Here is a 138,370-nt window from a genome sequence, read left to right as displayed (position 1 = left end):
CATTCCAGGATTTGGAAATCCCCGGCCACGGAGCCGCTGACGGGTTTTGTTCCCTTGCTGCTCGGGCTCATCTTCCTTTCAAGTCGGGCTCTTTTTTTCCAAATTACAAAAGGGAAAAAGAAAAAAAAAAAGAAAAGGAAAAAAGTGGGAAGGAGCTTTTCCCTGTCATTTGTCTTGCTGAGTATAAAAGCAGGAATAAAAGAGGGAGAGGAGAGGAAAGTTTTCCTTTGTTTCAGGAATGTCTCATTTCAATTTGAAACCAAAATCAACCTGTGTGTGCTGCTTTATAAATTCCAGCTGGGAAAAGGCCTTGGAATTGTGTCAGGGCTGAGGTGTTTTTCAAGCATGGGTTGCTGTGTTTTGCCCCAGAATGGTGAAGTCCAGGGAATCCTGGAATTCTGCCGTTCCAGTAAAATTTAATGCTCAAACACCATCTCTTTGGAAAACTGGGTATTAAAAAATTCTGGAATGTTTTGGGTTGGAATTGAACTTGTGTAAGTTTCATTCCAAGGGACACCTCCCACTATCCCAGGTTGCTCCAGCCTGGATTTAAAACTTCCAGGGATGCGGCAGGCACAGCTTTTCTGGGAAAACTCAGTGCCTGCCCGGCCTGCCAGGGAAGGATCCCTCCCCACCATCCCTGTGGCAGTGGGAAGCCAGTCCCGCTTATCCCATCACTCCCTGCCCTTGTCAAAAGTCCCTCTCCAGCCTAATTGCTATCAATGGGATTCAGGATCACTGGGAGATGCCGTGTGGTCCAACAAGCCCCACAACCAAAGCCCAAATCGACTCCCAATGGAGCTCCCTCTTTTTTTTCCCATTATTATTCCCCTTCCCTTTCACCCTTCCCGCTTTCTTTCCCAAACAAAACCGCCGCCGCCGGCTCAACCGCATGCCGGACAATGCCCCCCGCACAATCCCACCCCACAACTCCAGGCCTCTCCTGGGATATTTACGACACATCCCACAGTTGTCATGTCAACCCCCCAGGCGAGGGCGGCCCTAAATCAAGCTGTCAAGGGGCCGGGAGAATCCCACTATGGAAAAGGACATCTCTGAGTGACACCCGGGGAGCATCTGGCATTTCGGGATCGCTGCCACTGCTCCCTCTTTTTGGGTTTGGAAGAGGAGCAGGGCAAGGCAGGAATATCAATGGGATGGTGGGGATGGCTCCCATTTTTCCTTTTGTTGTAGTGTCCGGTGGTGATTTTCCTTCAGGAATTCTGGGGTTGGCAGGGCTGGATCCAACTGTCTTGGAGGTTTTTTTTCCAGCTTATAAAATCCTGGGATTCCGAGTGCATCACAACCTTTTCCCTCTCTCTACATAGGAGGCAGCTCCTCTCCATCCTCATCCTGCCCTAAGGAATTTTCCTCCCTTACACCACAATTTCCAGGATCTCCAGGACTAGGGAGGGATCCTTCATCAGGAATTGGAATGATAGGATAAGGAGCAATGGTTCAAGCAGAAAAAAAAAAAAAAAAGGAAAATTAGATGGGATATTGGGAAGAAATCCTTCCTTGAGTGGGTGGCACAGTTTTCCCAGAGAAGCTGTGGCTGTCCCATCCCTGGAATTGTCCAGGATGGACAGGGCTTGGAGCAACCTGGATTTATGGAAGGTGGGGGGGGAAAGATAGTTGATCTCCCAAGTCAAACCATTCCATGATTAAGGAAGAGCATGGAATTCGATTAAACACCTCAGGCCAACCAAAACCTCCTGCATTCCTCTTGTGTGGGAAGGGCTGTGTTTTCCAAGCCTGGACATCCATTCATCCTCCCAGCAAGCCAAGCCTCAAGGTCGGAAAACCAGGCTAAAAAGATTCCCGAGAGTTTACAGCCCCAACCCTTAGGACAGACTTTAGTCCTGACCACTTTGGGCCAGGGTTTAGCTCTTACTCAGACCCAGCCTTTGCACCCCAGCTGGTGCATTAATCCCGCGTTTCGAGCCCCGCGGGATGGCTGGGAATGGCGAGTTGTTGCTCCGCCGGGGTTACAGCCCCTCGGGAGCCGCTCCCGGGCGGAGCAGCCTGGGTGGCGCTGCCGCCACCAGCGAGGTGACAGCGGCGCGGGGGGCACACACGGGGACGTGCCAGGCCATTAGCGAGCCCAGCAGCATTCCCGGGAAAGCTCCCCGGCAGGAAATCGCTCCCCGGCCCTCGGAGGCGCGGCTTGCCCGGTGGCCAGATGGCTCCCGAGGCTATTCCAGCCGGGAGTGACAATTTTCCAGGGGTGTAAATGACACCGCGGCGGTGGCAGCGCGGTTGTTCCCGGCTAATTGCCGGGCTGTCCATCATTATTATATTCCAAGCGGACGTGGATTTGCGGCATTCCAGGGATCGATGATTAGGTTTGAAATAAAAAAAAATTACGGGCGCTGCGCGGGGGTGAAAAATCCCGGGATTTTTGCATCCCAGCGCGGAGTTGGCAAACAAGCTCCAAAGGGCGGGCGGGGAGCGCTTCCCTTTGTGTCCCGGCCGAGGGCACGGCAGGATCACAGAGCCCATCCCGGCGCTGTTTGCTTTGGGAACAATCGGGAATGGCGGGACAAGAATGGCACCCCCTGACCATGACTAATTGAATCCCGGCGGGAGAGGGGCCCGGACAAAGCGCCGCTCCCGCCGCTCCAGCCGGGAGCAGCCGACAGTGATTGATGCCGCGGTGATCCCGAACAAGGCTCCTGAAAGCCCCGACCCGCTGGATTTATCCAGAGGCTGCTTTTCCCCTTGGACAAGGTGCCCTTGGCTGCAGCCTCCAGCTCTGCCTGGGATCTCTGTCGCCGCTTCTGGGATCCCAGTTTCTCTGCCAGGATCCCTTTATTCCCACTGGAACATTCCCATCCCTGCTGAGACCTCATTGTCCCTGCCAGAACCCCACCATCCCTTCCAGGACCTCACCATTCCCACCAGGACCCCTCTATCCTTTCCAGGACCCCACCATTTCCTCCAGGATCCTTCCATCCCTTCCAGAGCCCCACCATTCTCACTAGGATCACTCTATCCCTTCCAGGACTCCTCTATCCCTTCCACAACCCCACCATTCCTACCAGGATCCTTCCATAACCCCACCATTCCCACCACGATCCCTCTATCCTTTCCATATCCCCACCATTCCCATCAGGATCCCTCTATCCTTTCCAGCACCCCTCTATCCCTTCCAGAACCCCACCATTCCCACCAGGATCCCTGTATTCTTTCCAGCACCCCTCTATCCCTTCCAGGACACCACTATTACCACCAGGACCCCTCTATCCCTTCCAGGACCCCACCATTCCCTCCAGGATCCTTCCATAACCCCAGCATTCCCACCAGGATCCGTCTATCCCTTCCAGGACCCCACCATTCCCTCCAGGACCTTTCCATCCCTTCCAGGACCCCACCATTTCCACCAGGGTCCCTCTATCCTTTCCAGGACTGCCCTATTCCTGCTGGATCCCCGCCATCCCCAAAGGTGCCACCCTGATTCCCAATGCGATTCCAAATCAGTCTCCATAGCCATATGGACCAGCAGATCCTGGATTTATCCATTCATTCCCGTAAAAGTCCTTCCAGAGGTTGCTTTGCCCCTTTGGAAAGGTTGGAGCAGCCTGTGGGAGCAGCAGGATAGGGAAAGGCAGGAATTTTCCTTTAGTATCTCCTTATCTCTCTGTGTCTATCACAAAAGATTTTATGTTGGAAATCCAGAGGCAGAGCTGGATGGGAAAACCCATCCATGGCTTTTAGGATCAGTCAGGATACTAAACTTCCAGCTCAGCACCCTGGAGCAATGGTATTCCAAAAAACACACCTGGGAAAAGTGCAGGAGAGGAGCTCCACATCCCGGAGCTGGGGGTGGCATTTCCACCCTCTGCTTCAAGAAATCCTCACTTTTCCATCAGGAATTCCCACAGCAACCACAAATCCCACGTCCCGAGTTTTGGAATGGGCATCACAGCAGCGGCTCCAATCCCGAGATCCTGAAAGGCTGAAAAATGAGGATTTGAGCAGTGGGCTCCCAGCCCGGGGCTTTTTCCAGCTGCCCCCAGCACACATTCCAAGTTGGCTCCTTCTCCATGCCCTCCAGGCAAACATCCAGGCTCTGGGATACTTCCCTTGGTTAAGGGGAGGCCGGGAAGTCCATTAAATCCTTTCTTTCTGGATAAGATGGAGTGAAACGTCAGGGATTTATTTGCTCCTCCTGGAGTCAGGGTTTTGGGATCCAGGTGCCAGCAGGGCCGGCTCCAGCTCTGGAGTGGGAGTCAGCAAAAGTGGGATTGAGCAATGGAAAACCAAAGGGAATCCAGCCTTGCTCCAGCAGGACGAGTTTTGTGGCAAAACCTTTCCCCAAGCTTTGCTTCAAAGGTTTTCCTGAGTTTTTTCCTGCCATACCCTTGTCCTGGAGGTGTTCCTGGAGCAGCTCCTTGTCCGCTCCCACAGGGGCAAATCCTGGGAGAAAAGAGCTCCATTTCCCTCCTGGGAAAGGAAGTGACTCTGACTGGGATGCAGAAGGGAAGTTCAGATGGTTGCTGGAGCTGCTGCAGGAGCATCCCAGGGATTGAGCTTCCCAGTGGGAGCAGCCCAGTGCTGTGTCCCTGATCCCCTGGGAGAGCCAGGGATGCAGCAGAACATTCCCATCCCATCTGGACTTTGCCAAGACTGGAATAATTCCTCTTTCACTCCACTCCCTGGGAAAGCCTCTGCATTCCAGGCTGTGGTGAGCACTCCAGGGCTGGAGAATCCAAGTCCAGGAGCATCCCAGAGCCAAAGGATCCAAGTCCAGGAGCATCCCAGGGCTGGAACATCCCAGTCTGGGAGCATCTAAGTCCCTGATCCCTCAGTGGAATCTCAACAGCACAACATCCCTATCCCAGGCCAATCCCCGCTGTTTGCACTGGAATAACTCCATTTCCTCCGCCCTTCCTGGGAAGCCGCCACATTCCAGCCTGTGATGCGAATCCCAGGGCAGGAGATCCAAGTCCAGGAGCATTCCAGAGCTGGACCATCCGAATCCAGGAGCATCCCAGTCCCTGATGCCTCAGTGAAATCAGGGAAGCAGCAGAGCATCCTCATTCTTAGCTTTCCCCCCAGTCCCTGGGAAGCCTCTGCATTCCAGACTGGGATGGGAATGCCAGCACTGGAGCATTCAAAACAAACCAGGAGCATCCCAGGGCTGGCACATCCCGGGGCTGGAACACCCCAATCCAGGCCTATTCCAGCCCCTCAGTAAAATCCAGGATGCGGCAGAGCATCCTCATCCTCAGCTTTCCCCCCTCCCTGGGAAAGCCTTCGCATTCCAGGCCATGTCAGCCGCTCCGGAGGCTCCTGGTGCCCGGCGCAGCATTCCCGGCGCACGATCCCGCAGGATCTGTACACTTGGCCAGACTGTGTAAACTCTGACATGTGCCTGTCAATCTCTGCCATATTTGCCGACGGCTTTATCCCAGCCTGATTAGTTTCCCGAACAAATTGGAGCGAAGGAAAACATCACCTCCAGTCTGGAAAAGCCAACATTCCGGGGAGTTTTCGGATCTCTCTATTTACATGGACACGGGGTGTTTTCCTAAGGCTCTGGAAGTGATGGTAATTGAACAGTGCCAGCGTGTGAGGAGAGGCTGATGAGTGGGAAAGGTTTTCCAAACAACGCCGCTGGATTTGGCCGCGGCCTTGGCGGGAATGTTTGTGGAGCGTGCGCCCGGCGCAGTGTCAATATTCCCGAATTTCGAGGTGGCGGGAGCGGGACTTTGTTTGGAAAATGGCTCCCTGATATCATCAGCAAGTTTACAAACGGCCCGTGGCCAAATAGAGCCAGAGCTTAAGGAAGCGCCCGCCCAGGACTCAGGGAATGTTTGCTGTTTGCCCAGGGATCCCAAAGAACTTCCATAAATACTGCCCTCATCCCGAATCTTGGGAGGCAGCCCCAGCATGACGCAGCAACCCCATTGCTTCCGCTTTTCCAGGGAATCCCCAGGCGCAGCAGGCTCCCGATGAAGCTGTCTCAGATTCAGGAATCTTCCTCTGCATTCCCATTATCCAAATACTACCAGGAGGAAACGGCAGCCCAAAATTCCAGCCCAAATCCCATTAACCAAATATTGCCAGGAGGAATCTGCATCCCATAATTCCATCAAAATTCCCATTACCAAAACATTGCTGAGAGAAACCTGCGTCCCAAAATTCCAGCCCACCCAAATATTGCCAAGAAGAAACTGCATCCCAAAATTCCAGCCCAAATTCCCATTACCCAAATATTGCTGAGAGGAAACTGCATCCCAAAATTCCAGCCCAAATTCCCATTATGCAAACATTACCATGAGGAAACTGCATCCCAAAATTCCATCAAAATTCCCATTACCCAAACATTGCTGAGAGGAAACTGCATCCCAAAATTCCAGCCCAAATTCCCATTATCCAGACATTGCTGAGAGGAAACTGCATCCCAAAATTCCAGCCCAAACTCCCATTATCCAAATATTGCTGAGAGGAAATTGCATTCCAAAATTCCAGCTCAAATTCTCATTTCCCAAACATTGCTGAGAGGAAACTGCATCCCAAAATTCCAGCCCAAATTCCCATTATGCAAACATTACCATGAGAAAACTGCATCCCAAAATTCCATCTAGACATTGCCAAGAAGAAACTGCATCCCAAAATTCCATCCACACATTACCATGAGGAAACTGCATCCCAAAATTCCATCTAAACATTGCCAGGAAGAAACTGCATCCCAAAATTCCATCCCAAATTCCCATGGACCGCTAGAGGGCCCAGAAATTTTACCAGAGGGTTTTCCCTCCCGAAATGAACTCCAATTCCCCCTTTTTTTGTGTGTGTGGGAAGGAGGAGCAAGGTGGGAAGGGAACTCTGGGGGTTAATAAACAAATCCCGGCTCCGGAATTATTGATGGAAGTGGGAATGAGGCACGGTGACATTTAAAGGAGGAATTTGTGCTCCACAAATCCGAGCGTGACTGACAGAGCTGGAGGCTCTGGGATCAATACAAATAACCCCAACCTTAATTCCTTGATCCCGGGGAAAACAGCGCATTCCAAGAGCTCCCAGAAACTCGGGATCAGCCTGCTGGATGCTATCGACTGAATGGGAGCAAGGACAATTAGGATGTTCCTTAGGGATGGGGCTTTTCCTGACGTTTCCCCGGCATTTCCACAGCAGCACTGTTCTTCCGATTCCCAAAATGCCAGGCTCATGATCCAATATAAAGGGAGATTTCCCAGGATCATCTCCCTTAAGGAATGAATTCCTGGTGCCTGGGGGAGATGAGGGGAAGGAGAGGTTGGATGTCCCTCTGGATGTGGGAGAATCCAGCCCCTAAACCATGGAAAACCACATCCCAAGCTGAGGTATCGCATAAATGTTGGGAGCGGGATTATATGGAATTCTGGGATAACTCCATCGTCCCCATGGATACATGGATGAAGGTGGGAGGAGGAGAAAACATCATTCCCAACACTGGAAATGTCCACCAGTGCCATAAATCCCAGGAATCTCCATCAGTGCCACTGTGCCTTTAATGTGTATCCATTGGAATTTTGTTTGGAGTTCTCAGGAGAAGCGTGGCCAATGTTGCCTTTGGGAATCTGAGATTGTGAGAATTTTCCAACCCCTCACCCCCGATCGTTTCCCTTCCCAGCTTTGGGCACTCATTCCCTTTAGCAACATCCAAAGAGCTGGCAGGGTCTCCCTGGTATCCCTGGGATTGTGGCTTTGGAATTCCCATTCCACCTGGAATCAATGGCAAACAAACCTTAATTCCCTGCTCCCACAAAACCACAGGCACCTGACATCCCCCAAACTCCCAAATCCACGTTTTCCAAGAGCAGGAGGATCCGGAGCGCCTCGGGAGCTTATCCAGCTTTTTCCTGATGTAAGTACAGTATTTCTCCGGGAATTATGGCCACTGGAATTTGCCTGGCCTTGTCCTTGCTCCCATAAAAAACCGTGAGCCGGTGGAAATTATGGGATCAAATCAAGCCTTCCTTTGATTCTGACCCTACAGCCACGAGAGTCCCAGAGGGCCCTGCTTTTTTCCTTCCCACTTTCCCTAATTTATGGCTCATTCCCTCTTTTCCAATCAAGCTGGCCGGGGGCAGCTGCTCCCTATCCCAGGAGCTGCCATAAACCATGGACAACATTCCTGCTTCCCCGTTGCTGTGGATAGAAAGTCCTTTATGGAGAGGGATGGGGATCCAGAGGGTGTTGGGAGGAGCAGGATTGGCTCAATGGATGGAATTTCATTCCCCCTTTTTCCAAGGCCTCCCTGAAGGGCTCAGGCAGAGCGGGAATGGTGGTGGGGTGGGAATACCCAGAGGGTTTGATATCCCAAAAATACCACTCCAGGGTTAAATCCAGCTGTTTGTTCAGTGGGAAAAACACCCTTGGGAAGGTGGGAATGGTGGCAGGTGCAAGCCAGGACAGGGAAAATCCAGGAAAACAGCACCTTGTCCCAATGTTTCTTCCTATTCCAGGAAAAAAAAACCACCTTTGTCCCACTTTTCTGGGATGGGGGAGGATCAGAGAATCCCACAGAGCCGCCTCCTGAATTTTCTTCTGGAGAAACAGCCCCCTGGCAATTCTTCTTCCCAAAATCTCTCTCCAAAAATCCTTGGGAATGACCCTGAACTGCTGTTTGCTTCACAAAACCCATCCCAAAAAGCCATGGCCCTTCTTGGATATTTCCATCTGGGCCTAAATACTCTGGAACAGAGTTCCTGGGGATTGGTGGGAGGCAATTTTCAGGGATATTTCCATGCTGAGCTGGCCAGGATCCAGAGAGAATTCCCAGATCCCACAGAAACGCCAGGTGCCTTTAAAATCCTATGTCCCACTCATTTTTTAGAGTCAAATCTGGTACACGGAAGGATTTGGGAATTTTGGAATTTTTTCTGTGAAAACTTAAAAAGAGACATTTTTTGTTTAATTTGGAGTTAATTGGGGTGTAATTTTAAATTAATTTTTCTGGATTTGGGATTTAAAAAAAAAAATTTAAATAGTTCCTGGATGAAAAATTGTGGGATTCAGAAAAACTGGGATATTGTGAACGATGCTTTGAAATAAGTCTGAAAATCAGGAGCATTCCCAATATTCCAGAACAACCCCACCTTCTCCATTTTGCTTTTCCTTTACTCCCAGACCCCCAAAAAGTCCTCATTCCCAGGAATCTCCAAGCAGATTCCTTGTTCTCTTCCCATTGGGATGTGACTTGGGGCCCAGTAGCCTGGGAGGAGGAAATTTGGGATCCAGGTGTTGGAGCAGGGACACAACCCCTGCTAAAATTCCTTCCAAAATCCAAACCCAGGAGGGTCAAAAGTTCATCCAGGCCCCAGCAACTCCAGGGAGTTTTTTTCTGACTTGGAAAAGGGTAAAGGAAATGGAGAAAAAAGAAAAGAGGGAGAAATCCAATAAATGCCAGGGTGGGAAGGGAGAGGGGCCGGCGGTGGGAAAAGCAAACAAGACGGGAAAAAGGGAGCAGGCAGCATGGAAAGGCCCAGGATGGAAGGCTGGGAGCAGATGGGAGAGGGGCTGGAAGTGGGAATATGAGGGACTGGAAACGGGAGCATGAGGGGGTGGGAGAAGGAATGTGAGGGGGTGGGATGAGGTTGATATTCCACGTGCATCCCACCTCACAGGCTGGACTTCCTTATTTTTCCCACCTCCTATCTTTTTTTTTAGGAAAAGTCCTCTTGGATACATCCCAAAGCCTCTGCTTTGTCAGGAGTCATCCTGGTCCCACAGAAAAAATGGGATCAAACCCACAAAACCCCTGGAATTTCTCCCAGATATGGCTGGAGCCAGGATCCACTTCTCTTGGTATCCACCATGGGAGGATCCCGAGGAAAACCCTCTGGAGTCCCTGGGAATGCAGGAAGGGAAAGGCGGAATTAAAAACTGCATCAGGAGCTGTTTCCCAATGGAATTCCAGCCCCTCATCTCCATGCCACCCATCCCAGCATTCCAAGGACAACTGGGAAAAGCTCAGTGCTTCCTCCTGGAGCTCTTTCCATGCCTCCAACACCGGCTGCTCCCAGGTTTTCTGGGAAGCATTCCTGGGATGAGCAGAGCCCTGCCCCACTCTGGGGATTCCACAGTGTCCATGTGCAATTCCAAGGCTTTATGGCTCCCTCATGGAGCCATCCCCACGCCCTTGGAGCTCGATTATCCCGGGAAATGGAGCCTTTATGGACTACAGCTGGGAAGTGGGACATTAATGAGCCCTCCTTGGCACAGCTCCATATGTTTTCCGCCTTCTCCCAAGATCCCGGTTTTTTATGGTGACATTTATTTCATGGAAATGAGCCTGGGAATGAAGATCCATGGCCCTTCCTGGAGATTTGCAGGAATCGCTTCCCACTGCCAGGGATAAGCCTGGAAGGGAGAGGGAAAACACAGCTGAATATTCACTCTTCCCACCTTGCCAGGAATCCAATAAAATCTGGGATTTTAAAATTTTTGGGGATGTTTTTTCCAACTTTTCTCCCACTAAAACACCACAACTTTTCCAAATCCAAACTCTCGATTCCAAGAAAATTTGCTGCTCAAATGTTGGCGTCTCCAAATGCAAATTTCCTTGGAAATCACCTCCTAGCAGGAATTCCACCTCCAACAATAAATCCTGAGGTGCTAATTCCTTGTTTTTATCTGAAAGGACCTTTCCTTGGATCCCATCGGGTTTGGAATACAATGGACAATCCAGGGGCAAATCTAGGTGGACAAAGGGAATTTGGAGATAAAGGGAAAAGGGAGCCAGGGGTGGATGAACTCACAGGAGGAGAAAACCTGGAGCTGATTTGAATTCCCAGGCTTTTCAGAGCCATTCCAGAGGTGCAGCTGGTGGGATTTTGTGAGTTTCCAAGGGACAAATCCATTGGGAATGGGGAGTATTGGATCTATCCTGGTTTGGGATCCCTTTGTGGGCTCTGGGAGATATTTGGGATATTTTTGTCTCTTCTACTTGGAAAAACCTTGGAAGAAGGTAAAGGATCAACCTTGGGATGAGCCTGGCATAGCAACTCCTTCCCAAATCCTGAATTCCCTTTCCCATTTTTCTGCCAGTGACCTCAGTTAAACCAGGGCGAGTTCCTAAATTCCAAGCCTTTCCAGGCCTGTTGACTTCCCAGAAAAGCAGGAAGCTGAGAAAGGCAGGAATTGGCTGCTCCCTCTGCTGCCCAAAAGGCGGGGGGAGGGGGGGGGGGTGTGGGGCTGGAATTCCATCCAGCTCTAATTTATCCTGGATTTGAGCGTATTCCAGGTCACTGATCACATACCCAGTCAGGATCTGGGCAATAAAGGAATTCTTTCCATCCTTTCATTTGCTTTCTCCCTAATAAATCTTTATCTTGATTCCAACAGGATCACTTCCCTTTTTTATGTCTTTTTTTTTTTTAGGAAAAGTACACCTGGATACAGCCCAAACCCTCTGCTTTTCCATGCTGGGCTTGGGAATCCAGCTTTGCCAGGAGGCATCCCAATCCCACAGGAGAAATGGGATCAAACCCCCAAAAACCCTGGAATTTCCCTGTGGATGCTGGGATAAAACTCCCTTGGTGTCTTGGAGGGTCTAGAATCATTGGGAATGCAGAAAGGGAGAGGGGATATTTCCAAGCAGGAAAATCTGCATCTGCTCCATCTTTCCCAATTCCAAGGGATGTCCCTGTCCCAGAGCAGCCCAGCAGATCCCAGTTTTCCATCTTTTCCCTCCCTGGAAACCAAAAGCAGAGGATCAATGGGAAATATTCAGATAAGGAATAAATTCAGGTTGGATGGGGCTTGGGAATGGTGGAAGTTGTCCCTATCCACGGCAGGGAGTGGGAATGGGATTGTCCTTAAGGTCCCTTCTCACCCAACCTATTCTGGGAATTTATTTAGGAAAAAATTCCAAACTAGGGAAAAATAGGGCGACTAAAACCTTTTATTTGGAAAGGAGGCAAATGAAGGGTTAAATTCCACCTGCTATGGATCAGTTCAGGGATTTGGCTTTTCCAAAAACAGAAATAAGGGGATGTTCCAGGATGGTAATCCACACTGGATAATGGGAAGTGCTTGGGATTTCCCCCCTTTTGTTGTGAGACTTAGATTCATTCCCAGGAATTCTGGCCTCAATCCCAACAACTGCAATCCCTGAAACGCCGAGATCCAATAGAAACAACATTCCCAAGCTGAGCAATATTTCCCTCTTCAAGAAATCCCCTCAGAAGTTTTCCCAACCCATTTCTGTTTTCCCCAATTTTTTTTCACTGGAAAACGAAGTTCCAAACACATCCCGGCAATTTTCCCACTTTTCCCAGCCTCCATCCCATTTTCCCTCCTGTTTGATCTGCCTCATTTGGATGATTTGCATCCCAGTTTCCTGGTTTTGTCTTTCCCTTCCCGAGTGTTTGTTCCCACTGATCCAAGGGCATCGCTCGCTTCCATCTTTCCCAATTTAATGATATTTATCCATCATCGCCTGGGAGAGGAATTGGCTGGAGCTCAATTTGGCAAAATAAATCGGGATCGCTTCCAGGATAATCCCACAGAACACATGGAATTTAATGTCCCCTTTTAATGTCCCCATCTGCAGCCGTTGTCCTTGGGATAAAGTCTGGATGATGCTTCCCAGTTCTCCTTGTGGAATTCTTCTCTTTGTCCCAACTCTCCTCTTGCCCCATTCACCAGGGTAGGTTGGTTGTTTTTCCTGGATTTTCTGGATGATCCAGCAGCTGGATCAGAGTGATTTTTCCTTAAATCCACTTTCTCCTGAAGTCACCAAAGCAATTGGAGCATGGAATTCCATCATGGACTGGGATGCAAGGGAGCTTGCGGATCATTCCCCTTCAGCCATCCCAGGCTGTTCCAAGCCCCATCCAGCCTGGATTTGAACATTTCCAGGGATGGGACAGCCACAGCTTTTCTGGGAAAAACTGCGCCAGGACCTCGCAACCCTCACAGCGAGGAACTAATTCCCAATATCCCATCTATCCATGGCAGTGAGAAGCCATTCCCAGCATTCCATCCCTCCATCCCTTCTCCCAAAACCACACCCGGTTTGCACCACAGACTAGCCCCATCCCAAAAAACCTCGGATGGTGCAGACTGGAATCATCCTCCCTTTGAGGGACTTATCCTGATTTTTGAGGTGCAAATCCACATTTATTCCACAGGGATAAACCTGCGGGAGCCAAGCCCTTCCTGCAGCAAAATCCACAGAATTGTTCCAGCCTGGATCACCCGGCGCTGCAAGGCTGCAAATCCCTCCCTTGGAAAAGCGGGATGCTGCTCCCCTCCTCCTTCCAGCTGGGAGAACAGGCAGCATTCCCATTCCCCATCCCAGCGCTGCAGTTCATTCCCAAGGCTGCTCCCGGGATTTTTGCACCCTTTCTCCCATCTCAAAGTTCCTTTCTGGGACTCGATCCCAATTTTCTGCTGTTTGCTCGCTACAGTGGCTGGGAGCCGGGGTAAATCTTGGAACGGGGAATAAAACCCCGGCAATTCCTCATGGAAGCAAAGAAAGCCACTAGAGGGACCTTCGGGCTGAGCCACAGCGAGGTCACACCCGGATTCGGGGGGGAGACATCCCCAAATTCCCCTTTTCCCTCCCCTCCCGCTGCTCCAGGGTTATCCCATAACATCCCACGCGCGTTTGCTTGGGATTTCCCAATAAATTCCCCCAAAAACCAGGAGTGCATTTTATTTCCCTGTTTAATAACTTCCCTCAGCTTTTTCCATGTGAGGAGCCTTTGGGGGAGTTTTCCCTTTTTTTTTTTTTCCACTCCTTTTCTTCTCCCTCCCCAACCACTGAAAGCCTCAAATGAAAAAAAAAAAAAAAAAAAAAAAAAAAAGCAGGGAAAATCTCCCGGCAGGAAAAACGGGAGGCAAACACAGGAGTTAATTTCGGCTGGAATAGCTGCGGCTGTTTGTGGTTGTCCCTGACTCCGGAGCACCTGTGTTTGCTCACGAGCTTTTCCCAATCTGCCACAAAATGCCCGGGATTGTCACATGGGCCTGGAGCTTCCCGGCGCCTTGGGAATGAAAAAGCCGCAGCTTTTAGCGGAGTTAATCATTAATGCGCCGGCCTTTGTCCCGTTCCCCAGCCTGACAGGCCTTTGATATCCCAGATTTGCCAGCGGCGCCTGGAGCCAGGTACTGCGGAGCAGCCTGCCTGGAGCTGGCCTTTCCCTTGGGATTCGCTTCCTGGGGTGCTCCATGCACCCCTGGGCCCACCCAGGAGTTTTCCTGCAGCGCATCCAACCCTCTGCTCCAACCTCGTTCTTCTTTTGGGGTAAAAAATCCTTTGGGATATCCCCCCGAGCTTTGGGATTCCTAGGAATTGTGGGGCGCTGGGACAGGAATGCAGCTGCTCCAGCTCCTCTCCTCCTTCTTCACAGTCCCTTCCCAAATTTCCACCTCCCCACTGCTTTTCCCAGGGCCAGGTTGTTCCAAGGGCACAGGGAGGGGAAGCTCCAAAATGGCTGCACATCCTTGGAATTCTCCCTTAAAATGATTTTGGAGCAAAATCTCCCCACAGGAAGGCCCTGTCTTTCCAGGGGTTGTGGGAAAGATGGAGAAGGAAAGGGGCGAAGCTCTCCCTAGGCACCAATAATGGCTCCATTTCCTTGGAATTCTCCAATAGAATCAGTTTTCCACCAGCTTGGAGCAGAATCCTCTCTGAAGGAAGGCCCTGTTTTTCCAGAGGCTGTGAGAAGGAGGACACAGCGAGGGAAAACTCTCCCTGGGCACAGAACACAGCTCTACTTCCTTGGAATTCTCCCATAAAATCATTTTGGAGCAGAAGCCCCCCCAGAGGACAGGAGGATTCCCATAAAACTGCTGGGAATGTGATTTGTGCTCTCTGAGCTCCGAGGCACAGTCAAACTCCAAGGTTCCTGAACTTTTCCTTGACTCCATCAAATCCTGACAGCTCCTCCACAGAGCTGCCAGGACAGGGATGGAGGTGGAGCTGTGCCAGGGACTTCCCAAGGCCCTGTTCCCACATTTATGGCAACCAGGGATAGAAATCCAGCTGGATCCCCCCATTTATAGCACCCAGGGATGGAAATCCAGCTGGATTTCTCCCATATTCCCAGCTGGAGAATTTCCATCCCAACTCCCAGTGCAGGTGGAAATCCCAAGTCCCGAAATTTAAGGAGGAATTAAACAATTCCTCCACTTTTTGGCCACCCTGTTGCTGCCTCTGGAAGCTGGATAGGAAAACTCAGTGGGTCCATGGATTGACACTGCTCCCGCTGGAATGCCTGGGGGGGAACTCTTGGAAAATTATCAAGGGATTGCAGCCCCTGGGAAGAATTTTGGAGGCTCCTTTTTCCCAGGCAATTCTGCTTCTGGATCCCTCCTGATCCTGGCACACCCCAAAACCACAAAGGAATGTGGGGCTGGCTCCCAGTTTTTCAGATCCAAGAGGAAACTCCCTTCAATGTCCAGGATTTGCCCGGGTGACTCATGGAGATAAAGCTCCCAAGGTCACCGAAGGAGCCAGGAAAGCTGGAATTCTCCCCCACCGGCTCCCTGCTCAACTGGGATGTGCCTGGACAAGTTCTGGGCAATCCCTGGAGCTGCAGCATTCCCCTGGGAACCTCAGGCTGGAATATCCTGGGTCGGGTGGAATTCAAGGATCAGGCCCTGAACTGGGAGCAAATCCAAAGCAGAATTCCTAAAATCCAGGGTGACATTGGAGCTCCAAGGCCACGCAGGGCTTTGATCCATCCCCTCACCTGCCAGAACACCCAGGGAGGCTCCGCTCTTTTGCAACTCCGACCAAGAATTCCACTTAAACCACTCCAGAGCTGGAGAGCCAGGATTCCAGGCCTTGGGGAACACGGATCCACCCCCAGGCCAGACTCCCAAGAGCTCTCCAGGCCTAGGAAATGCCTCCGTGCTCACGTCACGGCTGGAACGCTCCGGGAGCTGCAGCTCCTGCACCTCCAGCTCCAATCCCTCAGGATTATCGGCTCCTTGAAACCTTGGAAAGGCAGCCAGGGAAACACTGGGGTTGGGGAGCCAGGATATGGGAAGCATAGAGCCCAGATTCCAAAGCCCTCTGCTACGCCTTCCCACCTCGGAGCAGACCCCAGCTCCCCGAGATTCCAGCTGGGAAAGGAGGCCAGATCCCTTTGGAGGGTGGGGCTCTCTGGGATTGGCCACCAGGAAGGTGGGAAGCAGGATTTCCCCTCCTTTCTGCCAAATCCCAACGCTGTGGAGGTGGGAAGAGGCCTCAGGAGGTGGGAAGGAACCTCTGGATTTATCCCCACAGTCTCCAGCAGAATGAGGTGTTGCTTCACTCAGTCCTTATGGAATTGTGGGAATATTCCAGCTGGAAAAGACCTCAGAGATATCAAATCCAATCTTTGTCCATTTCCCACTTTATCTGAGCACTGAGTGACAATTCCAGCTGTTCCTTGGACACTTCCAGGGATGGGGACTCCACCAGTGTCCCACTCCAAGCCTTTCCATAAAAAAATTCCTGATATCCAACTGAACTTCCCCTGAGGCCATTCCCTCTTATTTTATCATTTGTTTCCTGAGGAAATATCCCAATTCCTACCTGGCTGCATCCTCCTTCCAGCTCCCTGGTGCAGCTTCCTAGTTATAATTCCCAGAGGGAAGATTTTCCTTGCTTCCGGAGGCTTTAGCTGGGAGCTGGATGTGTCTCTGCACTGGGGGATATCCATGAATTTAACACACTGAACCTGAAGCCGGAGTGTGCTGGAAGCAGGAGCAGGGCTGCCCGGGATCATGGATAAATGAGCATGGGATCAGCTTCCTGGGAGGAAAACTCCAGGGTGCTAAAAGGCTCTTTGATCCAGCGGGGAGAAGATAAATGGGATAAATGGGATAAATAAACAGGACCTGCTGGAAGCACATCCACACTGGGAACACAAATGATTAATTATGGCCTTTTCCAGCCACAAAACTCCAATCCCAGTCCTTAAAAAACTCCGGAGGCTCCGAGGGAAAAGCACATTTTAACACCGGCCTCGGAAACTGCTCTCGGAGTGAGCGATCCAAGTTCATTCCCAAATCCTTGTCTAAATATTTTCCCTGCTCCTTCCCCTCCACAGCCCGTTTGCGGTGTGCATCCCACGCCGGAGCCAGGGAGGAAGCGTTCCTGGAAAAATCACAAAGCCACTTTCAGCCGCAGAAATCCCCATCCCGAATCCAAACAGGGAAGCCTCTGTCCCTTGCCAGCCTAGGCTGGGTTTCCGCCCGGAATTAGGCAGGGAAAGGGAAGGGGCCACTTTTCCAGCTGTGGGGTGGAAATCCTGCTTTTTCCAAGCGGCTTTTTCCAAGCTCTGCACACTGACGGGACAGTCAGGATTCCCTGGATGGATGACCACGGAAGGGAATGCTCCAGGGAGAGGGCTGTGGCCATGGAAAATGGGTTTCCACGGAAAAGCCTGGTCACTGCTCTAACAGCTCCATCTGGGAGGGCTGGAAAAGCTCATTCCTGGAGCTGGAATCAGACAGATATTTGCTGGAATACGGGGTTATTCCAGGCCAGGTATTCCAGGGAAGGGGGGTGAGGATCTTCAGTTTGCCCCTTGGACCACATCCAACCTGCTGGGAATGTCCTGGGAAGCCCCCTCAGGATAACCCCTCGGCAGCAGGAGATCGATCAGCCCCTTCCTGGTGACATTCCCAGTGACCCGGAGCCACTCCGAAGTTAATGGGTTAATGTGTCTTCTGTGGGGAAATAAGGAATTCCAAGGGATGCTCTGGAGGGCTGGGACAGCCAGGATGTGGCTGCACATTCCAGGCATCTCCATTCCATTAAAGTGATGGAAAAACACCCTTGTCCCATGGAGGAGAGGCTGGAAGGAGCCACCAGCAGCTCCAGGATTATTTTCCATTGTTAGTCGGGAGCTGGACATTCCCAAGCTTCTCCATACAACCAGGAGGGAGCAGAGGGTGAGTGGCACAGAACCTGATTTTCCCAAATAAAGATCCTTCCTGCTGTCCTCCTGGCAACTCCAGTGGCAGCTGTCCCTGCATCCTGCAGATCCAGAGCTCATTCCCACCCTCCTTGTGTCACCTCACCGTCATCCCACCGGATCCCACAAGGACAGGCTGGGCTCACTCCCAGGAAACCAAGGAAATCATGGATCATCCTGATGTGTAGCACCAACATATTCATGGCAGATCCCTTCCAGATGGGATATTCCAGAGGCTTGCAGGATGCGGAGCTGGTGCAACCTGGAGGTGACGCTTGGGACCAAGGTCTGGATGTGACCAAGGTACAGATGTGTCTGGATTATGGATGTGATCAAAGTATGGATGAGACCAAGGCATGGATGTGGTTGGATTATGGATGTGATTAAGGCATGGACGTGACCAAAGCATGGATGTGACCACAGCATGGATGTGACCAAAGCATGGATGTGGTTGGATTATGAATGTGACCAAGGCATGGATGTGGTTAGAGGCATGGATGTGGTTGGATTATGGATGGAACTGAGGCATGGATGTGACCCCAGTATTGATCTGGTTATCTTATGGATGTGACCAAAGCCATGGATGCGGTTGGATTATGGATGTGACCAAGGCGTGGATGTGGTTGGAGATATGGATGTGACCAAGGCATGGATGTGACTGGATTATGGATGCGACCAAGACATGGATATGGTTGGAGCCATGGAGAGCAGGTCCATCCAGGGTGTTTAAGCACCAGGAGACTCCAAGATTTTGTTCAAAAGCCAAGGGAACAGCTCAGAGCCCCTCCATGGTGGAAAGCCGGGAGCTGGGGCTGCGGCTGTGCTCCCTTCCCGCGGGATCAGCCGGCTCCCTGCTCCTGCTGGGCAAACACGGCCGGATGAGATAAGGGCTGTGTGCACAGCTCTCCACCAGCAATTCTGAGCCCGACCTCCCTTCCCGACATCCACCTGCTCCCAGCTCCCTCCCTCAGCCCCTCCACCCTTCCCATTCCCACCGGGAATATTCCATGCTGCTCCCACTCCCACATTGTGCTGGGGAGATGGTGCTGGGCATGCAGCACCCCAAAAAAACTGGTGGGATACCACCTCCAAACAAAACTTTGGGAAGATGAGTGGGAGATAGTCAGGACTTTGAGGTTGGGATGATGGGATGAGTCCCACCAACGTGTATCCAGCGGACTAGGAATGGTAAAACCAGGTTTAACATTAATACCGGGATTCCTGGGAGATTAATCCCAGAGATAAGCGGGACAACGGTGAGACTGGAGGGCCCCGTGGCTCAAACAAAGGGATCTGGGAGTGGGAGCAGGGAAAGACGGATGGGTTGTTAAACATTGCCAGCATACCTGGCTGGAGCTATTCCCAGGTCACCGGAAACAGCAGCCAGGATTTGGGGTGGTGCATCCAACCAATTCCAGCCAACTTCTAGCCTCTTCCTTATCTCTGGCTCGCACAGAGGTGATCTAGGGATTCCAAAGGCACTCCAGGACACGGGAAACTTTCCTGGCTGTCTCAAGGTGTCCAAACCCACCCTACCCAATGGGGGCTGCCATGCCAGGGGCTCCCAGTTTTCCCAGCATAAGGAATTTGGGAGAGCAGCAGTGTCTCCACCTGGGTTTCCCCTTCCAATTATTTTCCACGGGTCTGCAGAGTGCCCAATTGGGCAATTTGGAATTTGCTCCAGCCTATAAATCAGGGGATTTTTACCCTCCCCAGGTGCTGCACCTCTGACCATGGAATCCATCCAGACTGCAGGATCAATTCTCCCTAAAAACAGGGAAAACCGTGGAATTAAAATTGCCTTAGCCAACAACATCTGCAGGCAACCTCTTCCCCATTTTCCCATCAGGTGAGAGCTGTGCCTGGGGAGAAAATCAGGATAGATCTCATCAACCTCTCCACTATCAGCTTCCCTCTCTATCAGCTTCTCCACTCTCCATCAAATCCCTTCCCTGCTCCTCCATCAAATCCCTTCTCTGCCCCTCCATCAAATCCCTTCCCGGCGTCTCCCAGCGGAGACGAGCCACTAAAGAATGGGATGTCAGGGCCACTCGGCTGCTCCCCTCCATCCATTATCCCACTCCAAAGGTCTCACCTATCCAAGAGCCCCATCCATCCCCATTTCCAGGCGGCCAGGGCGGCCCCTCCCCTCCCAGCCCCTGGAGCCCTCTGCTTTCCATCAGATTTTCCAAGACAATGGGTGTCTGGAAGCTCCTTAACTCCTCGGGAAGGGGGGGTTTGTGAACACAGCCCCGGTGCTGGGGGATGGCTCCCGGGAAAATCTTGCTCCTGGGACACCCCTTCCTTCCCAGAAAAACGCGATCACATCACCCCAGGTTTTTGTCTGCACTTTTGAGGGAGTTTTCCCAGCATTTTCCCCCTGAACTGGATGCTCCTAAAATCCCTGGGATATTCAGGGGGGTAATTAATGGGATGTATGACTCTGTTTGACATCTCAAACCATAATTTGGGATTAGGAATATGAAATCCTCTGCCAGGGCAGCAGGTGAAATTCTGGGATCTTGGTATGAGGCCAGGAGTGGGAGATTCCTTGTGGGAATCATCTCTTCTGGGTGGGATCTTCCTGGGATAACACCGATCCCATCACCTCTTGTGTTTGGCAATTCCCCACAGGAATTGCCTCTGCACCCCCTCTGCCTCAGGCTGGATCCAGGGAGCCCCAATTGTCCAAGAAACTTGGGATACCAGGAATTCCATGCAAGCTGTTCAAAGATTCCAAGGAAAGTATTAATTATATTTTTAAAGATTTTTATTAATATTAGTGTTGATATTCCACTGATATTTTTGTTATTTTTTTTATTATTCCCACCATTCCCAAAATCATTTTGGGGTTGGAGCTGAACATTCTCAGCACGGACAAAACATGGATTTGGGTTGGATTTTATCCCACCTCAGGTGGGATTTGACTCCCAAAACAACCGTGGATATTGGAAGTGCAAAGAGGGGATGAGGGGCCCCGAGTCCATCCAGCTGGGCCTGGAAAACTTTGGGATGGTGCTGGAATGGTGCTGAAATGATCCCTCATTCCAGGGCCTTATCTCATGGCAGAGAACCAGTGCTGGCACCGCTGCCAGGGGCACTTTATTCCCTTGGAAGGGAAGGCAGCAGAATTCCAGTGCCAAATCCATTGTTCCTAGAACAGGAATGACTCCAGGTCCTGCCAGGTTACAGAGCTCCCATTGTTATTCCAGAGCTCAGGATCACCCGGCTTTGAAGTAGCTGAGGCAGGAATGCTCCTTCCTCTCCACGTTGCTGCTTTTATTCCCTGAATTTTTCCCCCAGTTCCATGATTTAACTTTGATGGGGATTGAAAAAAGAGGAGCTTTAGGGTCACTTCCAAATGAATCATTCCATGATTCAGGCTGGAAGCAGCGTGGTGGGAAGCTGGGAGAACCCCCCAGGACCAGGAATGTTGTCTCTGGCACTGGGGTTTGGATGTTGGGATGAGCTGGACACGGGTGGGAAGAATGAAGGGCCAATGGGTTCCTGAGGATCTGAGTGCTGTTGGATCTGGAGCAGCGGGATCAGAAGGCTGGGAATCTCCTTAGGACATGGGAATACTGGATCATCTCCAGGTGCTTCCTGGCCACATCTCCCAACATTATCCCACCCCTTGAGCCCATGCATCCTGCGGGAAGGAGCCGCTCCCTCCGGCAGCTCCTTCTCCCGGCTTTGTATCCAATTTAACCGCTGGATTTGAAATGCCAGCAGAGTTAAGAGCAGCTGATTAAAAAGCGGGAGCCTCATCCCAGTTTTTAAACACGGAGTTGCTTGGCCGTATTTACATTAGTGTCAACTTTAATTTAAATCCCGCATAACGATATTTGCTTCCCTAAATTTATTCCCCGGGAACGCCGCGCAAATTACCCGGCACCACCGGCACCTTCTCTTTGTCTCCGGCAGAGTGGCTCAGGAATGAGCTCCTGGAAGTGTCATTCCGCCTCTTTAACGTCTCATTAATTAACCCATCCTGCTTTTGGGATAAGGTTGGAGCTGGTGGAGCACGGAAAAGGAATTCCAGCTGGATCTGCCTTCAAAATGGGGATGGGGATAAGTTTGATGAGCCTCATCTCTTCCAACTTGGGATATTCCTTGGGAAATCATGGAATTAAGGAGCCCAACTATGGTAAAGACATGAAACCCCTTTCCTGAGGGATTTTGGGATGAACAATCCCAGGAATGGAAATCCAGTTGGATCCACCTTTGAAAAGGGAATTAGGATGGGACTGGTGAGCCTCATTCCTTTCAGCTTGGGATATTCCATAGGAATTCATAGACTCAATAGAGTCCAGCCCTCTTTCGGAGGGATTTTGGGATGGGCAATCCCAGGAATGCAGTATCAGAGTATCAGGGAATATCCAGGTGCTCCGGGATTTCAGAGATATGTGGGATGAGCTGTGGGCGGCCCAGGAACAACAGGAGCCTCCTGCCTTCCAGTCTGACCACCTTGCAGGAAAAAGTGGGAGAAGGGGGATAAAGCCAAAAAAAATCCAGTGATTCCATGGATTTTTGGGACAGCAACGGAGCTCTGGGATTGACAAATCCACAACCTTTTCCCTGTTCACTCCTAAAATCCTTTCAGGATTCTTTCCAACAGCCCAGGGCTATTCCCAGCTCCCAGAACCAACAGGACAAAAAGTGGGAACAGCAAAGGATGGATCATCCCTGCTGGCTTTGCTCCTGATTCGTTTAGAATTCCAGCATTTCCCTGCCCTGAGCAAGATGAGATGTGGCCTGGACTAGAAGTGGCAGAAATTTCCCTGGATTTGAAATTTCCCAGGGAATGAATGCAGTGGTACCCAGCAAGGATATCCCCAGTCTTTCACATCTGGCTCTCAGATAGATTTTCCAGGAAGGATGATGCATATTTAGGATTTTCACATTCCAGGCTCATTGTACCCTAAATAAATATGGAATTCTGCATTTGGCAGCCCTGCATCTCCAGCCCAGGCTGGAAATATCCCTTGGAATGTTGCATTCCTGCAGCTTGCTTGGAATGAGGACAGAATTCCTCGTCCAAAAGGTTTTCTTTGCCTCAAGATATTTTCCTTTATCCAAGAGGATTTTCCCTTTATCCAAGAGGTTTTCCTCACCCAAAAGTGCTTCCTTTCCCTAAAATGTTTCCTTGCCCTAAGAGGTTTCCCTTTTTCCAAGAGTGTTTTCCCCTTATCCAAGAGGTTTCTTTGCCCTTGCTCCAAGAGTTTTCCTTGCCCCCAAAGGGTTTTCCTTGCCCCTAAAACCTTTCCTTGTCCCAAAAGGGTTTCCTGGCCATTCCCAAAGATGCCAACCGAAGGGTGTGGAAATGCCAGCGGAGGTAGCTTTTGCTGGATCCATGGAATCAGGGAAGGGCTGTGTTTTTACCTGCCTGGAAGAAGGGGCTCCACAAAAAAAGGGATTCAGGATCCATGGAAAAACCATGGGCCAGAGCCCGGATCTTGGCTCGGGAATGCCAGCGGAGGCGGCTTTTCCTGGATCAGCGGGATAAGGGAATCAGGGAATCAGGGAAGGGCTGCAGCTGTGCCCTTATCTGGCCGGAGGCCGGGGCTCCACAACAAAAGGGATTGGGGAGCCGGGTGATCCATGGAAAATCCATGGGCCCGGCATTGTGGACGCCCTTCTGCTGAGCAAATAGTTCAAACTGTTCATTCCCATCTCCCATTCTCTCCCTGGAACGTTGTTTGTGTCCTTGCATTTCATTCCGCAGGAAGATTGCTCCCTGGGCCTATGAGCAAACAGTCCGGAAAAGAGCCAACTATCCTGGCTTTTCCCTGGAGAACTGGCATTTTTATTCCAGCTCCAAGCTGTCAAAGAGCTGGAGAGTTTATGTCCGGATCCTGAATTAATTGCTTTAAGCTGGAGCAGCCTCCAAATGGCCAGGAGATGTTTATTAATAACGGTTCTCCCGGTTTTTTCCGGATTTTTTTTTGTTGTTCCGAGCTGTGCTCTCCCATCCCATGCCCTCCATTAAGTGCCTGGCCCAAGGAAAAGCCACTTACAGGGAATTAGGGAATGGGTCTGAAGGTTTTGGTGGCACGGGAAGCTCCCGGTAGGACTTTGGGCGCCCCGGGAAGGAGACGGAGATGGATCAGCAGGAGAAGGAGCTGGATCGTGTTTAATCCAAATATCCTCGGTAATTAACGAGGCAATTAACGCTGGAAAAAAATTCCAGGTGGGAATTAAATGGATTTGTGTTAGACATAAAATGTTTGAATGCTTTGAAATCCCGCTTTAAGGAATGAAGGAATAAAGCAATTCCAACGCCACTGGAAAAGCAGGAGCCGGGAGCGCCTTTGTGTAAATTTTCCACTTGACTTTTCATTATCTACCTGCCCCAAATCCATCTGTATGGATGGGATCAACATGGAATAGGAGAGATAAAAGCCAGAATAAATGTGCTTTGCATATCCCACCGATAAAGCTCCCTCCCCTTTCCCCGGAGCCGCTTTTCCAGGCAGCTGCATTTTCGGGAATAAATCATTTTGCCGAGGAAAGGAGAGGGAAGCAGAGTGGGGCTGCTCAAGTGTTTGCTTGGAATATTGATCCTGTCAAAGGAACTGCAGTTAATGAGTAACCGGGAAAAATATGCCGGATCTGCCTGGGCTCCCTGCCGGAGCATGGATACGGCTCCTGGCCCCCTTTGGATCCGGGAGCAGAGCCTGGGATGGGGCCCTGCCTCCCGCCGGGAGACCCTGAATTCTGGGGTGTTTGGAGTCTCAGGACTTCCTGTATCCCAAATCCTGCCTTATCCCAAACCTCACTCTATCCCAAATCCCGCTGCTTCCCAAATCTGCTGTATCCAAACCCTACGACACCCTAAACCCTGCTACATCCTAAATCCTGCCCCATTCCAAACGTTGGTGCATCCCAAACCCTTCCCAAATACCACTGATTCCCAAACCTTTCTTTGTTCCAACCGCCTTGCTCATTCCTGTGTATGATCCCATGGGATCAGCCTCTTGCACATCCAGGTGGTTCTCCCTCTCCTCATGCCAGCAGGAGCTATTCCTGATCTCAAATATCCCAAATTTCAGCTGGATGAAAAATATTCCTGCCTTAAAACCAGCTGAAATTCCTGCCTTATCCATGGGATGATCCGGAGCTTGGAGCAGGTTCCCTATCCTGTCCTGTTCTCCCTTCTCCCACATCTCCTCCTTTTCCATGAATCCCAGCACCTTGGAGAGCTGGATAACACTCCTTTCTTTTTTGCCCCTTGCAAGGAGAGCTCCTGGTGGGATTTATTTCCCCTTTAGGAACAGGATAGGGAAAAGGTTAAGAGGCACTTCAGGAGATCCACCCCATTCCGGGGCTTTTATTCCTGCAGAAAGCCCGATCCCATTTCAGCAGCTCCCGTCATCCCAAGTGATGAATTCCTTCTCCTCCTCCTGCTCCTCCTTTTCCTTCTCCTCACATCCTTGTGCTGGGAAAAGGAGCTCTGCTCCAGCACCTGCTTCCTGCTGGATTTATTCCTTGGAGGATCTTTCCTCATGGGAATTTCTCCTGGTCAGGCACAAGATTTTTGCCTTTCCTTATGGAAAAGGCCCTTCCCGGTTTTTTTCCTTCCCCTCCTAAAAATCCACATTGGGAATTTATAGGGAAGAGGGTGTGGAAGCAGACAAAACAAAGGGAAAAGCAGGGACGAACCAGTGACTTCCCAAAGCAGAGATTTCCTCTGGATGCTCCCGAAAAAACAGCTCTGCTGTCAGCTTGACATCTGCAGGGATTTTATGGGTTTGGGAATGATGGCCCCAGTTGGACCCAAGGGGACAGAAACTCCTGGAAAAGCCCCTTTGGAAGCAATTCCCACCTTCTGTCCCCTTCTTCCACCCAGGGCTGCTGGATTTGGTCCCCCCATCCCCAGGAGTTATTCCAAAATGGATTTGTACATCCAAACTTCCATCCCTTCCCTCTTTTCCTTCCACTGTGGATCCAAGGTGGGGCATTTCAGGAAAAGCTTTGCAAGGGGTTTAATCCCCACTCACTTTTATGGGACTTTTCCTGCCGGAATTTTTCCTTAGGAAACCCCCCCCCCCTCCCCATGCATCCTTCAAATTTCTGGGAAGCTCAGCATTCCCGAGGTGCTGATGTGATTTTACAGCTGTTTGTTTCCATGAGGGCCAGCAGGATCCATATCCCAGCCAGGATCCATATCCAGGCCATGTCCCCATTCCTGTCGGGAATTACTGGAGCGTGACCCAGGTATCGCTGCCGAGGACAGACACAAAGAGGCAATCGGAGATGGGAATCTTGGCCTTTAATAAGGATGAGGACATGGATGAATCCCGATTTATCCCAACTCCCGCTGCCACCGACTCCGTGTCCATTAGCTGAATAAATAAAGGAGAGGGCAGGGAGAGTGGGAGCTGGGAGCACAGAGCAGGGAGAAGCAAAGCATTCCAAGGGCTCCCAAATCCCTCAGTATCGCTGCCTTGGGGAGCGGGGCAGGAATCAAATCCCCACCTTTCCATTCCAGCTGTTTTCCAACAGACATAAGAGCATTCCTTGTAATGCTGGTGGGAGGAAAACCCTGTGGAAAAGTGCTCCTTCCCAAGGAAGAGCTCCTTGCCCGGCCTTCCCCGGGATCCAGATGCAGGAATCAGTGGAGTGTCAGGAATTCCAGTTTAGTGGGAGGCAAAGCACAGCCTCCTGCCAGATGATCCCTGCCTTTCCCACATTTTCCTTGGAAAAGGGCTCTGTGGTCCAGGGGAAGCGGAGAGGTTGGAGAGAGAATGAGGTGGGATGTGAGGAATGGGGTGGGAAAAGGAGAGAAAGGGGGGAAAGAATGAAAGGGGGAAGGGGGGGGGGATATGGGGAAAAGGAGGGAAAAGGGAAAGGAAAAAAGAAAGGAAAAAGGGAAATGGAAAAAAGAGGGGAAAGGGAAAAGTAAGGGAAGGAAACGGGGAAAAAAGGGAAAGGGGAGATAATTGAAAGGGAAAGAAAGGGAAAGTGGGAAAGAAAAGAAGAGTAAGGAAAAAGAAATGGGAAAAATAAGGAAAGGAAAGGAAAGGAAAGGAAAGGAAAGGAAAGGAAAGGAAAGGAAAGGAAAGGAAAGGAAAGGAAAGGAAAGGAAAGGAAAGGAAAGGAAAGGAAAGGAAAGGAAAGGAAAGGAAAGGAAAGGAAAGGAAAGGAAAGGAAAGGAAAGGAAAGGAAAGGAAAGGAAAGGAAAGGGAAAATCCAGCTGGAGTAGTCTGCTCACCCTGCAGCCGCCTCCACCTCATTCCTGGGTTTTAAACACTTTTCCTTTCTTTTTTTTCCCCCTAAATTTTTCCTTTCTTTTCCCTGGAATTCCACTTCCAGCTGTCGCTGCAAACAGAGCAGCCCGGAGGGCGCTTCCATCCCTCCATCCATCCCTCCATCCCTCCCCGCATCCCTCCATCCATCTTTTCCCAAAGAAATCCAGTCCCGGGCTCGGGACAGCTTTTCCCGTTCTCTCATTCCCTCTTCCCGGTTCTGTCCCTCTGGGATCCATCCCTGCGGGGCGCAGAAAACCCCTGTCCCCGCCGTCGGGAGCAGATCCTGGGATTTTCCCAGCGTTACACAGCCTCTGGACACCCTGGGATGGCAGTGCTCCTTTCAGAATATTTTGGGGAAAAATAACCAATTGAGGGGATATTTTTTCTACTTTCCCCCCTTTTCCCCCAATTTTTTTTCTATGTATATTTTTTTATTCTTTTGATTTTTCTTCTTTTTTTTCCTTTTTGAATTTTTCTTTTCTTTTTCTCTTTTTTTTATCCTTTCCCCCCCTTATTTTCCTATTCATTTCCTCTTTCTCCTATTTTTCTTTTTCCTTTTCTTTTCCTTTTGTTTTTCTCTTTTTTTTTCTTTTCCATCTTAGGATATTTTTTGTTTTATTTTGTTCCCTTTCATTGCTTTTTGCTCCCTTAAATTTAATTAATTTATTTATTTTCTTTTATTCCAGGAAACCAAATCACTCCCAAATCCACCTCTCCCACCTTTCCTCGGCTCCAGCAGAGTCGATATGGGAACAACACCAAAAAAAAAAAAAAAAAAAGAAAGAAAAAAAAAAGAAAGAAAAAAGAAAAAAAAAAAAAAGAAATCCCTGCTCTTCCCATATCCAGCGTCTCCGCAATCCCGGGTTTAACATTCCCAGAAAAAATCCGGAGCCGGCGGATTCCCCTTCATCCTTTAATATTTCCACTCCTATTCCCGGGCACTGGGAATAAACTTCCAACCTCCTTTCCCCCCTCCTTCCCTTTTCCAGCCTCTTCCCTACCTGGGTTTTGTGTGGTTTTGGATTAACCGAAGGGGATTTTCCAAAAATAATCTAGGATTAGGGCAATTTCTGGGGGAAATAGTGGGAATTGCCTTGAGCCTGAGCAGAATTACAGCTCGGAAAAGAAGGCTCCATCAGTTTCCCGGGAGACGGGATAAGCCCTACTTGGGTGTTCCAGCTCTTTTTAGCCCCATTAATAATTAGTCCCATCCTCAGCCCCGAGTTGTCCTGGTTTTTGGGGGGTTTTTGGGTGGTTTTGGGTTGGTTTTTTTTTTCCTTGGGATCATCCAGAAATGCGCTGGATGCTGCGGGCAGGGAAGGCAGGGCCGGCTCTTCCAGCGTTATCCTGGGGGAAAGGTTTGGAGGGAGAATTTGGGATCCCGCCGGGGCTTCCCCGTCCTCTTTGTGCTTTGATGTCCTTGGAGCCATCCCTGAATGTCATTAAGGGCCGGGATAATTAAAAGACGGAAAGAAAAAAAAAAAGGGGGGGAAGTCGCTTTTCCTGGAGGGAGAAGTCATGGAAAAATAAAAGAAAACTACGGATAACGGAGGGAAGAGAAGTGGCTGGAGCGGGGCTGATTTGGGAGCTCAGGCCCTGCCCGGTCCCGCTCGGCATTCCCCATCCGCATCCCAAAAAACCAAAAAACAAAAAACCCGAACCCGCGATTAGACGGGAATTGACGGGAAAACGGAGCAGGGACACAGCGATCCCGGCGATCGCGGGGAGCTGGGAATGCTCGGGAAAAGAGGGAAAAGCAGCCGGGAGCGGCGGGGCAGGAGCGGGAACGCGGCGGGATGGGCGCTGCCCCCGCGGCGGGGACGGGCGGGCGCGGAGCGCTAATTGGAGCTGTCAGCGTTAATTAGCCAGAGCTCATTAGCCGTGTCACCTGTCGCGGTGAGGGGACACAGACAGGGACATGAGGACACGGCCACCCTCTCCGAGCTGTGACCCTTCCCCCTCGCCGTGTCCCCGAACATCGGGAAGGGCCACTGAAATTCCCGGTTTTCCCGGCAAACACACCCGCGGGAATGTTTGGATCCCGGAATTTTTTTTTGGCCCAGGCGGGTGCAGGAAAGCGGGAGCGGCGGGAATGTCACTGGGAGAAACCCCCTCCCGGAACAAAAGATTGGAAGGAAAAAATAGGGGGAAATGGAGAAAATCCGCTACAGTTAAAACAGAACTCGCAAATTTCAGGGAAGCTCGGGAATTTGGGAATTGGGGAAGAGGGAGGGAGCTGGGCCCGCAAGTCCCGTCCCTGTCCCACAGTTTGGGGCTAAATCGGAGCCTCGAGGTGTCTCCCACACCTCAAAACCCTTCCTGTGCTCCGAGACTGGGAGATGGGATCCCAAAAAACGCGGATCCCTGAATCCACCGTGAATCCATCCCCCCGCGGCCTCCGCGGCGCTTCCCGCGGCCCCGGCAGCTCCGGGGCGAGCTGAGGGGGAGAAGGCTGAGGAAGAAGGGCTGGGAATGAAGCGGGAAGGGAGAAGGGAAGGGAAGGGCAGGAAAAGCAGGAGAAGGAGCGGCGGGTGTCCCCTACCTGCGCCCCGGCCGCCGGCCCGGCTGTGCGGGAGCTTGGGAGCATCCCGGCATTTATTGGAGCTCCAACTGTGCCACTGTTGACTTTAGCACAAAGCAAAGATTTCGCCGGGCGCCCGTTTAAAAATGAATATTTTACCAAGATATCGATCAGCTTTATAAAATTCACTTCCAGCGCCGCGGCTCCGAACGGCGCGGGCGGGGGGGGGGCGCCGGGAAAGGGGCCGCAATATAAGATCTGTGTAAATTTGCTGAACTCTGACGTGGTGGGGAAAGTTTACCCTCCTGGAATTTGGAGCTCCAGCCACCCCCCCCTCGCCGCTCCTGCTCCTCGTCTTTTTTTTTTTTTTTTTTTTGTTTTGTTTACTGACTTTGTTTATTCACAGCTCACGGTTGCTTAAACAGGCAGGAGCAGAATGCGCTCCTCGCTGCGAGGTTGGGATTGTGTGGAGAGAGGGGAAAATGCCAAGGGGAGGAGGGAAAGGGAAGAAATAGCGCCCAGCCGGAGGATTTTTGGGTTATTTCCCTTTTTTTTGGGGTCGTTTCTGACTCAAATGGTGAAGCGGGGAGGAGGAAGGGGAGTGGAAAATGAGGGAAAAAAAGAGGGGAGAAAAGTGGGGAGGGAAGAGGGAGGGGAAACAGGGAGAAGAAATGAAAGTGGGGAGGAAAAAGGGAGGGGAAAGGAGTGAGAAAAAAAAAGGAGGAAAAAGAGGGAGAAGAAATTAAATTGGGGAAGAAAGAGGGAGGAAAAAAGAGTGAGAAGAAAGAAGGGAGGAAAAGAGGGAGGGACAAAAAAGGAGGGAGAAGAAATGAAAGGGGGGAGGAAAGAGGGAGGGAAAACAGGGAGAAGAAAAAAGGAAGGGAAGAAAGGAAGGAGAAGAAATGAAGGGAAGGAGAAGAAATGGAAGTGGGGAGGAAAAAGGGAGGGAAAATGAGGAAAAAAAATGAAAGTGGGGAGAAAGGAGGGAGAAAAAAGGAGAGAGAGGAAATGGAAGCGGGAGGGGAAAGGGGGGGGAGCAGAGAGAAAAAATGAAGGTGGAGAGAAAGGAGGGAGAAAAGGCGAGGGAGGAGAAAGAAAAGAAAGGGAAGAAAAGAGAAAGAAGAATAAAAGAAGAGAGAAAAGGTGAAGGGAGAATAAAAAGGGGAGAAAAATAAAAGGAGAAAAGAGGGGGGATAAAAGGTGGAGGAAAATAAAAGGAAGGAAGGAAGGTGAAAAAAAGAGAGAGGAAAGTAAAAGGAGGAGAAGAAATAAAGGAGAAAATAGACAGGGAGAGAATGAAAAGGAGGAGAGGAAAATGAAAGAACCGAGGGGGGAAAAAATGAAAGGAGAAAAAGTAAAACGGGAGAAAAAATGCAAGGGGCGAGGGAAAAAAATAGGGGAAAAGGGTAAAAAACAAAGGGGGGGAAAAAAAAACGAAAAGGGGAGAAGAAATAAAGGGAGGGAGGAAGAAAAAGGGGGGAGGAAGAAGAAAAGGGGGGGATAAGGAAGAAAAAGGGGGGGAAAGGAAGACAAGGGGGGAGAAGGAAGAAAAGGGGGAGAAGGAAGGAAATAGAAGGGGAAAAGAAGAAAAAAGAGGCGAAAGCTCCGCGGAGGGAGCGAGATGCGAGCGGACCCGAGCGGGGCCGGGCCCGAGGCCGGGAGCGGGGGCGGGGAGGGGTGGGGGGGTGTCCTTGTCCCCAAAGCGGCGACACCCCCGCGCCCGTGCCCGCTGGCCGCGGGAGCCTTTTATGTGCTAATGCCACCCATTGCACGCCCCGCTTGCCATCGTGTGTGTCCTTGCAGAGATCCCGGCACATTTCTGCCCCGTTTTGTTTTTTTGGGAAGGTTCTTTTTTTTTTTCCCCTTCTCCTCTTTCCCCCTGCTCCCCCCCTGCCCCCCTCGCTCCGCTCCTCCCCGCTCGTTCCCTTTCTCCCCTTTTCTCTCGCCGCGGACAATGCGGAATTTTAAGAAGGATTTGGATGTTTAGTTGGGAAAAAGCAACATCGCGGCGTGGCCGGCGCTGCGTGGGAAAAACAACAAGTGGTTGGGAAGAGGAGGAAAAGGGAATGGAAGGAGAGGATGCGGGAGGTGTTGAAAATAAAAAGCTCCGCGCCTTTTCCACCGCCCGCCGAAAAACCGGGATGCTGTCCCGGGAAAGGCAGGGATGCCCCTGAGAGTCCCAAATCCCTCCCGGTTAACGCAGCTGGGATGATTTTTCCAGGATCGCGGGGCTTTGGGAAAGGGGTCCCTGATTCCCACCTTGGGCAGGGGGTGCGGGTTTTCCCTGGCCGCGGTGTCGGGGTGGGATGGGTGGGAATAGCGGGATCCTGGCGGGGAGCCCTCGGGCATGGAGGTGTCGTGGGATCCTGGAAGGAATAGTGGGATCCTGCGGGGATGGAGGGGCTCCGGAAGGGATGGAAGGAGGGCGGCAGAGACATCGCAGATTCCAGCGGGGGCTGGAGAGATTCCGGCGGGGGATTGGAGCGATCCCAGCCGGGCATGGAGCGATCCCAGCCGGGTTGGGAGCGGTCGCAGCCGGGGCCGGCTCGCTCGCGGGGATCCCGGGAATGCCGGCAGGGACAGCGGCGATGCCCGCCGGGAGCGGCGGGGGTCCCGTCGGGCGGCGGCGGCGGCGGAACAGAGATGCAGGGGGAAAAGCACCGCCAATACGACTTTAATGGAGTTCTGCGGCAGCTGCGGCCGCTCGCTACCAGAATACACAGCTCGAAGCCATAAATAAAGCATACAGAAACGATAAATTAATCCGATCCAAGTAGTTTACTCTCCCGGGAACATCAAGCATTTGCTTCAATTACAACAATCTATCCTGCCTTTTGAAATTTTTTTTCGTATTTTTTTTCTTTTCATTTTTGCTTTCCCCCCGTTCCCCCCCTCCCACCCCTTTTTTTCTCTTTCTTCTATTTTTTTTTTTTACAACGTCGCAAGACTTTTGGTTCTCGGTTTCTGAACTAGGAGTATTCACAAGGAAGGAGGGGTTGGTTCTGCCTCGGTTGGGGGTTGTTTTTCGCCCCCCTCACTCGCACACAAAAAAATAGATATATTTAGACCTCGTGGCGACAACGACAACGAAAAAAAATCAAAACAAGCCCCGGAGAACCCCCCCCATGCCCACCCCGCCAAACCAAACCACCCCACATGGAGCTCCCCCCCGGGTGGATTTGGGAAGGGGCCACACGGCTGCAGATTCCCAAATGGATGCAAACATCTGGAGCCAACAGAAAAAAAATAAAAAATATATATATATATATATATATACCGGATATGTACCGTGCTCAGAGTCCACTGCGAGGGGTATGGGGGGGGAGGGAAGGGTTTCCCCCTTTCTCCAGGAGCGTTTTTCCTGCTTAGGAGGAGTTCATGATGGGCCGGGAGTACACGCCTTGGTAGTAGGAAGTCTCTCCGGCCAAAGGCGAGGCCTCCAGGGCGCTTTTGTTCGTGACGGGCGCCATGGCCAGGCCCGCGGGCACGGGCGAGGCGTAGCCCGAGTAGTGCATCACCTGCTCGTAGGCCTTCAGGTCCATTTTGTGCGGGTGGTGGTGCTGGTGGTGCGGGTGGTGGTGCTGCTGCTCCGAGGAGGACATCAGGTTGTTGATGGAGAACGGGTGGTTGAAGGCGTAGTGGTGCTCAGGCTTCAGGTGCCCCTCGTGGGCCAGCCCGGCGTGCGGCGGTGCCAGCAGGTGCTGGCCCGGCGAGGCCGAAGGCTCCCCGGGGCTCAGCCCTTTGAGGTCGGCCAGGGTGCGCTTGTGGTCCTGGCAGGGCGAGGAGCTGGCCGGGGACTCGGCGCCCGCGGAGCCATCGGAGCCGCCCGAGGAGCTGCCCTCGCCCAGGGGCTGGCTGGCCGCTTGGCCTGGGCCTTTCTTGCTGCCGCCGCCGGCGCCGGCAGAGCCGTCCTTGGCCGCCAGCTGCTTCTCGCACTTGAAGCGCTTCTGGCGGCGCAGGTAGCAGCCGTTCTCGAACATGTTCCCCGAGTCCGGGTGCAGCGTCCAGAAGGAGCCCTTGCCTGGCTTGTCCGGCGAGCGCGGCACCTTGAGGAAGCAGTCGTTGAAGGAGAGCGAGTGGCGGATGCTGTTCTGCCAGCGCTGCTGGTTCTGGCGGTAGAAGGGGAACAGGTCCATGATCCACTGGTAGATCTCGCTGAGGGTCAGCATCTTGTTGGGGGACTGCTGGATGGCCATGGTGATGAGGGAGATGTAGGAGTAGGGCGGCTTGGCGTGCGTGTAGCTGCGCCGGTAGGTCTTGGGGTCGCGCGAGCGGTTCAGGTTGGACTGGCCGTAGATGGGGCTCATGGAGTTCATGTTGGAGTAGGGCGCCAGGGCGTTCATGGAGCCCGCCTGGCCGCCCATGGGGCTCATGCTGGGGCTCAGGTGGGCGCCCATGCCCGGCACGCCGGCCGAGCCCATGGCCGGCATGGCCCCCGCTCCCGGGGACATGCCCGTCAGCGAGGGGCTCATGCCCGTGTTGGCGTAGGACATGTTCATGGAGGTGGCCGCCGCCGTCATGTTGGCCGTGCTGCTCATGGCCGACATGGTCATGTAGGTGTTCATGCTGTTCATGCCCAGCCCCGCGTTCATGTTGCTCACCGAGGAGTAGCCCTGCGGGGACAAGCGACACAGGGCACGGGGATGGCGCGGGGGGGAGCCCCAGCCCAGCCCAGCCCAGCCCGGAGCCGGAGGCGCCGCAGCCGCGGGGCTCCGCGGAGGGCACGGGAGGAAAGGGTTAAATCCCGGCGCGGGGTGGTGGCGGGGGGGTGTGTAGGGGGGTTGTTTTTCTTCTTAATGAAACCCAAATATATTTTGGTATCTATATTAAAAAAAACCGCGGTGGCAGCAGGAGCGGCGGAGCCGTCCCGGGAAGCGGAGTTGCAGAGGAAGGGAAAGGGAAAGGGACATCCCTGCCCGGAGAGAGAAAAATACCTGGAGGGGTGGGAGGGAAAACAGGGAAGAGTCGCCCGCATCCCCACCCGCACCTCGGGACCCCCGCCCGCAGCGCCGAGCCGGTGCCAAAGTTAATCCCGTGCGGGGCCCGGGACACCGCGGGGTTTTGGGGCTCCCGGCTCCGTCCATACCTCGGGCTCCCCGTAGTAGTTGCTCCAGTCCGTGTGCTCATGGCCTTCCATTTTCACCGCTCCCAGCATACTGGAAGTGGAGTGCATGGCAGTTTAAATTTTAACAGCCACAACAAACGACGGCGGAGAGCGACCCAAAAAAAAAAAAAAAAAAAAAAAAAAAAAAAAAAAAAAGTCCCCAACCCTCCCTCCCCTCCGCCGGAGCCTCTGGAGGAGGAGGAAGAGGAGGGAGGGAGGAAGGGGGGGATGGAGCGGCGCTGGGGCTGGGGTGGGTTTGTTCCGCCGCCGCTCCTTGGGTGGGTTTTCGCAGCGCTCCGCGGCGGAGAGGCGCCCGGAGGCGATGGAGGAGCCGGAGGAGGAGGAGGAGGAGGGAGGAGGGAGGAAGAAGAGGAGGAGGAGGAAGAGGAGGACAAGTGCTGCAGTGACGTGGGTGCCCCAGTGATATAGCACGGAGCGGCCGGGCGAGCCTCCAATCCCCAGGTCCTCGGCTGCCCATTTGAATAATCAGCTCACACCTAGGCGGGAGCGGCTCCTCCGCGGCCCCGCGCACCTCTGCGCGCCTCCGCCACCGCCCCGCGCCGGGGGACACCGCTGCCACCCCACCCCGCTCCCGGGGGACACCATTCCCATCCCGCTCCCGGGGCACACCATTCCCGCCCCGCTGCCCGGACAGCCCCGACGGCAGCGGCTCCCCCGCAGCATTCCCGCTGGGAATGGCCCCGCTGGAGCGGCCGAGTGTCCCCCCCGAAGTCCCCGGTGCCCTCCCCACGCACCTTTGCTCCCCGCGGCGAACGGGCCCCGGGGCTCTGCCTGGCCGGCAGGTCGGGACGCGGCTCTTCCCGGCAGGAAAACCGGGACTGAACGGAGCAGGGAGAGCAGGGAAAGGGGCGGGCAGCGCCGGCGGGGCCGCGGGGGCCGGCCCTGTGCGGGTGCCGGTGCGGGTCCCGGTGCGCTCCGTCGGGGCAGCGCCGCTGCCGGAGCGCCTGGGAGCGGGGGAAAGCAGGGAAGGAGGAAAAGAGGGAAAGAGGAAGGAAGGAAGGACAGAGGGGTGACCAAAATTACCCCCCCGCCGTGGGTCTAAATCCGCGGTCCTGATGGAGGGGGGGGGGACCAAGGGCGACAGGGAGGCACCGGGGGCTTCCCCCCATTCCCACCGCCCCTTCCCTGCGCCCGCCTGGCTCCTCCGGGAGCATCCCCGCCGCTCCCGGGGAGTGCTCCATGAATTCCCACCTCGATCTGCACACCGTCATTAAAAAAAAAAAAAAACAAAAACCCAAGCCAACCGCAAACCTGATTTATTTGGTTTTTTTGATTATTTATTTATTAATCTATTTATTTAATTACTTATTTATTTATGGAGCTTGCGCTCCCCAGGGGGCTCCCCCTGCCCCGCATCGCCGAGAGTTTTTAACCACCCCCCAAAACCCCTCCAGGATCCTTTCCCTGCGCTCCCAAATCCCTCAGGATCCACGGGCAAAGGAAAACAACCCCGATCGCCTGCTTCTATCGCGATAGCCGCGGCGATAGCCACAGCCCACCTCCCTCCCAGCCACCCGCCGCCCCTTCCAGGCGTTTTCTGCCGGGATTTGGGGGATTTTGGGGGGACGGCCCGGAGGGAGATGCCACCCCAAGAGGGGGGACACCCCAAAAAGAGGGAGGGGCGGCCCCAGCGCGGTGGCGGGGCGCCCTCTGTCGCCTGCTGTGCCTGCGGGGGGGGGACGGGAGCGACACCCCGGGGTGGGGGGGACACCCAGGGAGCCCCCGCGGGGTCACAGCCGGGGTCACCCCCGGGCACCCCCTGCCCGCAGCCCCGGACCGCCCGTCCCGGCGGGGACGAGGTGCCGGTGCCCCCCAAGTGCCGGATCCCCGCTCCCGGCATTCCGAAGGAGCTCTCTGCTCATCCAAAGGCTCGGGAAAGGGGAATTCTGGGAGGATGGGGTGAAATTTGGGATGTGGCTGCCGGGCAAGCTCAAGGATTCTGCTCTCTGCTCCTGGCTGGATTGGATGTGACCCCCCACGCTGGTTTTCCACTCCCTTTTCCCTCGGACCAGGAGGTTTGTTCCGATGGATTCCAGAGAGGCCGGGATGAGCCTTTCCCTGGGCAATTCCCACCCTCAGGCCTGGGCCGTGCAGATGTTGGGGCAGATGTTGGCGCAGATGTGAGCACGTCTGGCACCTCCTCGCGAGGGTGGCCGGAGGTGACACCATCCCGAGCTCAGCAGCCTTCCCAATTTCCTGCTTTTTCCTCTTTGCCAGGCGCCGCTTCCCTGCTTTGGCTCCACAGAACTTGGAATTTTGTCCTCACCAGATTTTCATCCAGGTGTGGACTAGGAGCTGCCCTTAATCCTTGGATTTTTGATCCTTCAGGACATTCCTACCACCCCAGACACTTAAATCCCATTTTCCCTTTGTCTGTCCCACAATTCTCCCATCCTGCTCCATCCATGGAGCATATCCTGCTGGGAATGGTGGTGCCCATCCCGCTCCATGTCCGCACAGAGACAACCACAGCCACCACATCCCACTCCTGCTCCTCAGACAAAGCCTTTGTCTCGGGAACACGAGGACACGGAGCAATTCCAACATTTGTATTCAGCAACGTGGGCCCGGAAAAGCGGCTGGATGTGGGATCGACTCCGGAGGCTCCGCTCCCACATCCAACCACCTCCCGCTGTCTTCTCACCTTCCACACCGATAAAATTCATCTCTCCTAAGGAAAAGAAACAGGAAAATTTATATTTTTCCCATAAAAAGAATGTTTTTAGGAATACCAGGACGGCTCAAAAAGAAAAATTTTCTGTGGTGTCTTATTTAAACATTCCCGGTTGGAAAGAGCGAGTTCTGGGCCATCTCCACCTGATTTCTTCTCTTTAATATTTAACTAATATTTATTTTAAATTTAATTTTGAAATGATGCTCTTATTTGCATTGGGAGCCAAGGCTTGGGAGGCAGCTCCCACTTCCCAAGGGATGGCCGGAGCCTGGATGGGCTTTTCCTGCATCCATCCCTTGCGGCAACGCCGGTGCCTTCCCTCCAAGCTGGATAATTATCCCTCTTCTCCTGATAATTATCATCATTAATCCAGGATAATGAACTCTCCTGGTCGTGCTGCTCCTCCGAAAGAAAGGCAGGATTGGGTTTTTCCCTTGAAATCAGGAAATTGGGAGACAGAGGCTCCTGAAGAGCCGCCCTTCAGGAGGATTGCTGGAGACAAAAGGCAACTTGTCGGATTTATTGAGACCTTTCCCTGATAAGAGACGGAAATTATGGATGAATCAGTGCCTGGAAGTACTTCAGGAAGAGGTGGGAGATGGGATTGAGGAGGGAAGAGGGAAGGGTGAAGGTGAAGCAGGATAGGAAAGCTCCCATTGCTCCCGTGCTGCCTCTGGCTGGGTTTATTCCCAGTTTTTCCTGTAGGATCCATGTTTGAAAGGTCAAGAGCTCTGCTGGGTTGAGAGCATTCCCAGGAGCTTCTGTTCCGACAAGCAGAACAAACCATGGGAAGATGGATGAGGATGAGGATGAGGATAAGGATGACGATGAGGATGATGATGAGGATGACGATGAGGATGAGGATGACAATGAGGATGAGGATGGTTCACATTCCTGAAGCTGGGAATTAAGCTGAGCATTCCCACCAAAGCTCTCCAGAAAGAGCCAACAGCACATCCCAAGGTCACATCCAGCACAAATTTGGGAGCACACACCAGGATCCTGCTCCTGAGTTCCCACAAATTCCATACATTGGGAAAAGTTACTTGAAGGACTCGGATGGGGACCACCGAAATTCCCTCTTTTTCCCCACCCACAGAGCCTCAGCTCTGGAACAGGTGCCGGAATTCCACTGGGAATTCCCACAATTACACCGGCCAATATTGACTCAACTATTTGAGGAACTCTTCAACCAAGTCCCTCCTAATTAGATTCCATATTAAATGGGGCTGCTTAATTCCGAGAAAGATTTTCCAAGGCCTTAGCAAGGCTAACAAAGGAAAAGCTGTCAGTGTGCAAAAATTTTGTCTCTTTAATATCCCAAGGATATCCATCCTTTTAACTCTGGAATGATATCCTTCAATCCCAGGGGCAGGCAACTTGGCTTCATCCACGAGGATTCCTGAGGATCCACATTTGGGATACATCCCTATTTCTGGCATTTTCACTCCCTGTTTTAACGTTCCTTCCTGCTCTGTAATTATCCAATGTGTCGATGAAGGGAAGGAGCTGCTGGAATAAAATAAAACCCTGGAAAGGCCCAATGGGAATAAATCCCCATTATTAGGAATGGAGCACCAGCAGTTATCCCAATGGGAACAACAACTTCCTGGGACAGCATTCCCAATGCTCCCTGGGGACAATGCCAGCATGAGGTGGGAATACTGGGATGGTGGGATGGGATCACAGCGGGAATGGGCAAAACCCCCTTGGAAGAGCCCAGCAGCCTCTGGAAAAGCTCCGGAGCAAAATCAACAGAGGGCATCTGCCGGCTGTTTGCCGTGGGCCACGTGATGCCCATTCCCGGCTTTCCAGCAGCACGTTTTGCTGGATAAACAAGATGCGCAGGCATCTGGAATGACGGCCGGAGGAGCCGGCTGGCTGCGGAAAACCGGGAGTTAACGGATTCATCCCCAGCTCCCACAGCACAGGGACGAGGATGAGCGGAGGGAGATGCCCAGATCAAGACAGAAAGGAAAGAAAGTCTTCCTCACATCCCAGGAAAATCCTGCCGTGGATATTTTCTCCCAGCGGGCAGGGGAATTTTCACCTGACTGAAATATCCGGGGTTTGGGTTCATCCCGGGAATTATTTTTTATGTTTAATGATCAGTTGCTGAAAACTGAAATGTCCTTGGGTTCCCAAGAAGAAAACAAACAGGAAGAAAATGGAATCTGGAGCCTCCTCCCAAAACCCTGGGCTTTAATAGCTCCCTGTTATTTCCTAACAAAACCCCTGCGCTGCTGGAGAGCTTCCAGCCTGGCTGAGGTGCTTCGATTCCCACTGGGAATTCGCTTCTCAGGACAGGGGGATGAATGACCCCCAAGGACAGTCCAGCACATCATCCAAGGAGCAGAATTAAGGGACCCAGCTCCCAAATTCCTTACACATCCCATAAAAGCAGAGATGTGCCCAGTCCCAGCCGTTCGGAACTGACGGGATTTGGAATGGGTGCTGGAGCAGGGAGACAGGAGCGTGTCCCAGCTTTCTCAGCGCTCCGGGAGGCTGCTTTTCCAAGGAGATCCATCGGAGACAGCCTCTCCGAGGATTCTGACGGACATTTATAGCCCTGTGAGTCATTCCCGGCCTTGTTTAAACCAGTTAGACCTGGCCAAGACCTTGAAAATAGCTCCATTTATCCCGAGCGGCTCCATTCCCGCGTTCCGGGTATAAATAGCCGGCGGAGCTGCTCCGAGCTCGGCAACGCAGGCACCGCTCATTCCATGTCACCCTCCGTGTCCCCTCCTGGCAGTCTGCTGCCAGGGCACCCCGTTTTCCTGGGAATGAGGTGTCCCTGGCAGCGCCCGCAGCAAAACAGCCGGAGTGGAGATTTCTGCTTCCAAAAAAACCACGGCAGCTTGGGATCGGGCCCTGTCTGGGAGTCTGCGGTTCCATGACCACTAATAGCAGGCCAGGATCACCCCATAAATCTGTTCGGGGTCGGCACAATCCCGGGTCTGTGCCTCGGGATGAGGCACTGGCGGCGCCGCGGTGACAGCAGGACACTCGGATCCCCCCGCCCTCCGCCTGGCCCGGCTGGATCACGGTGGGAATTTCGGAGCCACCCCATCCCAGCACCGCCCTGCAGGTCGCTGCCACCTGCAAGGATGTTCTCACGCACTTCCACTCTTCTCCAGGGGCAAAAAATATCCCATTTCAACTCGGGCTTTAAAATCCAGGGAAGCTTTGAGGGTGGGATCGACTTAATTTTGCCAGACAAATGGAAATCCTTTGTTTCCACTAAAAAAAAATTATTTTCAGTTTGAGGAGGAGCCTTTGACACCTGCTCCCAGCCCTGGTAAAGGTGGAAAACAGGGAATTTCAGGCTGCCTGTCCTGAGTGGGATGATGGCACAGTTCATCCCAGCCAGGCTGGCTCCCACAGCCAGAATCCAGAATATTTCCAAGAATTTTTCCCCCTAAAAGCTTTTTCCCCCTAGACACAGTGAATCCTCCCAGTAAAATTCAGAATTCCTGTGTCCTTGGGACCTCGTCCCCTGTGCTGCTGGCCTATGGCAGGCAGATGAATCCAGAGCCTTTGGATGCTAAATCCAGTGGGTTTGGGCTGCTAAATCCAGGGATTTTGGCCTTCAAAATCCAGTTGTTTTGGTTACTAAACCCAGTGCCTTTCGATTGGGAAACCCAGTGCCTTTGGCTACTGGATCCATTGCCTTTGGGCAACAAAACCTGGTGTTTTGGACTACAGAATCCAGTGCCTTTGGATTGGTAAATCCATTGCCTTTGGCTTGCTAAATCCAGTGATTTTGGACTGCTAAATCCAGTGCTTTTGGACTGTTAAATCCAGTGATTTTGGACTGCTAAATCTAGTGGGTTTGGCCTGTTTAATCCTGCGCCTCTGGGCTCCTAAATCAAGTTCTTTGGGCTACTAAATCCAGTGATTTTGGCCTGTTAAATCCAGTGCCTTTGGCTACTAAATCCAGCATTTCTGAGGCTACAAAACCCAATGCTTTTGGCCTGCTAAACACACTGTTTTTAGCCTGTTAAATCCAGTGTTTTTTGGCCTCTTAAATCCAATGTTTTTGGGGCTACTGAATCCAGTGGTTTGGGCCTGCTAAATCCAGTGCTTTTGGCCTCTTAAATCCAATGTTTTTGGGGCTACTGGGCTGCTGAATCCAGTGCATTTCCAGGGAAGAGCTGTTCTGCAGAGGGATGGAAAAGCTCTGTGATGGCGGCAGCTCCAGCTCTCTCCAAACATTTCTCCCCCCTCACTCTGATTTTTTTTCCCCTCAGAGGAAACAGTGCCCAAATCAACACCCGCCCCAGGAACGGTTTTCCGCGGATCGGACGGCACTTTCTGTCGGAAAAACTTCCAATCAGCTGCATTCCCGAGCTGGGCTTATTTTTCACAGTTTTCTGAGTGCGTTTTGTTTTGGTGCCAGAGTAAAGAGCTGCAGGGACAGACTCCAGCCCAACCTGCAGCAGCAGCAGCAGCAGCATCCTCGCTGGGTTTTGGGAAGGAGAGTGGGCTCTGACCTACATTCTCCACTTGGAAAAAGACAGGTTATCTCTTAACATCCCGAAATGCTTCTCCAGGGACATGAAGCTGTGATTTGGAGGCCGAAGGAAAACCGCCCTCTCCCCCAGAAGCAGCCTCCGGCTGTTTTGCAGCTCCGGCTGTTTTGCAGCTTCCCAATCCCTTTTCCAGAGGGTGGAACAACCCTTAACCAGAGCTTTTTAAAGCTCTCCCACCTTTGCCTCCTCTCTTCCTCCAGCTCGGTGTCCCGGCGGCGGCAGAACAAGACGGCTACAGAGCCTGCTGGAGCTGGTGGCGTGGAATACACTGGGAGGCCTTTTTTTTTTCCCTTGGAAAATATTTCCCTGCCGCAGGCTGCGGTGACAGCAAACATTCCTGCCGGGGCTGGCGCGGGGAGGCATCACCCTGCGGGATGGATGGCTGGGGCTCCCGGGGCGGCTCCGGCCCTTCCCTTCCCTTCCCAGGGTGCGATCCCGCTGCCGCTCCCCAGGGATCCGGGCCCGGCCGCACAAAGGCTTTTTATGCTCCGGGCACCGGGGGTTGTTTTTCCAAGGGAGAAAAGAGGAGCTGGCGTGGCCCCCCGGGAATATCCAGGGGAGCCCTGGCCGCTCCGCGTGCCCTCGGCTCACCGGGAAAAAGGGAGGATTGTTAAAAAAAAAAAACCACCTCGGATCCGGAGCAGGGAAGTCAGGGCTGTGGTTGTGAATCAACAGAGCTGCTGCTATTTCCAGCTTTTTGGGAGCAGGGATAGAGCCCCCCCCCCCCTCCCTGGCCAGGTGTGCGCCGAGGGATTTCGGGAGCCGCCGGAATGGTGGCACGTGGCACACACGTGGATTTGGTCCTTCCCTGAGCTTCCATGGGCAATTCCAGTCCCATGGAAGAAAAGTCATGGGTCTTTTCCATTATGGGTATTCCAGGGTCCAGGACGCCCTGGAATACCCATAAGATTTTAATTTTATTTTTGTCATGGATCACGGAATTCCAGAATGGTTTGGGTTGGAAAGGAGAATAAAGCTCATTCCATTCCATCCCGCCATGGGCAGGGACACCTCTCACCATCCCAGGTGCTCCAGCCTGGCCTTGGACATTTCCAGGGATAGGGCAGCCACAGCTCCTCTGGGAAAACTGTTCCAGGGCCTCGTCACCCTCCCAGGGAAGGATTTTCCCTCATATCCAACCCGAATCCACCTTCCTCCAGCTTTTCCCCTTGTTCTCTCACTCCATGCCCAAAGTCCCAAATGACCATGGAAAGGAGCTATCCCAAAATTCCAGGAGCTCTGCTGGTACCAATACAAGGGGCTCAGCGGGACCACAGCAGGAGCTCCTGGTTTTCCTTCTCTTTTACAGCAAGGAAAAGCCATTCCCTGGGGCCATGCAATGATTCCAGTCCCACCCAGCCCTCATCCCACCGGGAAGCACCCAGGGCTCAGGGCTCTGCTTATCTGCGGGAGCAGCCTCCCTGTCTCCATTCCCAACATTTCCAGCCCCATTTTTCAGCTGATTCAATCTCAGCCGAGGAGACAGAGCTCCCCGAGGTCTCCCACCACGGATGAAATCCACTCTGGAGGGGACACAGCTCATCAGTCCCGGCTCCACTTGGGAATGGCGGGGCTGCTCCTTATCTCCAGAGATAGCGGCTGGGAGTGACCTCATCCACCGGGATTCACCTGATGGAGCACCGGGATTCCGGTTTATATTTTGGGGTTTATCCCAGTTTTCACTGGGAGGGTGCAGGTAGATCCCGACTTTCAGGGTGAGGGTGCCAGAGCAATTTCCCAATTTTCACAGCCAGCATCCCAATTCCCCAATGAGCACCCGAATTCCCACAGCGAGCATCCCAAATTCCACAGCCAGCATCCCAATTTCTACAGCCAGCATCCCAATTTCCACAGTGAGTATCCCAATTTCCACAGCCAGCATCCCGATTCTCACGGCGAGCTTCCCAATTTCCACAGCGAGCATCCCAACTTTCACTGGAGCACACAACTTTCACTCCAGCCCCTTTTCCCCCTCCACTTCCATCACAAAAGATCCCCTAACAGGACAACATTCCCAATCCACAGGCACCACCCCCGGCCCCTGAGGCATCCCTGCATCCCGAACTTCCACTCCGCTCTTTGCCCTTTTAGGCTTGGGGCGGGAGGTTTCCCACTGCTTTTCCCATCTGGCTGGGAAGCCGGGATGCAGCCGTGCCCCCCGAGTGCCAATCCCAATCCCTGCTCCCATTAACACCTCATCAGCTCCCGGGGATCCCGACAAACACAGCGCCGCTATCCAAGGAAATACCGCGGGCCTTGTGATGCAGGGCCCCCGGAGCGGGAAGAGGATGAGGAGCGGGATATTTCCTGGCCCTTGGATGCGCAGCTGCTCCCAAGGCCAGCACCTCGGTGGGCAAACAGCACCTGGGAGCGCAGGGAAGCCAGGATGTGGATTCAGGAAGCATCCCTGCATCCCGCTGCTCCATGGAGATGCTAATGGGCTCCCCATTATCCCGGCTTCCCGCTGCTCCCGCCGAGGGATGCTCCCGCTGCTGGATTAGGAGCAGCGCGGGGGGCTCGGCTGGCACCCGGCCGCCGGCCTTGGGAAGGGAGGGAAGGAGGGATCCAGGATTTATTCCCGCGGTCAGGAACAAGGCGCTGACAAACAGCCGCCGCTGGCACCTCCTTTGTTGGGAATGCTGCAAGGAGCATCCGGAGGCTGCGGCGGAGATAAAGCAGCCTGGCAGCTCCAGGGAGGTCAGGGCTGGGAATTCAGGATGCTCATCCATCCCTGCTCACCGGGAACGGGACAAAATTCAGGAGGAAACATCCGTCGGAGCAGCGGGAATGGGGGGAAGGCATCCCCAGCTCATCCCGCTGCTGCTGGATCCATCCCGAAGGATTCAATCCATGCAATCCGCTCCCACTTTCCTGTGCCAGCACCTGCAGGGTCTCCCAGAAAATTCTGATCCACAGGGATCCTCAACTCCCACTCCTGGACACCCCAGAATCCCACCCTGTGCCTGAAGGCGTTTTCCAAGCATTTCTTAACAGGATTTGCCTGTGGAAAAGCTTTGGTGACCCAAAAAGGGGATTTTTGGCAAGGAAAGTTCATGCCAAGGGCATGGAGCATAGGACACATTTCCCATGCCAAGCCCCAAAACATCCCTATGGAATTCTATACCTCACTGTGCCAGAGCCTGTCCTACTTGGAAAACGTTGGGAAAGGGGAATCAAACCTCAGGCTGGCCACAGTGGGATGCTCAGAATCCCTCGGGATTGATCCCTGATGGAGCTTGGGATGGGAGCCAGTGGCATCATTCCCACAATTCCCTAGGGATGTGGGTATCGCTCCCTGGAAGGCAAAAAGTCTGGCTCACACACGGGATTCATCCAGAGGGAGACATGGAAGCTCCAAAGGGCAAATCAACCCATTTGGAAGCAAACTGGGAGCAACCCCAGTTATCTCCCAGTGGCTCTGGCTGAGTGATGAAATCAGGGATAATCCTGAGCTCCGGGCAGATAGCACCTTCCCAGCCCCTCAGAACCAGCTCCCACTGCTGGGTTCTCCATTGGAATTTCAACAAAACTCCCAGAGCTGCCTTGTCCAAGAGCAGCTGGTTTTTTTTTTGGGAAGAGCCAGTTTGGGAGCCAGTGTATTCCATGGAGTGGCAGGGATGGGAATACTGCCAGGATCAGCCCCATGCCCTCCCTCCTCCCAGAAGGAATTGTGTCATTCCAGGTGCTGACATCATCAGGGAGCTCTGCTGGGCGGCTCCCGGGACAAGGCAAATCCCAAGGCACATCCCGAGGGTTTCCCTGTCCTCCCATTCTGTCCCAGTCTCCTCCTGCAGCGCCCCCACATGGGAAGAGCAGCTCTGCCTCTGGGCTGGAGCCTCCAGGGCTGGAAAACCCACATTCCATCCATCCCAAATCCTTTGGGATTGCAAGTCATGGATGAGCAGAGCCCAAACTCCTTCTCAAGCTGGGCCCTTCTATGAGGATCATTTTTCAGGAGCTTCCCAGGTTTCAGTTTAAAATTTCCAGAAATATTCCTCAGCCGCAGAATCTGATGTTTTGGGGAACAAACGGATGGGAAGCATCATTTTTTAAGGAAAATCACGGAATCTCAGCAGAGTAAAGGCTGGAAACATCCAACCATTCCCTCACCACTGAACCACATTCCCAAGTTTTAAACCCCTTCAGGAACTGGGATACCTGGGCAGCTCTGCCAGGGTTTTCCAACCTTTTCCATGAGGAATTTTTCCCTAAAATCCATGGAAAAGAAAAGCTTGTGCCCCATCCCTCCCTTAGATGTGGCCACATTTCCAGCACTCCCCCACTGCCCCCAGTTTTGCCTCCAAAGGATTTAGCCCAGAAAAAGAGATTCGTTCCCTTCCCAGCATTCCCATTGTCCCAGAATTCCGTGCACACCTCGGCAGGCGGGAGCTGCCAGCGGCCGTGTTTGACTGAAATAATTTTATTTGAACACAATTCCCTGTTTCAACATTTTTAAGGAGCAGGGGGTTATTTAAGATGGATTCAGTTTTAATCAGTTTAATGGGATTTTCTGGTTTTTCATGGAAGAGCTTCCAAATGGTCCTGATTAACTTTTCCAAATCAATACGCTTAAGGGCAAAGCATACAATTATCCCGGCAAATGAGCCCCTCCATGGATCCTGCCGGAACTCCGCCTTGGATCTGGCCCTGGATTCCCTTCCTAACTCATATTCCATGAGGAAAAGAGGCAGCACCCCATGGATCCCTTTCCCAGCTCATATTCCATGAGGAAAAAGGATGACACCCCATGGATCTTCTTCCCCAGCTCGTATTCCATGAGGAAAAGGGGCAGCGCCCCATGGATCCCTTTCCCAACACATATTCCATGAGGAAAAGGGGCAGCACCCCATGGATCCCTTTCCAAGCTCATATTCCATGAGGAAAAAGGATGGCAGCTCATGGATCCCTTTCTCAACTCATATTCCCTGAGGAAAAGAGGCAGCACCCCATGGATCCCTTTCCCAAATCATATTCCATGAGGAAAAGAGGCAGCACCCCATGGATCCCTTTCCCAGCTCATATTCCATGAGGAAAAGGGATGGCACCCCATGGATCCCTTTCCCAAATCATATTCCATGAGGAAAAGAGGCCCCCCACCCATCCCTTCTCCCCCCCCCATTCCCAAAAAAAGAGGCAGCACCCCATGGATCGCTTTCCCAACTTGTATTCCATGAGGAAAAGGGATGGCACCCCATGGATCCCTTTCCCAGCTCATAGTCCATGAGGAAAAGGGGCAGCACCCCATGGATCCCTTCCCCAGGTCATACTCCATGAGGAAAAGGGAGGGTCAGCCCCAGCTCCCCTTTCCCAGCTCACATTCCCTAAGGAAAAGGGGCAGCACAGGTGAGGCTCAGACCCTGGACGCCCTTCCCCACATTCCCTGAGGAAAAGGAGCAACACAAGCACTGGAATTCCAGAAGAAAACTTCTGGCTCTTGCCTTACCTTTCACATCCCAGTTTTTCATTCCAACACGTTAAACACCCCAAAAATACCCAAAGCCCTGGAAAAGCTGGGTTGGGATCAGCACTGGTGCAGGCACTGGGATAACCCCAAACAATCCTATGGGATCCCATACTCCCGTTATCCCAATCCCAAACCACAGATGTGGGATCACATCTGGCTCCCATCCATCCACAGGCCACGGATCACATCCTGCTTCCCATTCATTCCTGCAGGATCCAATATCCCCTGGCTTTTGGCAAAGTGCAACGTTTGACCAAACTTCCCGAGGTGAAGAATTCTTTGGGAAATGTCAGAGTTCCTGGAGGATTAAGCAGGAGCCGGGGCAAACAGGAATGACATTATTGTAATTCCTGCTGTGCCGGGTCATTTTCCTGCAATATCACGGTTCCCATCCCAAATCCTGTTCCTTGCATCATCCTTCCCATTCCGTCCTTCAAGGTTTTTATTTATTCATCCCACAGATGAAAGCAAAGAGGAGGAAAAGAGAATTTTCTTCCTTTTTCCTTCGTTTTTCCTTCATTTTTCCTTCATTTTTCCTTCCTTTTTCCTTCCTTTTTTCTTCCTTTTTCCTTCCTTTTTTCTTCCTTTTTCTTTCCTTTCTTCCTTGCATTGGGGCGAATTCAAACACCACTGAAATTCCAGGTTTTTTTAAATATCTTTTTAGGGAGGTATTTTCAAACTTTCCCAGCAGATCCTGCATTGTTAAAAGAATCCGTGGCAGCAATTCCCAGCACAGCCCCAGCCACGGGATACAAGGATCTGAATATGGAATTGATGTATGGAAAAGTCAGGCCCCTTGGCAGAGCTGGGATCATCCAATCCCTAAAATACAGCCCTTCCCACTGCTCCAGGAACAGGGAACAACCCCTACCAGGGAAAGATGGATTTGATGCTTTTTTAGGGACTTCTGGACTCTTCCAGGATATTCCCAGCTTCCCTTTGGCGTTTATCCCTCTCCTTGTCCCAACAGCTGCTCCAATCCCCCAAACCAGTAGCAAATCCATCTTCTCCTGGTTTTTTGGGGGGATCAACCAGCTCACAGAGGAATCCACAGGGATGGGATCCATTCCTCACATTCCCTCTTCCCACCGGGATCAGGTTTGGGGCTTGCAGGTACCATATTCTGGGGAATCAAAAGCTTGGGAATTGCTGCCCTTCCCAAGCCTCTGGCAGAGGATGAGCACAGGGATACAGGAGTAAAACAATCCTGGGCTGAATTCCATGGGATATCCAACAGGAGGGCACCTCCTGAGGGACACAGGGATTCTGGGAAGGGATTGGGAGCACCGGGACATTCCCTTGGGAATGCTGCTCCAGCCCAGTTTGCACCAGGGAATTCTTTCTCATCCTGCAGGTGCAGACACAGAGCCGAGTGGGAAAAGCCAGATTTAAAGGGAAAATCACTCCCGGAAAAGGGGGAAAACCATGAAAAGAGACAATTAGGAGCTGCTGTCAGGAAAAGGAATTGATTTTCCATGTTTTCCAGCCTTTTCTCCAGCTGTTTGCAGATGGGTTTGAGGTGGCCGCGGTGCCAGAATTTGGGAAGTGCAGGGGGGGTTTCCTCATGGGATGAGCAGCTGGGATTCCCAGGAAAAGCCTCTCCTCCGCTCGGGAGCAATGCAGGCTGTGGGAATGGCTGGAAAAGGGGAGAATCCATGGATTTGAATGGGAAAACAAATCAATGCCTGAATTAAAAGAAGGAGCAGGTTCCCAGTGAGGACAGAACCAAGATTTCCAGGTGTTTCAGCCCATCCCAGTGTCCCCATCCCAACTCTGGGAGCACAGGAAGCTTCCTGGCTCCCTGATTTCCTCCATCTGGAGCTGCTCCAGCTTTTCTATTTTTGGACTCCATTCATCCCCAGCCGGCTTTCCATAAAAATTCCTGGTGCCTCTGGCCTGGAAGCCAGGAAAACCTCCAGGAGCCCATAGGAAGCAGCAAAACCTCCGGATCCAGTGCTCCAAAATTATTATGGAATGAGGGAGTGGGGAGGTGATGTCAACCTGGATTTAGGGTGGATAATGCATCCCTCTGTCCCAGCTCCATCCTGCTCTTCCCAAAAATTCACCACAACCACACAGGGAGAAACTTGGGAATATTCAGGGATTTCATATGGAGCTGTCGCTGCTTTCCCTCTATCCTGTATTCCCAGTTCTTTCCCTTTCCATCAGTTTTGGGATACCGAGCTCCCAGCAAGGAGAATTATAACCACACCTTATACCCAGCCCAAATTCCTGTGGAATTTGCTTCCCAGTGCTCCTTTGGTGTTTCCAAGTTGGAAATCCAAGCTCATCCGTTGCTGTTGAATCCAGCAGGATTCAGGCAAATTCCAGGTGCTGTTTCAATGTTAATCAGGATTTCTCATCCCTCCAAACCTGGGAGGAATTTTTCTAGCAGATTTATGGAAAAGAGCCAGAGGGAATTACCTTGTCATCCCCAAATTCCTTGGGAGTTGACAATCCTTGAGATTGGGATCAGATTGCGGCCGGGACAAGGATAATTCATGGAATGGGAAGAGCCACTGGAGCTTCCTTGCATTCCTGGGTCATGGCCCCACCCCAAAGCAGGGCCGGATCCACCTCTGATTCCTCTTCACAACGCCCGGGATCCCCGAGCTTTGGGACACCACCACGGCTGTCCCCCATCCCTGCATCCCGATCCCCCAGCCCAGTGGGAATTTTTTGGAGGAGCAGACACAGGAGCATTGAGCGGGGCCTGGAATGTGGCAGCAGCTGCCAGAGCCCAGGAGCTCCCGGGAAAAGCGCCAGGCCGGGAATAAGGAGCTGCAGTGTGGATCCCAGACTGGATAAACACACCCCAGCTCCCACCTGGCATCGGAAATCGGGCTCTGACCTCCGGCTCCACTTCCCGCCGGGATAACGCCATCTCCTCTCCCACCGGGAAAGGGAAACGGAGGCCTTTACACACTTTCCCGGTTTTCCAAGGAGAAAACAGCAGGGAAACACCCTGAGAGCAGCCATGGATCCACAGAAGTGACATCCAGGATCCAAACATCATCAAAATTCCAGGCTTCCCAAATTTTGGGGGTATATTCACTTTAGAAATTCCCAAAGTGGATAAATCCTTTTTTTTTTTCCTTATCATTCACCCCAGGATTCTCCCAAATTTTTTTCTCCAATATATATTCATAAATTACATGGTAATTTTTGGGAATTCCTTTACTTCCCCCCAAAAAATTATCTTTTTTTTTTCCCCAGGAAGGAGCAGCAAACTCCGAGTTAAGAGGGGAAGGAGCTTGGGAAGTTTCAAGGTTTTTTTCCTGGGAGACAAGAACAGATTTTGGCCAACAACCTGTTCCCAATCCAGGTTTTCCCACAATTCGCAAAAAAAATTGGAGGTTAAGGAGGGAAAAAAAGATTCAAAATTGTTTTTCCCTGGAATTTGGGAAGGATCCCGTTCCCACACTTCTTGTCATTCCTGGGAATACCTTGGAGTTTTTAAACAGGTCTAAAAAATTACAACGCATAAGGCTCAAATATTTCCAAGCATCCCAAATCCTAGGATTTGGCGGCTCCCAGGAGAGGGCAGCAAATCTCCGCGTTTCGGGCTTTCCTCGGGAAAATCGGGAAGGAGGAAGGGGGGGGGGGGGAGGCGGGGAAATTTGGGAGCAGCCCATGGAATTGGGGCTGGAACATCGTGTCTTTTAGGATCCCTTCCAAATACTCTGGGATTGTGTGGAATTCATGGATTCCGAATTGCTGGAGGCTCAGGGAAGATCCAAGGGTGGAAAAAGGATTCCATAGGGGATTTACCTGGAAAAGGGGAGCAGGACCCTTTAAATGGGAATTCCTCCAGGAAAATTCCATCCCATTCAGGGGTTCATTAATTCCCAGAACCACAGGCTCCTCTTCAGTTTTCCCACTTTTCCCAAGTCTTTGGGATCCAGCCCCGGTGAGAGAGCAGGACAGGAATCCCTGGACAGGAATAATGGGAATAAAGAGGAAAATTAACTGGATTCCATGATAAGGAGAGCCGAACAATTCCCTTGGACACTGGGAAAAACACATTCCACTAAATCCTAGGATGGTTTCCCTGGAATTCCTTGACCTAGAGGCTCCCCACAAACCCTGAATCTTAAAATCCCAGAACTGCTGATCCCAAGATCCACACATTCCTTGGGATGCACCGAGCAAATTCCACTTTTCCCTCAGCATCAGAGCAGGCTCCAAGGTTGGGATCTGGGGCAACTCCTGAGGGTGGGATTGAGGAGAATCCCAGGATTTTTAGGAGTTGGGCTCTTTGTGGGTCCCTTCCTACCGGGGATATCCCAGGATTTTATGGATGCTCCTGAAATGGGAAGAAAGTCAAGACTTCCTAATCAGGGCATCCTTATCCCACTGTGTGGCTCCAATCACCTGGAATTGTCCCCCTGGAGCCAAAGTAATTTCTGCTCCTCCCAGTCCAGATTTTTCCATGGAATTCTGGGACCACCTTGTGGCTCAAATCCATGGCGGAGTTTCCTCCTTTACAGTAAAGGAGCATTTAAAGGTTTCCTGTTGCTCCGGGAGGTGGAGGGGGCCCATGGAATCTGCGGCCGCTTCCATTGTTTAATTCCATGTTTTCCGGTCTCCTGCTGCAACGGGAACGCCCGGAGCTCCTGAGCTGGCCCCCGGGAATTTCTGTGTCAGCACAGTGGGATCCCATTGCCCTTTATCCCACTGGAACACCCCATGGAATTGGGAGTGGAGATGGGGTGCCAGCATTCCCTGGATCCTGGATATTCCCAGCGGGATCAGTGCCAGCTGCATCATTAACCATGGTCATGGATTTAAGCAGTGAGGAGAAAATCCACCTGTTTTCCCAGGATTTCCAAGCCCATTCCCAGGAGTATCATATGGATGTTTATCCCTATTCCCATCCTGGCAGTAGGGCCCCAAAATGGGCTCATTCAGCCAGCTCCAAATTCCCAAAAATTCCCAAAAGCTGTGATTTTGGGATGACTGAGGCAAGTTTGCTTCATCACTTCCTGGCCAGGGTTGGGATAAATCAGATAAGGAGGAGCCGAGGGAGAAGGGAATGTTGGAAAAAAGGAGGATCTGGGGGAATTTCATTTCCTACAAGTCTGTGAGAGGAATTAGGCAGGAACTGGGCTCTGCTCCCAGGCAAGGAAAGACGGGATAAAAGGGAATGGCCTCAGGGGAGGTTTAGGTTGGAGATCAGGAAAATTTCTCTCCCAGGGCAGTGGTGGACTCCTTATTCCAGGAGGGATTTAAATTCACATGGATGTGACACTGGGGGACTTGGATCAGTGCTGGGTTAACACTGGGTTCCACGATTTTAGAGGGCTTTTCCAAATTCAGTGATCCCTTTATTCCATTAGGCTATTACTCTTTGAGTCCATGATTCCGTGATTCCATGATTCTATGATTCCATGACCTGGGCCGAGCTGCTGCCAGGGATAAGATTCCCTGGATCCCTCCCATCCAAAAAAAAACCCCAAACCCAGCAATGGATTAAAAAAAAAAAAAGATGGAATTTCCTCGCATTTTTACTTCTTGCACCCTCAGATCCAGCACAGACTGCGAAACGGGGTGGAATTCCCGGTGGGTTTGGATGTGGGGCCAGGCCGGGCTGGTCCTCACCTCTCCAAACCCGGAATCCTGGGATGCGGTGCCGCAGGGAAGGGGCTCTAGCGGGAAGGATCCGGGGGCCCTGCAGCGCTGGGAAGGCGGGAATGCGCGGCAGGAATGCGGGATGAGGGATGCGTTGCCAAGGCAACCATTCCTTCTCCATCTCGTGCCTCTCCCCGGAGCCGCGGGGGGATGCGAGGGCGGGGTGCGGGATTTGGGATGCGGGATTCGGGATTCGGGATTTGGGATGCGGGGGGGGGATGGGGCTGCGGATCCCGCCCTCCGCAGCGCCGGGAAAGAGCCGCTGGAGCGGGAATGCTCCGGCCGGGAGCCGCAGGACAGTGCAGCCCGGCGGGAGAAGGGCGGAGGGCGCTGCGCTGTTTTCCAGAGGAAATCCTGGAGCAGAAAGTTGCGCTGCGTTTATTTTTTCACGGAAAGCCGATGCCTGCGGCATAGGGATGCGGGAGAGGGGAAAGATCCTGCGGGTCCATCCCTGCTTTGTCTTTCGCTTTAAAAGGTCCGGATCTTCCCGGTCATCTGATCCAGGTCAAGTAGGACTTTCCGTCGGCGACGGATCCCACCGGAGCATCTTCCCACAGCGGCTTCTTCCCCCCGGCAGGAAGTAGTGAGGCTCCTTCAATCCCTGGAATCCTGAAAGGTAAAATATTCCCGGCTGGATTTCTCCTTGGCAGGGTGAATGAAATCCTCGAGATTTGCAGGGGCTCCTTAAGGTGGATGGCGTTGATTCCCAGGCAGGGTTGGGATTGATTCCCAGGCCGAGCTGGGATTGATTCCTAGGCCAGGTTGGGATTGGTTGCCAGGCCTGGTTGGGATTAATTCCTGGGCCAGGTTGGGATTGATTCCGGGGCCAGGTTGGGATTGATTCCGGGGCCAGGTTGGGATTCCCAGGCCATCCCACCTGGTTTGAGGAGCCCCACAGAGGGTTAATTCCCACCCCACCCCACAGCCTCTGAGATCCCAAAAAGCCAGGATGCTCTGGCCTGAGGAATGACATGGAGGTGTCCAGGCAGGGAGAGGGTTGATGGAGGGAGTCAGGGGGTGGTGGATGGAGGTTCCCAATCCAATGGGAATGTGGCCACTGGGATTTCTGTGCCCCACAGCCCGCACCGCTGTGCCCTGCCCGCAGGTTGACCCCATCGCCGCTCTCCCGTCCATGGATCACCTCCCGCCATGAGCACGGACGGCGAGCGGCTCCTGGCAGCCGGAATCCCCCTCTGGAGCATCTCCAGCTGGGCCGGCTCTGAGCCGCCCCCCAACAGCAGCACAGCAGCTGCCGTGGGAGATGCCAGCCGGCCCCCGGGGGCCCCGGAGCGCGGCGGGAGCGCGGCGGAGATCGCGGGCATGGTGGTGCTGCAGTGCATCTACGGCCTGGTGTGCCTGCTGGGGCTGCTGGGCAACGCGCTCGTCATCTTCGTCATCCTGCGCTACGCCAAGATGAAGACGGCCACCAACATCTACCTGCTCAACCTGGCCATCGCCGACGAGCTCTTCATGCTCAGCGTGCCCTTCGTGGCCACGGCGGCGGCGCTGCGGCGCTGGCCCTTCGGCCGGGCGCTCTGCCGGACCGTGCTGGGCGTGGACGGCCTCAACATGTTCAGCAGCGTCTTCTGCCTCACCGTGCTCAGCCTGGACCGCTACATCGCCGTGGTGCACCCGCTGCGCGCCGCCTCCTACCGCCGCCCGCGCGTCGCCAAGCTGGTCAACGGCGGCGTGTGGCTGCTGGCGCTGCTGGTGGCCTCGCCCATCCCGGTGTTCGCCGGCACGGCGGTCACCCGCGACGGCCGCGCCGTGGCCTGCGACCTGCTGTGGCCCAGCCCGGCGTGGGCGGCCGCCTTCGTGGTGTACAGCAGCGCACTGGGCTTCGTGCTGCCCGTGGTGGCCATGGCGCTGTGCTACCTGCTGCTGGCCGGCAAGATGCGCGTGGTGGCGCAGGGCGTGGGCTGGCAGCAGCGGCGGCGCTCCGAGGGCAAGCTGACGCGGCTGGTGGTCACCGTGGTGGCCATGTTCGTGGTGTGCTGGCTGCCCTTCTACGTGGTGCAGCTGCTGGAGCTGCTGCTGCCCGGCCGCCTGGACGCCAGCGCGCACAACGCCTCGCTGCTGCTCAGCTACTCCAACAGCTGCGCCAACCCCATCCTCTATGGATTGCTCTCCGAGAATTTCCGCAACTCCTTCCACGGCGTGCTGCGCCGCTGCCGCGACGCCGGCCTGTGCTGCTGCCGCGCCGCCGGCGGGGACGGAGGGGACAGCGAGGACGAGGAGGAGCCACTGGATTACTGCGCCGCGCCCCGCGGGGACGCCAAGGGCTGCGTGTGTCCCCCCCTGCCCTGCCAGCAGGACCCCCTGCGCCCCCAGCCCTGCTGCGCGCCCGGGGCCCTCCTCCCCAAAACCACCCCCTTCTAGGGGGCCCCAAAATCGGGGGTGAAAGGGGATGCCGGATGGAGAGGGCCCGCGATGCCGGGTGCGATTGGCGGGTGCGCCGCGCCACTCTCCGAAATAAAAAGCCATAAGACTGGCCTGGGATGGAGCAAATTCCATGGATTGAGTGGTTATTGCCGTTTTTCCGGCATCCAGAAGCCTTCACTGGGGATGGGGAGGATCCCAAAATGTTCATCAGGAGAACATGGCCCTCCTGATTGATAAATGATAAATTCCCATTTCTTCCCAAGAGACAGGGAGACACCGGGAAAAATCCCAAAGCTCGCCAGCTCTGCTGCATCTACAGCAGAATGAGATCCCATCATACACATCTCCCTACCCAAAATTCCCAGGATTTTAGCACACCCAAATTTTAGGACCAAATTTCTACCAAAAGAACCGAAAAACCAGGAGAACCAAATTTTGATGAGCTTGGAACCCCAGGGTGAGGAACAGCACATGGAGGTCCCATGGAGCGAGCCACTTCCAGCTTAATTGGGGTTTAACTTTGTCCTTGGAATGGGATTGGTGCTGTCCATTATTCATGGCTCATTCCTTCCATTTTAGTCCCACTGGGGAAGTAACAAGCTGGGAACATTTTCATCCTTGTGCTGCCCTGAATGCTTCTGGGTTTTCCTGGATTTCTGGTGGAATTTTTGGGAAGGGGAGAAAGAACAGGCCCTGAGCAGTTCCTCTAAACCAGACTGGCAAAACTTTATTGGTGTCCACACAGGATCTCCATGAGACAATTCCATCAGACAGGGTAAAATTCCAATAAATAAATAAGGATTTACAAATGGGCCCGGGGGGAGCAGGCCAGGGTGGGGGAGAGGATAAAACAGGGAGTGCTGGGAATTCAGGACTCCAACGCACCGTAAGGAAGGAATTTGTGATAAGATAAAACTCTGCAGTGGGAACTGGAGATTAGGGGGGAGGAGGAGATTTTGGGGGTGTGGTGGCAAAACCTGGGATCCACCCAGGAACGAGCAGGGGTTTGAGCTGGATAACAAGGAAAGATCCATGGGAAGCAGATCCTGCATATGGGATGATGCCTCAGCAAAGTCTTTCCACTCTCAAACCTTATCCTTTCTTTCCCTTCCTTTTCCTTGGATATTTTCCCAAGTGACACCTTTATATTTTGATATCTCTTTCTGGATAATTATGGATAATCACAACAGCTCCCTCCTTCCCGCTGCAGCCAAACTGTCCTAAAATAAACCTGGCACATCCACAGACTTACAGCCCTCGCTCCATGTGGTTTCGCTTTAATCCATCCCTAGGGATCCATGGACAGGACCCTCAGTTATGCAGCCTTCAGGATAACGACCTTTCAGGAAAACCACAATTCCTACAAATGCCTCATTTTGATTTTCCTGGGAATTTGCAGTGGAGGTTTAGCATTCCAGGGGGAGATGCTGAGTGCTGGGAAGTTCATAGGGTGGGAGGGGGGAATGTGGGGGAACAGAACCCCCCTGTTCTGATCCCAGGCTTCCAAAACTTCTCAGGGATAATATTTCACTGGCATAAAGCTGCCAGTGGCCGCTCGGACAGGGAGCAGGACCCCCTTTGGCTCCCCAGGGAAGGATGGAGCTGGAAAACCAGATCCTTCTCAGAATCCTCCCCCCAGGCCGGGGCTGCTGGAATCCCGCCCCCTGGGAATGTTTTGCCTTGGGCTAGAGTCAGCCCTGCGCGAGGGAACAGGGAAAATCCCTGTGGGTAGGAGGGGTCAAATCCAAATCCAAAATCCAACAATCGAATTTAAGGCAACAACAGCGGAAAGTCATGGAAGGACCTGGATATGGCTCTGCAGCGCCGCAAACCTTTCCTACAAAATTCACCCCAGCAGCCTTCGTGTCCCCGTTTAACCTCCACATCCCACAAAAAAATAAGGAGAGGGAATGGGAATCAGGAATTTGAGTCCCAACTTGGTGACACCGAGCCGGGTCACTGCTGTCACCAGTGGCTTAAGGTGACAAGTGCTTCCCGCAACATCTTTGCTCCTCCTTCCCTCAGCTTAAAACAAACAAACCCCATCCCAAAGAAAAGCAGGAGCTTCCCAGATCGGGAAAACCATCCAGCCCGGGGGAGGGGGATTTGGGTCGAGGTGTCCTTCCAAAGTCCCCGCCTTGGTCGCACCGTGCTCTCATCCCACGGATTTAGAGTCGCTTGCACACGGAGCCGTCCCTCCTGGATTTTTCCTTGCGGTTTTCCCGACCGCCGGCTCGGGAAAAGGAAAGCTGAACGCCAAGGAAGCGGGAACAAGGAGCAGGAGCGGAGCAGCCTCTGGGCGTTCTGCTGTCCGCGCTCTCCTGCGCCGGCGTTCCAAGAGCCGGCTGGGAAGCAGCGGGTATTTCTGGGAGTGATGCGATCCCAGCTTTTCCCGAATTATCATTCAAAAATTCCAGCCGGGGCGCGACAGGGCGGGAGGGGGAGGGGTAGCGGCGGATAAATGTCACCCAGTTCGGCCTCCCAGTGTCCAGTGTCCGTCCGTCCTGCCCGCTGTCCCTACGGCTTCTGTGCGGAGGGGACGGGCTGAAGCCCCAGCTCCTTCTCGTGGGGGCCGCTGTACTTGTAATCCATGGAGCCGTGGGAGCGGCAGCGCTTCCTGGCCAGGTGGAACCCCAGAGCCGTCAGGGCCAGGAGGCTCAGCAGGGCACCCCCGGCGATGCCCACCAGCAGCCCGGGGTGCAGCGGCTCCGCTTTCGGCGGGGGCCGGCTGGGCACGGGCGTGTCCGGTTCCAGCTCCAAATCCCCCGAGGACGCTTCCTCGCCGTCCTCGTGCAGGATGGGGATGCAGTCGATGCCGCGGAGGAAGTGGCCGTGGGGACAGTGGCACTGGAAGCCGCCGGGGGTGTTGGTGCAGTTGAACTCGCAGTGACCACTGTCGCACTCATCCACGTCCATGCACAGGTTGTCGTCCTCGTCCAACATGAAGCCCTCGGGGCACTCGCAGTCGCCGCCGTCGCCGCACACGGGCGGGCACTCGGTGGTGTTGCAGTGCGGGAGGCAGCGGGAGGGATCCTGCGGGTGCACGGCGTAGCCGGGGTGGCAGCCGCAGCGGTCGCCGTCAGGCAGCTCCTCGCAGCGCTGCTGGCACGACAGGTCCCAGCAGGGCGGCTGGCGCTGGCAGTGCCCGTCCACCATCCTGTAGCCTCTGTGGCACCGGCACTCGAAGCCGCCCTTGGTGTTCACGCACTGCTGCTCGCACGGGCCGGGCTCGCTGGCGCAGTCGTCGATGTCCTCGCAGCTGACGCCGTCGGCCGCCAGCTGGTACCCGACGGAGCACATGCACACGAAGGAGCCGCCGGCCACCACGCAGTGATGCTGGCACTGCGCTCCCTCGCACGGCGAGCGGCACCCGCGCCCGTCCGGGGCCAGCACCGCGCCCTCGGGGCAGGAGCAGCGCGGCCGCCCGCGCTCCTCCGCGCACGTCCCCGCACAGCCGCCGCCGCCCAGCTCGCACGGCCACGCTCCCGGCGTGTCGCGGCCCCAGCGCGGCCCCGCGCCGTCCCCGTCCTCGCAGCGCAGCCCCAGCCCGAGGTCAGCGATGTCCGCCACGCTGCCCGGAGGCAGCGCCAGGAAGTCCGCTCCGCGGGCGCCGAACGGGGTGGTGTAGGTGACGGGCACGCCGTGCTGGGTGGCCAGGCGGGGACAGCTGCCTCCGTAGCTGTACTGGCAGAGGAAGCCGTCGGCCGGCTCCTCGCAGCGCCGCTCCTCCCAGCGCAGCTCCCGGGACACGGTCACGCAGCGCTCGCCGCAGCGCTGCCCCGACGGCGCCCAGTTGGTGTAATCGGTGTTGCGGTCGCCGGTGACCCAGCGGAAACCGCGGAGCCGCCGGCTGGGCTCGGTGCAGGACAAGGAGGGCGGCAGCGACAGCCCGAGCCAGAGCCGCCCCTCGCGGTTCTGGAGCAGCAGCGCGATCGCCTCCTCGGCCACGGTGGAGCGCACGGTCATGAGGTGTCCCCCGCCCCGCTCGCAGCCCTCGCTGGCGCCGGAGAAGGAGCGGGACGCCCAGAACACGGCGAAACACTCGTGCTCCAGGCACTGCGCGCCCGCGGGGGACAGGTCCCGCGGCTGTGCCCGCGCCACCGTCCCCAGCAGCAGCAGCAGCAGCAGCGGCAGCAGCGGCCGCATGTCCCGCGGAGGGGGCGGCCGGCGGCGCCCCGAGCTGAGCATGGCCCTCTCCTCCCGGCCGCCCCCTTTATAGCGGCCCCGGCGGGGGAAGGAAGCGCCCGCGGGGCCGGGAGGGAGCGCGGCGGTGAATCCCGGCCGGGCGCTGCCCCCGCCCCCGCCCCGCCGCCCCGGGCCCCCTCCCGCATCCTCCCGGCGGCTCCGCCCCGGCGGGGCCCGCCCGGCTGCGCGGGGGGAGCGGCAGCGGCCGGGGCGTCCCGCGGGAGCCGGGGAAAACGGGGTGAGCCTCGGGAAAAGGGGGAAGCGGCAGCGGGATGTCACAGCACAGGAGGGGGCCGCGGGGTGGGAGCAGCGCCGCTGGGAATTGTCATCTTCATCCCGCTGGGATCTTCATCCCGATGGGATGTCGCTCAGCTGCTGCCACGGTGCTGGCACTGCGGAGGGCACAGATCAAACCCTGTGTCCAGCTCTGGATCCAGCACAGAGCATCTCTGTGTCCAGACATGGGAATGGAGCCGGGAAGGGGCTGGAGCACCAGGAGGGAGCTGGGAAAGGGGCTCAGCCTGGGGAAAAGGAGGCTCCAGGAGGGACCTTCTCCCTCTCGGCAATCCCTGACAGGAGAGTGGAGTCAGGCGGAATCGGGATCTGCTCCCGGGGAATAATGAACGGGATGAAGGGAAACGGTTTAGGTTTGATTAGGGAAAATTTCTTTAATAAAAAATTAACATATAATTATGCATTTCCATCTACAGTTATATATAATTAATATAGCTCTACTATTTGGTATTATTATTATTATTATTAAGCATTATTATGACCTTTCTCCCGATCTCCCCTATTCCCCACAGACACCTCCGAATGGATATCCCATTCCATCAGTTTATCCTTGGGGGATCCCCCTCTGCTGCCAGAACAGAGCCAAGAGCAACCTAAAAATCCAACCTAAATGTCCCAAGCTTCTCTACACCACAAAAAAGGGATTTGAGGCTGTTTTTCTCATGGAATTCCAACAGCCCCGGGCACTGCAATTGGCCTTTGGGATGAGCAGCAAATCACAATTTCCTCGGATCATTGCAAGGAGGTTTCTTTATTAAATTTTAGTGACCTTCAGTGAACTTTCTTTGTCCTTTCTTAAACCCTTGGGGTTTGTTTTTGTCCTCTCACAAGCCTGGGTGCTTCCTGTAAATCCCTCGAGTCTGTGGGGAAAAGGGAAGTTGGGAATAATAATAATAATAATAATAATAATAATAATAATAATAATAATAATAATAATAACAACTCTTCTTTAATCTCATTGGACATTTCGAATCTGCCACAAAAACTGAAAAGAAATGTCCATGGAATTTAATTCCAGCAGCAGCGATGAACCTCAAGGAGAAAGTGTCCATGGGGGAGCTTGGAATAAAGAATTTCTCCCAGCAGGATCATTCCCAGCAATCTCCTGGGAGCTGGATAACTCTGACCTTTACTGGCTTTAGGAACACCTGTTGTTCCCACAGTTTTCACTTCACTATTTCCAATTGTTCTTCCACTTCTCCTTTTACTTCTGCTTCTGTTTTCTGGAGAAAACCATCAAGAGAAGGGAGAAAACATCCTGGCAAACCACGGGAAAAGAAGGAAAACAGAACGTGGTGGAGATGAAAAAAAAACCCCAAAACAATAAATTTCTGCTCCTGCTGTTATTTTTTTTTCAGTAACTGCAAACCCAGATAAAAAATTCCTTGTCAAGGCTTTTTCCAGGAAAAAACAGAGCCTTCCCAAACAATGATCCCACTTCGCTGGCCTTGCCCAACTGACAACGTTTGTCCCTAAAAGATAATCGGGATGGGGTGGGAGGAATGGGATTAATCACGCTTTCATAATTCCCTTTTATCCCACTGCTCTGCAGGCTGAGTCAGGGTGCCAGCACTGCCCTGCCTGCTGACAGGCTGCTTTTCCTCTTCCCCAGTCCCATTAATCATGTTTTCCCTGCCTTTCCCTTTGGCTCTGACTCATCCCGGCTGTCCCTGTCACTCTGCTCGGAGCGGGCACTTGGAATGCTTGTCCTGACCCCCGAATCCGGGAGTTTGTGTCAACACAGGGGGGAATTTTTGGCTTCTTTACAGGGTTTTGGGGATGAGGTTGCTCTGTTGGAATGCTGGCAGTTGTCCACGAAGGAATGGAAAGCAATGGAATGTAAAATAATACGAAATATCATGGGATAATAGGATCTAAAAGGGTCTCTCCTATTATTTGATCCCAAAAAAGCCTTCACGCAGAGAGGTGCTGAAATCAAAGGGATTGCTCATGGATTTGGGATCTTGGTCATGGGATTAGGGCCTTGGTCATGGGACTGGAACCTTGGCTGTGGGATTGGGACCTTGGCCATGGAATTAGGACCTTGGTTATGGGATTGGGACCTTGGCCATGGAATTAGGACCTTGGTTATGGGATTGGGACCTTGGCCATGGAATCAGGACCTTGGTTGTGGGATTGAGAACACGGTCATGGGATTGGGGCCTTGCTCACAGTTTCAGGAACTTGGTCATGGCCTTAGGACCTTGCCCGTGGGTTGAGGCCCTTCCTCGTGGGCTTTCCTTGTGGTTTTAGGAACTTGGTCATGGGATTAGGATCTTGCTGATGGACCTGAGCCCTTCCTCCTGGGTTTAGGGCCTTGCTTGTGGGTTTGGGACCCTGTTCATGGATTTAGGGCTTTTCTTGTGGCTTTGGGACCTTTTTTATGGGTTTAGGACTTTCCTCATGGATTTAGGACCTTCCTTGTGGAAGGAAGGTCCTAAACAGCCCATCCCAATGCTCCCACCCCATGGCCTCAGCAGGGATGAAGGGAATGGCCCCTGCCCAGGAGCACAGATCCTGGGAAAGGCTGAGATCCTGGAATAAGCCCTAGGAAAGGATTTGGGATCACCACCCACCCACCGTGGGGAGCACAAAGATTAGGAGCACCAGACCATTGATTTTTAGGAATATCTTTATTAAAACCCACTGCAAGCACATTTTTATTCAGGTTTTCTTGGAATTTCATCCAGAGAGAGGTGTTGGGATAACTTTATCCTGTAAATCCAAGAGTTTCATTCTGAGAAAGCAAAACACTCATCCATAACAAAACATTTCAAGGAGTAGGATGAATATCCCATCTCCTGTGGAAGACAGGGCACCAAATTATCCTGCTCCAACTTGTGGGATTCCCCAGTCCCTGGACAACTCCCTAAGGAGGCCACGGATCAAGATGTGCCAGGAAAAATGAGAGACATGAGGTTGGTTCACCAAGAGGGAGGATGCTAGAGCAGGAAACATTCCATTAGTGAGAATCCAACCTAAACCTTGGCACAAATTCCTGTCTTCCCCTAGATCCATCATCATTCCCCAATGGAATACACAGAGGTTGCAGCAGAAATCAGGATTTTGATTTTTGGGGAATAAACAACACACCTCAGGTTTTTCCCAGCTCTGATTCCATCCTCACCCTTCCTTTTTCCTTTTTTATAGCCTTATATCCCATAAAAAACCCCAAGGCTGTCACTTCCCACAGATCCAAATCCAGCATTATTAACATGGGATTCCCTTCATTGATCCAGCTATTTCCAATGCTCTGCTGGTTTGGGATTTGGGAATTTTCGGCAGGATTTCCAAGAATCCTGCTGCTGCATTCCCTCCCTTTCTCCCAACCCAGGCAGCACATGGAAAACATTCCTGTCAGCTCCATTTTCCTGTTTGCAGCTCACAATGGAGCCCCAAGACAAGAAAAAAGCAGGAAAGGGTTTTGCTCAGCACATGGAATGACAGGATGCAGCTCCCTGCCCACCACAAACTCCTTTGTGTTCTATTCCCATTCCTGGAGCAATTCAGCTCCAGGGACAAAATATAACTCCAACAGAAACTTCAGGAAGCTGCTGGACCCTTCAAATCCCGTGGCTGATCTTTTCCAGCCCTTCTCAGCATGGATAAACCATGGAGGAGGTGGTGCTGGGTGTGCCCCTCAGGATTTTGGAGAGAATTCCCGTTGGACAGGCTGGAAGAGGCTCAAGGAGTTTTGGGAAGTACCTGGGGAACAATTTGGCCTGGAGAGTCTTTCAGGAGTTATGGGTTTTACACAGAATAATCAGCAAATATTCCAATTCTGGCGAGTTCCTTACACAGGGAAAGAGGGAAAACATGCTCAGCCTGGAGCCTGGAAGGATCCTTCCCAAAACAAATGATCCAACAGGAAAAGCCCAGCCTCTCATGTGGCTGATGGGAAGGAGAGCATTGTTTTCTCTGTTTAGAATTGGATTTAGGCAGGATACTCAGGAAATGAGGAAGTGGTTATTCCAAACACAGCTTTTCCTACCTTTATGCCATTCCTTGGCTCCGTGATGAGCAGTTTTCCCTGGTTTCAGGCGACAGATTTTTAATAAAACCCCAAAAGTAACCCTTAAACCCCACCCTGGTTGTGCCTGCAGGGGCCTGTTCCAGCTCTGCTGGGGCACATCCCAGTTTCAAACCCATTCCCATCCCAGCTTCAAACCCTTTCCCATCCCAGCTTCAAACCCTTTTCCAGGAAAACGAGGCAAATCCAGAGGGAGCAGTGCACAAGGGGCTACAGGAGAATTCCAAGTGAGGAGTTTCCCTTTAGGAACACGATCCAACAATTCTGAATTTGCCTTTTGGAGCAGAGCTGAGGAGACAAATTCCACCCCATTCCCTCTCCCCTCTCGTTAACCCTTGGAGCAGCAGGACTGCAAATCCCACTGGAACAGCCCGAGGAGCTCACTTTGGGCACAAAGCATTCCCTCCCACCCTTTCATCGGGATTTTTAACCCTCTCCTACCTGCGCTCCCCGCGGCTCTCGGGCTGCTCGGGCACCCAGCAATAATTATCGGCCGCGTTTTTGGCCGGAGGCTTCTCCCTCTTGGCCGCCCTTTTCCTGCAAGCCACGAGCGCCAGGGCGAACGCCAGCAGGAGCAGGATAGCCACCAGGCTGCCCACGATGTAATAGAGCAGCAGCCGCGGGCCGTCGGCGCTGTGCTCGTCCGAGCCGGCCCCCAATCCCGCCGTGGGCATTCCCAGAGAACGCGGGATGCTCGTGGTCCATGGGATGCGCGTGGTGCGGGGGATGCCGGAGCTCTTTGGGATGCCCGAGCTCTGTGGGATGCCGCCGGAGCTCTGTGGGATGACGGTGGAGCTCTGTGGGATGCTGCTGGCGCTCTGTGGGATGCTGCTGGAGCTCTGGGGGATACTGTTTGGGATCGCCTCTGCGGGGCTGCAGCCGTGGCCATCCGCGTCCCGGAGGGAGCCAGGCGGGCACAGGCACTCGTAGCCGCCGGGGAAGTTGCGGCAGGCGCCGGGACACGGATCCCGCAGGCACTCGTCCACATCCAGGCAGGACTCTCCTCCCGGCTGCCGCTGGAAGCCGGGCCGGCAGGCGCAGCGGAAGGAGCCGGGAATGTTGATGCAGAGCTGCGGGCACGCGTGGGGCTGGGCACACTCATCCACGTCGTGGCAGTGGTGGCCAGCGGGCCCCGCGGGGCGGTAGCCGGGCCGGCAGAGGCACTGGAAGCCGCCGGGAATGTTGTGGCACTGGTGCTGGCACGGCCCAGACTCGCACTCATCCACATCCGAGCAGCCGCGGCCGTCGGCTGCCAGGGCGTAGCCGGGCTCGCAGCCGCACTCGAAGCCGCCGGGCAGCGGGCGGCAGGATCCCTGGCAGGGGTTGGGATGGCAGGAATCCTCGGCAAGGCAGGAGGCCATGTCGGCGGCCAGCACGTAGCCGGGGTGGCAGGCGCAGCGCGGGGGCTCGCCGGGCGCGTCCAGGCAGCGCTGCTGGCAGCCCCCGTTGTGGTGGCCGCAGTCCACCGGGCACAGGGGACCCGGCGGGTGCCAGGCGAAGCCGCCCCCGGCCAGCGAGCCCTTGCAGACGGCGAAGGCCGAGGCGCGGCCGCTGTCGCACTGCACCTCGGCCAGCGTGCCGAAGGGAGCGGCGGCCAGGCGGGCGCTGCGCACCCCGAACGGGGTGGCGTAGGTGACCGTGCCTCGGCCGGCCAGCGGCAGGAGCCCGCACATTCCCTGGAAGCTGAACTTGCAGAGGAAAGCCGGCAGCGTGCTCCGGCAGGCTCGGTCGGCCCAGCCGCCGGGGCCGTGCGGGCCGGGCGGCCGCAGGGCCACACAGCGGGCGCTCACGCAGGTGACGGCCGGCTCGGATGCCCACTGCGAGAAGTTGCCCGGCTCCCCTCCGGCCACCCAGGAGAAGCCTCGCAGCGGCTCCTGCGGCCGCACGCAGTGACCCCGGGGCAGGGCGAGCCCGAGCCAGGCCGGGCCGGCCCAGCCGGCGCTGGCCAGCAGCTCCCGCAGCCGCTCGGCCTCGCCCGCGCTGCCCGCCGGCGCCAGGTTGCCTCCGTTATCCTCGCAGCGCTCCTGGGCGCTTTTCCAGTTGCTCTCATCCCGGTGCAGGGTGTAGCAGGCGCTGTCGGCGCACAGCACCTCCGCGTCCTCCCCTCCGCAGCGCCAGGCCGGCAGCAGCAGCAGCAGCAGCAGGAGCGGCCGGAGCGTGGCCATGCCGCCGGACAAGTGGACAAATGACCAGCGGAGTCACATCCCGCTGTCCCGCCGAGCTCTCCCGAAACACATCCTGTGCTCCAGGCTTTCCTATTTATCACCGGAGGCCGCGGCTTCCTGTAGCGTGCACCCCGTTGTGCTTCCCGGCTTCCCTTTGTAAGAAACACGTTTGCTCTCCTGTGAAAATTCAAGAAGTTTAATAAAGGGCAACAGGAGACAAAGACAAGCAAAGATTATGGCCGGGTGCATCTTGGCACTCAGCTAAGAGCACCCCCTCACCTTCGGGGACACCCCTTTAATACCTTTTCCTTTACCTCGGTCCTTTGCATCCTCATAGACCCTGATGCATATCCACAGGGCAGTTTACATATCCCGGGAACTGTTTTGCACGGCCCCTCCTCGGGTCCGCCTTTCCAGGGCATGCGTGTCCCTTGGGTGTGGTTTGGGTTCCTCTTCATCGCTTCCAATCTGGGCCTTGGTCCAAGCTTCCATCAGAGGGCAGATGCTGATAGCTGGAATATCAATAGCAGGGTCCTCATGGCACGTTTGCTGGGTGTTATCCCGACCAAACAGAGAATTCACTCATAGCCACCACCACTGCCATGACTAAGGTTTTGTTAATAGCAGAAATAAAAACAAAGTTATTTTAACATTACGCACACAGCATTCGCCCTAATATTTGCAAAAAACCCAACAGTATAATATGTATTTATAGCACCTTTCCTGCCAGCTCCTCGCTCCCATCCCAAAGTTTTGGGTAAAAAACACGCTGCGTTCCGGCTTTTATGCTTTTATTTTTGTGGCGTTCCTGCTTTTTTTGGGGTTTTTTTTCCCCCCCCTCCAAGAATTTGATTTATTCCCTCCGGCAGCAGCTGAGTTTTCCAAGCCCTAATAGGGGCCGAGATTTTTCAGGCACGTGTTGCTAAAAGGGGAAGGAAAACATCCCGGCTAAAAAGCCGTGGGATCTGTGGATAGCAGCCTCTAAAAAAGAGGGAATATTTGACATGGCTTCTCCTGCGCATGCTCCAAGATTCCAGCACATTTTCCCCTTTCTTTAAATAGATGGAAGAGCCCTGAAATAGGAGCTGGGTCGTGGGAAGGTCCTGGGAATACCGGGATGGAGCCAAGCTCGGCTGGGCTCTGGTGCCATCCCAAGCAGCACTGTCCTGGCATCCCATGGATGAGGATTCCTCACAGAATTTGAGGTTTGGGCTGGAAAAGCTCATCCATGAGCAGGACAGGGACAATTCCACTGGAATGGGCTGTCCCAGACTTTGATGCTGAGATGCTCCCAGTTCCCTGGCTGCATTCCCAGGATTTGTCCTGAAGCATCACTCCGGCAGCAGCAGATTCAGGATTTAACCCTGGGAGTCTGGGGAGTCATTTCCTGCTTGGCGCAGCCATGGATCCACTGCCCATTCCAGGATTTCTCGGCTTCGGTAGGTTTGGAATTCCTGAGGGAATGGCTGTGATCCAACAGAGAAATTAAAACCAGGAATCTGCTCCTTCACTTTCCTCCTAAATAAAAAAGCTGCCAAAAATCCCAATAAAAACTGTGGATTATTCCCAGAGCTGCTCATGCACAGCATTCCTGGGAAAGCCCTGACTGCTGGGATATCTTCTGGAATCTCCCATCCCAGTGAAGGTTCAGGGAGCCACAGCCAATGCTCCCAAACCAGAGCACTGAGGAAAAACTTCCCAAAAATCTGCGAGGGAGAAACCCTACCTGGATGCTGTTTCTAATTGGATTTATCCAGAATTCTAGGAATGGGGGAAATATTTTTGGACTTGGAATGAGAGAGCTCAGCACAGCAGCAGTTCCCTGCTGCCAGCCAGGACATGGCTCTGCTGTTGGAAAAAACAGGGATCATGGTTTGTCTGCCCAGCTGATCCCACAATTTTCCAACTGACAACTTCTTCCCACAACCCAACCTGGCCTTTTTTATCCAATCAAATTTTCCTGGACAAAACCTGGGAATTTTTAACTAAAGCTCCTCTGGATATTCCCAAACTGGGGAAAATCCCAAAATATTTAAATATCATTTTAATCTTAAAAGTCATTCCAGGATAATCAAGGAATTGATGGGAATGTTCTTTCTTAGGATGTGTAGGATGTCCAATCAGGAATCCTGCCCCAGGGAAAAACTTCTTGTTCAAAACCATGGAATATTCATGGAATGCTTGCAAAAATAAAGCTAAAAACCTTTTCCAGTGGTTTGGTTTTGGGTTAAAAAAAAAAAGAAAAAGTTTATCCTTCTTTCCAAGAGTTTCATGGATAGGAAAGCTCCCTCCCATCACTTTTAGGAAGATCTCCATGTTACAAGCTTATGTGGGAATATTTTGGAGACTTTTTAGTGGTTCTTTGATTTTTATTGAATATTCCACACTCCTTAAATTTTCTTGGATGTTCGCATTGAAAATCCAAGTCTTGGCTCCAAACTTTAAAAGAATTTTTTTTCCCAACCCCCTTTGGATGAACACATCTGTAACCCCCCCCATTTTCCATAGGAATCCAATCCAAACGTTCTCCAGGAGAGCAGAATTCCCGCCAAAGGGAATATCCGATGCGACTAATTAAAACCAATTTAAAAATCGGGAATTGCCGAAAATGAAGGAATTGGTTTAAAAGCGTCGCTCGGAGGTTAAAGAAGGAAAAGGGCGTGGAATGTGTGACGTCAGGGGCGGCAAATCCCAGGACTGGGATGAGGGACAATGGAGCCGGAGGCGGGGACACCTGTGCGGGGGGAAAAGAATTGGAGGAACTCGGCTCCCTCTGGAGACATCACAAGGACACGGAGACGGAGTTGGGAAGCTCTGGGAAGGCTCTTGGAATGGGGGATCTCCTGTTACATTAAATTTTGGGAATTTGGGCAATGTAGAGGAGCAGGAATTAGAAGGGGTTTAATGGGAACAGAATTCCAAGCGCCAGGAAAGGGAATTGCTTTGTTTGGGTTTTCACATCCCTTCTCCTCTGCTCTGGGGAAGTCCCACCTGGAATTCTGCATCCAGGTCTGGCTCCCAGCACAGGAAGGACGTGGAGCTGTTGGAGCAAATCCAGAGGAGGCACCGGGATAATCAGAGGGATGGGGCAGCTCTGCTGGGAGTAAAAACTGTGAGAATTGGAATTGCTCAGCCTGGCAAAGAAGAGGTTCAGGATAATCCAACTGTGGCATCCCAGGAACTGAAGGAGCCAAGGAGGAAAACAGGGAGAGATTATTCCCGAGGGATGGAGTGACAGGAGAAGGGGAATGGCTTCCTGCTGCTAGGGAACAGGCTTAGATGGAATATTGGGAATAAATCTTTCCCTGGGAGGGTGGGGAGGCCCTGGCACAGATTCCCAGAGAAGCTGTGGCTGCTCCATCCCTGGAAGTGTCCAAGGCCAGCTTGGAGCACCCTGGGACAGTGGGAGGTGTCCCTGCCCATGGAATGAGATGAGGAACTAAGATCCCTTCCCACTGAAACCATTCCATGATTTTTTTCATGGAGTGGCTGAATGCCCACCCAGGTGGAAATGAAGAAAGGAAGGAGCAGTTCCCCTCACAAATATCCTGTTCCTTCCAGGCATCTCCCTCCTTTTCATGGAAGCAGGGAATTGGTTCCTTGGGGTCCAGACTCCACGCTGGCATTTTTGATTCTTCCCTCCCTTTATCCTGTCCATGATTTTCCAGCGTTGGAGCAACTTCCAGGCTAAAGCTGGAGGAGGAGGGATGTTCAAAACAACCTGGAGCAAATCCAGGAATTCTGTATCTCTCCAGATAAAATCCAAGACAAAACTCCAGGAGCTCCACAGGGTCTCTGCCAGCTGGGAGGGAGCTGCTCCAGGTGTTTTGAGCAGCTCCAAGGAATTTGCTGGATGCCAAGTCAGGACATGATCCTTGAGTTTTGTCCCATTTTGCCAGCCCACTTTGTGTTTAAAACCAGGAATTCCATTTCCGTTTCCATTTGGAAGCAGTCACTGCGATTCCAGGGAGGAGAAATCCCACGGGCTCCCAGCAGATCCATGCTTGGAAATTTCTTTGGGATAGAAGTGGGGCACTCTTCCCAAGCTTTTTCCTCCTGGAAGTGGAAGGAGTGGAGCACAGCTGGAATATTAGGCTGGATAGCAGCTGGAAAAGTGGGAATCATGCCTCTGGAAGCCTTCCATCCAAGAAGGAAAAGCTCCTCAGATCCCAGTGGGAACAGGACAATCACCCTGGGGAAAATCCTCACTCCGAGGGATGTTTTCCCTCTTCCTTTGATATCTGAGGGATTTTGTATTATTCTTGATTTTTTCATGTGTTTGGAGCCCTGGAATTGCTGACTGGACTGTCCTGGGTGGTCCAGGGTGGGAATGCGGGGCGGGAAGAACCTCTCCTCCAGATGGAGCCAGTTTAGGAAAAAACAGGAATTCAATCAGAGGCTTCCATGGGGATGGACCCCTCCTCCCACCAGGATATTCTCCAAGGAACATTTCTGGGGGAGCTCTGGAATGGCAGGGGGGAAGATGAAGGGGAGGACGGACATTAAATCCCAACCCAAATTCCCTGCTTTCATTCCAGCAGGAGATTTGGGGATATTAATGTTGGAATGCCACCAGGACACCTGGAGAGCGCACACACAAATAAACTCCAGGATTTCTCCAAACAATCCAACCCATCCGGAGGGGCCGAACTGGGATTTGCAGCTCAGACCAGCCAGAGTGGGCGAAATTCCACAGCTCTGCAAAATTCCCTCTTACTCCCAAATTTCCTGGTCATCCAGAATGAGCCATCAGGGAATTTGGCAGCTGTTCCTGAGGGAATTACAACTCACGTCCCTAAACAGGGATTGCCTAAGGAAAGGAAAATTGGGGAAATTTCTCCCCCAAAATACAAAGAAAGTGGAGAATTCACTAAGGATGGGGAATTCCTGTGTGGTTTTTACTGGGATTTGTGTGTCTGTTCCTTGTGGGAAGCTGGAGGCAAGAGGGAACATCTTTAGGATATTTGGCAGGGATTTGTGGCATAAATTGGGATTTTCTGCTGGGCATTCCCTCTTTTAGCTCATCCCGTTTGGTGGCAGGATTGGTTTTCCAGGTGGAATAATTAAGGAGTAAATAAAAAAAATAAAAATTAAAAATAAAAAATAAAAATAAAAGGGAGTGTATCCATAGGCAAATGCTGCCTGAATAAACATGGAATTGCCACGGGAAGGAACCATTTCAGGGGATCCATGAGGAGTTGATTCGTTCTTTTTCCCCCCCTCTGTCTCACACTTTTTTGCCTATTGAAAACAGGTTTTCCCAGCCCACAAGAGCTCTGGGAAACAGAATTCCCAATTTCTACCTAAAATCAGGAGCAGGGGATCCAAGGTGATCCCTGTATTCCCATGCGGTGCCAGAGGGAGAATTCCAAAGGAAGCAGTTTAAGACCCAGTCTCCTGATCCCAGAAATGGGGACAGGCGGGTCTGGAAAAGGCACTGGGATCCAGGATGGAGGATTTGGGTGATCCCATTTTTCTTTGGGATGTTTAGGACGTCCCACACATCGATCAAGGAAGGTGTATCCATAGATCCATTTCTTTTTTCCTGGAGCAGAGGCAGGGAAGTGCTGGGGTCTCTTATTAAATATTAATTTCCCCCCTTTGCTCATCCCACAGAATTCCCTGCCTGTTTTCCCTCCCCCTCCTGTTGGAATTCCCACATCTGTGGCACAATCCAGACTCCCAGTCCTTCCCAAATTCCCGCAAGCAGTAAAAACCAAGGATGGGGTTAAAGCGGGATCTGGGCTGGCTCCGGCTGCTCCAGCTCCACCTTGCGCTGAGCCAATCGGGATTTGCTGCCATTCCCAAATGTCATTCCCGGCCGGAGGGGCTGGGAGGGCCGGGAGTGACTCAGCCCTGGCACAATCCCAGAGTTTCTAACACCCCCAGCTGGATTGTTCCCTGTTTTCCCATTTTCCTCCCGCTTTTTTAACGCTGTCCCAGCCCAGCTGCGCTGAATCGCTGTTCCCGCTGATGTGCCAAATCCTGGGAAGGAGGTGGCTCTGGAATGTGAAGGGAAAGGCAGGGTTGGAAACACACCCGAGGCTCGGGAAGCGCCGGGTGTTGCCCGGGCAGGGCGGCAACAACTGGAAGGAAAAGCAGGGTGGGATTCTCCAAAGGGATGAGCGGCTCCTCCAGACCCTGCCCAGCTTTCCCAGGATCACGGCAGCGCCGTGGGATGGGCTCGGAGAGGGGGATAAAAGTGAAGATATCCCAAAAAAAACCCCGGGATGTGGCTCCACAAAGGGGGAAATCCAACCTGCAGTGGAAGCTGGATAATCAATTCCTTGTTTTCCAAAGGGGTTGGAATGAGATGGGCTTTAAGGTCATTCCCAACCCAGTCCAGCCTTGGATTATTGTTCTCCTGATTCAGGATCAGGAGAACTCTGATCTCCTTTCCAGAATCTTCTCCCCCGAGATGATCCTGTTTGGAATGTGGGATCCCTTTGCTGGATCATGTCACAGAACAAATTCCATTTTAAAAAAGGGAATTATAAATATCCACTGGGAAATCCAGAGCCCCACCATGTCGGGATGTGGCATCTCTAGCCCATCTCTCCATCCAAGGAGAGATCCCAAAAATTCAGAAGGGAGAGGAGCCGAAAGTTCAAATATTCCCTAAAAGAAAAAAAATGTCAGGAAAATGGCTTGAAGCACATGAAAACATCGAGGTCGTTCCCGGCAGGAGCTGATCCCAGCAAAGCCCAGACTGATCCCATCAGCATCACCATTCCTGCTTCCCACACTGGGCTCTTTTCCAGGTTTTTCCTTCTATCCCACAAATCTTCCTCCTCAGAGAGGAGCAGGAGGAGGGACAGACTCCAGCAGGGCCTTGGATTTGCCCTGGGAATGGGGTAGCGCTCATGATTCCAGGGATAGGAGGGGAATCCTGAGGGAAAAATCATCGGTTTTCCTTTCTGCTGATGGAGTTTGTGGGTGGGAGGTGAGGAAAATGGGATATTCCCACTGGAATTGTATGGTTGGATTGAAAGATTATCCCAGCAGGATAATCCCTGTGGCAGGATCAGAAGTATCCCACCTCCTTCTGGGAGCTGCTGGAATGACAGAATTCCCAAAGAATTCCCATTTTACCCTCTTCAAGCCCAGGCAAGTGTGACCTCAGTTCCCACAGTTTGTGTGGAACAGATGGATTGAAAATCCATGGCAAACAGGAGGGAAGAAAAGCTCTCTGCTGTTCCCAGCTGTTGGTGCATCAATTCCATGGTTTGGATTGGGAAAAACACCAAAATTCCTCTTTTTTTCATGGAAAAGATTCCCCGTCCTGAGCAAAGCCTGGTGGGATTTCCAGAGCAATTCCAACCTGCTTTTCCTTTTCCATGTTGCTCAGAGTTTTCTTCCCTTTGGTTTTGTCCTCTTTAACTCTTTTCCCTCTTCTCCCTCCTATTTATCCAAGGAAATGGGGCTGCTTGGGAATTCAATGGGAGGAAGGCAGGAGCTGCTGGCTCCATATCCGGGGGCTGCCTGGGGGATCTGGAAGTGCTTCCCTACTTTTTAATGGGATTGAGGAATAATCTCCTATCAACTGCACTGGAAAACTGATAGAAAAACAAGATCCCAAGAGCTGGAGCCAGGGCAAACCAGCTGTTGGGGTATTGGGAAGTTTGGGAAAGGGAGAAAACAAAAGAAGCTCTGCAATTCCTGGGAAAAGTCAAGCAAGGTTTTAATTCCTTGCTTGGGCTCTGGGAAGAAGCAAATCCTGCCTTTTTTGCAGCATCACCAGGATCTCAGGTTTTCCTGGAATGGGATGGCCTTTGCTCCGTGCTGGTGATTTACGTGGGAATCAATCCCTTCTCCTGACCCTGGGATATCTGGAGTCGCTGAGCTGGGAAGTTGGGAAGTGGCTGGGATTCAATCCCAAACGTGTTCCCAATCCCTCTGGTGTTGGGACAGGGCTCAGTGGCCCAGGGGAATGTCCCCAGATCTGCCCAGAATTTCAGAATCCCAGACTGGATTCCAGCCAGAGGTCGCCACCACTGGGGCAGGACCTGCAGCTCCCTTTGGATTCACTCCATTATAACAGAGGCTGGATTAACAGAATTTAGGGATCAAATCCGTGCCTTAAACCAGGTTCTAAACTCCATCCCAAGGTTTTCTTGGAGCTGCTTTGGGAAGCCAGGGTGTCACTCCATGGCCAAGGCAAGAGCTCCCAGCCCACAGCAGAGCAGGACACAGATCCTGGCAGGATTTGTCCGGAAAACTCAGCGCTCCCAGTACAATGCCCAATTTCCTGCTGGGAGGGTCCCAGCAAGGCAGGAAAACGTCAGCACTTTTCCAGAGGCTCCAAACTCTGCCTGCCTGCTCCCAGCTGCCTTCAGAGCAGGGAGGATCAATCCTATGATTTTTGCTGGAATTGCACTGCTGTCAATCCTCACCCTGGATCCAGCCCATGGATGCACCAGAGCTTCTCATAACCTTGGGGATGAGAGCTCTGTAAACAAAACTTGGGATTGTTAGGAATGTGGGCAATAAAGATAAGGGCTGGGAAGGCTGGGCAGAGTTTTCTGGCTGGAGAACGTGTCCCAAGGCTGCTCTTTTCCCTCCTTATCGCGGCTCCACAGGAGGTGGGTGCTACTGCCAAGGGATGTGCCGGAGCTCCGACTGCCTCAGCTGGAATTTCCCTGCCTCAGCAAGGGAAAAAAAGGGAATATGAAGTGAAAATTCCCTGGGCTGCTGGGCAGGGAATCACAGCCGGAGGAAAATCTTCCCTTGATTCCACATTAAGCTCCAAGGTGGTTTTTTTTCTCACCCTGAAAACAGGGAAGAAAATGCTTCCTTAGAGGTTTAAAATGAGTTTTCGCTCTTTTCCAGCTTTATTTATTGGTGTTTCCACATGATCCTCCTCCATGCCATCCTCCACACAATGCTGGATTTGCCTATGGAAAGGGAATGGATAGAGCAAAGGGAACTCTGGGGCTTTGGTGAAGCGCTGGGAAAATGGAAACAGCCACAAAAACCATGGATTGGGACCCATTCTCCAGCTCCCGAGATGGGATTTTGCTGGTTAATTACAGCCACATTCCCATGTTAGAAAGGAATTAGGGATCATGTTCCAGGTGCTCCCTGCCCTGCTGTAATTCCAAGGGTTTTACCTTTCCCGGGGAGCCAGCCCAGCTTGCCGGGTTATCTATGGCTGCTTCCGGACCTCCCCATGGAATTTGGTGAAGGCCAGCGTGGAAATGGGAAGAGCCCTGCGGATAAGCATCTGGATCCTGCCATTGTTATCCTGAAAGGAGCAGCAGGAGAAAGGTGGGGAGGAACCAGGGATGCTCTGAGCGGGGCTGATGTTTCCAAAGGGATAAAATCCTTGGATTCTTATCCCTCCCGGCCACCTGCAGGCCAGATCCCAGCTGGAGGCAGCTTTTCACTGACCTCACTGGGTAAACATTCCCTCCTCCCTGGTTTTGCAGGGAATGAGACACTGCATGCACAAGATTGAAGGAAAAATCCATAGCAAAAAAACCCAGGAGCCTGTTCCTTAAGGCTGAGCCCATTCCCAAATCCTCCTGGGATTTTCTGAGGGCTCCAACTGAAATCCAAGCTGGATACCTTCAGCTCCAGGAGGTCTTTTCCCCAAGCAATGTGCTGTGCCAAGGCCAAGCTTCCCATTAATTCATCCCACTGGAGCTGATTCATTTCCCAGTTAAACACCCCGGATTTGGTGTGGTTTTTCCAAACTTCCCTGGAAAAGCTGGAAAAGCCTTAACAGGCAGCTATTGGGATGCCCCAACAGGGCAGCCAGAGCTGGATAGAGCCAGTATTATCCCTAGGGAAGTGGGAAGCATGAACTGGAAGTGGGGCGACTTGGAAAATAATGGGAATGTTATTCTCATCCTACTGCAAAGAAACAGAGGGAAAAGAGATGGAATGGATTTGATCCCAAATAAATGGGATTGATTGGTTTATTGCTGGCATTACCACAGCACCTGTGGCTCCTCTTCCCACTGTGTTACCCTGGATATGGGAATTCTCAGCAGCTAACCAGGATTGCTCCCTTTCAACTCTGCCTTGGCAGGATTGGAACCACGCACCATCTCCAGGATTTTTAAGAGGAAGAGATGGAAAAGTGGCATCCACTGGCTCAGTCGATGATTTTAGGAATGTGCAGTGCTGGCATCGCCCTTCCTCAGAGCTTTTCCCTGCCTGATTTCCCAATCTTTATTTTCAAATCCGTAGCATTCCACACTGATCTCCTATGGAATTCAGGCTATAAATTTCCCTGTCAGTTCTGGCTCCGAGTGGGAATGCTCATGTTGAAACACTCCCACCTGGATTTCAAAAGCCATTCCCTAAAGGTGGAGAATCCACCCTATCCTGGGGTGATCCATCCAGGATCAAACAGCCACCGCTCCAGGGATGAGGAGTGAATGGTTTCTTTTGGTGGGATCCATTTCCCCGCCTGGAATTGCTCTCCAGGCATTCCAGCTGTTTCCTGGGAATAGCAGCTAATTGTTCTTCATAATTCTGTGGGATTTTAGGGGTTTTACTTCCCGCTTCATTCCCTCCTCCTCTAGAGGTCTTGGTGCCAAACTGGGGAGCCCAAAACTCCCGTGGGAACAGCCTGGAATGTACCCAGAGCAGCTGGAAAAATCCCAAGTTATGGTCCTGGCTCTGTTGCCATGGCAAGGAGCTCTTGGATTCCATGAGCACAGTGGGGTGGGGTCATTCCCGGTTCTCCTGCTTGCTCCAACTGGGATCCCAGCAAGAACAGGGCTCCTTACCATGAGCTCCACATCCTTATCTTGCTTTTCCAAAGGGAACTGTTCCAGCTTCTGCTGCTGGACACAGCAGGATCTGGCAGTCATTCCCTGCTCGGAATGCCCTGGGATGGCTGGAGCAGTTTCTTGGGAAAGGGGGATTAGAGGGAACAGCCTCTTTCCATCACAGCAAACTCTGTCTCCTGCCAACATTTCACTGGGAACAGCTTGAAAGGGCTGGAAAAGCCCCAGGGAACACAGATCCCCAGAAGAGATCTGCCTCCTCCGTCACGGCACACGTGATCCACCGTCATTCCCGCCTGGATGTGAATTTGGGATTACTCAGGGGTGAGGTGATGAATCCATGAGTGTCCCAGATGTGAACCCCTGGGATGGGATGTGTCAGCACAAGAATTCCCAAGAAGTGCTATCCAGCTGGGATGAATTTTAGTTTTCCAAAGCCTGGACAAGGAGGGGTTATCCTGGGTCACGCGGAGCTGCCAGGCTTGGAATGAGCAGCCCCTGTGGAAGGAGCAAGGTGTGGAGATCCTCTTGGAATTCTCTTCCCAGCAAAATAACCAAAGTGGCTTTTCCACCCTTATTGGGAATGTTGAGAAGAAGGGAGAGGTGCCAAGGCACCCTCCTGTGCTCCATTCCCAGCTGCTCCATGCCAGGGGCAGCTCCTGCACTTTGTCCTTGGAATTCTGGAATTCTGAGTTTCTAATTCCTTCCCATGCACTCCTGTTTTCCAGAAGAACAAAATTCCCACCTGATCCTTGTGATTCAGCCCACGATGACCTTGTCCTAGCTCTGGGAAAAGGCAGGAAAGCTCAGATGTAGGCATTCCAGTTGGGAATTCTGGGCCTATAAATGGCTCCCTGCTCCTATCCCAGCTCCAGGCGCATGTCCTGAATTCCCAACTTTTGCTCTGGAGATGAAAGTGTTTGTGGAGTCACACGGATTCATTCCTGAACTTTTCCACAGCCTGTTCCCTTGGGAAGTTGGAAATGTGCATCCTCAGCATCCCCTGGATGAGCATGGATCCTTGGACACGGATCCATGGACCTAAAAATGACATTTAAGGAATTTGGGATCTTTTTTCCCTTCCTTTTGGCTTCCTTCCCCTTCTCTCTCCCACATTTTTCCCTGACATTTCAGGCTCCAGCCTGTTTTCCTATTTTTATATTTTCTAAGGATGGGTTCCATGCCCTCACATGCCTGGGAGTAGTTAGGCAGTAAAAACACAGATCCATCATATTTTGGGATGTTCTTCCAGCTTCCAATGCAAGCCTGGGCTTGGCAACCCCATCCCAGTGCTCCAAACAGATTTTTGGGATAACCTGGAGCCAGCTCTCCAGCTGCTGGAAAACCTCCTGACTCCATGGATCCCTCTGAGCTATAAAAATGGATCCATAAAAATCACCAGCCTTTGGAATGTTGGTGGGTACCCAGTATCTGCTGTTGTGATTCCCATATGGAAAAATAAAGGAATTTTAGACAGAATTAGGTGCCACATTATGTCCAGCTCCCAGGTTTTTGTTTGTTATAATTCCCTATGGAATGTGTTTTCCCTGAGGAGAAGGTCCCAAAGGTTGGATCCATACCTTTCAGTGCTGGAGTTTGCCTTGCCTGTGGGTATCCCAGAAAATTCCTCCATACTTGTAGCCTTCTCCGTGCTTGCAGCAACATTTTCCTATTGCCCTGCAATCCCAGTTTATAAGGGATAATGAATCCAGAGGGGAAAAATTGGGACAGGACGTTCTGGGGTTTGGAACTCCAGCTCCATCCAAAGGGATACTTTTCCTTTATCCACCTTGGCATTCCTCCATCCCTGGAATTTCTGGCAATCATTAAATATCCTGGAGTAAAAGCAGATGCTTTAACAAAGAGTTCATGGCCTGACCCAAAGTCATTCCCGCTCCTTTTCCAAAGGTTACCCAGCCATTCCCAACCCCACTGCTCCCTAGGAATATGAATTTTATAATCCCAGTTGGGAAAATATTCCTTTTAAAGATGAGTGGTTGGTCTGGGAACACTTCTGGAGATGGATTTTTGTAAATTTGAAGGTAGACATGGTTCCAAAAGCCATTCCTGAAATTAATTGGGATAATTACTGGGATCATTATTAGGGACAAGCACAAAGCTGTAAAATTAGCGGTGGGAAAACTCAGCAAATCCTTCTCCTCCTCCTCCTCCTCCTCCTCCAGAAATCCCTAATCCACACTTTTATCCCAAAGGCTGGCATGACCCTCATGGCCATTCAGGTCTCAGTCTGCAGTTTGAAGCTCAATGACCGTGCCTAATGACCGCGCTGGGAGCGACGGCGACGGATCAGAAGGGATTAATTGGGATTTTAATGATCTTGGACACTTGGCTTGCGATGAGTTCCTGGCGTTCCATCGGCTTTGCGGGGATGGATCTTGGCATAGGCCTCCTCCAAGCAGGAGAGCTGAAAGGAGAAAAGATGGAGGAATAAGATGAAGGCAGATGGGAATTTCTTAATGGAATGGGGTGTTAGCATTGGAATTGCTCAGGGAAGTTAGGAGTTCCTATCCCTGGAGCAGTCCTGGAACGGGATAAAAGCAGATGGGAATTTCGTGATGGAATGGGTCGTCAGGCTTTGGAATTGCCCAGGAAGGTTTGGAGGTTCACTCCTGGAAGTGTCCTTGAATTCTTAGAGATGAAGGAGATGGGAATTTCTTCACGGAATGGGATGTTAGCATTGGAATTACCCAGGGACATTTGGAACCCTGGAGCAAGCCTGGATGGAATAAGAGATAAAGGCAAATGGTAATTTCTTCATGGAATGGGTTGTTAAGGATTGGAACAGCACAGAAGGTTTGGAATTCCCACCCCTGGAGGAGTCCAAGGAATACCTGGACGTGGCACTCCTGGGCAGGGTGACAGGTTGGACATGACGATCCTAGAGGTCTTTTCCAACCTCAGTAATTTCATGGGATTCTGTGGGACTAAAGGCAACCTCCCGAGCTGCAGCTGGGGCTGAGCTTCCCCAGCAAGGCCTAGGATGACTCATCCTGAAATTCCCCAAAATATTTTGCCAGGTGTTTGTTTCTCCAGGCAGCTGCTCCTTCCATGTTTAGTCATTCCTGTGCCAAGATTCCACACCCAAACTGGGACTAAAAACAGGGCATTTTCTCATCCCTGCAGGAGCACCTGGAGGCAGGAATACCCTCCCTGAAAACACTCAGGCTCAGGACGCAGATATAAACTGAGATTCCTGCTTTTCCCCCAAATAATTTGGATTCGCAAGCCACGGTGAGCGCTCAGCATTAAGGAAAAATAAACACTGAGGGAAAAATATTATTGCTGGGAAGCCAGATATTTACATTTAAAAAAAAATTGGGATAATTCTGGTGGCTAAAAGTCAAGAGGCTTCTGTAGGGGGACATGTAGTTTGGGATCTTGCAAGGGAATGCTGCTTTCTGGGGAACAACAGAAAAACACCATTTAATCTGATGTATTTAGATTTATTTTCCTTATCATTTTCCCTGGTGAACAGCTGGGATCAGCTGGAATTTGTCCGGAATCACCTCCATGAAATCAGCAGCTCTTTTAATCGGAGTCTTGGAACACCAGTACCATAAATCTGGCAGGAATTCTCTCTTTTTTTTTTTGCCATTAGGAAAAACTTTGGGGGTTGTTTTGCTGGATTTCTTCTGGCCAGCAGCAAGGTGCTAATCTGAATTTACTCCCTGGGATCCTCTGCATTCTGTACAGCTTCTTCGCGGAATATTGAGTTGGAAGGAACCCCGTGGAGAAGAGGGGGGAAAAAAGGGATTTTCCTCCCCACCTCCTATTGCTAATGGAATATTTGTTTTATATTGAACTGTAACTAAACAGGAGGCAGCTCCTTTCCAAGCGGGAAAAGCATTAACATCCTGCCCATCAGCTGGAGACTAAACATTACCCACCTGTTTTCCAGACCCCAGATGGGGAAACAGGATCTTTAGGATATTCCATAACCCCCAGACTCACCTATTTCAAAGTTCAACCAGAACTGAACTATTTAAAAACCAATTAAAACAATTTCAATTTGGACTTGACTGGGGGTGTTAAGGAGTTAAAAATATATGGATCAGGCCTTCAGTATCCATGGAATGTCATGGAAAATCCTTTGCTTCCAGAGGTAACTTCTGGGTTTGGTGCCCACAGTTTAGCAGGGGTTAAAATATCTGGAAGAAGGGAAAGCAGTTTGCAAAGTGCCAAGAGCTTAAAAATGTGTGATAAACAAGTAAATGAGCTGTGCTGAGGATTTATTTTGTGCCAGAAGGAAAACATCATAGATACACTCCCAGAATTTGGATTTCCATCGCCCTAACACATCACTTGTCAGGAGTGTAGGGTCAGGATTGCAGGGAATGAATCCCAAAGCAGCCCCACTCCCTCATCCCCTGAAGCTGTGGGAATACATCCTATCACAATCACCACAACACAGGAAAGAGCTCCCGGGAAAAATGAGAGGGAAGGTCCGGAATTCACAGCCCAGAGCCAAAATCCTGTGTGCCTTCATGCCCAGGGTGCTGCTGAGCTGGCTCCAAGTTCATTCCAGAGAAACCTTCCCAAACTGGGGTCATGACGTTGGTGGGAGCCCTTCCAGTGACTCCTGGATTTGTCCCCACATCAGGGACACGGAGTTGGCATCCAAAGTGTTCGCTCCATAACCCCAGGGAACACAGAAGGGTGAAAAGGGCTTTTAACTGATTTGTTATTAATTTTTTATTTAATTATATTTTATTTAATTCATTTATCGCCTTGATCCGTAAAAGTCATTGGTTTCCCAGAGCTCCAAGTGTTCAGCCTGGGGAAAAGAAGCTTTGGGATGATCCAAATGTGGGATTCCAGGACCTGAAGGAGCTACAAGAAACATGGAAAGAGATTATTTCCATGGGCCTGGAATGATGGGACAAGAGGAAATGGTTTCCCACTGCCAGACAACAGGGATAGATGGGATATTGGGAATAAATCCTTCCCTGTGAGGGTGGGGAGGCCCTGGCACAGGTTTCCCAGAGCAGCTGTGTCTGTTCCATCCCTGGAAGTGTCCAAAGCCAGGTTGGAGCACCCTGGGATAGTGGAAGGTGTCCCTTGGCAGGGGGTGGGACTGAATCATCTTTAAACTCCTTTCCAACAAAAATCATTCCATGATCTTGGAATTTGGTGGCTGGACTTGATAGTATTAAAGGTATTCTCCTATTCCACCTTGGTTTGCTCTGGTGTTCAGGTTTTTCCCCCCCAAAAAACCTTGCTGGGAATTAAACTTTGCTGGTTTTTAGGATTCTAAAATCTTCTTTTTTAGACAAAATACACATGGACTTCCCTCAATTCCCATGTTTTTCAAGTGACACCAGTATCTTGGAAGCATTCTGCCAGGATATACAGAATTCCTTCTCCTTGAGACTGAACATGAGGGGGAGAATCCATGGGAGGTTTGATTTGTAGCACGATCCCATGCCAAAATTTCTTATGGAGAACAGGACAAGAGGCTAAGCAGCACTCGGTGCTGACACATGGAGCTCTGTGCTTTCCATCAGGATTTTCTCTGGAATTTGCATTTTTAGCCCATGCTGAAAGCTCTGTCCCTGTTTCATGGATGATCTGGAGGTTTGCTTGGCTCCTGAGAAAAGGCTTTTGGAAGCTCTCTCTGCAGTGCCATGGCTGATATCCATGGCCGGATTCCTTTGCATTAAGGGGATGAGCAGGGCTACAGTCTGGGCAGCTCTTTCTGAAGCCTGCAGCATCCTCTGGTGGAGCCATAAGGAAGGGATATCCATCCAGGGAAAACACACAAGGATGTTTCATTGAGGGGCTCCAAAATGTCCCCCAGCTTTGCTGGGAAGAGCCAAAATCGCCAATACCCCGGTGCTACTTCCCGCTGTGCTCCAGGGGGAAGGAACCTGGGATTTGGGAACACTTCCATCCCTTGGTTTGCTGGAGATATCATGGCTGACCTCGAGCCACAAACGCCCGATGGATCAGGAGCAGAACCTGACTGGCAGAGCTGACTCCCAGTTTTTCCCCTTTTCCTGGTTTTAGTCACCACGATCAAAACCCATGGTATTTCTCCACTCCCAGCCAAGGGAAGTGCCCAGATAAAATCAGAGTTCCCAGGCTCCAATTCTTTCCTGGATTTTGTTGTTTTGGCTTAACAGGTTGTTTTATTTCGCCATCCCAGTGCCTGGAATTCTTCACCCACCACAGGACACCTGGGACTGGCATCTCTCACAGCTGCCTCCCATGTGTTTCATCCCTTCTGTTGAAATTGCAAAATTAGGGATTGGGAAAGAGCAGCTATGATGCTCTTCCTTCTCTCTCCCCACAGGAGAGACACAGAGAATTCCATGGGTTCTAGAGAGCTCCTGAAGCGCATCCGAGGGCACGGAACATTTGGAGAATCAAGTGAATCTCCTGAGAAACAAAACTGGTGAAAAGAGCAGAGCAAAATCCAGCCTTGGGAAAATCCCTCCTGGGATGGACACACGGATACAACCCAGCGGTGTATCCAGAAATTCCCTCCACCCTTGTGGAATTCAGACTAAATTGGCCGGGAGCTTCCCAACTCCTCTGGGTGAGAGCTGCTGAGCACGCCAGTTTTCCGATAAAGGAAAAGCAAACAGCATTCCCTTGTGCGAAGATACAGGAATATTATCCTGACATTTTCAACACGGATCACTCATATTGCTGCTCGTTCTTCCCGCTCCGTGAGCTGTGTCTGGACAATAGAAACATTCCCTGGCTACAAACAAAATAATCAGGATTGAAAACGTGGATAACACAGATGTCTGCCTTTCCTGATTTATTTTTTTATGAAGGAATTTATTTTACATTTCCTTAGGGAATTACAGTCATCCAACATTTTTACAAGCTGTTAAAATGTGAAGACTTAAAAACCTGCACTTAAGTGGGGAAAAAATGCTTCAAAAGAGGAATTTATCTTGGAAAAAAAGATTGGAAGTGCTTGGTAGCCCACCTCAAAATTATTTTATGTGACAACAGACAGGAATACGGGATCACCAGCGGGAAGAAACAGGGAGACCCTGTATTTGTCCTAATCCCGGATTTATCCCGCTAAAGTTCAGAGCGCTGTACTGGTTTATATAAACACCTCTCTTAACTCTGTCACTGTGAAAAATGCGCATTTTATGATTGGCTTTTCGCAAATATTAAAATGAATATTATATGTGTTATGTTAGAAAGTTATGCTGGCGTTTTTCAGTGATCTCCCAGTGTCCACAGTAGATACCCCAGTATCCTCATGGATACCCCAGTATCCTCATGGATATCCCAGTACCCACAATGGATATCCCAGTACCCACAAAGGATATCCCTGTGTCCTTATAGATATCCCAGTATCCTCATGGATATCCCAGTATCCTTATGGATATCCCAGTATCCATACTGGCAGAGCCTGAGGAGCTGCCCCAGCAAACTGAGGACACACATCACTGAGGTCATTTAACCTCGGCTTTTTGAAAGCGTGAAAACAAATTGTTTCTACAATGAGTCGTTTTGGGAATGTTTGTTGGTTTTTTTTGGTGGGGGGGGGAGGATTCGGGTCGATTTAAGGCGCGGTTTAAAGGGTTTTTTCCCCAGTTCTGTGGGAACGCCCTGCCCTCACTCAAAATGGCGGCGGCGCTGAGGCGCTGAGGCCGCGGCCGCCATGGCGCTTTCGGGCGGGAGCCGGCGGAGGAGGCGGCGGGGTAAGGGCGGGCCGGGGCCGGGAGGGACCCTCGGGATGGAGCCCGGGAGCGCCGGGAATCAGCCCCGGGAGCGGCGGGAGCGATCTGGGCTGGTCCTGCCGGGCGGGAGGCGATTCCCGGCTGCTGCCGCCTCCGGAAGTGCACAGGTGACCCCTCGTCTCCCGCTGGGATAAACATTCCCTATCTCTGCTTTCCTCGCAGCGCTTCCCAGACATCTACGGATAAAAATCCTGTGGCTGCATTCAAAATCCAGAAAATGATCCCGGCAGTGCCAGTGGGAAAAGGAGCAGCACGGCACGGCGGCATTCCCGAAGGATGGTGAGCGCCGGTGCTAGGCCAGCCTGGAATTCCTCGGGGGAGGAGCCTTTCCAGGGGTGTCCCGAAGGTAACGTGGTTAGGGAGAAATCCAAGTGCTCTGTGTTTCAAAAAAAAAAACCCAAACTTTAGGACTTTTAGAGGAATTTGGCCAGAAGTTTACTGGAGGGAGAATGGAAATTCTCTGGAGCATAAATGGAAGTTTTTCTGGGGCACAAATTGAGATTTTTTTTTTTTTTCTGAAGCATAAATTGAGATTTTCCTGGAGAATAAATGGAGATTGGGGAGATAAATGGAGATGGATCCTGAGCGCTAAATAGGGATGCTCTGTAGCATAAATGGAGATTTTCAGGTGGATAACATAGAATTTTTTTTTCCAGCAGGTAAATGGAGATTATAAAAATATACAAATATAAAGATTTTCTCGGAGATTCAGGCTACTGCTAGGCTTTATTTTTTAAAGGAATTGCACTGATTCCAGTTGCACTGATTCCAATTCCTCATCAGGAACTCTGTAATTGAATTGAAATATGGTTTGAGTTTTGCATCAGTTCTGATGCAATTAAAGGGTCTTTGCAAATAATCTCTTGGATTAATTATGCTTTCTGCAAATCTTGCACACGTGTGCACATTTTTTAAGTATTTATTCCCAAACTGCCAGGGAAAAAGCTGGAAAGAAGTTATAAACAAACCCATAAAATGAGGAGGAAATGGGGATTTTGTTTAAATCCTTGGAGTGAGTGTTTTGGAGACTTAAGGATGCAGCAGCACTTTGGAAAACTAAAGATCAGCTTCCAAATGGGAACAGAAAATACAAATCTCAAGTTTTTTTCTGACGGAAAAAATGGTGGGAATTGATGGATTTGGGGAAAGATGCTTCAGTTGCTGGGGGGGGGGTTTAATCCAGAAGCAGCTGAACTTGGAGATGATCTTGGAATTTATCTCTCCCATCGGGCTCCGTGTCAGATCCTGGTGTTAAGAGGAGCTCCTGTGGGAGTGTGGATCAGGATCTTATCGGAGATGGGAATCTCACAAAGGAGCAGCAGGAAATTAGCACGTGCTGCTCTCATTGATTTCTCTAAGCACTGCACACAAACCAGGATTTTCCTGCTGGAAAACACGGAGGCAGCAGATGGGCTGGAAGCTCCTGTGGATTTTGGAGCTGAACCTCGGGATCTGCGCTGCTTCCAGTGTGCTGGGGTTGTGTCTCCACATGGGAATAGTTGGCAGGTGTTGGACTGGGAGCATTGCAGAGATCCCTGCTGGCTGTGGGAATTACCCAGTGGGAATCTGGACGTGAGCAATCCTTTTCCAACAGAATTTAGGAAACACTCTTTTGCCCATATTCCCTCAATTTCCTGCTCCTGGGAGATGGTTTAGTTCAGGTGCTGGTGCTCCATCAAAGGTTGGAAGGTCTTTTCCAATCTCAGTGGTTCTATAATTTCACCTGTGAAGGGTGAACAAGGAATTAGGGCATGGAATTCCACTGGGCTTGAATGGAAAGATAGGAAGAATCACTCCAACGTTTTTCTGTTTCTTCTGGCAGGATGGAGAAGAAGAAAATCCTGATGAAGTCCAAGGTTGCTGCTCCCAACCTCCTGAGGGCTCTGCATTCCCTGTACCGCCTCGGGCACCTCTGCGATGTGACAGTCCTCACCCAACACCTGGGAATTCAGGAGGAATTCCTGGCTCACAAAGCCGTCCTGGCAGCTTCCAGCAACTACTTCAAGGGGCTTTTCCTGCACCAGGAGATGCTGGACACCCAGAAGTGCACGGTGACTCTGCAGGACATCTACACCGAGGAGTTCACCTCCTTCCTGGAGTTCGTGTACACAGCAGAGGTGGAGATCGAGGCGGGAAAGCTCCAGAGGATGAAGGAAATAGCAGAAAGGCTGGAATGCAAGGATTTGCTTGATATTTGTGAGGAAGTGAAGGCAGAGGGCAGGAAGGGCTTGGATTTGAGCCTCCACCTGAAAGGGCAGAGGGGTGAAAATAGGGGATCACAGTGGCCTTGTATCCAGCAAGAGGAGAACCCCAGGAACTCTTCCCAGGTCGTGGCAATTCCCATGCAGAGGAAACTTTGGGATAGGCAGAAACATAAGGAGCTGCTAGCAGGCTATGAGCTCATTGGAGGCCAAGGAGGAGACCTGGAGCAGGAGGCCACAGCTTTTCCAGCCCCAAAATCCAGGCCGGCAAAGCTGCCCGAGTGCAACAAGCCACATTCCCCAGCCAGACTGGGTGTGGATATCACCAGCCTGGAAAACAAGGATGGCCATTCCCTCCGCAGGGGGCAGGAGCAGAAGCAGGAATCCCAGGTGTGTCCCTACTGTGACAAGGCCATCAGCTCCAAGTGCGGCCTGGCCGTGCACATCCGGACGCACACTGGGGACGGGCCCTTCCGCTGCCAGCGCTGCCCCGCCAGCTTCGCCCGCAGGGCTGCCTACACCTCCCACCTCAGGTACGGCATTCCCAGGAATGCCCTTCCCTGGGATTCCGGGATAGATCGTTCCTGGAGTCCTCCCTGCCTCAGTTCCAGAATTCCATGGATCTGACTCGAAGCGTGTTGAAATAGGGGTTTTTCACTTGGCTTTGCAGTGCGGATGAGTGGATTGAGGTCTCCTAGATGAGCAATTTCCCATTGGATTAAGGGGGATTTGTGCAACCAGATTTCCTTGGAATCCTCAGATTTGTGGTTTTAAGGAGGAATTTTGTGTCTTTATCTGGGCATTTAGTCTCTATTTCCTTTGGTTTAAATCAATAATTTCATGACCTGGGAGGAAAAGTCCATCCTACATTCCTGGTCAGGTGAAAAGTACAGATCTTAATGAACTGAGGCATTTTAGTTTTCTTTAATTAGCTGGTCCAACTCTTCCCAAAATCTCCCTATTTTCAGGCTTTCCCAGCATGATGGAAATTTCTTAAATGGTGCAAGGAACAATTGAAGGGAAAGGACTCTTTCCCCAAGGCCTGAATTGGAACAATTAAACAATTAATAAGTTTCAATTAAACCTAATGGAAGTTGTCCTCCATTTTTAACAGGAAAATCCATGAGTCTGGGCAAGAGAGGAAACTCCTGCCTGTCTATTGGATGGTGGTTCCATCCTCACATTGCCCAAACCCCACAAGCCGTGACAAAAATCCCGATGGAGAGACTTGGGATGGGGCACCGGAAACCTCAGGGTGTGAGGAAGATGCTGGGAATTCATCCGTTGCTGAAGCAGAAAGGAGCAAGGAGCAAGAGGAATCCCAGGAAGCTGAAGGAGGGAATGAAGATGAAGGTGGAATGAGTGTGAAGGGCGAGGAGCAGGGAGACTATAACACAGGATACTCGGAAGTTGAAGGAAGCAGGGACAATGAGGAATGTTCTGAGGAGGAGGAGGAGGATGAAACCTCAACAGAGAAAGAAAGCAAAGAACCTGAACCAGGTTTTAAACTAAAGAAGGCCAGTAAAAGTGTGGCCAACAAGAGATCCATCTACGTGATCCAATGCGACAAGTGCCAGGAGCAGTTTGTCTCCCGGAAGAAATACGTGGATCACTGCCGGGACGTGCACCAGAGCCTGCCTGGCAAGGTGTACCGCTGCGAGGTGTGCAGCAAGGCCTTCGCCACCTACACCAGCTGGAAGGAGCACCGCGCCTGCGTGCACAGCGAGGAGAGGAGGTTCTCCTGCAGCCTCTGCCAGGCCACCTTCAAGAGGAAGCGGGATGTGAGGACTCACTCCATGAGGAAGCACGAGGGCAGGGCCAAGCGGCCGCTGTGCTCCGTGTGCGGCAAGATCCTGAGCTCCCGCACGGCGCTGGTGTTCCACATGCGGACACACACCGGAGAGAAGCCCTACGAGTGTGGCGTGTGTCACTCCAGGTTTGCTCAGCCTTCCCAGCTCAAGATCCATACCAGGTCAGATTCCAGCCGTGCACATTCCTTGCCCCTTACAGCAGGAATGCCAGGATATTGGGTTCAGTGGGATCCGTGATTAATTCCCTTGCGCAAAGGCTTTGGCTCCACGTTGCGTCTCCTACAGTCGAGATTTCGACATGGATACCCTGTCCAGACTTGCAGGGAATATCCATCATTTGGGACAGGCTCTAAAATCCCATGATGGCCCTCAGTGATGAAGAGTGAGTCAGGGATCCTGGAGAAACAGACCCTGAGCAGTGCTCACCCTCAGAGCAAGGAATTGCCATGGGATTTCATCTCCATGTGCAAATCCAAATCTGCGCTGCTCAGCTGGAGTTTGACGGGATGAGTTGCTCCCTGGTGGTGTCTGTGTGGATGTGCCCTTTCCCAGGAGAGGGTGAATCATCCCATGGAATTTCCCATCTTTCTCCAGAGCAAGATTGATGATAATCCTTTGTCCTGACAGCTCAAAATCAGAAATGATTTTGGACATCATCCTGTTTGGGTTGGAATAAGTTAAGACCAAACATTACGCTCAGATTTTTCTGATTCTGTGTCATTTTCTGTGATTTTCCCTTCTTTCTCCTTTCCCATGCTCTGAGCTGTCTGGGAAAATAAGATGGATTTTCTAGGGCCTGAAAGCGAGGAAAAGGTAAATTTTAAATGGGAATTTTGAATTTTAAAAGGTCAATTTTAATGTGAGTTTTACTCCTAGAATGTAGCTGGAAACACTCAGTTTTCTGAGGGAGCAGAATTTCCTTTTCCCACTACATTTAAAACCCAAGCATTGTTTCAAATCCAGTATTTTAGGCATCAAGACCTAATTAATTACTGATCTTTGGTGTTTTCTCTCCATTAGATCCCACACTGGGGAGAAGCCCTACATTTGTGAGGACTGCGGCGCTTCCTTTGCCGACAAAGGAAAACTCACCGGCCACAAAAGGACACACACAGGTGGGAATAAATATTCCAGGTGGTTTTCCTATGCCTTTCCTGTTTTATTGCTGAGATATGAAATAAATGCCCTTTTTTTTTGTTTTATTTTTTGTAACTCATGGAAGAGTATCCAAGTACCAGGAAGGAATTAATAGGGATAGAAGGACTTTTAGCCTGGAGAAAAGGAGACTCTGGAGGGACTTTGTTGCTTTCCACAATTCCCTGACAGGAGCCAGGGGGAATTTGGGCTCTGCTCCCAAAGAACAAGTGATAGGATGAGAGGAATGTCCTCAAGTGGTGCCAGGGGAGGTTCAGGTTGGATATCAGGAAGAATTCCTTCATGGAAAGGGTTATCTGGCATTGGAATGGGATGGAGTCCCCATGCCTGGATGTGCTCAGGGGACAGCTGGATGTGGCACAGGTTGGACTCGATGACCCTGGAGGTCTTTTCCAGCCTGGATTCTGTGATTTGCAGACTGATTCTGAAGGACAGAATTCCCCTGGGAGAATTCCTAATGTCCGGTTTCTCTTCCCTCAGGAGAGCGGCTGTTCAGGTGTGACGTGTGCGGGAAGCACTTTGCTACCAACGAGTACCTCAAGTGCCACAAGCGCTGTCACCTGGGAGCCAAACCCTACAGGTGTGAGGTCTGTGGGAAAGCCTTTGGACTCAGAGCCTCCCTGGCCCAGCACAGCAACGTCCATGCAGGTAATTCCAGGGCTGGGAAAAGGAACGGTGGCTTTGTGGTCCTTGTGTGCACGGGGACATTCCAGCCCATTGCTGAATTAGGGGATCCCAGAATCATTGAGGTTGGAAAAGAGCTCCAGGGTCATCGAGTCCAGGCTGTGCCCAATCCCCACTTTGTCACCAGCCCAGGGCACTGAGTGCCACGTCCAGGCATTCCTTGGACACCTCCAAGGATGGAAATTCTGTCGGGAAGCAGGGCTCATGGGAGCGTTGCGTGGTATCCTAGAAAACTGAGGCCTGGATTGTGCAGCTGAAGGAATTTGGAGTAGAGGATGGAGTAGAGTAGCCTTGGCAGGTATTGGGAAATATTTACCATGGAATGGTTGGGATTGGAAGGGACCTTAGGGGCATCTCATTCCACCCCCTGCCATGGACACCTTCCACTCTCCCAGGTTGCTCCAAGCCCCATCCAGCCTTGGACACTTCCCGGGAAGAGCCAGCTGCTCTCTCCTAAGTGCCCCTAACCCTTCGCTGTCGCTGTTATTGCCAGAGACCCGTCCCTATTTCTGCGAGCAGTGTGGCAAGGCCTTCACTCAGCAGGGAGCTCTGCGGCGCCACCAGCGCATCCACACCGGCGAGAAGCCCTACAAGTGCCGCGCCTGCGACAGGACCTTCACCGACATGTCCACCCTGCGCCGGCACGTGGCGGTAGGACATCCCCCATGGCACCTTCCCCCTCCTCAGTGCCACCTCCAGCCTGCCAGTGCCACCCTGGCAGCGGGAATGTCCAGCCCTCAGGAGGGGCCGTGCTAGGGATGAGTTTCAGGGCAGGGCGATGAGCTGCCATCTTAAAGCCACCATCTTAAAGCCGCCATCTTAAAGCCACCGTCTTCTCCTGAACTTTGTGGGGTTTTGGTCCAGCAGCACAGCAGCTCCCACTGGTGGCTGCCAGCCCTAGGGGAAGAGTCACCATCCCTGGGAGTGACTGGATACAGCACTTCCTGGTGGTCGTCATCTCCGAGATCTTTTCCTCTAAAAGATTCCATGAAAATGTGTGAGGAAGGACTCGGGGTTTTAGATTTTTTTATGGATTAACTGCAGAGTGTCCAATGCTTTAAGCCTCATTCCAGCCTCATAACACCATGGTTTATTCAACCTCGTGCCGCAGGAATTCACACATTCCCAGCATTCCGCTGGAAAACGCTGAGCTCGGCTCTTCCCAGAGACCTCCAGGTCCTGGAAGTGACAGCACAGACAGAACAGGAGGTTCCCTTCCAGCTCCAAGTCAATATTTTGCCTGTGTGCTGAAATTCCAGCTGATTTTGGATGCATTCCATGGCAGCAGAGCCAGAAATTCAGCACGGATTTGGCAAAAGAGCCTTGTTTGTGTTTGAGTTGAGACTTGAGCGCAGGATCGTGGAGTTATCCCAGAATTGTTGGATTTAGTTAAACATTTGGCAGTTAAAAATCAGATCTAATTGTTTTTCTGTCTCGCTCCCTTTTTTTTTCCCCAGATCCATGACCGGAATGCTCACTGGAGAAGCTACTTGATCGACCTCACACAAAAGAAAGACCACAACTGGTCCAAAATAGAAACTTTAGTGGAAGCGCATCCGGGAGGAGATCCCGTGCCGGAAATTTGGTCGGGAAACTTTATGAACCAGGAAGTGCTAAAGCAGCAGCAGCACACGTGACACCTGGGCTTGGGGACACCGGGGACACTGACCTCTCCCTTTTGTACTTATAAAGTCAGGTTTAGACCCAAAAATGGGCGGTTGGAGGCAGAATGGCAGGAGTTATCCTTTAGAATGCAGGGAATCATTCCCAATGGTCACTGCAGCTGCCTCGGGAGCTGCATTGCCGATGATAAAGGGGTAATTCCTCATGAGGGTATTTATTCCACTGAAATGTTTGCATCTGGCCAGAAGTTTATTTTTCCCCAAGCTGTGGGAGCATCCCATTGGGAATGGGCAGGGCGGGGTGTGTGTTTATACAAACACAGCGCTGTAAATCACCAATTCCTCCTTTAATAAAGCTGCCAGAGCCGCCCAGCCCGTCCCTCCTTCATTCGCCCGAATTTCCCAGGGAAAATGCCGGGATTTGGGAATGCCAAAGCCGGGGGCGGGGTAGGCCGCGTTGCCGAGCAACGCCCGGCGCGTTGCGTGACGTCACTTCCGGCGCGCCTCCGCCCGGGGTCGTGGCGCGTCAGCGCTTCCGGCCGCGCCCGGGGCTGAGCGGGAGCCGCGGCCGGGAAGGAGCCGGGAACAAACCGGGAAAAAACCGGGAACGGGCCGGCAGCCGTGAGTGCAGGGGCAATGGAAGGCTGGCCCCGCCCGCCTTCTCTTTCTCCCCTCTTTCCCCTTTATTCCCCCCCCTCCTCCTCTTTTTCCCCCTTTTTTCCCTCCTCTCTCCCCCCATTCTTTTCACTTCCCTTTTCTTCTCCCCCCCTTGTTTCCCCCCTCTCCTCTCCCCTTTTTCCCCCCTGTGTTTTCCCCCACCCCAGCATTCCCATGGGATCCAGGGTCCTGTGCAAATGGATTGGAAGTGGGCACTTTGGGGTTCTCCATGAGTTCAGCAGCAGCTGCCTGGGAATCCTTCTCCCCATTCCCCTTTTTTTGCCTCTTTCCAGCCAGTTTTGCCTCTGGAAGGGGAGGTATTCCTGAGAAATTGACAGTGCTCAAATGGAATTAGAGGGGTAGTTGTGAAATAACAGGAGAAGTAGTTAAAAATCATTTTATTAGGGTAAAAAAAGTGTCACTTTGGTATCACTGATTGTTTATAAAGCATTGGGTGAGACATCACTTAATTCGCAGCACATAGAAAGAAATTCCTCAGATTCTGGTAGAAACAGGGTTAGACTTAACAGATTCCTCAAAGCACCTTTAAATCCATAGAAACCTGGTTTGTTCTGGGGTTAGATATTTGGGAAAACACCCCAAAACTTCCACTCTTTTTACAAGCTTTGGAGCAGCTTCAGACATTCCCAAGAAATAGGGCCCGATGGAAGGTTGGAAATGGGCCTCCAAAATGTTCAGGCTGTGAGTCCATTTTGAGGAACTCCCGTCATTTTGGGGATTTTCAGTGTGTGGATACAATTATCCATCACATAAGAGCTTGGAATTTTGGGTGGGAGGCATTTTCAGACGGGTTTTTAGGACTGCAGTGAACTTTTTGCTTAATCTTGCCTTCTTTTTATTATCACCTGGTGAGGCCAGGAATAATTCCTTAATTCCATGTGCCAGCTCTGTTTGTTCCATCCCTATCTCAAAGGGTAGGTTCTGGCAGCCCAGAGGGTTTCATGGAAAGCTGGGGTTGGGGTTTAAGCTCAGATTCACTCTATGGTTTTCCTGAGGAGCTGGAGTTGGATTAAACGACCTCGGAGCTCTTCCCAACCCCAGCGATTCCACAAAACCCCAGCCCCAGCCGCCCCAAACGCGCAGAATCCCGCTGGCTGACATGGGGATATCTTCAGCAGGGAGAAGGAAGATGGAAAGCAACCCCGTCCTGCTGGAATCCAAGTCCTCGCCCATCAACCTGCTGAACGAGATGCAGCAGCTGCGGCTGCTGGGCCACCTGTGCGACGTCACCGTCAGCGTGGAGTACCAGGGCGTGCGCGCCGAGTTCCCGGCGCACAAGGCCGTGCTGGCCGCCACCAGCAAGTTCTTCAAGGAGGTTTTCCTCAACGAGGAGCCCGTGGACGGCCCCCGCAGCAACGTGTTCCTCAACGAGGTGCAGGTGGCGGATTTCGCCTCCTTCCTGGAGTTCGTCTACACGGCGCGCGTGGAGGTGGAGGAGGACAGGGTGCAGCGCATGCTGGAGATCGCCGAGAAGCTCAAGTGCCTGGATCTCTCCGAGACTTGCTTCCAGCTGAAGAGGCAGATGCTGGAGTCCGTGCTGCTGGAGCTGCAGAACTTCTCGGAGTCGCAGAATTCCGAGGAGGAGAGCGCCGCCCGCCCCGGTGCCGTGCCCGCAGCCAAGGCCGAGCGGGACTCTCCGGAGTGTTCCGTAGCCGCGCCCGGCCGCGGAGCGTCTGCCGAGGGGCCGGCTGCCAAGCCCAAGGAGAAGGTGGACAAAAAGAAGGAAGCGCTGAAGGCTCCTTACAACAAGATCCGCAGGGCGAGCGGGCGGCTGGCCGGCAGGAAGGTGTTTGTGGAGATCCCCAAGAAGAAATACACCCGGAGGCTGCGGGAGCAGCAGCGAACGCCGAGGAGGAAAAGCAGCCCAAGGGCGAGGAGGGAGAGCAGGAGCAGGAGGAGAACTCCGGCAAACCCGAGGGGGCCTCCCGAAAAAACCCCGCCAAGGGCGAGGAGGAGGAGGACAAGAAGAAGCGCGGCGGCGCCTTCAAGTGCGGCACGTGCCAGAAGGAGTTCCTGTACGAGAAGAGCTTCCTGAAGCACGTCCAGCAGAGCCACGGGATCGCCTCGGCGCTGGAGTTCCGCTGCGAGACGTGCGCGCAGACCTTCGCCAACCGCTGCAACCTGCGCAGCCACCAGCGGCACGTGCACAGCAGCGAGCGCCGCTTCCCCTGCGAGCTCTGCGCCAAGCGCTTCAAGAGGAAGAAGGACGTCAAGAGGCACGTGCTGCAGGTGCACGAGGGCGGCGGCGAGCGCCACCAGTGCCACCAGTGCGGCAAGGGGCTCAGCTCCCGCACGGCCCTGCGGCTGCACGAACGGACGCACACGGGCCACAAGCCCTACGGCTGCCCCGAGTGCCAGGCCAAGTTCTCCCAGCCCTCGGCGCTGAAAACACACATGAGGTAGGAGCGGCTCTCCCCGCGCTCCAGGTGCAGCCCTTGGGGCCTCCCAAATCCCTGGTTTCTCCTCAAATGGGGTGTAGTGCTCAGGGCCTCCCAAATCCCTGGTTTCTCCTGATACGGTATCCAGTCCTCAGGGCCTCCCAAATCCCTGGTTTCTCCTGATACGGTATCCAGTCCTCAGGGCCTCCCAAATCCCTGGTTTCTCCTGATACGGTATCCAGTCCTCAGGGCCTCCCAAATCCCTGGTTTCTCCTGATACGGTATCCAGTCCTCAGGGCCTCCCAAATCCCTGGTTTCTCCTCAAATGGGGTCCAGTCCTCAGGGCCTCCCAAATCTCTGGTTTCTCATCAAATGCAGTCCAGTCCTCAGGGCCTCCCAAATCCCTATTGTCATGTGGGGTGCGGCCTTCAGAGCCTCCCAGATCCCTGTTTTCTCTTTCAGAGCCTCCCAAATCCCTGTTTTCTCCTGATACAGGGTTCAGCCCTCAGGGCCTCCCAAATCCCTGTTTTCATGTGGGGTGCAGGCCTCAGGATCTCTCAAATCCCTGTTTTCTCTTTCAGGGCCTTCCAAATTGCTGTTTTTTTCTTTAAATACAGTCCAGTCCTCAGGGCCTCCCAAATCCCTGTTTTCATGTGGGGTGCACCAATCCCTGTTTTCTCTTTCAGGCCCTCAGGGTCTCCCAAAACCCTGGTTTTTTTCTTTCAGGGCCTCCCAAATCCTGGTTTTCATATGGGGTGCACCTCAAATCCCTTTTTTCTCCTCAAATGGGGTCCAATCCTCAGGGCCCTCCCAAATCCCTGTTTTCTCTTTCAGGGCCTCCAAAATCCCAGATTTCATATGGGATGCAGCCCTCAGAGCCTCCCCAATCCCTGTTTTCCCTTTCAGGGCCTCCCCAATCCCTGTTTTCTCCTCATATCCCGCATGGGCCAGGCCTGTGCTGCGGGGAAATCCAGGTGGGATTCCTCCAGCACATCCTTAGGCTCAATACAAAGACAAGTGTGGAAATATTTGGGAAGCATGTTGCAGGTTTTTCAGTGGGAAAATGACGGATTTGGGGGCGAAGCAGGGAAAACAATGGATCTGGGAACAGGAGGAGGTGGCGCGTCACCGATGTCACCCACACGGAGCTGATCCGGCACCCGCTGGGTTTTATCTGTCCCAGGCTGTTTTTATCAGGGAAAAAAAATCACCTCTGAGGGGTTTTAACCTGATTTTGTCAGTGTTTTGTCTACCTTAGGGCATTTTGATAAGGGAAAAATCATCCCTGAGGGGTTTTAACCTGATTTTATCAATTTTATCTTTCTGAGGGCATTTTTATCAGGGCAGAAGTAGATTCTGAGGGGTTTAACCCAATTTTATCCCTTTTCTTAATCTGTCTCAGGGCAGAGCCCTTTTCATGAGGGCAAAAATCATCTCTGAGGGGGTTAACATGGTTTTCTCAGTTATTTTATCTGTCCCAGGGTGTTTTTACCAGGGTAAAAATCATTTCTGAGGGACTTTAACGTGATTTTATCAGGTATTTCATATGTCTCAGAGCAGACATTTTGATTAGGGGTGCAGAAAAATTCCTCTCTGAGGGATTGAGCCTGATTTTATCAGTTTTATTTTCCTGAAGGTGTTTTTATCAGAGCAGAAATTAACTCTGAGGAGCTTGAACCTGATCTTATCAGTCATTCTACCTTGTCTCATGATAGAGACCATTTTATCAGAGTAAAAATCTTCTCTGAGGGGTTTAACCTGATTTTATCAGTTATTTTATCAGTCTTCAGCCAGGGACATTTTTATGAGGGAAAAAGTCCTCTCTGAGGGTTTAAACCTGATTTTTTTTCTGTTCTCAGAGCCCTTTCAGGAATTTTGGACACTGGAAACTCAATGCTGCCTTAATTTGGGTGCGGTGGCAGCCGGTGGTGGGGATTTCTCATCCTTGGGGATATATTTTGCCACGTGGATGTGCCTCTCCAGGAAGAGCAGCCATCCCAACCCCCTGAGAAGCTTTCCCTCACATCCCAAAGGATTTGGCGCCACAACGTGGAGAGAATTTTCCGAATTTGGCTGCGTTTCACCTTGAAAAATTCGCTTTTACCGTAACATTTTTGGATGTGGGTGTTGATCCAGCAGTAAGGATCAATGGGAATGAGGGGAAGGCTCATCTTGGAGTTCCAACATTCCTTTTTTCCTTGCAGGATCCACACGGGGGAGAAGCCCTTTGTGTGTGATGAGTGTGGGGCCCGCTTCACCCAGAACCACATGCTCATCTACCACAGGCGCTGCCACACAGGTGAGGCTGGAAAACTGGGAAAATCCAGTCCCAACCATTCCAGGGAAAATGCTGCCTTCAGAAAATGCTTTTTGTCCACATTTTTATGGATAAAACGAGATACTGTCATCTCTTAGGTGAGATTTGCCTGAGAAGGGTTCCCAGGATATCCAGTGATTTGAAGCTGAGGGAGGGTTGATTTAAACTGGATTTTGGGAAGAAATTCTTCCCTGTGAGAGTGGTGAGGCCCTGGAACAGTTTTCCTAAAGAAGCTGTGGATTCCCCCCCTGGAATTGTTCAGGCCAAGTTGGGAGTGGCTTGGAGCAACCTGGGATAGGGGAAGGTGTCCCTGCCCATGGAATGGTTTGGAACTGGGTGACCTTTAAATATCCCCACAGTGAGGACACACTCTGGAATTTCGGTGGGATATTTAAGAGCATTCCCAAAGCTCTGCTGGTTTAATCCTCCTTTTCCCACTTTTTTTAGGGGAAAGGCCTTTCATGTGTGAAACCTGTGGGAAGAGCTTTGCCTCCAAGGAATACTTGAAACACCACAACCGGATCCACACGGGATCCAAGCCCTTCAAATGTGAGGTTTGCTTCCGGACCTTTGCCCAGAGGAATTCCCTGTACCAGCACATCAAAGTCCACACAGGTAGGATGTGTCCCTTTTCTTGGATACACAGGTAGGATGTGCTCCTTTTCTTGGATACAGAGCCCTCACCACTGCAATATTCCAGCAAGGAATTCTCAGCCAGGTTTTTCCCCATGTGCACTGCTTGATGTCTCATGTTCTCCCCTTCTCCCACTAGTCCTGAGTGACAGCAATTCCCTGGAATGCTTCCACAGGCTGTGGAGATACCTTAATAACCTGCCTGGATCATTGGTGATGGAGCGCTCTGGTACAGCTCCGAAGGTTTATCCAGGGAAGGAGGAAAATGGGATCTCTTTCCAAACAGGGAGTTTGTGGTGTGTTCAGAGAGATCCCAGGGCTGGGAGTGGCTCAGGGGTTCTTGCTCAGAGAAGAGTGAATAAGGGGGAGGAATACTTGGATTCTGGGCAGGACTTGAGTCTCTAACGGAAAATCCATGGAAAAACAGAGTGGCAGCACATCTTTATGGGGCTGGGAAGAGCTTGCTGCCTCCAGTGTGACATTTGTACCGCCAGGATGTTTTCCCTGACCATTCCCTGCCAGCCAGGGGTAGCTGGGCACTGTCGAGGCACAGCAGCTGTGCTCTGCCCGCGTTCCCAGCCTGTGTCCCATGCCGCATTCCCAGGGGAGCGGCCGTACTGCTGTGACCAGTGTGGGAAGCAGTTCACGCAGCTGAACGCGCTGCAGCGGCACCACCGCATCCACACCGGCGAGAAGCCCTTCATGTGCAACGCCTGCGGCAGGACCTTCACCGACAAATCCACCCTGCGCCGCCACACCTCGGTATGACCCCGCTGCCAGGGGGGATGTCGGGAGGGAATTGTTCCCTGGGAGGTTGGGAAGGCCCTGGCATGGTTTTCCCAGAAAAGCTGTGGGTGCAGGACCTTCACTGACAAATCCACCCTGCACCACCACACCTCAATACGATCCCTCCCACTCTTAGGGGGGTTGTTGGGAAGGAATTGTTCCCTGGGAGGTTGGGAAGGCCCTGGCATGGTTTTCCCAGGAAACCTGTGGGTGCAGGACCTTCACCGACAAATCCATGCTGCACCAGCACACCTCAGTATGATCCCACAGTGCTGGCGTGCCTGGAGCATGTTCCAGCTCCTCAGAGCCACGTTCCATGGGACTGACGGGTCAAGCCCGGAGCAGACTTCCAGTTCAAGCTGATGGAAGTTGGGGTTAAGTGGGATGTTGGGAAGGAATTGTTCCCTGGGAGGTTGGGAAGGCCCTGGCACAGTTTTCCCAGGAAAACTGGGGGTGCTGCATTCCTGGAATTGTTAAAAACCAGGTTGGACAGGGCTTGGAGCAGCCTGAGATAGGGGAAGGTGTCCCTGTCCATGGCAGGGGGTGGGACTGGATCATCTTTACAGTCCAGTCTTCCAACCCAAACCATTCCATGACTCCAAAACAAAAACCTTTTCTACCAACACCAAATACCAGCTTGATCCAAACTTTTCCTTGTCATCCCATATCCAGCCTTTTCTCTCCTGGTTATTCCTTTGCAGATCCATGATAAAAACACCCCCTGGAAGTCCTTCCTCGTCATCGTGGAAGGAGCAGCAAAAAATGACGAGGGGCACAAAACGGAGCTTCCTGATGAGGAATACGAGGTGTCCCCCAAAATCCCGGAAAAGCTGCTGTCCTTCCCAGAGAACAGCCCCTACCAGAGTCTGGCAGCAGTCCCGGGAAGTGGGAATTCCAGCACGGACTGTAAGGCCTCTGGAGCACAGGAGTCCCTGCTGGGAGAACTCACCGTGCTCCACACGCAGACGGACTCTGCACAGCCCCAGCTCCATGCCCTGGTGAACATGGAATAATTCGGGATTGCCTCCTGCTCCTTAGGCTGCACCCCTTGTACAGTCCTTGGGCTGAGGGAGGTTGGTGGTGGGAAGATGGGAAAGAGTGGATTTCCAGCTTTCCTCTGGAAGTTCCTTCTGCAGCTCCATCTCCTGATGGTCGGGCAGGGTGGCATCACACCAGGGAATTTGTAGGAATTCAGGGGGTGGCTCAGGTACCTTGGTGGTGCAGGTTTGTTTTCCACGGAATTCAACGCCACATGGACAATCAGGAGAACCGATGTTTCTCTATGACATTTGCTACGGTTTCCCCAGTGGAATTTCATCCAGGAGAAGTCTGGCTAAATTTGCTTTTCAGGAAATGTTGGTTTCTCTCTGCTTTTGCCAAAGATCCCAACGAGTGGGAGCAGCTTTGGAGTTTCATTCCAGGAGTTTGGAGTCTCTGAGCAGCAAAAAGGGGCAGGTGGCAGCCAAGTGCTATTTCCTTGGTTTTACAATTGCAGGGAAACTGGAGCAGTCTGGCACTTGGATCCTGTCAGTTCTCACCTTCCAGCTGCTCCAGCTCCCATGGAATTAAGAGAACAAGACATCTCCTAGAAGAAAGTCTGTGAAAAGGAGCTGTGCTGGAAGGGGCTCAGTTCAGAGGCTTTTCCTGCTCCATTTTTAGTGGAATAGGATTTGAGGGATTTCCCCTGGGCAAGGAAGGAGCCTTGGAGTGTTGTTCCAGCTGGGCTGACTCCTGGTTTTTTGCAACAGCAGCTCACTCTGCTATGGTTTAATGCTTCAGACCTTGGGTTTAATGCTTCAAACCTTGGGATGGGCTTCCCAGTGTAAAAACCCACAGCTTTTCCCATTCTTTTTCCCATTTCTTTGCCTGTTCCTGTAGTATTCCCACAGCAATTCCTCAGCTGAAGCTGTGAGCAGAACTTTGGGAAAGGTAAGCACAATCCAGCCTGGTGAGATCCAGCAATAAAGATACCCCCCACCTGTGGCACAGAGCTATTTTTTGGGATTAAAGGGGTGGCGGAGGCGTTCTCATGGAATTCTAAGCTAGAAAAAAGGGAATTTTTGTACCAGAGGACATTTCCAAGAGGTTATATTTGAGATATTTATTCCTGCTGGAGCTCAGTTATTCCCAATGGAAGGAAAGGGGTTGTAGATATATTTAAGGGCTGAGCACTTGGATCTGGAGCCAGGGAATGTTTTGTACTCTGCGAACATACAGAAGTGAGTTACTTGTTTGAACTGTTCCTATTAAAATACGGAATATGGAGACCTGCCAGTGACTCAGTTATGTCCAGTGGGACACTTTGGGATATTGACAGGCTTGGAGAGTTCACCTGAAGAAGAGAAGGTTCCCTGGAAACCTCAGAAGGGGCCTGCAAGGAAAAGCAGGAGGGATTCTTCATCAGGAATTATAGTGACGGGACAAGAGGGAGGGAATGGCTTCCCAGTGACAGAGGGGGAATTCAGTTCGGTTATTGGGATGGAATTCTGCCCTGTGAGGATGGGGAGAGGCCCTGGAAGAGTTTTCCCAGAGAATCTGTGGCTGCCCCATCCCTGGAAGTATTCAGGGGGCTTGGAGCAAGCTGGGATAGTGGAAGGTGTCGCTGGACCAGGATGAGCTTTAAGGTCCCTTCCCACCCACACCATTCCATGATTCCTAACAGGAGTCGAAGGCATCACACCCCCTCCCAGCTTCCATCATCCCACCATGCTCCAGCTTTTTGAGTTTTCCAGAAGAACCACTTCTCTCTCCTTCCATCCATGATTTTCACTTTATTCATGTACAGAGTCACACCAAACATGATATTCTTGCTAAGGCCATTTCCTTAAATAAGTTTTCCAAGTAGAGAGTGATGGAGGTGGGGCGGGAATACAGCGGGAGTGGCGGAATTGTCACCTGGGAACCGTCACAATTCACCATGGATACAGCAGAGGACATGCTGGAGCTACTCACACACAACTACCAGGTGTAGGGATGGAGTAACAGCCCTCCTGCTCCTCCTGTCCTACAACACCGACACGGGGAATGGCAACAGAACCAAAAAACACCGGGAAAAGTGGAGCCTCCCAAGTTGTGCTTCCCCTCATCCCGGCTCCCACAGTGCTGGACGCCTGACAAAGCCATTCCTGAGGGTGGGAATGGATGAACTCCGTGTGCTTCCAAGCCTGGACCTGGGAGGTCCCCCCCACTGCCTCCCAACTTTTCCATCTGGTTGGGATGTTTGGGATGAACACAAGGACCTGTGGGAAACAGAGATCGGGAAGGGTGGGAAAACACCAAACCAAGGAGAATTTGGCATGGATCAGGATTTTTGGTTTTCAGAACTTTAGAGCCCAACGAGCCAAGCTCTATCCAAAGCCCAACATTCCAACCTGACTTCTTCCAGAGGAAAGAGGGGCTGGGGCTGCCTGGAGCCTCCAGAACAGCCCTTAATTAATGGCTTCACTCTTCCCAAAGAGTGACCAATTACACAAGCTCCCGACGCCTCCAACACTGTCTGGAAAAACCAGGCAGCTCAATCCTCTCTCCTTAACCACACACCCATCAATTCCTGCAGGAATTTTTCAACTTTTCCCAAGCAAACTGTGCCCCCCTGCCACCCGAATTCCAACAAGGCTCCTGTGGGATCCACACCCGCGTGCAGCCGACGGGTCAGAATTTAGGGATTGTGCCCGGCACATGCAGAGGGTGAGGTACAAAAATAGATCCTTCCTCAGGTGGAATTATTTGGAAGTGGAGGGATGGGATACACCACGAACTAAAGTGGAAAATCAATCCAAGAAAGATGGAAACCAACCAGGACCTAGGGCCAACATCGATCCTAGGCTCCTGGAATGCCTATGGCGTGGTGGGGGTGTGGGATATTCCCAATTCCCAAAGCCTCTGCCTAGCACCACTTCCAGACCCCCAAATCCAAGTGTATCCAACACTTGAGAACGGGAAAATGGGAACACAACGGCTGGAAGCGCTTATTGGTACTGTGCTGGCCTGGATGGAATATTTACATGCTGGAATCAACGGAACAGCAGGAAAACCGGGAGCTGCGAGTGCAGGCACCGGGATGGGCAGGACCAAACCCGAGGAGGAGAAGGAGGAATTCCGCTCCAAGGGCTTCTCCCGCCTGGCATCCGCCCGGAACGTCACCACAGAGCGGGGGCTAAAGAAACACAGTGAGCCATGGGAGTGGGAAGCGACGAAAGAAAGCGCGGGATTGGGTCGGGAATTCCCGAAAAGTCCTCGGCTGGAGGCGGGAAGGGCCCGCGGGCGTCACTTGAGGTCGCCGTCGCCCTCGCCCTGGATGGTTTTCTTGATGCGCAGCAGCATCGTGGTGAGCCACTGATCCAGCCGCGAGATGGAGTCGAATTCCTTCACCTGGCACCGGCAAAAACGTGGATCAGGGAGTGGGCAGGAAAGGGAATGAGGCGGGAATGCGGCGGGGATGGGAGGGGGGAGTGGCAGACATGGGAATAGATGAGTGGCTCGTCCTGGGAATAAAGGGGAGGGGAAAAGGAGAGAAAAGGGAGGCGGGGGATGCAAAGAACAATAAAGGGAAAGGGCAGGGGGAAAAACAAGGGGAAAGGGAAAAAAACAAGGGGAAAGGGAGGGAAAAATAAGGGGAGAAAAAAGGGAAACAAAGGCAAAGGGAAAGCAAGAGGAAAGGTCAAACAAGGGCAAAAGCAAAACAAGGGTAAGGGTGGAAAAGGGGAAGAAGAGGATAAAGGGGAAGAGGAGAAAGGGAAAGAACCAAGGCGAAAGGCGGGGGGACAAGGGGGAAAAAAACAAGAGGGAAAAAAACAAGACGGGAAAAAACAAGAGGGGAAAAAAACAAGGAGAAAGGGGGAAAAAACGCAAGGGGAAAGTGGGGAAAAAACAAGGGAAAGGGATAAAAAAAGAGAATGGAAAAATAGGAAGGGGGAAAAGGGAAAGGAAAAAAAAGGGGAAAGGAAAAAAGGGGAAAAGGGGACTAGAAAGAAGGGAAAGAAAAAGGGGAGAGGGGAAAAAGGGAAGGGGCTGAAAAGGAGGAAGGGCAAAAAAAAGGAGAAGTGGGTGGGAAACAACTGAAAGCAGAGGAAAAAAGGGAATGGAGGAAAAAAAAAGGGAAAAAGGGAAAAGGCACAGGGCCACAGTCCAGAGAAAAGTCTCTCCAAACCCAACCTGAGCTCTTTAAGCTCCTGTCAAGGGAGCTGCAGCAAACCCTGGCAGGATCTGAACTCTCCATGAAAACCCAGGAATGTTACAGGAGGAAGCTGAGACCTTGCTGGAGCAGCTGTCCCCAGCCCCTCTCTGCAAATTCCCAAATACTGAACAGGGCACAGGCATCCCCAAAAAGAGAAGGAAGAAGCAGCATTCCCAAGTGCACCCCCAAATACTCACAGCCTCGGTGTAGGCCTCGCTGTTCTGCTCCTCATGAGCTTCCAGCAGTTTCTGGGAAAAAACATCAGGAAAAATTAGGGAATGCTCTATTCCTGCATGTTCCCGCTCCGGCATCTCATCCCAGGGAACAGAGACCCATGAAAAGCACCCACCACCAACAGGGGTCTGGGCCAAATCCAGGGAAAAGTGAGGCTGATGTCCTCTAAAATGCTGGGATAAAGGAAAAAAACCCTGGAAAAGTGGGAAATCCCCCTGGTTACTCACTTTCAATAGCTTGCATTCCCGGGAATCTGTGAAAGCCGGGAACATTTCTTCATATTTCTCCAGCGCAAGCTGGAAGAGAGAAGAGATCCCTTCACACACCATTCCTATTTTTTTCCCCCAGGATTTGCCTTCCCATCCTCAAACTTGGGAAAATATCCACTAAGAATCCAACATGACAGTGGCACATCAAGAATTCCAGCTACTGCAGAGGAGGGATCAGGGATTTTGGGATAACAGCTGTGAGCCTACTGAGCTTCTCCCAGCTGGCTGAGGCTGCTGAGGAGGAATTGGGAATTCTGGGATAACTGACCTTGGCATTCAGCTCATCCACGATGAAGTGGCACAGGGCAGCTTTGAAGAAATATTCTTTGGCGCTGTACTTGAGCAAAGGGTTATCCATCGTGTTTGTTCCCACCTGGACAAAAAAAAACATGGAAAAAAGGGGCAGGAAAGGAAAGCCTGGATTAAACTAATTCATATTCCACCCTGAGCCACAGGGCTGGGAATAAAAGGCATGAGAAAAATGCCAAAAAGCTGTTGGGAAGCAGGGAGGTTTTGAACTCATCCCAAGGGAAGTCAGATCCCACCAGGCTGATCCTTGGTTGATGAGGAAATGGAAAAACAAATCAATTTGGGAAGAAGCTGCTCCAGGATTAACTCTCTGGAAGCACCAAGCAGCACTGCTGGTATTTGCAGGTAAATGTCCAACAAAAAGCAGAGTTGATAAATCCAGGAGGGAATTTTCTGCCAAAGGGAGTTGAAAATATGTTCAAAGGGGAATTTTTACGGATTTCTCACAACCTTTTCCTGGAAACACTGAAAATCATGAATGTGGCACTTGGGGACACTTGGCTACGCAGGGGGAACAGTGGGACTCTGACCTCAGAGAGCTTTTCCAGCCTCAACAATTCCCTGATTCTGGCAGTTTTGTCAACCCCTGAGCCCTGTTCCTTGGGAAGGGGTGCTATTCCCATGGGATGTGGCTCCTGACCTGCTCGTAGATCTCGATGGCTTTCTGGTACTGCTCCAGCTGCGCCGCGTAGGCCGCCACCTTCAGCAGACACTTGTTGGCTGAGCTGCAACCACATCCCAAAAATCATGCCCTGAATCCCAGGAATTCACCAGCCCACGCCCCAGCACCCCTTCCCAGAGAGAGAAGTGGGAACCCAGAGCTGGGATTTAGAGGAATTCTCTTGGAACAGCCCAAATTAGAAGGGTGCTGGTTATGGGAGTGTTTGGGATGGATCCCTGCTCCAGGGATGGATTTCTGTTCCAGCCCTTCCCACTGATCCCAAGGACTTGCCTGTTGGATTCCTCTCCCTTGTAGTAATCCGCAGCCTGCTCGTAGTGTGCGATGGCCTGGGGACAGAAATGTGGGATCAGTCACCCTGGGATAAAGCAGCCCAGGGAACAGCACCAACATTCAGGGAGGGAGATGGGATTCAATGGAGCAGAGCCGAGGAAGGAAATCCTTGCCTGGAAAATAACCCCTAAATCCCATCCAGTTTTATCCTGCAAAATTGCAGCAGGGGATCTGCAGCGGGATTCCTGCTCAGGGAGTTTGGAAGTGGGAACAAGGGAATCAGTGCTGATGTGGGAACTAAAAGTGACTAAAACGGCTCCCTGAAACTCCCAAAGAGCTTTTCCAGTGGGAAACACTGAGGTGGATTCTCACCGGTGCCTTCAGCCAGTGCTGCTGGCACAGGGACACACCAGAGACTTGGGATTGCTCCATGAAAGCCTCCAGGCTGGGAAAACCACTAACTCCAACTCAGGGCTGGATCGCACCTACACCGGGAATTCCAGTGCTGGATGGGAGAAGGGAATTGTTGAGCTCAGGGCAAGGAAATCCCAGAACGGTTTGGGCTGGAAGGGACCTCAAAGGTGATCCCCTTCCACTGGAGCGAACAACTTCCACCATCCCAGGCTGCTCCAGCTTGGCCTTGGACACTTCCTGGGATGCGGCAACCACAGGTTTTCTGGGAAAGCTGCGCCAGGGCCACCAATGATGTCACTGATGACGTCACCAATGTCCCCTCACCTTCTCGATGTCCACCAGCTCGGCCTCGTAGATCTCAGCGATGGTGATGTGGTGCTTGGCAGCGATGGTGAAGCGGCCCTGGGGACGGGAGGGGAGCGGGATGAGGCGCGGCGTTCCCGGGAAGCCGCGCGGCGTTCCCGGGAGCGGGGCCTTACCATGTCCGTGTAGATATCGATGGCTGCGTTTAAGCAGTTGATGGCCTCTGCAGCGTGTGTGAGAGACAACAGCGTCAGCCACCTCCCGTTCCCAAACCCCACCCGGCAGCTGCTCCAGGGAATATCTGCCTACACAGCGGGGCTCTGGAATGACCTCAGCCCCGGCACCCCCAGCAATTCCCAAAGGGAACAAACACCAGGATGACCCAACCCCGAGTTTGCTGTCTGCATCCCCCAGTGGAGCAAACTTCAAGGGATCAACTCCAAAACGCTGCTGTTTTCCAGGGAATCTGGGAGTTCCACCACTCCAAAAGGGTGTTATCCACCCTGAGTTTGTTCCCATGTGTCCTGGGATAATGCTAGTGGGAGGTTGGGGGTTTGCTTCCAGACCTAGCTAGGGAAAAGTGGATTGGAGACCTTTCCAAAAATCACAGCCCGGTTGAAAGAATCCCAGATCCTTTATTCTCATCCCAGCAAAGGCCAGGACTGGGGAAAGCCTCGGGGACACAGCAGGGCTCCTCCTGCGATCCAGCCCAGTGACTGCCTGAAGCCATTCCCTAAAGCCAAGCCAAACCAGGATGGAAGCTGCCAAAAGTCCCAACACCCTGCAGCATCCCAAATCCCAACAAACACCAAGAGGAGACGCCAGGATCGTGCTGACCTCCTGCATCATCCCAAAGCACCTTCTGGAAAAGCAGGAATGCAGCTCTGCCAGCAGTGAGCATTTGGCAATCCCACATCCCGCTGCCGCCGGGTTCCGCTGCCTTACCTTGCGGATCTGCTTTTTTGTAGGCATTCCCAGCATCCACAAAGCTGGTGGCTGAGTCGTGCTTGCTCTGGAGCTGCATGTGCAGCTTGGCTGCCTGGCAAAAGGCGTTTCCTGCCGCTGGAAAAGAGGGAATAGCGATCCCGTGAATCCCGTGAGTGAGCGGGAATGCGCCGCTTCCAGGACCTGGGGAGACTCAGCGATGAGGGCTTTCCAGCTGGCATCTTAAAATTCCTCCAAGATCCTTCCCTTTGTCCACTCTCCCGGTATTTAAACAGGAATTACACAGACACAGAGACCATTCCCCATGGAACGATTCACAGGAAGACGTTTGGGCACTCTGGGATCACCCACGCCCCCCCAGATCCCAGGATTTGGACTCACCACTCCAGTTTTTGGCGATCTTGAACATGTTGGCAGCCCTGGTGTACATCTCACAGGCCTCCTCCACTCGGGTGTTGCCCCTGGAATGCAGCAGGAATGCTCCTGAGGTCAGGCGGGGAGGGAACGGCTCCAGAGGCAAAACTGGGATTGGGAATTGGGAATCTTGGCCTCTCCAGGCTCTGTGAGGCTGATCCCACTCCCCATGTGAGAAGACTGAAAGAGGAATGCTGGATTTGGGGGCTCTCCCAGAATTCCAAGATGCCAAAGGTCAGATTTTTGGAAAGGACATTCAGATTTTTCATGGAAACCCTGGGAAAAAAAAGAGGCTTTGGGGGGATCTCCTTGCTCTCCATAACTCCCTGACAGGAGCCAGGTGGGATTGAGCTCTGCTCCCTCAGAAGGAAAAGAATCCCAGAATCCTTAAGGTTGGAATATCCCTCGAGCCCACGAATCCAACATTCCCCCAAAATACATGTCCCCAAGTGCCACATCCACACTGATCTTAAATCGACCTCACAACAGGGATTATTCCATTTTCTTTTCCATCCCCTGGGAATTCTGGCACTTTTCTCCCCTCGCTCTCTGCCTCTGGCAGCCAAGCACGGTCGGTTTGGAAACACAAGAGGGATTTTTGGATCTCTCCTTGCCCTTGGAAGGCACCTCTGGCATGAGCCAAAGCCAATGGAGGTGGCACCGAGGAATGCTACACTCGGAGAGGCCCCTGGAACAGGGCAGGTCCCGGCCTTTTAATCCCAAAAAATTAGAAATAAAGGGATAACCGCTCTTGTGCAAGGTGATGGAGCAATTCCAGGAAGAGCCCAAGTGGGAAGAAGGCATTTGGCCGGCACTGGGAATCCTGGACATTCCGTTTGCAGGGAAGATGCCAAGAGCCGAGTCACCCCCACCCCCCCACCTTTCCTTCCTCTTTTTTTCCCTCCATCTGTTTTTAGCCCTGAAAATTAAAAATTCCTCTCTCGACATCTCTGCCTGTTCCCTCCAAGGATTTTCAGGAATTTGCCACCCGGATTACGCTCCTGGAGCAGGCCCTGACTGATTAATCTGCCGGAGGCCAGAGAGAAATTTCTATTTAAAACTTGTGGATTTTCGGGCGGCCGCAGCTGATTTTTCCGGGCTGATGGATAAAAACCTCCCGGCCTCCACAGAGCATCGCTCCGGGAATGTTCTTTCCTTAAAAAAAACGGAAGAAAAGCAGGACTGAGGTGGCCAAACCACCTCGTTTCCAGGCACACCCCCAGGAACAGCAGGCCCAGGGAAAAGGACGCTCTGCCATTTTCTGGGATAACGCCGGCCGCAGTCCCGGGGTGCCCAGGTTTCCTGGGATGTCGGGAGAGCCCATCCGTGCCAGGGCGAACCCGGGGATGCCGGGAGATGATTCCCCCCGGGAAAAGGCCGGGATGAGCGCGGGGAGGGGACAGGAGCCGCAGAGGCCGAGCGCGCCCGTCACATCCCTGTGGCCAGGGATGGCCAGGAGGGGCTGATCCAGGGAATCCGGGTTTGGATCGGGATGGGAGCGCTGCGTGTGCCCCCCTCCCGTGCTCTGGCTGGGATAAGGAAAACTCTCACCCACACTGGGGGGCAGGAGTTGGGGAAAAGGGAGAAGAGGTCGGGAAGGAGAGAATGGAGGAGATGGGAAAGGGGGGCAGGAAATAGGGAAGGGGGCGGATGTAGGAGATGGGGAAGGAAGGGATGCAGGAGATGGGAGGGGGGCCGGGGGCTCAGGGGCTGGGAATAGGGGTGAGAAGGGGGGCAAGAGCTGGAGAGGGGGATCCAGAGCTGGGGAAGAGAGGGGGGAGATGCAAGAGGTGGGAAGGGGAGATGCAGGAGGTGGGAAGGGGAGATGCAGGAGGCGGGAAGGGGGATGCGGGACCCGGGCGGGGGGGATGCGGGGCCGCTCACCCGAAGAGCCCCCGCAGGAAGGAGTGCGAGCCCTTGACCCGCTTCTCGGCCTCCGCCATGAGCTGCACGGCCTCCCGCTCCTTGCCGGCGCTGTCCATCGCTCCCGCTTTCCCTGCTCTCCTTCCTCCTCCTCCTCCTCCTCCTCCTCCGCCGCGGCACCGGGAGCGCGCCGGGCGCGTGCGCGGGGCGGGGCGCGCGCAGGATGCGGGATGCGGGATCCGGCCGGGATCGGGGATGAGCGGCTCCTCCCAGCGGGTGGGACCCGCGCAGCCGCGGCCCTCGGGATATTCCCAAAGCGGGATTCCTTCGGGAGATAACTCAAAAGATGGCTGTGGGAATGGGAGCGGGATCCCAGCCGGAGGTGGGATCTGTGGCAGCAGATCAGTCCTTATCCCGAAGGTTATTTATGTCACTCTCCGAGTTTCCAGGGAATTACCTCACCTGTAAACTCGGATTCCCGGGAGGGAGGCTACACTTTCCTGGGAATATTCCACACTAAGGATAATCAGGAGAAGGGTCACCTGTGTCCTGCCCCCGTTACATGAGCGCACATTTGAGTTGTTCAAAACCGCTCCTGGAAGGAGTGAGCCCTGTACGGGGAAAACTGGGATGTTCCTGCCTGTTCCTGCCTGATCCCTCCCCTGCGCACCCGGGCCGAGGGAATACCATAACCCGAACAACCCGCCGAACTACAACTCCCGGCGTGCCCCGCGGCCGGCGCGCAGTGTGACGCCATCGCCACGCACCCGTTGTCTCCATGGCGACGCCGGCGCATCTCGGCGTCGCTCCCATGGGAACGTCCCGCATGGCGTCCCGGGAACCGGGGGAACTGGGCAGGAAAGACCTCGCGCTCCCCCCGGCCACGCTGTCCCGAATCCCTCCCTGTGAGGGAATGCCGGCTCTGCAGTGCCGGGAACACCCTGAGATGATCCCCCAGGAAAGGAAATCCCGGCTCCGGTGTCCCAGGAATTCCAGGTGAGTGACCTGGTTTCAGGGCTGGGCGAAATTAAAGCCGGGAGCGTTTCCCAAGCCAGGAACTGCCATCCCCATCCAAGCTCGCTGGGAAACTGTTCCACACTGGATCCCAATTAACCCCAGGGGTTTTTCCCTTTTCCAGGCAGGACGACATGGAGACTTTTTCTCTCTCTGAGCTCGGGCTCCCAACAGAAAACAAAGCTATCCAGAGAATTCTCTGCCCCATGGCTGTGGAGCTCTGCCACCTCCTCCTCGCCCTGCAATGGGAAGATGGGATTCGTCCAGCCTTTCCCACTTTGGGGGAAAAGGCAGGAAAGTTAGCCAAAGCTATGGAAGAACTCGCTGCTGTGGCAAGGAGGTGAGGTGGATGGGCGTCTCCCAGGTGGATTTTGGGGCTGGGAAGAGGTGGAAGAGGTGGCAGGGAGCCTGGATCCTCCTGGAGAGGTGGGATTGGGAGTGGGGAATGGAGCTGAGCCCAGCCCTTCCATTCCAGGCTGTCCGAGGATGCCAGAGAGGAAGGGAGCATGGAGATGTGTCCCGTGGGTGAATCCCTGCTCCAGGCTGGGAGGGACGTGGTGCTGGCAGCATTCCAGCTCCAGGAGCATCCGGACAGCCCTCGGCACCGAGAGCACCTGGCAGCGGCCGCCAGGAGGAGTCTGATGGCGACAGCAAAGGTGAGGGGACACCGGGAAGGGACACGAGCAGGGGGAAGCTCCAGCAGATCCATGGAGCAAACCACTCCTCCTCCCGCTCCAGGGATGGAAAGGGAATGGGAATTTCTGAACTGAGCAGCTTTTCTGCCTTGTTTCCTGGTTAGATCCTTCAGCTGGAAGAGGCTGCAGGGATGAGGAGGATCAGTGGTGCTGCCAGCTGGCTCCTGGAATGCCTGAGCGTGCTGCGGGATGCCCGGGACACTCCAGGGCTGCTGGCTGCATTCCAGCCCTTCTCTGAGGCCGTGCTCCTGCTGAGCCGCCTGACAGCCAAGCGCCTCCAGGAACTCCGGGATTGTCCTGCAGCGAAGAGCTTGGCCCAGACCCTGCAGCTGCTCCACAAGTGCGTCTCACTCATCCACACAGCCCTGACACATTCCAGGGATAGCCAAGCTGACCTCTCCCAGGATTCTGTTTTCCAGCTGACAGAGAGAACCATCAGGGAGCTCCTCTCCCTGCTCACAGAGCCCCAGGACAGGAGTGGGATCTTCTCCCAGCAGGTGAGCAGGCTCCAGGCTCTCCTCTCCCACCCTGACCCCCTGCGCCTCTCCGAGGGCACGTTCAGCTCCCACCTGGAAGCGGCCATTCTCCATGGAATGCTGTTGGCAGAGTCATCCAGGCTGGATCTGCGGCTGGAGCTGGTGGAACGTTGCTGGGCCCTGCTGCAGCTGAGGAGGAGCATCTGCAGCCACATGAGCCGGAGGGAGGGCCAGGGAGAACACGGACTGGAGCGGGAATGTCACAGCTTGAGGGAGGAGCTGGAAAACCTGGACCGGGCAGCGCTCAGGGCCACGCTGTGCCAAATCCTGGATGCATTCTTCGAGGAGAAGGAGCCCCTGAGGCAGCTGGTTGAAGGTGCCCTTAGCCTTGCCCATGCAGGATGCTGTCCAGCAGGACCAGGAGGAATTTTAAGGAAGCTCCAGCCCCTCATTGCCGCCTTCTTCGCTCAGGCCCAGCGGATACTCGGGGCAGCCGATCTGCTCCTGGCCAGGTGTGCCAAGGCCCAAACTGCCAGGGAAATCCAGGAGGGCATGGAGCACCTGCGGAGCCTCCTGGCCAGCCTCCCTTCCCTGCTCATGGAAACAAGTGGGAATACCATGGAGCAGCTCCAGGGCCTGTGCTGTGCCTGGGCCAGAGCCACCAACAGCCTCCTGCGCTGCTTTGAGGAGACCATCGGCATGAGGGAATTCCTTGAGTTATCCATCCTGGAGCTGGCCAAGCAAAAGGAATGGTGTGAAGCGGCACTGGAACGCTGGGATCCCGAGGGATTCTCCTGGCACAGCGCTCGCCTCATGGGCTGGGCACGCTGGGTGGTCGGAGCCTCCACCCGGCACGTGGACAGGACCACAGATCCCATCTTCAGGAATGGTTTGCTGGTGTGGGTGGAGCAATTGGCCAAATCCATCCTGGAGCTGGGAGCAGTCACAGCCCTCATTCCAGGAAGGTTTTCCTGCCTCCAAAGCCGGGATGCTTTTTCCCAAGCAGCCAGCTCCCTGATGGACTCTGCTGTCCGTGTCCAAGCCGGGCTGGACGGATCCAACCACCCGGAAATCCTCAGCCCGCTCCGGGAGCAAGTGTGGAGCACCAAGGTGGAAAAGGGGCTGGAGCTCAGCCAGTCCCACACTGGGACACAAACCAATACGGATGAGGCAGCGTTCCAGGGAGATATCCAAAGTCATCCATCTTTACCACCAGCTAACTTCCACCTGGATCCATGGAAAGGGGATACACACCCTGTCATCACAGCTCTCCTGGGAGCATCCCAGATTGGTGACATGGACACTGTCCATGCTGCTGGCTCCATCCTGCTGGAGCTCTCTGATGGATATGTGGAAGCAGCACGGGAGGCACTGCCTGTGGCTGAACCCCCCCAGGTCCAGGTGCTGGAGCAGCACTGGGATATCAAGGCACTTACCGCAAGGATCATCAGCCTGGCCACAGAAACGACCCCTGGGCAGCTCCCTGCTCCAGGCAGGCTTCTCCAAATGGCACTCAGGCTCTCGGGAAGGATCCAGGAGACTCAGGAGTGCCTGGCAGCTGTGGCAGGCTCTTGGAATGGTCTGGCCCAGCAAGTGCTTGGATTTATCCTGTTAGGTGACTTTCCAAGAGGGAAGCAGGCTTTGGATGAGACCCTGGTGGGTTTAGCAGGAGCAGTGCAGGTGGCAGGAGGCATTGCAAGCACAGCCTGCAGTAGGGAAAATCCCAATCCCTCTCATGTCCAGGAGAGCTTTCTGCAGCTCCAAGCCAAGTTTTCCCATGCTCAGCTAAACACCAAAGGGTTCCTGGAGAAGGCAGTGTCCTTCAGGGAATCCTGTGGGATGGAAAAGGCCATCCTGGAGCTGCACGGTGTCCGGTGGGCCATTGGCATGCGTGTCCTGCTGGATGCCATGGATCAGTTCGTGGGCAGAGATGTCCTGTTCCTGAGGGAGCTGAGCAGAGCCGTGAGGAACAAGGTTGGCCCACGGAGCCTCCTGGCTGCTGTGGCTGAGAATTCCCTCAGGTTGCAGGAGGCTGCCCGGCTCTCCTACTTAGCCTGCCCTGGAGATCACAGCACCAGAGAAATCCTGGTGCTCCGAGAGGAGATCCAGGTGCTCATGGAAGCATTGCTGGATGTGTCCAACACCCTCCTGCTCTCCCCACTGCCTACTGCCAGCCTGGCCACCCGCTTCGAGCTCCTGCAGAGGGACGTGGCCCTCAGGGCCAAGGCGTTGTTGCTCCACATGGAAAGGGTCAACAAGGAACAGCTGCAGCTCATCCAAGACATAGTTGGAGCAGCTCTGTCCAACCTCACCCAAGAGGAGAGGCAGAGGAGCAAAGAAGGTTTTGAGGAGAAAGCAAATCAGCTCATGGCTGATGTCCAGAGGATCAGAAACACCCTCCAGGGTGCTCTGGGAGCCAGTGCTCAACTTACATCACAGCCTGACCTGCTATCCATGGCTGACCACCTCCTGCTCCTCACGGCTGACGTGGTGGGAAGCGCCCGGCGGCACTTCCAGAGCCACCAGGACCCTGGGAATCCCTGCCAGGACCCTGGGGATCCCCACCTGGAAGGCATGGTGTGGTACTGGTCGGCCAAGGCACATTACCTTGTCACACAGCTCTGGGGTATCCATGGAATTGAGAGGGACATCCTGCAGTGCCTCACAGAATGCCTGCAGCGGGAACGCTCCCCAGGATCACCCAGCAGCACAGCTGGACTCTCCCCAGCCCCAGAGCCCCCTGAGGCAGCAGGAATTCATCCATGCAGGAGCAGAGGAGCGAGTGGAGCCGTGCCGGAAGTGCATGAACTGGTACGGGAGCTCTTTTCCTTGTTGGTCAGGGCTGTCCGTCATTCCTGGTGCTCCCAGCATGGAGCAGGAATGTGAGGGATGCTGGCAGGGCTTCTGGAGGTCAGCAGGCTGACCCTGGGCCACTCAGGCAGCTCAGGTTGCTGGCAGCCCTGGATTCCTGGATATCCGATCAGCCAGGCTCTCCTACATCCATCCCAATCCATTTCAGAGGCAGAGGGGCTGTAGCACTCTCCCTCACCTCCACACATTCCCTCTGGGAATACCAGCAACTACATTCCCATGGGTGTCAGGAGCTGGGAAAGGCTTTGGCACAGACCCAGGTCCCTCAGCAAAGTGCTTTAGAGCTCTCCTTGTGCTGGGAATTAATTGCAAACTGTCACCTTGCAGGACACCCCACTCCATCTGGAGATGGCTCCAAGGGCTTTGGATTTAGGGAGAAGGGCTGGTGGGAAGGTGGAGTGGACCCAGAAGGGGGTGGGCAGCTCTCCCACCAACTTTACTCACCAAAATCTCCTTCAGAAACGCCCAGGTGGAGGAGAGCACTCGGCATCACTGCATCCACACATTCCAGGTCTGGAATCTGCTCCATTACGGCCCCGACAGCACCAGGATGGCCCTTCCAGCACCTCCCCTGCAAAGCAGGAGAGAGCAAACTGTGACAAGTGGCAAGGTGGCCCCAGCAAGGTGTCCCAGGTGACGCAGGACATGGCCACAAGGAGGCTCCACATGGCTCAGTTCCTGCGGAGGAAGGGCCCCATTGCGGTAAGGCAGCGTTTCATCCCTCTAGTTTTCCCTTGGGATCACGGCAACTCCATCCCAAATCCCTGTGTCACCCAGTTCTTGGCAGAGTGGCACCAGCTCTATTTATGTAAAATACCCCAAATTCCTTCCTCCTGGTTGGATGTGAGCTTGCCATCCTGTCCTTTCCTCAGGATGTATCTGAGCCTCCTGGACCCTCTCTGTCCTGCAGGAAAAGGTTTTTTTTTTCCTTCGCTCCCCAATCCCATTGATTTTTATCCCATTCCAGAGCAAGGAGCAGTTTGTTGCCTGTGCCAGGCAAATGGTTTCTGATGGGCAGGTGGTTGTTAAATTTGGGAACATCCTTGCCAAGCACTGCCTGGACCAGAGATGCTCCATGGAGCTGCTCCGTGCCACTGAGCACACCCAATCCATCAGCAGCCAGCTCGGCATCGTGGCCAGGTGAGCTGCCAGCAGCTGGGATCCCTTCTCCAAGGAACGTGGGTGGTGGTCCCCAGAGGTCCTAGGGGAGGTGGGTACTGTCCAAGAGTTGAGGAACAATTTGGAGGCCTCCCTTCCCTCCATGGGTTTCTCTGGGGACAAGCTGGTTTTGGGATAACACTGTCAGGATGTCCAATGTCCTTCCAATAAAATCCTTTGGAATGTTTTTGAAGGGTGAAAGCAGTGACTGGGGAGAGCAGGGCCTCCTCTGAGCTGCTGCTCAGCAACGTGCAGAACCTCCTTCAAGCAGTCCAGCACGTCCTGAGGGCGGCCGAGGCAGCGTGTGTCAAAGTGAGTCCATCATGGAATCAATCCTGGAATTATTTGGGTGGGAAGGATTGCTCCAAGCCCCATCAAACTTGGCTTGGAGCAGTTCCAGGGATGGGGCAGCCACAGCTTCTCTGTGCCAGGGCCAGGGCAATTCCATGCTGTGGGAGTTTCTCATCCAGCTGCCATCTACGGCCACCTGATCTTACTATAAAGTCCATGGGAGCAGATTTTTCCTGAAAACAACTGGAAAACAAGTGCAAACACCACCAGCCGCTCCCTGGCAGCATTTCCATCTGAATCCCATCCTCCTCTATAATCCTACTGCTTTTCCTGGGATCAGCATCTCTTTTTGAAGGAAACACAGATTTTTTTAGAATCTCACTTGCTGAACAATCAGCCCCAAGGGTGACAAAGCTCCTCCTGTGCTTAATTAAACTGAGCACTTCCTCTATTTGCCCATTTTTCACTTTGCTGATGCTGAATTCATTCATTCATTAATTTTGACTATCTAGATCCCAAAGTCCTTTATGACCTGGAAATTTCCCTTTGGAAAATTCCCTGCTTATCAACAAACTGTCCTCCTTTCCTCTCCCTGTAAGAAGCTTTTGAAGCATTCTGAAGCATTAAGAGGTAGCGATGCCGTGTGGATCATGCACACATTGGCACATCCAGACTTCTCCATAATTTAGGATGCACAGGGATATATTAAACCAATTCCTTCATCCAACAGGGTTTGGGACAACCCCCAGCAGACCCTGAAGAAGAAGAAGTTGCTGCTTTCTGCCAGCAGTGGAGGAAAAATCTGACACAGCACAGAGCCAAGGAGGCTTTAAATTCCGCCCGGGATGAATTAGGGCTCCGGAAAACTCGAGGAACAAAGGCTGAGCCCACCCTGATGTCTCTGGTGCAAGAGCAACCCCCTAAGAGCAGGAATATCCCAAAGCATCCCAATCCTAGGAAAGGACACACAGTTATGGACAGGCATCTGTAAATCCAAAGGGGCTTCTTGTCCCAGTGCCATTGGAAGCAGAGGAGGAATACTTTGCAGTGTGAAGGATTCATGTTGGAGTTTTTCATTGTGGCAGGAAAATCTTGGAACAGGCTCCGTGGGGAGGCCAGGAATCTTCTGGTGAGTGTTTTACCCCCAGGTGGTGAGATGGGATGGATGGGGCTCTGGAGAATCCTGATCCAGTGGGAGGTGTCAGAGGTATCCCTGCCCATGGCAGAAGGTGGAATGGATGAGTTTAAGGTTCCTTCCCACCAAAACTATCCCAGGATTCTGTGATCCAGAGATGCTCAGGCTTTGTGCCATCTTTTAGCCTCTCCTCCTTCACATATCCAGGGATACAGCAGTGGGGAGTGTTTTGTCTCACCTGATGCCCCTGAGCCTGCAGATTTCTTCCCAAAATCCCACTCAGCCCCAGGATTCTCTCCTATCCAGAGTAAACATTCAATTCCCAAGATCACCTACCTCAGAGCTTCCAGAGCATCCCAGACTGGTGACACTGCTGCTCCTGTATCCTGGCTCTCCACATCCATCCTTCCAGCCTCAGGATCACGAGTTGTGCAACCGAATCACTGCTCCATGCTGGAATCCTGCAGGAGAGGTGGAAAGGAGCCTCCCCTGTGGAATACACAATCCAACACCACAGCAGATCACAACTGGCTCCATGGTGGCTGCAGCCCATTCCAGCCCACCTTTGTGCCCCCACCTGAATCCCAACCACCTTCGCCAGACCAGGAATTCCATTACGTGCATGGCAGCAAGGAATCTCCTCCATATTCCAAGAAAAAGCAGCAGCAGGCACACTGGAAACTCTGGGAAGCTATCTGCAATGGATAAAGCAGAGGAGGAAGGAGGGAGGAAGGCAGGAAGGAAACACACATGGAGACAACAGGCTGTGAGGACTCACAGGCCTTTGTATCCATGTCCTATTTCCACACTATTTTTCCCGGCTGGCTTGGTTTTTTGAGGAAAACCTTGACCAGCCACACCAGTGAGTAGACAAAGAAATAACAGACTACTAATAAAGGACTAATGGGTTATTCCAAAATAACAATCCAGTTCCATGTCTATTCTCTACTCTTGCTACACAAAAAAATCATAAAATTAATGGAATTCGTGCTCTGGCAAATCAGGAAGATGAAGTGAAACTGCAAATGCCTTCAGAGATGCCTCCTGCCTTTGCTGTGCAGGAATCACAGGCTTCCCTTGGCTCATCCATGCAAGGCAAAACCTCAGAATTTGGGATAAACACTCTGGTGTCTCAGTGGAAACACCACTTGGCAAACAAAAAAGAGGAAAAGGTCCAAGACCATCGCTTGGCCAAGGGAAAAACAAGAGGAAAAGGTCCACCAAGGAAGAAACTTAAAGCAGAGAAACCTTCCAAAGGGGTGGGAAGCAGATGATTGATTGAGAGGCTGGCACATTGTTATTGGAAAAGCAGCTGCCTAGGAATGACTGCACTTCCTCTGGAGAAAAAGCAGCCCCAAAGGCAGGACAGGAGGTCTGGAGGGCAGTTGTGCTCTCCCATACAAAACCTGGGGAATTCATGACATGCAGGATGTTCCATGATGGAAAATGGCAACTCTCTCCATGAGACCTAGGGATCAGGTACAAGGTTATGTTAAAACCCCACAAACCATCCCAAAAAGCCCAGCTTTAGTCCCCCTCCTCCCAGCTGCCACCGTATGCACACGGAGTCATCACCAGGAATTAACTGTACCCTTTTTAATTGTTTTGTTAAAAATGTCGTCGAGACACCATGAATACAAGTACTGCAGTTACAGCCATACAAAAAAAGCAATACAAATTAAGCAGCTGAATACAAAAATACATTGAAATACATGAACACCACAATGGAACTCGGAGCACTAAATCCCAATCGTGTAGGCGTGGAAAAAAATTAAATAAAAACCTTTTCTTTTCGTATTAGACAATGTAGTTTTCTCCACTTCGAACAGTTACTTTTGCTAGTTATGTACTTCACAATTTCTTCTATGTACAGCATAGAATAAAATACTTTTAAAAGATATGACATTTTTCATCCTCAATATGTGATATAGTCTCTTTTACACTAATATTGACTGCAGGAATAAAAACTGTCCGTGTCTTACATCAACTCATTGGAAAAGGAGGAGCGACGCTTTCCTTTGAAATCATTTCCGTGAGGTTTTCCATCAGTTCAGGGGTTTGGCAGTCCTGGAACGGCATCTCTCCCGGGAATTCACGTACATAATATTGCTTGGATCTATACAAATGTGGCAATCGGATCTAAGTGGTGGTTGGGAAAGAGGCAGCTCACACATATACAGCTCTGGGAATTTTCCATGACTTATTTACAATGAAAGTGCTTTTCTCAGCTCTAACACGATCCGGGGGGATTGGTTTCCTTTCTACAGGTCAATTATTAGTCTCCCTGAAATTGGAAAGAAAAAGGATTCTCTAGAAAATACCACAGCTTTGCAAACACTCGAGCGTACTGGAGAACTGCGTGTGGTTCGGAGATTAGCAGCTGAAAAGTGGTGGGAATTATAATTTAAAAATAAATAAAGCCAAAAGAGGTAACCCAGGTACAAAACAGCAGAGAACTGCAATACCCACAACGGTAAAAAGACTCCAAAGCCGTCTGCTAACAAAACGGGGAAGCAGTTGGATCGAAAGTCTTGAAAACATCTTTTAAGGATTTATCATCCGACTCCCCGTTGGGATCGCTCTCCGGGGCCTGCGTTACCTGTCCGGGCTGCCTCACCTGCCTGGGGTCGCTGTACTGTGGCCGGATTAACCCCGACAGAGCCTGGATTGGGAGATTATGGACGGCAGGGGCAGCGCTGGAGTGTTTAGCCTGAGATTTACTGGTGCTGTTTGCCTTGTCTGAAGCAGCTTCTGCTGATCCTTCCGTGGGTTTTTCCGTGTTGGAGGCAGCCTTCTGCTGGGACGCATCTTCCGTGAGACTCGGCTCATTTTTACTGGAATTTTTCAAAATGCTTTTTTTCTGGTTCTCTCCATTCTCTCCCGAACTGGCTGGAGCCGTGTCCGAGGATGAGCTGTGATCCCTGGGATCGTACAAACTGATCCCACTCAGGATGGAGCCGGGAGTTCCCAGCCTAACACCACTGGATGATAATTTGGGCGCATAGGGAGGCAGAGCATCGGGGTCGGATTTTGGAGTCGTGGCTTCTGAGGGCTGGGATGAGCTGGCAGCAGCTCTGGCAAGCCGGGGGTCAAACTTGGGAGGGTGGGAATCCTTCCCGACTCCGTGGTGAGTGTCTGCACTTGACAGTCTGTGGAGTCTGGGATCAACGTTCTTTTGCAAGCGAGGATCCCCCAGTTTGCTGGAGCTACTGGCATGGGAATCTGTGGATGGATCCAAGTAGCCGCCCCGGCCCACAAGGCTGTTTTTGGCCTTGGCAGCGAGCCGGGGATCAGCTGGCATCGCATTGGGGTGTGGATCGTTCTTCAAATTCCGCAGTTTATTCAGTCTCTGGTCAGCAATGAGTGGAGGGAGAGGTAAATTGATGGAAGAGACAGGGTCAGGTTTAGGCAGAGGGATTGGGAGCAAGTCCTCGGGGGCCCACACAATGTGCTTGGCAAAGTTGGGTTTCATCAGGGTCACATCCATCTTAATGTGGCTGAACTGCCGCAGCTGGGAGCGGGGATCCCGTAACGTGACGCCCGGCAGAGGTTCCAAGGGAATGAGGAAAGCTCGTTCCCTCAGCTCCCTCTCCGAGTCCTCCTCGTCATCATCCAGCCCTTTCTGCTTGACCTTCACTCCGGCGTGGGCGTGGTGCAAATCCAGCTTGGCCCCGGCCAGGGAGGGGCCGGGATGGCCGCCCTCGCTGACCTTGTGCATCCGCGGATCGCGGGCCAGCCGGGGATCCAGGGACGCTGACTCCGAGGGCTTCCTGGGATTGGGCCTTGGAGACGCCCGGAGTCTCGGGTCAGCAGCCTGAGGCCCCACACCTTTGTCTTTTGCCAGCCTGGGATCCGTTGGCATCCCAAGCATGTGCTGCTCCGTGGAATGTTGTTGCCGATTCCTAAAGTTTTCGCTTTGTTTCTTTAAGGTTTTGAGGATTGATTTAACACTGCTCCCCTCTTCCTCCTCACTGCTGGAATACCAGTTGACATTCTCATCTAAAAATCAAAGAAATGCCACAAAATTTAGATTATTCCAGCAAATAATTCTTAAGAGAATCCAACACTCCCTAACGGGAAACTCCTCAGTAAAGCCAAACTGAAAAGATCTGATATTAAATCACTCCCAGTGTCATAAAAACCACAACCTCAAATGACCAAAATCCATGTAATTAAAGAAATGCCATTACACAAAAACCTGGACATAGTGGAGATAGAATGCAACACAGCCTGGGAGTGCCTCCATATCCATCAATATTAATTTGGGAAAGTAACTGCTCTCAAACAATCCCTATGGGTACTAGTTAAAAAACCTTATCTAAAATCTGAGTCTTGACAGAAGAAGGAAAAGTAAAATGGCCCCTTGCAGTGCTCTTTAATCCAAGTAAATTGCAAATTTGCTGCCTTACTTAATCCAAACCCCAAAGTTTGCAGGAGAGGTTGAAATTCAGGAAGGGAAGAAATTACAGTATTTTAAAGGATATCAGAGAAGGAAAAACGCTGCTCTATAGGAAACAGATAAAGAGGTGCACCTGAAGAAACAGGATAGAGGATGCACTTCCAGTCCTGGCAGTGAGAAACAACCCCTCTGGTCCAACAAGGGATTTTCCAACCAAAGGACCTTTTAAAAGTGCAACTAGATCCAAAAATTATTCATTGGAGCCAGGATGGACTGAACCTACACTAAGATCCTAGGACAAGCTGGGAAGAAGAGCTAAAAATACTGAGCAGCTGCTGCTTCCAATAACTATTCCCAATAACTGGGGACAGTGACAATAACAGTGACATGACGCGAGACAACGTCAACCGATTTGTTGGCCACGGCCATTAAGTATGATGAGAATTCCAACCAAACCCTGCTCACCTTCATCTTTGCTCATGGCCCTCTGGCCCTGGCTGCTGGCAGAGTCTCCATCCCGCTGGTGCTTCTGGCTGAGCCTCGCATACAGGGCCTTCTGCATGGCCGGCAGGAAGTCGGGCACGTTGATGCCCTGGTTGTGGCCCATGTGGCCACCCATGCAGTCCGACTCGCTCCCACCCGGATGTGACTCCGGAGCCATGAGGTGAGCCTGGTGATCTGTAAATTCTCCGTGCCATGCTCCATCTGCAGGACAAAACTCCAGTTAGCACTTATCCTAGAGAAATGTTGATAGCTATAAACATGGAATCATGGAATGAATTGGGTTGGAAAGGAGCTTAAAGAACATCCAGTTCCATGCCATGGCAGGGACACCTTCCCCTATCCCAGCCTGTTCCAAGCCACATCCAACCTGGCCTGGAACACTTCCAGGGATGGGGAAGCAGTTTCCCACAGCTTCTCTGGGAAAACTCTACCAGGGCCTCCCCACCCTCACAGGGAAGGATTTCTTCCCAATATCCCATTTCACCCTAAAGCATAACATGACTTAACAACACAACTGAACAGCACCAACTGAGAAAGCCAGAACGCTGAAGAGATTCCAGGAAGTTTCTGTCCAAAACTCATCCAGTAGACATCCTTACCTCCAGAATTATTGGCTGGCTGGAAGTTGTGTACAGCTTGGTGGGAATAATAGTTGTCATAGAAGTCAGCCGGGTTCTGCATGGGCTCGTACTCGCCAGGCATCTGCTGGTACTGTGGCCCCGGGGGGCAGTGATTGTCCCTTGGCATGTTCACCATGTGTCCCTGCACTCCAGGGGAATTGTAGGATCCTCCCATCCCCGGCGGGGTGAGGGGTGGCCCACCCTGCTGCCCCTGCATGGGCATTCCAGACTGGTTCTGCGGGCCCATGTACCCTGGAGGAACACCCTGCATGGGGGGGCTCTGCGGCATTCCCGGCCCTTGGGGGCCTCCGCAGGGATGGTGCCCAGGAGAACCGGGGTGCATCGGGGGCCCGTTGTGTCCCTGGGACATGCCAGGACCTGGCCCTGGACTCGAGCCTGGATTGTACATGTGCTGGGAATGGGGGTCGTTGCCCTGGAATGGCGGCCGCGGTGGTGATGCGCTGTTGTAGAAGGCTGGTGGCCTGGAAGCAGAAGAAAATCAAGAAATCAAGTTTTGGACCTACAAACACCAACAGTTGGTTCTCTTTACCCCCTCCCACACTTATTTGATCTGACATTGGATACAATTCCCAAAGGAGAATTATTTTCCAACTACACCCATTCCACATTCCTTAACTTGGCCAAAAAACCCACATTTTTTCCAATATTTGCTCATCTCCATCAGTTTTGCTCAAGAAAAAGCCAACTACAACAAGACTGGAGCAGGGAACAAACTGCTCCACCTGCAGATGGAGATGCAAACCAAGAGTCAACTTCTGGATGGTCAGGCCTAAGTTCCTTTCTATGGAAAACATGAAATAATCCTAGTATCAACTATCTGGCAGATCCTCAACTTAGCCCAGAATCCTGACAGGAACAATGATTAATGATTAAATGATAAACATCCAGGAGAGTTCTCCTCAGAATTCCAACACCTACTTCTTCCCAATTTTGTGTGCCAGATCCACAGTGGGCTTCACAACGATTTCAAAAAGAGATGGGATTTTCTTATAATCTCCTGAAGGATCTTGGTAATTTTCCATGTCAGACTCGGAGAAGGGATATTGCTCCGGGGGGGTTGGCAGGAGTCCGACCCCCGGCGGGGGTTTGGGAAGGGGAACAATGCCCCGCTTCCGGAGTTCCTCCAGCTCCTTCTCATCTTCATTCTGAGGTTCCTCCTCATTATTCAAAACCTGGAACAAAGCCACGTGGCAAACATTTAATCAATTTTTCAGTATTCCAGTTCAATTTAGTCTTGTGCCTTTTATTGAAATCTTATTTCCATATTTAAATAGACAACTTTCCTGTTATTTGCTACATTACTCTGGATATTGACATCCAATTCAAAGGAATTCCAAATCCATTCTTGGGAGTTGTTTTTCAGGACACCAAATCCAAGCCAAGAAAATACTTCTCTATTTCAGGAAGGAACAATTTCCCACAAGAAGGAGTTATTCCAAGATTCCTCAAATTTTTAGTGTTGGATTCACACCCTTTTTCTTTTAAGGCCTGGTGGGCAGTGACTGGAGAGGGAATACCCCAATAAACCAGAGCTCAGGGTTTCCCAGAGCACATGGAAAAGGCTCCTCCATCCATTCCCCACTCTGAATGTAGCAATCCCAATATTCCCAGTATCTGGATCACTCACCTTATCCAACAGCTCCTTGGTTTCTGCAGTCAGGGGCGCAGTGAGAGAATTTGCATTTATCTCCTTGATAACACTTTGCTCCTGTGTGGTAGAACTTGCAGGGGAATTCATGTGAGGAAGGAATTAAGGATTTTTAACAGTTTGGGAAGGTTGTAAAATCCAGCTGGCAGCTATCCCTCAATTCTTCAGCAGGAAGTCATCATTATGGTAGGAATTTTGGAAGCTAACAACCAACTTACCTCTTACTTCCATTTAAAATTCACCTAAAAATGACATTTCTGTGGCGTTCAGATTTAATTTTCAAATTGTGATTAAAAAGGGAAAGGTCTCAATTCCAGAGGAAAACACCAAAATAATGACAAATAGGAAGAGATCAGAGCCTTAAAAGTGTGGATAAATGTATCTAAATTCCTGGGATGTTATTTTCGAAAATGTTACAAATCAGTAATTTTATATTTATTTTTTCCTCTGAAGCATTTGAGAAAAAGAATATTGTAATTAATCTACCTAGTAGATAGTAGGCTCTTAAAAAACATTCATCTTTAGAAATCATTTATATCAAAATAAACAGAAATAAAAGAATAGAAATTAACATTTCAGGTGATTTTAGAAGTACTTTTAAAGGATATTGTGCAAATAAATGCAGTTCTCTCCTTTGGTGCAGTAACCCTGGATGTAAAACTTACAGATTTCCTTTTTCTTTTCAATCTCTGCATCATGATCAAATTTACACTGTTCTCCCTATAAAAAATTGCAAAAAAAGAAACAGGGAAAACACATTATCCATCTGAAATGCTGAGTAATTTAATTCTATAGTAAAAAGAACATCCTCCTCAGCTGAATTTAAATTTTTCATCTTTACCAACATTAAATTCCATTATAAGTAGTAAAAGCTGTAAATAGAGGGGCTCTGAACATAAAGAAAATTCCTGGATTGGAATTCAAAGGAATAGATGGAATGGTGACAGCAAACAATCCCTGTTCTCTGCCTTCACCTAGGAATTTGTATTAAAAAGGCACTGAAATAATACTTTACTGAATTACTTTAATATATTCTGTTATTCTTCCGGATTATTTTGCTGTATGGGGGTTTGAGTATTTTTTTAGGATTTATTTTCCTGAAAAAAACACCAAGTGCTCTTTCAGTCCCTTCTAAAACTGAAGGTGGCAGCAAATAGTCATCTGAGCCAAAGGTATTGAAAGGCAGCAAGAAACACAACATTTCACTTTTATTTCTACCATTTGGGTTAGAAAATGAAAATTCCACCGCTAAATCCCAAGGAACCAAATAAAAGTGAGAAGCATTCAGCGGCTGTGTTTTCTACCAATCCCACTTTTTAAAGTGCAGCACCACAAAGCAATTCCTTCAAAGTTCCCAAATCAGCAGGAAATAATTTCATATATTCAGGAATTGTTGCCTATTTAGATTCCAGACTTCTGAGAAATGATGACATTAATACATTATCATTCTCAGGGTAAGTTTAGGATGTTTTTATTAATAAAAATATAAATTTTTATTAGAATTTAAATCAAAGTGTGTAACAGAAGGGGATGTTTTTCCATAAATAATTCCATCTAGAAATCCTCAGCACATCAGAAATCAAAATATTGAGTTTCAACACCCAAGTTTGCTAAAAATTTATTTTAAAAAAATTAAATTTACCTTAATGCACCTCCCTTCGAGGAAGTATTTACAGATCTGTTTGCCCTTGTGCTCCACTGTGTGCTGGTTGATGAACTCCTGGCTCATATTAACCCATTTCTTCACTGGTTTGCCATCCTAGGAAAAAAAAAATCCACATTTTATCAGCTCCTTTTTGGAACACTGGTGATGCAGGCATTGGGAATAAGGACTGGAATTGCAGGTACCTCATGGAAGCCATCGGATCCTTTATTGCCGCCTCTGCCCCTGCCGCGATCTTTGCGCTTCAGTTTCTTTTGCATTCCACGCCCTCTTCCAACGTTGTAGTTGTTCCCTCGTTGGGAAATGCCTGGAAAACAGGAATAACCTCTTAAAAGGATCACAGAAATTAAGGGAAAATGGTTCTTTCATGGCATCAAAGAAAGACAAATGGAATAAGTTAAATCACTCCCTTTTTACTATTGGAAATGCTATTTCTGACCAGCCAGAATATGCCAGGAAAAACATCCCTGGCAGCTTCCCTCATCCAGGTCTCCACCCCAAAAATGCCACCAAAACTCCCCTTACCTTTCTGGATCCCTTTCATGCCCTGTTTCTTCACTGGTTCCTTTGGGAATGGAGGTCCCAAATCCCCACTGGAAGTCTCTTTAGCTTGTCTGTACTGTTTGAGCTGGTCAGCAAAATCCTCATCCTTTTCCTCCTCGTTGTAATTGCCAAAGTTTTCATCACTGTAATGACTGTAGTTGTCATATTCCTTACTTTTGACATTTTTTTTATGCTGCATTTTCTGGGAACTCATGTAATTCCCTGACACATGTCCATGCTGTAAGGAAAGGGACTGCATTAGGAAGCAATTCCATATTTCCAAACCCCACCCCTCCAAACTGCTCTAAAAATCTGTTTATGGGGCTGTTTTATCATTACCAGATTTGCAAAAAAAAAAAGCATCAATAAGTATTCAGGAAAAATTAATAATTTTAATTCACCAGCTGAGAAAAGCCAAGAAAATTGGGCTCCCAAAATGCAGAATCAACTTTAGATATTGAAAAATTACTTTTCAAGAGTTTTTTTCCTTTGAGTCCAGCCTAAATCCCGTGCAGGCAATACAAAGATTCCTTAATAATAAAGATTCCTTAATTCCTGATGCCTGATGGAAGAAAAATTGGTATCAGGCTTATTTTCTACCACAGATCCTGCTTTACATCTGCGAATCTCCTCAGGGAGATGAGAACCGGATGTGCTTCCAGAAATCCAGGAGAACAGGCACAGGGATGGAGCCAAACTTCCAAACCCATACTGTTTATATTTGTATTTTTGGAATGTCACCTCAATAAGGACATGAGGAATGAGTTTGAATCTTCCTACCTGACTGAAGGAGGAATCATAATCCCTGTAGGAAGAGCTGCTGCTTTTTTTGTGGGGCCTTTCCGTGCGCTCCATGTCGGAGTCGTGGCTGTAGTCGGAGCTGTCATCACTGGAAGGGGAGTTATGCTAGAAAACAGAACAAAAAAGCTGGGAATTTTGAGGAAATCATCTTCTTTCCATAAATATAATGAACACAAAAGTGATAAATTTACATTGTGTATCTTATCCTAAAAACTCTCAAATTCCTCTGGTTAAGCATCCAAGTCCTGCGCTTAATTTTGAACATTTAAAACCAGTTTAAGTATTAATGGAAATAAAACCATTTTAATTCCTTTGCCAATTTCTTGGATCCTTTTCCTGGACACCCATGAATCAAATCAGAACTTCCAAAATGTTGGGTTTTTTTCCTAACCTTATGCTTGTCCCGTCTTCTCCTTTTGGATTTTTTCTTTTCCTTCTCTTTTTTGCGTTTTTTACGGGATTTCCGGTGGCCTTTCTCATTTTTCTGTTTATCATCCCCTTTTGAGCCATGTTCTTTCACATCCTCATAAGCTGCATCATCTATTTCCCCATCTTCCAGCTCTCCATCTTCCCTGAAAGAGGGATACCAGGAAGACAATAAAATTCCATGTTATCATCCAGCTCACCTGTCACTGGAAAAAAACAGTTGTGAAGTTTGAAGCAACCCCAAGCTGTGATTTTTGGGATAAATGGATATGCCAGGGAGAAGACATGACTGCTGTATGACCTGGAATTTCTTGGAATTACATTAATGAAATAAAACTGGAACATTAATATCCCTGAAACACCTGCAGCTATCCCAAAAATCCAATTATGTTTTGATGATATCAGTTAAACTCATTCCCTCAAGGATCAATTAAAATATCCTCTTCCATAAAATACCTACAGAATATGCTCCTAGGGAACAAATTTGTTCCCATGTCCCAATTCCTATGGGAATTACACTCGAGGATTTCCACTTTTGGGATGCATCCAGGACTGGAAAAACTTTCCAGGTAAACCAGTCTCAGTAATACAATCCCTTGGATTGCATGGCAGAGGGAAGATTACAAAAGCCCTCTAATCTCTAAATTCTTTCCACAACATCCAAGCATTTTCCAAGGACTGAGCTTCAAGAATGTAAAAAAGGGGGTGGGGAAAGGAAAAAGAAGGAAAAATCCAACAACTGGATAGATTGAAAAGATCATGGTCAAATATACCATTTCTTGGAAAGTAAATTATTTTTCAAGGAAGTGCCAAGGCAGGAATGCTCTTCTGGTTTAGCTGCTTTTATTCCCATTTAAATCCCAAACTGGAGATATGCACCAGGGAGGGAGAGCAGAATCCCCTTTTCAGGAGCTCCCCCCTCTCCCACAGCCTCCAGATACTTGGAGCTGGATATGTGAAAAGAATCCCAGAAAACATTCCCACTGTCTGAGTGCATTCCTAGAGCACCTCTCAAATGGATCAGAAAGGCACAGAAGCCAAATGACCTTCCAGGGAAAAGCAACCTGATGAAATCCCTGGGCAGTTCCACTAATATTTGGGAAGGGAGAATCAAAAAACCCCAATTCTGGTATTTTAATTTCATTTCTAACCTTTAAACCTGGATTTTAGCTCCCCTTCCTTGACCTTCTTTCAGGTCATCCTTAAAAATAGAATTCCTTATGCCCAAAGAAGATTTACTCCAGAAGCTCCTTAAATCCAAGATCCAAACCCAGAATGCATTTTCTGAAATATTCTGGGAATCTCTACCCTCAAACATTGAGGATTTCATTCCCCATAATTTCATTAAAAAATTTTACTTTAGGCTAAAATTCCCTGATGGCTAAAATTCCCCAAATTTTGATACTAAGGTGCTGCTTAAGAAATTAAGAATTAATAAGGAAAATAACTCCAAATAACAGAGAACTTTCACTGGGAAAATCAAACAAAAGCAGAGGGTGGCTGGGAGCAGTAAAAAGTGAAAGTAAATTAATTTCAAGCTATTTTCTAGGAAATCTGGCATTGATTTGTGTGCAAATAAACTTGCCTCCAACTTATTCCTTACTCTGCATGGATTTACCCACACAGAACCAGGAAATCCTCACAAAATCCTTGCAGGAAAAATCTGTCCAGGACCCCTGTGCTGGAAGGCTCAGACCCTTCATCACCAAAATATTATCAACAGCAGGAATTAACTAGAACTAATCAAAGAACATTCCTGTCTTGAGAAAACTGCATTAAAACCACCTTCCAAGTTGGAATATTCAAAGTGTGGACAGATAGGGTTTTTTAATTATTTTTTACTAAGTAAATTCTTTTATCATTTAACAGAGCAGCTCAAATCAAACTATTAACAGAATTCCTGCTGCACAAATTGATTGGGAATCATGAAGTTGTATGGGTGTTCCCTGGAGTGAACTGGTTTTACTGGTCCTACATTTGCACACCTGATGTAACACAAAAACTTTGGAGTTGGGGCCTTTTTTGAAGTGAATGAACTCATTTTGCAGAGCTAAAGTTTTAGAAAAAGTACAAGTTGTGTGTATTGTTGCTCTTCACCTCATAAATTAAAACATTATAAAGCAACACTTGTAAATTAAAATTAATTAGGTTGTTAGGTGGCACTTATTGGCTCTATTTCACAATTACCAGTGTCACAACTGGTTGTACTGGTGGGAACAGCTGGTGAGAGGATGAGAACTCCAAGCTGGAAAAACTCTGCTCCCAGCACTACCCGGAGTCACTCGGGCTTGTCCTCAAGGATTTGAGAACTCCAGATATTTTCAATCCCTGAAACAGTGAAAAGTCACAGCCTGATTGCAGGAACTCCACAGCACAGCTCTGCCCCAGCTCCAGAGATCCCAGTGGATTCCTGGTGTGCACTCAGCTCGGAAAACAGAGCACAACACAACTTCCACCCTTGCCCAAGGACGAGCAGGAAGGGGAAAACAAGAACAGGGAGCTCTGGGCTCTGCCTTGGACTTGCACTAAAGCCCAGGCCCATTTTAGGGATTGCTTCCCGAGGACAAGCAGGAAGGGGAAAACAAGCACCAGCAGCTCTGGGCTCTGCCCTGACCCTTGCACTGAATCCCAGGAGCATTTCCCAAGGACAAGCAGGAAGGGGAAAACAAGCACCAGCAGCTCTGGGCTCTTCCCTGACCCTTGCACTAAACCCAAGGAGCATTTGGGACCACTTCCCAATTTATAACACAGAACTTGGGACTCTGTTCTCCAACAAGGAAACAGTTTTGCATTTACCCACAAGCCTTTTTTTTTTTTGTCTGTTTGTTTGTTTTTTCCCCAGTGTTTCCTGGTCCTCTGAAGTACCACAAATGGTTGTGGAGCTGTGTGGGGGGAGGCCAAGCTCTGGGAATGGCAAAACCTCGGCGTTTTTAACTCCTGCAGCTTTGTCAGGAATGCTCAGGGTAGATGTAGGCTCAGGCACTGGTAACTGCCACCCTGGCACAGTATTTTTGGAACTAGTTAGGAAGGCCAGGGCTGCCTGGAGAAAGGATTTGAATTTCCAGCAGCTGCAGGAGAGAAAAGGAGGGAGGGAAGGAGGGAGGGAGCAACAGAGGTCCTTTCACCAGGAACAGGACTCTGGGTTTCTGCGCATGGGGATTGAGAGGTGGCAAAGATAACGTCAGTCAGCCCTTAATCTGCATAAAAAAGATCCAGTTAAATGTGTAAGGTGGAATCTGGCAAGAAAATGACGTTAAATATGGCTCTAGTGAGAGATTGTGGTATCAACAAAAACAGCCAAAAATAAAAAACCCGCCCAACTCGGAGCACCCTTTCCTGCCTGAGACAGAGAACAATGGTGACATTCAACAGACACCCCCTGGAAAGTGCAATTTATGGAAAGAATGGCAAACAGCCCCCCTTCCCAGCCAGAATAAATCAATGAAGATGTAAAAACGCATGCATTCCAAAAGGAAAAATTAAAACCTTGCTAAAAAAATGCACTTTTAATGCAGTGACTTCCCCCCTCCCCAATTTGCATTCCCCACCACCACCACCCCGCTCCAGCCTGAAGGTGACCTGCCCCCCAAAAACATCGTTAACCCCCTCAGGCACATTAACAGAGCATCATCATCAGCATCAGCATCATCATCATCATTACCAGCATCACCCCACTAAGTACCACCATTATGAGAAGCGGAGAGAGAGAAGAATGTTACTCGACCTTTCGTCCCCTGCATGTTGCCTGTCAGAGTCGGGCATGTTTGGGTCAAGAACTGGGTTTGGGGGTTTGGAGAACAGGCTTTCAAAGGCCATTGTGCCTGGCTGTGGTGTGGTGAGGAGGAGGAGGAGGAGGGAGGTGGAGGAAGGCAGGGCCCCGCCGCTGCCCGCGGTGCGGAGCGGCGGGAGGAGGCGGCGGCGGCGGCGGCGCGCACGGCCGCGCTGGGGGCGGCTCGGTGAGGAGGAGGAGGAGGGCCGGGCCCCTCAGTGAGGAGAGATGATGAAGGTTTGCACTCACGGTTACTTAGTGAGACACTAACGGGCACTCAGCGCCCGGGCCCGGCCGCCCCGCGCGGGCGCTGCGGGGAGGCGGTGGCGGCGGCGGCGGCTCGAGCGGCAGCCCCGGGGCACAGGAGAGCGGGAGGACACACACACGGGGGAGGGAGGTGCTGCTGGCCGGAGATGGCGGCCCTAATTCTTCCTTACAAACATGGCGCCCGCGCGAGGCACTCGCACAAAATGGCGGCGGCGGCTGAGGGAAGAGAAGGAGGAGGAGGAGAACGGCGGCAGCAGCAGCGGCGGCAGCGGCCCCGGGCGCTTTGCCCGCACACGCTCGCTCAGCGCCCGCGGCCCGCACGCGCCGCCGCCGCCGCCACAGCGTCTTCCGCGCCCGCCGGGGCCGCGATGTCGTCGCGTCCCCTCACGCCGCCGCCGCCGCCCGCCGCGCTCCTCCTCCTCCTCCGCCGCGGCCCTGGGCCCGCCCCCCGCGCGCCGCCATTGGCCGCGGCCGCCGCGTCTCGCGCGCCCATTGGCTTTCCGCCACGCCCGTCAACCTCGCAGCGACGTCACGCACGGGCCCCGCCCTCCTCCGCTTCCCCTCGGCCGGCGCCGCCGCCGTGCGCGCGCGGAGGGGGCGGGGCCTCGCCGCGCGTGCTGTCACGTGCCCCGCGCCCGTCACGTGGTGGCGGCGTCCCCCCGGGAATGGTGGGGAAAAAAGGGGGGAAAAGGGAGGGAAAGGGGGAAAAGGGCGGTGGCTTCCGTCTGACGAGAACCGGGACGGGCATGGGGAGCGGGAATGGGCCTCCCCTCCCGCCTCTGCGTCATGGCCGCCGCCCCCCCCCGCCCCCCTCACGCACTGTGGGCAGCGCCCCCTGGCGGCCGGTGCGTGTGAGGGGAAGCGGCGGGTGCGTCATTAATTAGTGACGCTCGTAATTAACCAGAGAGTGTGTGTCCCCAGGGCGGGACAGAAGCGGTGCCTGGAGTCGCTGTCGGGGTCAGGGCGTGACAAAACCCGCGATAAAGTGGTTCCAAGACAGTCACTTAATAAAAATGTGGTGGGCGAAGGGAAGACGTGTTTGTCAGAGTCACTTCAATGACGTTTAATCAAACGTTCCCGGGAAAAGTCACATTTGTATCCTGTCCAGCTGCCTCCCTGCCTGCTTTTCAGGATACAGGACTCGGCTTTTTTCAGCGCTAGCAACCGAATAAACTTTATAAAAACAAGGCATGGATTCCTATGGGATTCCGAGCGGGAGGAGCCTCAGATCCTTCAGGGAAGAATCATCTCCCTTGGGCCTCACACACCTGAGCAAGGCAAGCAGGACGCGGGGTCCTGATCATCAGGGAAATCAGGCAAATCCAAAGAAAAGGCTGGAAAACAGCATTCCTACAGGGGACGAGGTGGTGGCGGCTGGGGAGAGTCATTAGTGCTGCTTAGGACTAATTAGCTCCATCAGCACAGGTGCAGCCCTGGAGCTGATGCCCACAGGACTCAGCATCATCTCCCCAGGCCCTAGGCAAAGGAAAAAAAAAAGTCCAGGAAAATCTAGACTCGAAGGAAAAATCCTAAATTTTTGGTTAAATATTCTGGGGTGGGAAATGGTGGTTTTGGGACAGCACATCTGGGGCCAGCTGTGCCCACCAAAGGGAAGCAGAAGCATTCCTGCTATTTTTTTTCAGCTCCTAAATATTATTATCCCAAATGAAAGTTGTATTTCAAGACTGGAAGAGCCTCTCTCTGCAAATTCCAACCTCGGGAAGTCTGAAAGATGCCGGAGCGGCTGCTCTGGGGAGGGAAAAAAAATCTCCTTCAGTCAACTGGAATGGCAGCCAGAGGTTGAGAAAGGCAAAGAGCCGAACTTAAACTTTTCCAGGGCTGGAAGGGAGAAACCAGCTCACCCTGACCTCAGGAATTAGGAAAATGTTGTCAGTTTGGGATGGTGCCGCAAGGAAAAGCCTCCGGAGCGTGGTCCAGGCGCCCGTCTCCAGCTGTGTTATCCGGAGAAAGCAGCAGATGGAAACTATTCTGCCCTGTCAGGAGCTTGTCTCTCCCAAATTCCTGGTGTTCAGCTCCCAGATTTTGTTATCATCCCAAAACAGGGTCATGGCCTGCTGGAGGAGCACGTCCAGCCAGGCTGGGAAGCGGCAGGGAGAGGAGCAGCCGTGCTTCTAGAAAAGCATTTTCTCCTAAGTTTTGGGGTTATCTTTGAAGCACTCTGGAGTTTTCCCTTCCCTCCCCCAGCACAACCCTGGGATACATTTCCCTGCCCAGCTCCACGTCCAGCCGGAGCTCCTGCCAATCCAAACATCCTCCATCCGCCGACAACAGCCCTGAATGTCCCTTCTTGTTCTGCTGGAGAGATCCAACCCCTTCCCAGGCTCCTGTACCCCACAAAAATCCAGGAGCTCGATCCCCCAGAGGAGACAGATCCATCTTGGGAAGTCTCTTTCCCCAGGACAAGGAGTGGGAATAGTTTTGGTGGGTGCAGCTTAGCAGGATGTAAGGGAGTGAGGGTTCCCAGGGGAAAGGATGCTCAGGGATGAGGATTCCCAGGATGAAGATTCTTTGGGGGGAAGGATTCTCCAGGCTGAAAATGCTCAGGGATAAGGATGCTCTGGGGAGAATGAACCCCCTGCTATCAGCCAGCCCCTCCCAAACAAAACAGAGCAGGAAAATAAAACCATGGATAAAGGGTTCTTGCCCTCCCAGACCCCAATTCCTCTTGGACTGCTCTGGGTGAGAATTCCCCCCATCCACACATCCATCAGGTGCTTCACTCCAGTGACATCCTTTACATCATCCTTTAATTGTACTAAATCCAGTGGGATGAGGGAACATGCAGAACACGCACAAGCAGGAGGGTGAATCCCCCTGGAGAAAAGCTGAATCCCAGCTCTTCCCAGCATTCCTATGCCAGGATGGAGGCTCTGACTGATGGAGCAGGGAAAATTCCCACCTCCACATGCAGCTGAAGCTCTGCTGTGAGGAGGATCCATGGGGGATCCCCATTTGAGAGGTTTAAGGAGCAGGGATAGCCCTGGAATTCTGCCTTTGCCCCGCTTGCCAAGGAGGGCACCCATGGAATGTTCCAGCCCTGATCAATCCCAGGGGATCGAGGCACCAGACCTCAATCCCTACAGGCTGCCAGGGGGATTCTCAGCATCCGGAGGGAAGTGGAAGTGTGTTTTTAGGGAGCAGGACTGGGTGCAACAAGGGAGGGGAGCAGGAAAGGCCATGAGCCTCCCTCTTCCCACACACTTGGTTTCACTGCTTCCTAAAGGAAAAATCGGGAATTCAGAGGAAATCAGGGCTGTGGTTTCCATCTGCTGTTGCAGGACATCCTCTCTCTGGAGCTGGGATGAGGATGGGGATGAGCTTGTCCACCTCATTTGGCGGTGTAAATCCACATGGGAAGAAGAACTTTGGGACAGAGCAGGGAGGCTGGATGTCTGCAGAGCAGCTCCAGCCTGGACTTCCCCTGTGATCCACGGGATGCTGAGCAGGGAGCAGGATCCACCCCTAAAACTCATAAGCCGAGACAAAGAGAGTGATTTTGGACAGGTGCTTGGCCTGGAACGCCCGGTCCAGGTACTCGGCCATGTCCACGTCCACGTGGACGGTGCGGGGCCCGCGCAGGCTCTGCAGCAGCAGCAGCTCCCCGGTGTGCCGGTCCGAGCGCTGCACCACGAAGTGCCCGCGCTCGTTGCCGCCCGCGATGCCGAAGCGCAGGCTGTCGGGGCCCGGCCGGCCCGGAGCCGCCGCCGTGGCCATGCGGAACAGCGGCGCCGGGGTCTGCAGCTTGGAGGGAAGGGGCAGGTAGTGGAAGGAGATGGTTTTGGGCGCCTGGTGGCACGAGCGGCTCTCCATGGGGCACGGGTTGCGCTCGCACTGGCTGCGGAAAGAAAAGCAAGGAGAGGTTTTCTGGGGATGTGGCGTCCGTGCCCACCTTGCCCGTGTTGGATCCATAGGAATGCCGTGCCGTGGATTTTGTGCCCCGCACTTACAAGGGGGAGGTTTTGGATTTTGTGCCCCGCACCTACAAGGGGGAGGTTTTGGATTTAGTGTCCCACACTTACAAGGGGGAGGTTTTGGATTCTGTGCCCACACTTACAAAGGGGAGGTTTTGACGTAGGAGACGTTGCCGGCGGCCGGGGGACACTCGGGGGTGACGCACTGGAATCCCCCCCCGGTGTTGATGCAGGTGCTCCCGCTTGTGCAGTTATCCTGGGATAGGGAGCACTCGTCAATATCTGGAAAACAGGGGCGGGAAGCGGCGTCAGGGCATGGAAGCGTCCAACTGAGCTCACCTTTCCATCAGAAAATAGGCAAAACCACATTGAAACAGGTTAAACGATCCAAAAAATATGGGAGCATCCCGGAATTCCACCTCCTCTCCCCAAGCTCTGGCCCAGGCCAGCATGGGTTAAGAGCAGCCCTCTGCCAGCAGGAAGGCAGCTGCTTTTCCAAACTTTCTGCTGGATTGTTTGGAAACACCGTCCCTTTGTATTTACTGAACACCCGTGGGATGCCTGGCAGGAGCTGGAATGCAGAGGATTTGCTAGGAGCATTAGTGAGATGCCATGGAACACGGGAAAATCAGGGAGGAATGGGGAAATAGGGATTTTCTCACCCTGAACTGCAGCAAGCAACACTTCAGGGCACAAAAAATTCCCTGTTTATCAGGAGGCTTTCAGCAGTTTTGGCCTCCCACCATTCCCACCCGCTGCCTTCCACCTGCACCCCAATTCCCTTGGATTGGGGGAGATGCTGCCACCCTCTGAACTGATCATGGAATTCTGGAAGTTTAACATTCCTTTTGGCTCTTCTCAGGAATTCCTTGCTCCAGGAACATTTCCCACAGCCACAGTGGGGTCATCTTCAAGGAGGTGCAGACCCAAAGTGTTGCTCCATCATCCAGAGAGGTAAAGGAGAGGGGAGAGGGAAAGGGAGAGGAGGAGAGGGAGAGGTGCAGCCATGCTTCCAGAGAAGCATTTTATTTTCATTTTTAGGGATTTTTTGAAGCCCTCTGGTGGAGTTTTCCCTTCTCCAGCACAACCCTGGGATTCATTTCCCCACCCAGCTCCGCATCCAACTGGAACTCTTGCCAATCCAAACATCCTCCATCCGCTGCCATCCTGCAAAGCATCACTCCATCATCCCCCTCCCCTCTACACCAGCCTTTCCCTTGGATATGGAGAAAAAAGTGGGGGAAAATGGCAGAGCACTTGGGACCAAGTGGATTCCAGCCTTCTCACCTTCGCAGCTCTTGCCGTCGCCCAGCAGGACGTATCCTGTGGGGCAGGAGCAGCGGAAGGAGCCGGGAATGTTGACACAGGCGTGGGCACAGAGCCGGGGTCCCCCTTGCTGCCGGTACACCTCGCACTCGTTGAGGTCTGCGGAGACAGGGATTCACCGAGATCTCACTCCAGCCTCCTGGGAAAACCCAGGGAGCGAGCGCGGGCCGGAGGAGCGGGCACGAGGTGGGTTGGGAAGGGGCCGATGGCAGATTCCAGGGAATGGGAGCGCAGCTCGAGGGCTGTGACCAGCGGTGTCCCGCAGAGGGCGACACTGCGCCCGGTCTGAGCTCAACCATCCATGGATGGGATGGAGAGCTTGGAGCCTCCAGAAGGAGCTTGGAGCAGCCGCCGGTCACTGGAGATATTCCAGAGCCAGCTGGGCACAATCCTGTGCTGTGTGCTCTGGGATGGCGGCGCTGAGCCACTGTGGTCCCTACCAATGTGACTCCGTGACCCTGCAGCCCCGCAGCCCTCCCGTATCCCGACTCACCCTGGCAGATCCCATTGGAAGCCGTGCCGCTCATGTGGAAGCCGGGATCGCAGCTGCACTGCTGGGTCTGGGCGATCTGGGAACAGCGGGGCTGCCGGCTGAAGGCCGGGTCATCCGTCACGCTCCAGGTGGGAGGAGCTGCGGGAAAACGGCGGGATGGGGAGCTGGGATGAGCTGGGGGATGAAATGCTCCCATTTATCCCCCAGCAAGGGTCACCCACCGGTCTGAGCCTGGTGCTGGCAGGTGGCTCCCGTCCACTGCGGGGGACAGAGGCATTTGAAGTGGTTGAGACCCTCCAGGCACGTCCCACCATTCTGGCAGGGGCTGCTCGAGCACTCTCTGATCTCTGCGGGAAAAGCAGGCATGTTCTGTGTTATCTCCTTTTGGGAAGAAAGGCTCAGGAATGCTGCACACACCGGGATGCTTTGGTACCCTACACCAGGCACGTCACAGCCAGGATATCGTTTCCCCTCATCTCTCCTGCTGAGCTGCTAAGTCCCACTTTTCCTTAAGACAGAGAAATCCCAAAATCATGGGA

General features: G+C 52.1%; 9 protein-coding genes across 13 annotated transcripts in view; 3 read left to right on the top strand and 6 right to left on the bottom strand.

The window, feature by feature from the left end:
• Nucleotides 1-32,967: 32,967 nt before the first annotated feature.
• On the bottom strand, nt 32,968-35,600 carry FOXA2 (forkhead box A2). 2 transcript variants are annotated; one of them, XM_030946640.1, is made up of 3 exons: nt 35,544-35,600; nt 34,771-34,840; nt 32,968-34,297 (listed from the first exon to the last, which is right to left on the bottom strand). In XM_030946640.1, exons 2-3 carry the CDS (start codon nt 34,837-34,839, stop codon nt 33,050-33,052), a joined length of 1,317 nt encoding a protein of 438 aa, XP_030802500.1. In that variant the 5' UTR covers nt 34,840; nt 35,544-35,600; the 3' UTR covers nt 32,968-33,049. The 2 variants fall into 2 exon arrangements, with proteins under 2 accessions (XP_030802500.1, XP_030802499.1); XM_030946639.1 differs by lacking the exon at nt 35,544-35,600 and having other exon boundaries at nt 34,771-34,894.
• Nucleotides 35,601-53,230: 17,630 nt separating this feature from the next.
• SSTR4 (somatostatin receptor 4) lies at nt 53,231-55,613 on the top strand. Of its 3 annotated transcripts, XM_030946643.1 has the most exons (3): nt 53,231-53,273; nt 53,586-53,726; nt 54,216-55,613. In XM_030946643.1, exon 3 carries the CDS (start codon nt 54,260-54,262, stop codon nt 55,487-55,489), a length of 1,230 nt encoding a protein of 409 aa, XP_030802503.1. In that variant the 5' UTR covers nt 53,231-53,273; nt 53,586-53,726; nt 54,216-54,259; the 3' UTR covers nt 55,490-55,613. The 3 variants fall into 3 exon arrangements, with proteins under 3 accessions (XP_030802503.1, XP_030802501.1, XP_030802502.1); XM_030946641.1 differs by having other exon boundaries at nt 53,257-53,726; XM_030946642.1 differs by lacking the exon at nt 53,231-53,273 and having other exon boundaries at nt 53,337-53,726; nt 54,190-55,613.
• A 622-nt stretch (nt 55,614-56,235) lies between these two features.
• On the bottom strand, nt 56,236-59,716 carry THBD (thrombomodulin). Its single transcript, XM_030946638.1, has one exon. It carries the CDS (start codon nt 59,678-59,680, stop codon nt 58,010-58,012), a length of 1,671 nt encoding a protein of 556 aa, XP_030802498.1. The 5' UTR covers nt 59,681-59,716; the 3' UTR covers nt 56,236-58,009.
• Nucleotides 59,717-62,618: 2,902 nt separating this feature from the next.
• On the bottom strand, nt 62,619-66,542 carry CD93 (CD93 molecule). Of its 2 annotated transcripts, none has more exons than XM_030946636.1 (2): nt 66,481-66,542; nt 62,619-66,343 (listed from the first exon to the last, which is right to left on the bottom strand). In XM_030946636.1, exon 2 carries the CDS (start codon nt 66,164-66,166, stop codon nt 64,439-64,441), a length of 1,728 nt encoding a protein of 575 aa, XP_030802496.1. In that variant the 5' UTR covers nt 66,167-66,343; nt 66,481-66,542; the 3' UTR covers nt 62,619-64,438. The 2 variants fall into 2 exon arrangements, with proteins under 2 accessions (XP_030802496.1, XP_030802497.1); XM_030946637.1 differs by having other exon boundaries at nt 66,469-66,520.
• Nucleotides 66,543-84,630: 18,088 nt separating this feature from the next.
• On the top strand, nt 84,631-92,481 carry LOC115902816 (zinc finger protein 665-like). Its single transcript, XM_030946634.1, is given in 8 exon segments — nt 84,631-84,742; nt 86,458-87,369; nt 87,951-88,808; nt 89,668-89,762; nt 90,283-90,450; nt 90,980-91,137; nt 91,944-92,070; nt 92,073-92,481. Coding segments are annotated over 7 exon segments (2,421 nt in total). The 5' UTR covers nt 84,631-84,742; nt 86,458; the 3' UTR covers nt 92,177-92,481.
• Nucleotides 92,482-92,617: 136 nt separating this feature from the next.
• GZF1 (GDNF inducible zinc finger protein 1) lies at nt 92,618-101,150 on the top strand. The gene is given in 7 exon segments (XM_030946635.1): nt 92,618-92,729; nt 93,902-94,666; nt 94,669-95,185; nt 97,369-97,463; nt 97,929-98,096; nt 98,719-98,876; nt 99,602-101,150. Coding segments are annotated over 6 exon segments (2,001 nt in total). The 5' UTR covers nt 92,618-92,729; nt 93,902-93,915; the 3' UTR covers nt 99,914-101,150.
• A 501-nt stretch (nt 101,151-101,651) lies between these two features.
• Nucleotides 101,652-109,962, bottom strand: NAPB (NSF attachment protein beta). The gene is made up of 11 exons (XM_030946644.1): nt 109,801-109,962; nt 107,884-107,963; nt 107,503-107,619; nt 106,734-106,780; nt 106,579-106,656; nt 105,841-105,896; nt 105,529-105,613; nt 104,848-104,952; nt 104,538-104,606; nt 104,274-104,324; nt 101,652-103,271 (listed from the first exon to the last, which is right to left on the bottom strand). Exons 1-11 carry the CDS (start codon nt 109,896-109,898, stop codon nt 103,167-103,169), a joined length of 891 nt encoding a protein of 296 aa, XP_030802504.1. The 5' UTR covers nt 109,899-109,962; the 3' UTR covers nt 101,652-103,166.
• A 9,038-nt stretch (nt 109,963-119,000) lies between these two features.
• Nucleotides 119,001-132,400, bottom strand: ZC3H6 (zinc finger CCCH-type containing 6). The gene is given in 13 exon segments (XM_030946633.1): nt 119,001-121,418; nt 122,284-122,523; nt 122,922-123,424; nt 123,882-124,135; nt 124,591-124,629; nt 124,631-124,701; nt 125,220-125,331; nt 126,254-126,370; nt 126,460-126,581; nt 126,800-127,055; nt 127,598-127,723; nt 128,010-128,190; nt 131,769-132,400. Coding segments are annotated over 13 exon segments (3,615 nt in total). The 5' UTR covers nt 131,861-132,400; the 3' UTR covers nt 119,001-119,916.
• Nucleotides 132,401-134,875: 2,475 nt separating this feature from the next.
• Nucleotides 134,876-138,370, bottom strand: part of FBLN7 (fibulin 7) — a gene marked incomplete at its 5' end in the record, with an annotated part of 5,307 nt that continues 1,812 nt past the window's right edge. Inside the window, 5 exons of the mRNA XM_030946645.1 lie at nt 134,876-135,936; nt 136,156-136,294; nt 137,300-137,437; nt 137,832-137,969; nt 138,053-138,178. Of these exons, the coding sequence (XP_030802505.1) occupies nt 135,564-135,936; nt 136,156-136,294; nt 137,300-137,437; nt 137,832-137,969; nt 138,053-138,178 (914 nt within the window). The remainder of the gene's footprint in view (nt 135,937-136,155; nt 136,295-137,299; nt 137,438-137,831; nt 137,970-138,052; nt 138,179-138,370) is intronic.

The sequence above is a fragment of the Camarhynchus parvulus genome, chromosome 3 (genome assembly GCF_901933205.1).
Source record: "Camarhynchus parvulus chromosome 3, STF_HiC, whole genome shotgun sequence".
Taxonomy (NCBI): Eukaryota; Metazoa; Chordata; class Aves; order Passeriformes; family Thraupidae; genus Camarhynchus; species Camarhynchus parvulus.
This window is presented reverse-complemented; position numbering and strand designations above follow the sequence as displayed.

Coding starts and splice junctions, on each gene's coding strand:
- NAPB (XM_030946644.1), bottom strand. CDS start 109,898: ATGGACAGCGCCGGCAAGGAGCGGGAGGCCGTGCAGCTCATGGCGGAG. Junction 104,325..104,537: donor GGGAATGCAAGCTATTGAAA/GTGAGTAACCAG, acceptor GTTTTTTCCCAG/AAACTGCTGGAAGCTCATGA. Junction 103,272..104,273: donor GCGAGGCCTACACCGAGGCT/GTGAGTATTTGG, acceptor TGCCGGTGCCAG/GTGAAGGAATTCGACTCCAT.
- THBD (XM_030946638.1), bottom strand. CDS start 59,680: ATGCTCAGCTCGGGGCGCCGCCGGCCGCCCCCTCCGCGGGACATGCGG.
- CD93 (XM_030946636.1), bottom strand. CDS start 66,166: ATGGCCACGCTCCGGCCGCTCCTGCTGCTGCTGCTGCTGCTGCCGGCC.
- FOXA2 (XM_030946639.1), bottom strand. CDS start 34,857: ATGCACTCCACTTCCAGTATGCTGGGAGCGGTGAAAATGGAAGGCCAT. Junction 34,298..34,770: donor ACTACTACGGGGAGCCCGAG/GTATGGACGGAG, acceptor TTGTCCCCGCAG/GGCTACTCCTCGGTGAGCAA.
- SSTR4 (XM_030946643.1), top strand. CDS start 54,260: ATGAGCACGGACGGCGAGCGGCTCCTGGCAGCCGGAATCCCCCTCTGG.